The sequence below is a fragment of the Abrus precatorius genome, unplaced genomic scaffold (assembly GCF_003935025.1).
Source record: "Abrus precatorius isolate BTA unplaced genomic scaffold, Abrus_2018 Scaffold9, whole genome shotgun sequence".
In the NCBI taxonomy this organism is placed as follows: Eukaryota; Viridiplantae; Streptophyta; class Magnoliopsida; order Fabales; family Fabaceae; genus Abrus; species Abrus precatorius.
Genome location: NW_020874439.1, coordinates 34241402 through 34361647, shown reverse-complemented (window position 1 = coordinate 34361647; position 120246 = coordinate 34241402). Strand labels below are relative to the sequence as shown.

The 120246-nt window shown below is 30.8% G+C and overlaps 14 protein-coding genes and 1 pseudogene across 31 annotated transcripts in view; 5 read left to right on the top strand and 10 right to left on the bottom strand.

The window, feature by feature from the left end:
* Window positions 1-11506: 11506 nt before the first annotated feature.
* LOC113851303 (early nodulin-70-like) lies at window positions 11507-15661 on the top strand. The gene is made up of 12 exons (XM_027481767.1): window positions 11507-11845; window positions 12228-12276; window positions 12394-12601; window positions 13392-13566; window positions 13656-13727; window positions 13832-14080; window positions 14171-14297; window positions 14381-14667; window positions 14797-14990; window positions 15087-15169; window positions 15253-15329; window positions 15515-15661. Exons 1-12 carry the CDS (start codon window positions 11507-11509, stop codon window positions 15659-15661), a joined length of 2007 nt encoding a protein of 668 aa, XP_027337568.1.
* Window positions 15662-19436: 3775 nt separating this feature from the next.
* Window positions 19437-25868, top strand: LOC113851302 (sulfate transporter 2.1). The gene is made up of 12 exons (XM_027481766.1): window positions 19437-19822; window positions 20090-20138; window positions 20213-20420; window positions 20578-20752; window positions 21320-21385; window positions 21500-21727; window positions 21875-22001; window positions 22737-23023; window positions 24309-24502; window positions 24612-24703; window positions 25425-25501; window positions 25737-25868. Exons 1-12 carry the CDS (start codon window positions 19505-19507, stop codon window positions 25866-25868), a joined length of 1953 nt encoding a protein of 650 aa, XP_027337567.1. The 5' UTR covers window positions 19437-19504.
* Window positions 25869-28033: 2165 nt separating this feature from the next.
* On the bottom strand, window positions 28034-30954 carry LOC113851376 (bifunctional aspartate aminotransferase and glutamate/aspartate-prephenate aminotransferase-like). Its single transcript, XM_027481840.1, has 10 exons — window positions 30854-30954; window positions 30537-30765; window positions 30375-30468; window positions 30184-30287; window positions 29663-29911; window positions 29461-29574; window positions 29089-29172; window positions 28811-28981; window positions 28603-28716; window positions 28034-28174 (listed from the first exon to the last, which is right to left on the bottom strand). Exons 1-10 carry the CDS (start codon window positions 30952-30954, stop codon window positions 28034-28036), a joined length of 1401 nt encoding a protein of 466 aa, XP_027337641.1.
* A 2230-nt stretch (window positions 30955-33184) lies between these two features.
* LOC113849979 (trafficking protein particle complex subunit 12) lies at window positions 33185-35788 on the bottom strand. Of its 2 annotated transcripts, XR_003502158.1 has the most exons (3): window positions 34629-35788; window positions 34250-34321; window positions 33319-33751 (listed from the first exon to the last, which is right to left on the bottom strand). XR_003502158.1 is itself a non-coding variant. In XM_027480264.1 (2 exons), exon 1 carries the CDS (start codon window positions 35707-35709, stop codon window positions 34630-34632), a length of 1080 nt encoding a protein of 359 aa, XP_027336065.1. In that variant the 5' UTR covers window positions 35710-35788; the 3' UTR covers window positions 33185-33751; window position 34629. The 2 variants fall into 2 exon arrangements, 1 of the variants encoding a protein (XP_027336065.1); XM_027480264.1 differs by lacking the exon at window positions 34250-34321 and having other exon boundaries at window positions 33185-33751.
* Window positions 35789-39801: 4013 nt separating this feature from the next.
* Window positions 39802-40504, bottom strand: LOC113850538 (heavy metal-associated isoprenylated plant protein 23-like). The gene is made up of 2 exons (XM_027481105.1): window positions 40348-40504; window positions 39802-40100 (listed from the first exon to the last, which is right to left on the bottom strand). The coding sequence occupies exons 1-2, from the start codon at window positions 40502-40504 to the stop codon at window positions 39802-39804; spliced, it is 456 nt and encodes a 151-aa protein (XP_027336906.1).
* Window positions 40505-44887: 4383 nt separating this feature from the next.
* Window positions 44888-48946, bottom strand: LOC113849519 (aspartic proteinase-like protein 1). 5 transcript variants are annotated; one of them, XM_027479474.1, is made up of 10 exons: window positions 48420-48943; window positions 48161-48299; window positions 47351-47589; window positions 47006-47233; window positions 46766-46904; window positions 46623-46693; window positions 46411-46510; window positions 45866-45926; window positions 45677-45748; window positions 44888-45460 (listed from the first exon to the last, which is right to left on the bottom strand). In XM_027479474.1, exons 1-10 carry the CDS (start codon window positions 48701-48703, stop codon window positions 45231-45233), a joined length of 1563 nt encoding a protein of 520 aa, XP_027335275.1. In that variant the 5' UTR covers window positions 48704-48943; the 3' UTR covers window positions 44888-45230. The 5 variants fall into 5 exon arrangements, with proteins under 5 accessions (XP_027335275.1, XP_027335277.1, XP_027335278.1 ...); XM_027479476.1 differs by having other exon boundaries at window positions 45059-45447; window positions 45673-45748; window positions 46629-46693; window positions 48420-48946; XM_027479477.1 differs by having other exon boundaries at window positions 45059-45460; window positions 47351-47623; window positions 48420-48558.
* Window positions 48947-49966: 1020 nt separating this feature from the next.
* Window positions 49967-60080, bottom strand: LOC113849224 (protein CELLULOSE SYNTHASE INTERACTIVE 1-like). Its single transcript, XM_027478969.1, has 8 exons — window positions 59797-60080; window positions 59342-59501; window positions 58244-58317; window positions 54789-57852; window positions 52017-54561; window positions 50952-51406; window positions 50583-50699; window positions 49967-50481 (listed from the first exon to the last, which is right to left on the bottom strand). Exons 2-8 carry the CDS (start codon window positions 59342-59344, stop codon window positions 50341-50343), a joined length of 6399 nt encoding a protein of 2132 aa, XP_027334770.1. The 5' UTR covers window positions 59345-59501; window positions 59797-60080; the 3' UTR covers window positions 49967-50340.
* Window positions 60081-63287: 3207 nt separating this feature from the next.
* LOC113850567 (actin cytoskeleton-regulatory complex protein PAN1-like) lies at window positions 63288-67569 on the top strand. 8 transcript variants are annotated; one of them, XM_027481148.1, is made up of 6 exons: window positions 63297-63739; window positions 63878-63937; window positions 64059-65412; window positions 65600-65794; window positions 66233-66384; window positions 66494-67384. In XM_027481148.1, exons 3-6 carry the CDS (start codon window positions 64089-64091, stop codon window positions 66953-66955), a joined length of 2133 nt encoding a protein of 710 aa, XP_027336949.1. In that variant the 5' UTR covers window positions 63297-63739; window positions 63878-63937; window positions 64059-64088; the 3' UTR covers window positions 66956-67384. The 8 variants fall into 8 exon arrangements, with proteins under 8 accessions (XP_027336944.1, XP_027336943.1, XP_027336949.1 ...); XM_027481146.1 differs by having other exon boundaries at window positions 63314-63739; window positions 63878-63914; XM_027481143.1 differs by having other exon boundaries at window positions 63288-63739; window positions 63878-65412; window positions 66494-67569.
* Window positions 67233-71122, bottom strand: LOC113850568 (uncharacterized oxidoreductase SSP0419-like). Its single transcript, XM_027481151.1, has 3 exons — window positions 70696-71122; window positions 70024-70183; window positions 67233-69873 (listed from the first exon to the last, which is right to left on the bottom strand). The coding sequence occupies exons 1-3, from the start codon at window positions 71063-71065 to the stop codon at window positions 69537-69539; spliced, it is 867 nt and encodes a 288-aa protein (XP_027336952.1). The 5' UTR covers window positions 71066-71122; the 3' UTR covers window positions 67233-69536.
* Window positions 71123-72413: 1291 nt separating this feature from the next.
* LOC113851301 (short-chain dehydrogenase cctT-like) lies at window positions 72414-73544 on the bottom strand. The gene is made up of 3 exons (XM_027481765.1): window positions 73196-73544; window positions 72901-73060; window positions 72414-72750 (listed from the first exon to the last, which is right to left on the bottom strand). Exons 1-3 carry the CDS (start codon window positions 73542-73544, stop codon window positions 72414-72416), a joined length of 846 nt encoding a protein of 281 aa, XP_027337566.1.
* Window positions 73545-79503: 5959 nt separating this feature from the next.
* Window positions 79504-80006, bottom strand: LOC113851300 (annotated as a pseudogene).
* A 13954-nt stretch (window positions 80007-93960) lies between these two features.
* LOC113851525 (E3 ubiquitin-protein ligase RHA2B-like) lies at window positions 93961-94441 on the top strand. Its single transcript, XM_027482034.1, has one exon. It carries the CDS (start codon window positions 93963-93965, stop codon window positions 94437-94439), a length of 477 nt encoding a protein of 158 aa, XP_027337835.1. The 5' UTR covers window positions 93961-93962; the 3' UTR covers window positions 94440-94441.
* A 5588-nt stretch (window positions 94442-100029) lies between these two features.
* LOC113849574 lies at window positions 100030-104424 on the bottom strand. Its single transcript, XM_027479575.1, has 7 exons — window positions 104045-104424; window positions 103486-103571; window positions 102442-102588; window positions 102237-102345; window positions 101942-102065; window positions 101295-101568; window positions 100030-100589 (listed from the first exon to the last, which is right to left on the bottom strand). The coding sequence occupies exons 1-7, from the start codon at window positions 104166-104168 to the stop codon at window positions 100482-100484; spliced, it is 972 nt and encodes a 323-aa protein (XP_027335376.1). The 5' UTR covers window positions 104169-104424; the 3' UTR covers window positions 100030-100481.
* An 8748-nt stretch (window positions 104425-113172) lies between these two features.
* Window positions 113173-119521, top strand: LOC113851642 (transcription factor TGA4-like). 6 transcript variants are annotated; one of them, XR_003502218.1, is made up of 10 exons: window positions 113416-113629; window positions 114273-114487; window positions 114583-114657; window positions 115253-115312; window positions 115404-115481; window positions 115593-115656; window positions 116124-116395; window positions 116777-117004; window positions 117330-117542; window positions 118224-118284. XR_003502218.1 is itself a non-coding variant. In XM_027482184.1 (9 exons), the coding sequence occupies exons 2-9, from the start codon at window positions 114329-114331 to the stop codon at window positions 117480-117482; spliced, it is 1089 nt and encodes a 362-aa protein (XP_027337985.1). In that variant the 5' UTR covers window positions 113173-113354; window positions 114273-114328; the 3' UTR covers window positions 117483-119521. The 6 variants fall into 6 exon arrangements, 5 of the variants coding, with proteins under 5 accessions (XP_027337985.1, XP_027337986.1, XP_027337988.1 ...); XM_027482184.1 differs by lacking the exon at window positions 113416-113629 and adding an exon at window positions 113173-113354 and having other exon boundaries at window positions 117330-119521; XM_027482185.1 differs by lacking the exon at window positions 113416-113629 and adding an exon at window positions 113320-113354 and having other exon boundaries at window positions 115593-115608; window positions 117330-119521.
* The window catches only part of LOC113851640 (alanine--glyoxylate aminotransferase 2 homolog 1, mitochondrial-like), a 3571-nt gene continuing 1480 nt past the window's right edge, over window positions 118156-120246 (bottom strand). Inside the window, exons 4-9 of the mRNA XM_027482181.1 lie at window positions 119606-119749; window positions 119341-119517; window positions 118854-119079; window positions 118574-118687; window positions 118368-118454; window positions 118156-118271 (exon numbers count right to left, since the gene is read on the bottom strand). Of these exons, the coding sequence (XP_027337982.1) occupies window positions 118228-118271; window positions 118368-118454; window positions 118574-118687; window positions 118854-119079; window positions 119341-119517; window positions 119606-119749 (792 nt within the window). The 3' untranslated portion in view covers window positions 118156-118227. The remainder of the gene's footprint in view (window positions 118272-118367; window positions 118455-118573; window positions 118688-118853; window positions 119080-119340; window positions 119518-119605; window positions 119750-120246) is intronic.

The window sequence follows — 120246 nt, the reverse complement described above, 5'->3', positions numbered from 1 at the left end:
AATAATGATAAATACATAAGAAATGTAAGATTTAAGTTATATAATCATTTTAATTTCCTCAAATTTTGTACTTCTTTGCTATCTTTTCGGGTAGTATATTAGTATGTGGGTGTTTAGAATTGTTTAGTATAATTGTAGCAGTTTGTAGTCATTTTTTTATAAATAAATCTCCTTATTTTCTTTTACAAAATAAAGAATTACATTTTGAAAGTTTGTGGAATGCATGAATGAGCTATTTCAGAAGAAAAGTTAGTCAACAATCATGCTATTTTCTTGTACCTCTGTATCCAACCATCTTAGGACAAAACAATTGTCTCGACCACGTGTGTGTCTAGGTCTGCCATTTCTTTATACCTAGGCACCCTTTTAGCTTTCTTCCACGTAATCTTTACTTTGAATAGAAATTATGTTTTAAAAACCTAAAGAAAAGATATAAGTAGAGATCCAAGTGGCCAAGAGCCACTAAAGACTAGAGCTTGAAGGAACCAGGTTTTAAAAGATTTCTCGCAGATTCATTTCTATTTCTCCAAAGATGGTTAAATAAATCCCTTTTCTTCTCGTTTCTTGGTTTTTTAGGTGAAATTATGAATCCTTCTAATTAGAGTTTGATGTACCCATTTGAGATAGTGATATAATTGACTTAATTCTGATTCAAGCTTATATTTATTGTTTAACTAATAATAAACATGTACTTAATGCTCTGTATGATGTAACTAATCATACATTAGTTTGTTTAATCCCTCATGAAATTGAAAAAAATTTGTTGAGGTATGTTTCATGATTTATTGATAATATAATTCCTTGGTCATGTAAGAATAGAACCTAGATATGTGGTGTTTTGATTTATTTGTCTTCGTAACCTTATCCTCATGAATTTTGAATCAATGAATTAGTCAAATCTTATGAGTTTAAGAGGATTCATCACCAAAAGTCTGAATATGAGCTATTTTAATAGAAATTAATCTTAAATCACGAATGGATGTTAATTTATCATATGAACATTTGGTAAATTCTAATGACTTTTGGGTCAATTCCTTTGTTTATTGTTTTTTAATTTGATTGTTTTGTTTCTTTGCATACTTCTATTTTTTTTTCATCAAATTTAGAGTCCCCTCAATCTTAACAAAAATCAATTACTTTGTCTTAATAAACAAAAACTTAGTTGAGAACAATATATTACTTTCACTGTATTATTTTCTACGAACCAATGCGCTAATCATTAGAGGTGCAACAAAGGAACTAACATTTTAGTCTTTTAAAAGTGGAATAATTTTAATGTATATTTTTTTCTCACATGTTTATGTAATTTTTTTATGATACATATCTTTTAAACTTTCATATCATATAAATTTATTGTTTTTTCATTTTAAATGTCTTATTTATTAAAAGTTTTTTTTTTCTTAATTTGTTAACTAATGCTCAAATTCCTTCAATCAAAATTAACATAATAAGATATTTTCAAGATAAAACACCTTTTAAAATTTATTTTGTATTCTTAGTAATATATATATAGACACACATACTTGTGTCTTTTAAAATAGAATAATATATAAAAATAAGAAAAGATTCATGTTAATAATGATAAATGCCCGATTACCATTTACAGCGCTGCATCGTGATTTAAAAATGAGGAGAAAGGTGAAATTAACATCCAAAGGCGAAAGAGAAAGATAGAAGATTAAACTTTAAGAAGATTTTCACGGCAATGGATTAACCAATAGATAATAATTAGGGTGCGTTAACGTGAGATTATTATATATACTGTAACCTTTGGATAGTGGCTGCGGTTACCTCCAATCTTCATATTCATAGTTCTTATACAACGTAATAGCAACAAGCAAGAGTTTTAAGGAATTTTACATAATGAGTCATTTTCTTTCTTTTTCATTCCTCAAATTAATCACCGTATATATTCAAGCACTGCTATTGAAGATGCATTTACTTTAATTATACCTTTGCCGGATAAATTATTGGGTAATGATTAATCTCAGATATGTTTTAAATTATTTTTTTCACAGAAGAAGTTATTGTTTAATGAAGTTGAATGAGGGAATGTTTTCTAATTTTCTATTCTATTTCAAGTACATGGTTTTTTTAGGAGAGGGCTTTAAGATATTGGAACTGTGACGTTTCCTTTAGTTAATTTATTACTGTCTTCTAAAAACAATGCACTAAAATAAAATAATAAAAAAATGGTTTGGATAGAATTTAACTACATTTGAAGGTGGCTAGGTTGTTCACTTCAGGGAAATAAAGAGACACTGTTTTACCATTTATTTATTTTAAACTTAAAAAAATTGATCGTCTTAAAACTTGACTTTAAAAATATTCGAATAATCTATACACTTTTTTTCACAATCATAATTAGAGGAAACCTAAGCATTATTATTATTATTATTTTTGTGTAAAAAATATCTCTCGTTTAGTAGTTGTAGATTAATTCTTTTAAAGCATAATAATATTACAATAAATCTTATTATTTTAATAAAATATTTTTTTATATATACAGTCCTCTATCAAAATATTTAAAGACATAATTGTTTACAACTTTATCAAAATATTTTAATTATTTTTTCTTTTTTTCTTCTATTTTTTAACATTTTATTTCCTCTTTTTTATTTTTAAATTTTCAAACAAAACTTGAATAAATTTGTATTGTTATTGATATTAACAATCCCTAATTCAGGGTTAAATGTTTCAATATGAAAAAAGAATTTTTAAGGGGCAGGGTGAAGTGGTGAAGAACGATGTAGAGGCATGAAGAGAGGTTGATGAGTTAATTTTGTATAGATAAAAAGGAGGTTGATGATGAATATTGATGATGGTGTTGGTGTGGGAAGAGAAAAAGAACGTAGGCAAAGAATGAAGAGTGGTGAGCAAAGAATGAGGACAAAATAGAGCTCCGAGCAACATGGCAATCATTGAGGGAATGGCTTATAACAACACAACAAAGCTTAATCATCTCACAACCAAACCACAATTCACACATTTACCCAATGCTTCCCATCTACTCATTCATACTTTATTCAAAATGATTTCTTTTCATACTATTCATTTTTTATGTTCTTTTTATTGTAAATAATATTTTTTGTGTATATATATACAATAGAAATTTTTTAAATACTCAACGATTATACAAAAACTCGATCATACAACTCTTTTTTAAACATATGTTGTTGCGATTTTTATTCTCCTAATTCCATAACACCACTCATATCTAAATACAATATCGAGTATTCGATTAATTTGAGTGCAGTTAAATAATATTATTATGAATAATACATTTTTATTCTTCTAAATTTTAACATAAATTTATAAATTTTTAGTTAAACTATGATGAGAATATAATTGTATTTTAAAGAATTTAAATTGGAAGTTTCTTGCTAAACAAAAATAATTCATATCATTTTATTTTAAGCTACGTTCAGGAGAGAGAAAGGAAAAAAGACAAGTTTTTTAAAAATTTTAATATATATTTTTTAATTATATGTATTTTTTTAAAAATTTTAATATATAAATTTAACATATTAATCTTTATTTCCTTTTATAAATATTATATAAATCTCTTAATTAAAAATAAAATATGTTTTAAAATTAAACTCTAAACATACCTTTACTGACATATGTTATTGGCTTGTGAGAGGTCTTCTAAACAATAATTTAAAATGATAATTTTTTAATCAATTTGAGTTCTGCACTATATCATATTTATATATGTAAAGTAATTTTTATATTAGCAAGTTTGAGTTATTATAGCCAAGCTACTTAAAATCTTAATAAATGATTAATTTAACTAATCAGTAAGTTTTGAACTTTAATATGTAATTGATGAACGTAAAGTAATTTTTATATTAGCAAGTTTGAGTTATTATAGCCAAGCTACTTAAAATCTTAATAAATGATTAATTTAACTAATCAGTAAGTTTTGAACTTTAATATGTAATTGATGAATTTTCATAATATTAAGTTGATAAGATAATTGGGAGAAGAGACACCAGTTTTAAATCAAAATTTAATAAGGGTTAAAAAAACTGCCATCAACAAATTAAATATGAATTCTTGGTCCATTATCCTTTTTTTTTTTTTTCTATAGTTGTTAGTTTCATAACAAATGTTTAAAAGTTTACTAAAGGTAACTAAAATTAACAAATATTCGACAATTCCTTATGTAAAAATACATATCTTTACAAGTATTAATTGTTACGCTGATTCTCAGAGGATGGGTACTGAAAGGGTCTTCTTGCTTGTCAGCTATGGATAGGTCGATAATAGAAATGATATAGTTTTAAAGTTATTGTGTGAATGTACTTTAATTTAACATTTATTCCATTTCAATTTAATATAAAATTGGTGCTAATATGGGTTAAAGAAAATTAGTTAGAGTTTTAAATAAGATTATGTGCTCTTTTCATGACTTTGAATTTCTCTTAACGAGTTATTTATTGATAACATTCATTTTTTTTCATGGAGATAATGTTGTTAATTTATATTTGAGCAAGTAACCCAACCCTTAACTAAATATTTAATATTTTACCTGCCTTTTGAGACTCTACTAACCATATAATTTGTATCTTAAAAAAAATGAAGTAGGTTAAATTAAAAGCAATCACAATAATCTGTATGTTATGTAATATGTTCAGAATCTTTCCTTCCAAATCAAAATATTATTTTTTGAAAATTATATTTGATTGCATATTCGGCAATAATTATTGGCCTATTAGTCTCAATTATTGGGTGCATTGCTTATTAGGTTAACTCTAATATAAAAGGGGGAACAGAAGATGATGAAAAGTATTATTAAATTTGAATTATTGTCAAGGCTAGCACCAAAGATAGGATATGTGGTGTCGTCATGAGATGGACCCATCAATATCATTCCAGTCAATTATATTTACAGGTGTTCTTTTCTAATAGGTGATCCATCCTTATCTCACAATTTTTATTCTTCATTTTTTGAATGGTTGATCAGTTTATTGGAGTCATGCAATTCTTTATATTTTTGTATGGGGATACCAACAAAACAATATAATTCCCTAACTTGGACTTCTTCAATGTCCTTCTCAAATCTGTCTACATTAATACAGTAATTAAATATACCAAACCATAAGCAGCTCCTTAGAAGAAAAGGAATAGCTCCTCATAAACATGACTTCACAATGCTTCCAAACAAGCTACAAATGAAGCCCTACACGTTAGCTTTTGAATTATGCTAGACATGAGTGTGGAGTATAATGTTTCCTTTTAACTAGGCTGAGAATATTGCCTTTTCTCGTTTTGTGTTCTATAAAATAGGTGCAGAATTTTAATTGTGTAATGAAGTTGGTTCTTAGTCATCATTCATTATATACATTGTCCCATCATGGATTAATTCTTAGCCTGTCTTATTGGTTTGCTTTACCATCTTTCACATGAATATACGAGTAAATGGCTGAAAAGTTCAGAGAATCCATGCCATTGGGTTACTGATTTGAAAGTGGAATTCTATAATAAATATTAAACTATTTCATAATTGTCCTTATCTGCATCCATTAATAGGTTGGATTATATGAACACTTGCTCTATATTCCACCAAGAAAAAAGGGAACGCGAAAAATAGAGGACATAGAATATATATATATATAGATGACGGATGCATATAAACATGATATTTCTTTTCTTGAAACTCCTTTGTATTTGTATTAATTACTTTAACTAACTCAAATCGAATCAAGTTATAATAAAGAGATTAAGTTTTCCTATTGCTTACAATTTTCATTTATAACATGCAAACATCAGATTTTATATAAGAAAACTATTTAGAGTTGAATTTAAGCCTTTAATAATAATATTTTTTTATTAAAAAAAATATTTACTTTTATATCTTAATAAATATATTTTAATAAAAAATTATTATATTTGGATAGTTAAATTCAAGTTTAAAGCTTTAAAATAATAATTATTTATTTAACAAGAAAAAGTATTTTTTTCTACATTTTGGGAGAGGCAGGGTTACATTTGTTTAAGGAGTGTATTTCAAGAATAGTGTATACAGAAAGTATAAAAAAGTAAGATGAGATAAACAAAATAATTATATATGGTGTTAAGTTTTATTGATTTAAATAATTAAAATAAAAATTATTTTTATCACTTGGACAAACATATTAAAAAATGAAGAATATAATTATCAAATATTCTGTCTAATATAATTTTATAAAATTCAACTAACAATATCTGTGAGTAAAATTTACTAATATATATTTATTAACTTTTTAAAAAATTATTTTAACTAGTTATAATTATATCTTTTTAAAATACGTCAAAAGTGTATGTGAAAAAAAAAATAGTGAAGTGTATAAAAAACGTAAACATACAAGTGTTTAACATTGGTTGAACATAAAAAACAATAAAATTATCAACAAAGCGAATGATAAGAGAACACGAAGTATTTCTTAAATTAGTTAATATATTACTTTTTTCGTGTAAATAATCGCAAAATATCATTACATGAATTAGACCCAGCTAAACTGATTCTCTTGATGGTTTTCAACTCTTCTCTTCTAGGATTGAATTGCAATCTTGTTTTCTTTTTGATATTCTAATTCTTTTATATATATATATATATATATATATATATATATCTTTTTATTTCTTTATCATTATATCATCTATTATATTTATTATTATTATTATTATTATTGTTATTATTATTATTTTCACTTATTTTCTATTTCTCTATTCCCAGTTAGGTAATATACACCATAAAAAATGTTTTTTCTTTTGGCCTTAGCACTTTTGCTTTCATTTGTTGTTTATTTTACCTAGCCTTTTTATTTCCCCATTTGTAGCAAAACTTATTTTCAATAAGTAAATCGTTATCCAAATAAATCTTGTTACTATAAAAATAATATATAATTTATTATTCTAAATTAATTGTTTACTTCAGTCATTTTGTGGTAATTTTGCTAAATATATGTTAGAAAGAAAGCATATGAGACACAATAATTTAAAATTTTAAGTTGCAGTAAAACTATGCTGCTTTGCTACTTGTTAAATTATTATTATTATTATTATCATCATCATCAAATAAAATAATTTTAATTTATAAATTTAAAGAATAAAATTGTAATAAACTAAAATTTTATTTTTGATTAAAAATTTCCATAAAAAAATTTACAGTATTTTTACACCATGTACTAGTTCCATAATACAAGTTTTAACAACATATATTTGTTTTAGTATCTTTTAATGTGATTTTAGTATTGAATAAATTATCTGTGATTTTTATGATATGCACGTGATACTTTAATTTTATATTTTATTTAAGAAAATTTAATAATGAAAATATATTTAAAATATTAAAAGAAATAAAGTGCAAACATTGCTATTCTATAATATTGTGGAGCCATATACGATCGCTCTTTGTTTTGTTTTGTTTGTTTTTTTGTCGTCAAAGTACGATTATTTAAAATTTTATTACTCCTACTTTATTTCTTTTATGTTATTAAAACTTGATTTCACGTTTTTAACTTGTAATCATTTTATTTTGGGTCCAGAATATGTAACGGTTTCTTTAATCAAAATATATAATCGTTTATAATGATCCACTTCGAGCTCTTGTGCTGCATTAGTAAGCCCATCCAAAATTGGTACGTTAATACACCGAGTTGGGCTTTTTTGAACCTTATCCTACTCAACACAAAAGGCAAAACGGACCAAAAATATTACTGACAAAACTAAGGTGAGAAGAGCAAGTTCTTGTTGACCCAAAAAAGCGCACACACTCAGATCTTAGCAAGTGATTTCTTTTATGCAATCCATGTTCAGTTGTAGCACATTTTCAACTTGTTAGAAAGATGACAAAAAAGAAAAGAAAAGAAAAGAAAAGAAAGGAAAGGAATTTCGTCAGAGAAAAAGATTGTAGCAATGCACATCCATGGCTACTACAGTAAACTGTAGAAGCAATTTTTGAATCAACATTCAATTCAAGCCAGTGAGTTTTGCATGGTTAATTGCGCTTCAACTTGTTTTTCCTCATTGATATCCATCAAGGTATAAATGAATTGATTTATTTTTGAATCATTTAAATTTAATTCCTTGAAAGAGACAAAGCTCAATTTCGTAGAAGGGATTGCAAAGAGGATCTGCAAATGCATGCATGCCATAAACTCTTATTGAGCGGTAAATGATTTCATTTTATCACCTTTGGTTTCTAATGTAAGTGGGAATGGTAGCTGGCTATGCCTAATTGGCAGAAAGCATTTCCTTCAGTTTATTCTTTATTTCGAGTTTCACTGAATCAAAATCCATCAAGATTGTGTTTATGTATATGAAATTGAAACTGCTATGGTTACCGTACGTAACTCTAGTTTTGAGACCAAAAGCTAAGTACTAAAGTGCTTGTGCTTATTTAATGTGTAAGGGAGACTAAATGGAGAAGAAAAAGACAGCTTTAAGGGTAAAAGTTTTATGATAATAACAAGTCCACAACACATATAGCATAATCAAACATAGTAGGCTACTGCATGAAAATCACGGCAACCTCAAAGGCAATGATAATGAAATTTGTTGCTACGAATGATCAGATTGGAACTTCTTGATCTTGACCTAAATAGTTGCATCTTATATACTTAACTTGATCACATTAATTCAGGTCTAATGTGATTTCTGAACTCCGAAGGTTTGAACCAAAAACTATAAATAGTCACATCTTACTTCTCTCTCTCCCTCTCTTTATAATTATTTTTCGATCTTTACGATCCAACTGAATGGTTAAAAAATAAAATATATAGATAAAAAATTTGATAGTCTCGATCACATCTGTAAATTTGATTCGTAAACTAAAATAAAATAGGTACAACAGCTATGTGAAAATCAAAACTGAATGTGTTAATGTAATTATTAATTAACCCTTCGATGATTATAATAGTACACAATTTTTAGCTGTAAGAGTGTGAGAAAGATAGAGAGAAAGAAAAAAAAAAGGAAGTATAACATGTGATTGAAAAACAAAAAATATATATAAAACCGTAAAAATTATAAATTTTGAGAGTATGAATATTAATAACCTTAACCCTTTATGTTATGATTGTCACGCATGCTAATTAAGCAGCTGTTTCCTCGTATAACCAGGTTTACTTTCCCTCCAAATGTTCATACACCTTTAAAGTATGTAATACAGTTTTTAAAAATAATTTTTAAATGATTAAATGGATTACAAGTTAATTTTATTAAATAATTTAGTTGCATATATATTTTAATTTAAAAAATTCACACAAAGTTCATTTTATAATAAAAATATATATGAATATTAATTTAAAAATATTTTTCCATTAGTAATAATCATTCCCCATTCTAATGATAAAGATATTTATTTTATTTATTAAAAAATATTTAATCTTTACATAAAAATACAAATTCTTTAAAAATTAAAGTTAACTAAAAATATACATTATAATCATCTAAAAACAAATTTATCTTTAATAAATTAATTTAGCACTTTTAACTTCCTTTTTTTTTCTTTCAAATTTTGCTAAGTTATCAATTATTTTTGTTAAAAATTATGAATGTACAAAACAAATGAATTAGCACGTAGTGTCTCCTTAGTTACTTAAGCAGACAGATTCACCTGCGGCGAATCGTAATGGAGATTAATATTTTTATGGAGCTTTTTATTTCAGCATGAAGAACAGTCATTTTTTTTTTCCTTTTTATGATGATTAATAAACAAAATTAAGTGCTGGTTTCATAAATTTTTATAATAATTTTTTAATTAAATCCTGTAAAATAATTTTATTTCATTGTCTTTACAAAATCATATTTTTTAAAATTTTTTTACTAATAATATATATTATTCACCAGTGTTGATTATTTTTTTTAACTTCGATTGTTTTGATATTATTTTAAACATAAATGACTTGTCAGTAGTTGAGAAGGAAAATAAATTTAATTTAATATGATGGGTATTTTCTTATTCCGAGATTCTTTTTCATTTGTTCTTAGGTCAAATTGATTCATCAAACTGCATTAACTACTCATTTACCAATTGTTAATCAGAAAATCATTAAATATGTTTGAACGAAGTTAATGATCTTATTATTAGAAGCTTAAAATACCAAAAGAGTGTACAGAAGTACAAAACGCGTTTTACTATATATTTTAATAACTTTCTATTTTATAAAGTAAATATTAAATAAAATAGATTTATTATTTAAAATTATAAAAAAATTTAATAACTCTTCATTTAATAATTAAAAATTATAAGTATAGAATTAAGAGAAGTTAAAATTATTCCTACAAAACGAACTTACCAAAGAATTAACTCGTTTTGAAAGTGCTATCTAGAATAATCATTTTACTAAAAACAATTTATATTTTCTAACATACATAGATGATAATTTTTTAAATAAAAATTATGCACAAAAAAATAATAATTTAATTATAATGATCTTGACATTTTTACTAAACCCATATATTAAAAAAGTATTATTCTAATGGGGAAGAGGTAAGCCGCAAGCCATGAATGAATCTCCAACGTTAAATAGAGAGAGAAATATGAATTCAACACTTTAAAATAATGGTTCCAATTTGATTCGATACATATTTTCTTTTTTTCTCAGCTAACTAATTAGATGCTTTTCGGTGATTCCTTTTGACATTCTTTTAACTGAATAACAGCCAGGCTGTAAATATATGAGAAGAAAAATGTTCAGCACCCACTTATTTTAATGCTATTAAATAATAAATAAAATTAATTAAACATATATATATAAATTTTAAATTGGCTAAATTAATGAATTATTCACAATTTTTTAATTTTAAAAAGTAATTATAATTTTTTTTCAAAAATAAATTGATATTATTTTTTGGACTTTAATTTTTCAAAAATTTAAAAAGACACACTAAAAATATTTAGAATTATTTAAAAAAAAAAAAGAAACAAATAAAGTCTAAATAAGTATAAGATTCACATGATTTTGGATTTGATTGGTGTATCATTTACAACTCACTAAAGGGAATTTTGGCTACAATAAATATTTTTTACTTTAGAAAATGTTCATTAAAAATTGTGTATCTCTGTTAAAAATGTCCATTCAGACATGTTCTTCATCAATTAATGACACCGATTAAAAACTTATATAACAATGAATAAATAAAAATTAGCAATACAATCTCTAACATATTTCTTTAATGTATGTTTTATTAATTATTAAAATTTATTAAAAATTAAAAAATTACATAAATTTTATAATTTTCAATCAATTATATATAACATGTTAAACAGTGCATTCTTCTTATAAATAATAAATAATATATTGTTAATTTTTTTTTACCTAAATATGACTCCACAATGATTTTTGGGTTTATAAACTCTAATTTGTTGATTAAACAAAAGCAAACAATAATGAGCCACCCTGTCCAAATCCTTGTGTGTATAACTATAATGTCCTGAACAACATAGAAGGGCTGAAGAAGCACCTTCTCTGCAAGCACTAGGTTCCTGAACTGTGCAGGAGCTCTAGTTTCAGAGATGGTTGCTTCAAACAAATCCACAGTGAACACTGCAATATTTGAAGAGGTTCTTGACATTGAGAAGAATGGGAAGGAGAAGAGAGCTGAGTGGGTGCTGAATCCTCCAGAACCACCATGCATGCTGCGTCAGGTGTTGGACAACATCAAAGACACCCTCTTACCTCGTCCAAATCGAAACCTATTCTTTTCTCTCCCAAATCAACCTTTTTCCAAACGCGTCTTTGCCTTGTTGCAGCACCTGTTTCCTATCCTACGTTCATTCCATAATTACAATGCCCAAAAATTCAAGTGCGATTTCATGGCCGGTCTAACCCTTGCAATTTTCGCCATTCCTCAGGTTCACCTATGAACATAAATATATATGTTCATGAAATATTCTTCTTCTTCTCATAGTTAGTGCCACAAATGCATTAATTCAAAGAATCAAATTAAAGATAATTAACACTTAAATTTGTAAATAACAATACACATTATTAATTCTAGTATTTGCATGCAATACGTGAAGCCTTTTCTTAGCACATTGTATATATGTTTAAGAAACTCTATCTTAGTCTTTGAATGATTTCTGCCATACGAGTAGTCTGGATAGATAAAATAATTATTTTTGTTTCTACGAAAACATTGATCGGTTTAGTCATTGTTTACATCAATTTTTATTACATTTTCATGAACTGACGTTAAAAAAATAGTTTAATTGGTATACTGTTTGGTGTTGTCAGTGTATGGGAAATGCGACACTAGCGCAGCTAAGTCCTGAATATGGCCTCTGTAAGTTGCATAAATTGTAATAGACTTTTATAAATGCTAAGGGCATTGGTGATTGCTTCTAAAATGTTCCTTAATTAATATATTATACATCTAAATAGTAGAACACGATTTACTCAGATACAGGTATTGTGCCACCTCTTATTTACGCTATGCTGGCGAGTTCAAGGGAGATAGTGATCGGGCCTGTAGCTGTGGATTCATTGCTTCTTTCCTCAATGATTCACACATTGAAAGATCCTATTCATGATTCTATTACTTACACTCAGCTTGTTCTCACTGCAACATTTTTTGCGGGTATCTTTCAAGTTGCTTTCGGACTCTTTAGGTCAGTGCTATCCTCTTATTGCTGTTTACAATGATAAAATAAGAACGCTTTATATGGAACGTATTGTGATAAGTGACAACAGCTAGCTAGTGCTCGCTGGTCAACAACTAATATAATTATAGATTTATGTTTGATGTACATCCCAATTTTAGGTGTACAAGTGAAAAGAAAGAGATAATAAAAAATATAATTTGATAGAATGAATATAACAAAAAAATGAGGTGGAGAAAAACTAGATATTTAAACATAATAGTTGATAATGATAAACTCAGAATTAATCTAACAAAATTGTTATAAATTATACTTACAATAACTAGTTTTATATGAGTAATTTTTTTAACTTAAATAAAACTAAAAATGTTTTAAAATTATGAGATTATTTATAATTAATTTATTGTTAAATTTATAACATAACAATTTGTTCATTTTCCATGGCCTAATATTTTATTTAAACCAAAATATTGTGTCAAAATAGGTATTATAAATTTGGCTTAATTAAGTTTTTGATCTTTATAAAATTTGCATAATTTAAACTTATTATGTATAAGATATTGTTAAGATATAATCTCTATTTTTTTATATGTAAATTATTATTTTTCAGCCTTCTAACTTATACAGTCCAATCAATGAAACATGTAAATTAGAAGAATTAAAAATGATAATTTGTAAAAAAAGTAAAAAATATATTCTAACAAAATATTTTATAAAAATTAATTTTAAATTGTACAATTTTTTTGTAGAATTAAAGACTTAGGGCATGGCTTATAACGTTGTTTCTCACGTTTTACAGGCTAGGTTTCCTAGTGGATTATCTTTCCCATGCCACGATCCTGGGGTTCTTGGCAGCAGCTGCCCTGGGCATTGGATTACAACAATTAAAAGGGTTATTTGGGATCGTTAAGTTTACCAACAAAACTGGTTTAATTGAAGTAATGAAAGCTGTTTGGACATCGTTCAAAAACCAAGTAAACATAGCAAAATTTTATTACAAGTCAAAGTTCATTGTTTTGTTAGTTGGTTAATTATTAATATTTCCTTCACTTACTATTTTCAGTCAGAGTGGCATCCTTACAATTTTATTATTGGATTCTCATTTCTCTGTTTCATCCTATTTACCAGATTCCTGGTTAGTTTGATTTGGGCTATAATAATGTTGCTGAATTATTTTGTGGTTCATTTTCTATCTGAATTGCGAGTTATTTTAAACTATGTTGTTGCATATCCAAACAGGGGAGAAGGAACAGGAAACTCTTCTGGTTGTCACATGTTGCTCCTCTCCTTTCTGTCATTGTATCCTCTGTTATTGCATACAGAATAAATTTTCATGAGCTTAAAGTGAAGGACTATAGAGTTGAAGTCTTGGGACCAATCAAAGGAGGTAGCTTGAATCCATTGTCATTCAACCAGTTAATATTCAAAGGCAAAGTTGTGGCTCCTTTGATCAAAATAGGGTTGACCGTTGCTATTATTTCACTCACGGTGGGGTACCTCCTTATTCAAATTTTCTCTGTTAATCTTTAATGATGGGAGTCTTTCTAACGAAGTACAATATATTTTGTTGAATCACAGGGATCTATTGCTGTTGGGCGATCATTTGCAGCCCTTAGAGGATACAATCTGAATCCCAACAGAGAAGTGGTATCATTGGGCATAATGAACATTGTTGGATCCTTCACTTCTTGCTATATTGCATCAGGTTAATTAATTTTAAATAAGATATGAGTAAAACTAGAAAAATCTGTGTGTTTGCTAATGAGCACGAATAAAAAAACGATGCAGGTTCAGTGGCACGAACTGCTGTAAACTATAATGCAGGATCAGAAACATTGGTGTCGAACATAGTGATGGCACTGACGGTTCTGATGTCACTCAAGTTTTTGACAGGGCTCTTATATTTCACTCCAAAAGCAATCTTAGCAGCAATAATTCTATCGGCTATACCAGGACTCATTGACCTTAACAAAGCATATCAAATTTGGAAGGTTGATAAAACCGATTTCCTTGCCTGCGCAGGAGCTTTCTTCGGTGTCTTGTTTGCATCCGTCGAATTTGGCCTTGCAATTGGGGTATATTTTTTCCTTTTTCTATTTCAAAAACTGTTGAAAGATAATTTACATTTTTTCTTATAATATTATTAGTATTCTTTCTTCACACACAGTGTATTTTTTATCTGACTACATGAAGTTCTAGTGCAGATCACGATATCGTTTGCGAAGATAATTATAATCTCAATTCAACCTGGTATAGCGCTTGTTGGAAGGCTTCCTGAAACTGATGCATTTGGTGACGTTGAACAATATCCAATGGCGGTCAACGTTCCTGGAGTTTTGATAGTTTCTCTAAAATCTTCTTGGCTTTGTTTTGCAAATGCAAGTCTTGTCAGGGAAAGGTATCTGTTGTCTAGCACTGTCCCTTCTTCCCATGGATCCATGAATTTGAAATTTGGCTTTAATTAACATTTGAACAAATTAACATTGTTGAAAAGGATTGGGAGATGGGTGACCAACGAAGAAGGCAAGGATGGCAAAGGGGAAATCACCTTCAAACACGTCATTATTGATGCCTCAAGTGAGTCTCGCATTAACCTAAGTTATTAACGTATGTTCTTGCATGCAATTCTCCATTGATTAATTGATCTTACAACATTATAGGTCTCACGAATATTGACACCGCGGGAATTGCTTCTTTGGTCGAGCTGAATAAAATTCTCACTTCACATGGAGTCAAAGTGAGTTTTCTTTAAGAAATGTTAGGAATATATTACCCATTTAAGTGCATTTTATTAATTCAAATTTATTATACATTACATAACTTTTATTTTTAATTTAATAATTTTAATAAATTTCAGTCAATAATAAAAAAATTGTATTGAAATTATTTTTTCTAATACTATTTTTTCTTAATTTGTTTCAGTTAGCTATGGCTAACCCTAGGTGGCACGTAATTCACAAGCTAAGATTAGCTAACTTCGTGAGCGAAATTGGAGGAAGGGTTTTTCTGTCTGTGGAAGAAGCTGTAGACGCATGTTGTCAGATGGTTACTAAAATGGTTACTTTATAACCAACAAATAACAACAATTTACTTTTATTTTATGGAGTTTTACGGTATTAATTTGGAGCAAATTGTTACATGAATACGATCTTTAGACATTGATTAATATTTATCTTCTTTTTTTTAATTCTTATTTGTCTACTTAAGTTACTAGTCCATACTCTATGAAATGTAATTAACGTTCTTTATTTTTTTTACTCTTATCTCTCCCTATAATTTAATATTTTAGAATCATATGTGCATTTTATATTTAATAAATAAATGAATTTCTCTAAAATATTGTAAGAAAAATTATACTTACTCCTCTCATAATACTGACTAGATTTTAACCATATCAAAATGATACTTTTTTTACTGTAAATAAAATGTTTATTACTTTAAAAATATATAGTTTTATAAATATTTTCTTTTTTATAAAAATGTAGCATTTTATATGCTCAAAATCCATCCAATATTTACAAAACTGTCAAAAATACAATTAATGTGATCTTAAACTTATGCATAAGTAAATATATAAAATTACAGAAAATTGATTTAAATATATAAATATTAATAAATGTATCATTTTATAAAACAAATAGATAAAAAGAATTAAAATTTATCAACAGAAGTTAGTCTGAGTGGCAAGCGACTTGATATCACTTAAGTAAAATCTCAGATTTGAGTTCTTATATATTCAAAAAAATTCTATTGGTAGACTCATCCACAATATTTACGGATAAAAATTTTAAAAATTAATAAAAGTAAAATATTTTTTTATTCAAAATAAACTAATTTAAACTTACAATGTAATAATTACATAAAATTGATTTAAATATATAAATATTAGTAAATATTTATATATTACTCTAATGTTCACTGTGATATTTTTTTTCAGCTTTGGAATTAAACGAACTTCATCCGAGTTATAACTTCTCTTTAAAAAAGAAAAAGTACTCATCTAATTTAGTTGTTCATCGAAACAATATCGATACAATTTAAATTCCACTAATCAGTATAATATGAAAACGTCTTGTGTACCATTGAAAGTGGATATTTCTGTCGATATATATATATATTATAAAATTTATTAAAAATTATAGTATTTAATATTATTAATTAATTAAATCTTATAATAATTTTTTTAATTTTATAAAAAAATAAATACATAATTCATTAAAATTAATAAAAAATAATTATTTATTATAGTGTAATTTAAAATATTATAGTAATAAATAGTTAATATTATCAATAGAAGTTAATTTAAGTGACAAACTCAATATTACTTAAGTAAGATTTCAAGTCATATTTAAATTAAACTAAATGAAAAAAAATAGTCAATATCTCATGTATTAAATAAATATGTATCTTGTTAATATAAATTTTATAATAAATAAAAATATAAAAATAGTTAAAAATTATTATATTTAAAAAATATTTATTTTTATATTTAAAAATAATTATAATTATTTTTTATAAATAAGATTGAAAAAATATCTTATAATCTATAGATCCATATTGAAATTCGAATAAATACCGTATAAAAAATGAAAAATAAGTAAAAAGATAAAAAGTAATATATCATGTGACATACAATATTAAAAAAGAAGAAGAAATATATTACCTTACATATATAAAAGTATAATAAATATTTTTAATAAAAAATTATTAAGTTTTATATGTTAAAATTTAATATTAAAATATAAGTTTAATAAATTATAAATTTTAATATGATTTTATTAATGAGTGTCCTAAAAATATTATTTAAAAAATAAATACATAATAAATTTATCTTTAAAAATATATTAAAATTCATTAAAAATTATAAGAATAAGTATTTTTTTAATGTTGTTAATAAAAAATTAAATTTTAAACTTGTATTTTAAGAAAACTAATATTTTTTCGTTTTAATATTTCTAATAACTGAATTATACACACTGCCCCAGCATCTATAGAATTCATGAGATTGTGATATTCACCGTGTGCAATTTTAAAAGTAACAATTAAAGAATATTACATTATATTAATATAATTTGAATGAATAATAGGTGATGCAGTGAAAATTCATGTCATTCACTTAGTGGTTCCCTTCAATTCTGAAAGTGGAGGATTTTAACTTTTAATTAGAGCACTGCTCTTGAAAAACGTGTCTACATTCAATGTATCGGAAGGTCTGGTGTTGGTGCCTAATTAGTAATTAGTAATTAGTAATTAGTAATTAGTGGGCCAAAGAAAGGTGCTAAGATGCTTCAGCTCATTCATAAACATAATTAATTACTCCTACTTGCCTAGTTTAGATTCCAAGGAATGGCGTTGACTGAATAAAGCTCTATCTCCTATGTTTTATTTGACCCTTTATTTTTATCATCGTTCACGGATTACCTTTTTAAGATTTTATCATGGTACCTACTTTCGTTTGTTAATTCTAAGTACTACATCTGACATCACATAATTGATCAACAGTAACAGTGCCGCTTGTACCATATTTAAATTTAGCATAATTGAAAAGGTAAAACCTATCTTTAATATTAGTGTATTTTTTCTAATTTTTTCACAAACTTAAATACTTTTTTTAAAAAAATAGTTAGTTTACTAACTTTTGTTAAATTTATGGGATCTTATTAAAACACTTGAATAAATTATACTTAAGAAATTCAATAAATTATACAACTGCATGAGTTTCAAATTAAAGTATATTTACATTTATTCAGTAATTAACTTATTTTACTATAAGATATATTATAAAATTTAATGAAATACGATAAAAAAATTTGTTTATAAAATGTTATAAAGTCAGTATAAACTCTTTTAAATGTTCACTTAATAACCTAGTAAAAGTAAACCACTAATAAATAGAGAATTATTTAAAATTTTTAAGAGTATGAAAATTTTGTTAAAAGTTTTATATTATAAAAATATTTTAAAACTTAAATTTATAAGTAATTAAAAGTAATTTAACTTAAATTATTTTAGCTCCTTTTATTAAATAACCTCTTTAATATTTTAATCTTTCTTTCATTTCTAACAATTTTCCTGTAGCATTGACATTTTCGTCCGACCAAATTGTAGGATAAATTCTGAACCTTTTTTGCAAGCATACTGATTATGTAATTATCAACACTAAATGCAAGAGAGCTATTTACTAAATATACGTTTAAAAGAAAAAAGAGAGGTTAAGAACATATATTTAATTGAAAATTTAAATTCTAAAGAAGAGAATTTATATATAATAACTATAATTTTATAAGAAAAAATAGATTCCACCGTCATTCAGTTACTATTAAAGGAATATATTCTAATTTAATGCATATATTGTGGGCTATTTGAAAAAGAGGTACACTTAGAGGATAAAGTGCCATTTTAACTATTAATTAAAAATATTTTCTCATCTTAAAAATAAAAAAGATTCAATCTTGTCTTATTCTACCCACTGAATCATTTAAAAATATAGATGCATTTGAAGAGATATTACTCAATTCAAAACTTATTCAATGAATTTTTATTATAGGAAAGTTTATACAATTTGTTTAATTATAAAAATTTTAAAATAAATTTAAAATAACTTATGTTAATAACTTATACTAAATAACTTATTAAAATAATATTAAAACATATATAGAAATTAAAAATTATTTTTGTAAGTTATTTTAAAACAACTTATATACTTGTTTAAATTCAAATAAGCACATTTTGATCTCTTATTATTTGTTTTGAAATGGATGATGTGAGACAACACTTTTTAGATGGTCTATATAAGGTGGCTTCTAAACATGAAGTCCTTCAACTTGATAGCTGAACTCTTCAATCAATTTGTGAGTTTGATGAGAGTGTAGTGAAAATCAAAGAGACAAAGTTCTCCCAAACACTTCAATTATGGCTTCTTCAATGATGGAGACCAGCAAATCGCAGGAGGACATTGAGAAGAAGTCGCATGATGTAAGGTCTGAATGGGTTCTTAATGCTCCTCAGCCCCCAAGTCCCTACCGTGTGGTTGCAGATTCTCTCAGTAAAACCATTTCCCAGTGTCAAAGAAGCTTTTCCTCTCTCAGAGATCAACCCTTCACCACACTCCTGCTTTCAGTTTTGCAAGTCATTTTTCCTATTCTTGCATGGGGCAGAAACTACACTGCTTCTAAATTCAGGAAAGATCTTCTTGCAGGCCTTACTATTGCAAGTCTCTGTATTCCCCAGGTACATACATAATTCTAATTAATTTATAATACTATGTTTAGACTAGCATTCAAATGTTTATGAATTCATCTTTACTTTAATATAATTCGTTATAACTTTGCATATATAAATTTAGTGCAAAAGTTACAACTGGTAGAAATTTATTTATATATTTTTTTAATGTATAACTGAACACGCGATAATTCTTCTGCTAGTTGAAAGCATATAATTAAGACTAGAAAATATCTCAACTTTTGTGTGGTGTGTTGGTTTCTACTTTCAATGCAGAGCATTGGGTATGCGACTTTAGCACACCTTGATCCTCAATATGGCCTTTGTAAGTAAATTTTAATGTTCTCCTTATTAATATTTTGATATTGGATTACTGATTTGTGTAATGAAATCAATTAGACACAAGTGTTGTACCACCGCTTATCTATGCTGTAATGGGAACTTCTAGAGAGATAGCAATTGGTCCTGTGGCTGTGGTTTCTCTGCTGTTATCATCAATGATCCAGAAATTAACAGACCCTGCTGTTGATCCAGTGGGATATACAAAGCTGGTTTTGCTTGCTACACTCTTTGCTGGAATCTTTCAAACTTCGTTCGGAGTTTTCAGGTGAAAATTTTAACACTTCCCTTATCGATATACTATGCTCTAGTTCCTTTCATTTTTTTTTTTTATAATTTTACCATAAGATAGTAATACTAGTACAAGGTAATAGTAATGATATATATATGAGATTGCTTATAACCTTAATGGGCAATTAACACAGGCTGGGGTTCCTTGTGGATTTCCTATCCCATGCTGCGATAGTTGGATTTGTGGGAGGAGCAGCCATTGTGATTGGGCTTCAACAGTTGAAGGGACTGTTTGGAATCACTCATTTTACGACCAAAACCGACATAATCTCTGTCTTGAAAGCGGTTTGGGAAGCAGTTCACAATCCCGTATGCTACTATATATCTTTCCCTATCCGTTTACTTTTTTCTATTCCCTATAAATTGGGAGCTGTGCCTGGTGGGGAACTAAGAACAAAGATAGTTTTGGGACCAGGACCAGACACCATTCACAATTCATGATATTCATTATAACTAATTAAATTATTGATTTACAAAAACTCCTATTTTTTTCAACATTAAAGATTTTGCACATAAATTAAAAAATAAGTGATATTTTAAATTAAATTTAGCACCTATTTTTCATTATATATTTCATTTATATATATTAATTAATATATTTTAGTTGTTATCTTTTATCAATACACATTAATGATTAACTAATTATATATATATATATATACAGACACACACATAGACACACACATACACAAGCTCTCTTTCTAATTTAGATTAAAAGTAAATACAAGCACTCATCTGCATCGATCCATGTATTTAAAATGTTAAAATAATAACCATAATTAATAAATAATTCTATCATAATAATTTCATTAAAATTTTAAATAGCTGATAAATATAGTTTTATCATATTAACGCTGGCATTTTGTTGAATTACAGTGGAACCCGCGTAACTTTATCCTCGGAACTTCTTTCTTGATCTTCATCTTAACAACTAGATTTCTGGTGAGTAACATAGCACTGAATCAGCTCAAGATAGGTCCATTTTCCCTCTAATTTCTAGCTTGAATTGAATTTCCTCAAATCGATGTTCAATGCACTTTCGGGGCTAATTTCCAGGGTAAAAGGAAGAAGTTGTTCTGGTTGGCATCAATTTCTCCTCTTGTATCTGTTGTATTGTCAACTTTAGCTGTTTTTCTGACAAGAGCTGATAAAAATGGAGTTAAAATAGTGAAACATGTCAAAGGAGGATTGAATCCAAGCTCCATCCATCAATTAGACTTCAACAACCCTTACATTGGAGAAGTGGCCAAAATTGGACTAGTGGTTGCTGTCGTCGCCCTAACTGTGAGTAGCCAATTATAATTACATATATATGCTACCCTCAACTTAATTATGACAATTTGACGATAAAGTTAATCACAGTTACCATATTCTAATCTCTTTCTTTTTGTTTGTGTAATAATTTTCCCTTTCATGTTGGTGTCTTAATAGGAATCTGTTGCTGTTGGACGATCTTTTGCATCCATCAAAGGATACCAACTTGATGGAAACAAGGAGATGATGTCAATAGGCGTCACAAACATCATAGGATCTTTCACCTCCTGTTATGTTGCAACTGGTATAATTCTTTTATCTAAGTAAACCTATTTCTCAATTTATAGAGATAAGGGTAACAAAATTGGAGTTGTGAGATTATTTATGTTAAGTCATTATTTTTTTTTAATGCTGCTGTGAATTGGTTTTGAACAAATCGATAAGCTAGCAGCCTTTGATTGCCTTTGACATTTTAATTTCTTAATTTTCTTACATCCATTTTAATAACTTAATTTTCTTATTCATTCCTTAATTTTATGCAAACACAAAAATACATATAAAAACTATTTTTTTGGTATATAAAAATGCGTTGTGGAATTTATACTACATTATGATTATTGCATTTTATTTCTACCAATTAAACTTTCTTGAAAGACGATACACAAATATTTTTAGAAGTACGATATAGAATGCTACGAACACATTAATTTTACTCTTTTTTATTATTATTTTTGGTATCTTTAAAATCTTTTTATCACCACTTTCCTAAAATTACTTTTGGAAAGCATAATAGCAATTAAAAAACTACTCCAATATAATTAAACAATTGAATTGAATCCATGAAGTTCTCCTTTTTTCACCTCTTATTATTGGAAACGAAGAAAATAAATAATACTTTTTGAGAGCTAGCTAGGTAAAATTATGGGCAAGGGACACCACAACATATAGACAACTATTTTAATGTTTGTTTGTTTGTTTGTTTTTGTTTAATTGATTAAGAATATATATCAAATACTCTTAATATAAAGAATTGTGGCAGGTTCGTTCTCCCGCACCGCTGTGAATTATGCGGCTGGCTGTGAAACTTTAGTGTCAAACATTGTGATGGCTGTGACGGTGTTGATATCATTGCAGTTTTTGACAAAGCTTTTATATTATACACCAACCGCTATTCTTGCTTCTGTCATTCTCTCTGCTCTCCCAGGACTCATTGACGTCACTGAAGCTTACAAAATTTGGAAGGTTGACAAGTTAGACTTTCTTGCTTGCACTGGAGCCTTCTTTGGGGTACTATTTGCTTCTGTGGAGATTGGTCTTCTAGTGGCGGTAATCATTGGCACTTCGTTATCTCTTCTAAGTTTTGGCTTTAGTTGATTTCATTACCATCCATTTATGAGCTTAAAGATTCTTACTAGCAGCAACTCTAAATAAGTAAAAAGACTTTAATATTTTTATTGTGCACTTTTTTTTATTTTGAATAAAATATAATGACTATATTTTGAATTTTCAATCATATATAGTCGATGAATTGGATTTATCAATTTTTAAAAAGTATAAGTTGTACATATAATTAAAAAGTTTAATGTTTTACCTTTTTTCTGATTCTAGTCAGTGAACACTTGTTAATAAATTCATACATGTGTAGTTGTGTGTCAGTTTTTGCCACTGGTGACCTGCTGCTGTTGTCCTTGTTATAATGGGGTTATTGGAGCCATACAGCTCAACTATGCTACTGTTTTTAGAAAGTCAAAACATATGGCTCGCTATATATAAGCCCCTCTATATTAATATATTATACACGTTAATTAAAATAGCTCTCTTTTATTAATTTCTATATTAAAAATCAACCTTAGCATCTCTAAGCCACATCACTCACTAGTTGTTCCACTGGAAATAATAAATTATATGTAAATGGTATTTAATTATAAATTGCTGGAAAACCAAGCTCAGATTTAGTGTTGGATAATTATGAAACGCAATAATAATTGAACAGCTCTATTTGTGAAGGTAACGACACTACGAGTGGATATTTATTAGCTTGCAACCTAGTTCTACTATTTAAAGAGTATATGGTTTTTGTTCAAAACAACAAGAAATTCAAATTTTCAGAATAATCGGTGATGGCATGGACCAATGCCTAACTTTTCCATTATATCTAATAAGCATACCCCACCACTTCACTGGTCCAACATATTTGGCACTAAGTGTGATGCAGAATGGATGTGCATCGTTGAAAAAACCGCATTTGTTTCTGGTTGGACGCATTTATCTTGAAAATTAAAGGCGCCTAGTAAATTCTCTATATGGAATGATATTCCTAACTAGGGTTGCAATCACTTGATAAATATATTTAATATAAAAAGTTTTCGACAAATCACTAACACTTTAGGGTGTTATGTCAAATTGTTTCTTCGCTCTAATGGCATAGAGTAGTCCTTTTCTCTCTTAGAAGTGCTAGTTATATCATCGACAAATTAATACATTGTTTTCCGACACAAACAACATTCACACTTGCCACAAGATATTCCAAAGAAAATTCAAGAAAAAGTATTGCTTGATATTATAAATTATGGGTCTATTAAAATTTGGATTCTGTTAATGTAATTTGCAGGTGGTAATATCTTTTTCGAAGATCATTCTCATCTCAATTCGACCTGGCACAGAAACTCTAGGAAAACTTCCGGGAACTGATTTGTTCTGCGATGTTTATCAGTATCCAATGGCAGTTAAGATTCCCGGGGTTATGATAATTCGTGTCAAGTCTGCGTTACTTTGCTTTGCAAATGCCAATTTCGTTAGAGAAAGGTATTAATTAATTAGCTACATACAATAAATAAGTACTTCCTTGGAGGGAATTAATGTCAGAAATAATGTATGAAACATGAATAACCTAATCTTTAATTTTTGTTTGAAGGATAATCAAATGGGTCGCTGAGGAAGAATCGGAAGATGATGACAAGGGAAATTCAAAAAGCACCATTCAACTCGTAATTATTGACACCTCCAGTAAGGCTTTTCTGACTCCCGTTACTTAAAATGGAAGAAGTTTATTTCCAAAATATGACAGACAGAATATGAAATTAACAGAATTTATTGCACCTTGTTACTTTTACTGAAGTACACAAGTATCTAAGGACATTTGGTAGAATTAATTTAGATGATATTAATTTTGAAAGAATTGATTTTGATATTTAACTTTAAGAAAATTAATGTGTTTGCATATAATTTTTTAAAAGTGGGTTGAAAATTGAATTTCTTTAGTTAATACAATAAAATTGCTTTTGAAATGTAAACAAAATATAATTCATATCTCCACCTATAATCAATATATATTTTATAAAAAAGTTACAAATTTTCAATTTTTCTAAAATCAATTCTACCTATTGCAGAATTGATTTTCTATATAAAAAAGCAAAATCTAAACACTCAAAACTCTATGACTCTACGCAACATCTTTTTTTTTCTTTATGAAAACGTGATTTTAGGGTCTTTCGTTTTAAACAGGCTCTAGTGGTGCTTTTCGATGCCTATGCCATGGATTGGCTATGTTCTAATTCTAAAAGCGATGTTATGATGCATGATGCAAATTATAATTGATTAATATGGTAGAACAGAAACTTGAAAGAATATAAGAATTAATGTTAGTGGGATAGTTGTGAGGTTAACAATTTTACAATCTAAAGTTGTTTTTTTTTTATATAATTAATTCATGATATTCTCGTGACAGATTTGGTGAACATTGACACTTCCGGAATTGCTGCTCTAGAGGACCTGCATAAAAGTTTGTCTTCACATGGGAAGCAGGTAACTCCTTTGTGTTTGAGCTATAGGTATAAAAGATTGCTTCTATATGTCACTTAAATAAAAAAAATCATACGTTGACAAGGCTTGTTCATGTGAATACTTTGTTTAAATGAACAAGGTTTACTTTATACAACATTAACCTAAACAAATCTTGTTAGTATCATAAAAGCTTGCAACAAATAATATCTATTTCTTATCTCTATTGTTGACCTAGTGCTTTTTGTGTTCTTCTCAGTTAGCCATTGCCAACCCTAGGTGGCAAGTGATACACAAGCTAAAGGTGTCCAACTTTGTTGACAAAATTGGTGGGAGAGTCTTTCTGACTGTTGAAGAAGCTGTTGGCTGCAAGAGCGAGTGCCAAGTTTGAATAACCACAAGCTAATTCAACTGTTAACATATATATAATAGCTATTTGTCTAAGTGGAAAATCATAACAGTGCTTATGATCTTGAATTTCCAGTCCCTGAGTACGTTATGTACGAATATGCAATAGAATAAGTCATCTCGTAATTGTTGGAGATGCTATGAGTTTCTGTCCATGTGTATCATGTTTGTGCTTTTATAAAATAGTAATTTGAAGTGGCGTGTGTGAAAATTGCTGGAAAGTATGTTCGGTCAGTGTTGGAGATTGAAGACTTTTATATTAAGCTAATGAATGAATGTATGTAAGTTGATTGATTAGCATTTTTATTGTTAAACGTGGATAGATTAGCTACAATGCGCATCGTTAATAATAAAATTTGATAAAACTACATAAGTGTATTTTTATAAAATAACTTAAAAAAAAAGAACAAAATGATTTTTTCTCAGTTATATATTTTTTAATTTTCAATCATAATTAACTATAAAGGATTCAAAATAATCAATGTTTGTACAAAAATATTCAATGGTTAATAGCGGAGTTATTGTTCTTTTTTGGTTCAAAAAGAATAGCAGGGATGAAAATGGGATAAAAGATTAGGGGTTGGTGTTCCTAGACAGATACATGCCTAGATTCATACCGTACGATGATCATTAACATGTGTTGTGTAATGAAGCCACTAAGCGCTTACTTTGACATTGATTACAGTAGGCACATCTGCACGCCTGCTCAATGCACATTACTTTAATTTGTTATTATACTTCTAGCAAAACTGGTCTAGGTTCAATGTATATGGAGCTTTCTCTTTTAACGCACTTTCTTTCTTTTATGATGAAACCCTCGTAAAGATGTCAAGCTTTTTCCTCCATTATTCCATTGAAAATTTACTAAAGGGAAGCAAAAGGAAGAGTTATATTTTTTGGTAATAAGAAAAAAAAACATTTGTATTCACGTGGAAATATTTGTTCGTTTCCATGGTGAAAATTAAATTACATACATTTATTATTTAGTGATTCTTTAGATAATTTGCTATGCTTTATTATAATTTTGTATCATTAACAGTATGTTTATAGATATGTAAGATCGTTATGGTTGTTTTTCGTTTAATATATATTTAAAAATTCGGGTTGCCACAGTGTTTCGTTTTGGTTGTTCAAAGTCATGAACATCCAAAAATGTGTTCTAAACCATTTACTCTTTTTTTATTTGTTCTGGAAACCATTGTTTCACTTTTGGTTGGTTAACCATTTACTTATACAAAAGGAATAACAAATTACGAGAAAAAAAGTTGAGGTTCAGAAAAGGCATTGGCCCAAATCTTTGTCTAGTCGTAGGCCCAAATCTGAGCTATCTTCGTGGACTAAACAATAAAGCATGAGAAACTCAAATGGTTCCTTGTTTGGATTATAGTTTGCGCATCCCTCCATGAATTGGAGAATGTATATTTTGTCTACAAATACCGTAATGTTGTTTGACATAATTGTAGCTGAGAGTCGCATTTAACAATAATCCAAACATATCTAGTGCATCTCTAAAGCAATTAAAGGCACATTAGAACGAGAAATTCTATCTGTACAAGTTTATACAATTTCTTTTAACATTTAAGAGAGAGATAAAAATAAAAGAGAAGTATAAGAAAAGACAACTGACATGGGAAAAAAAATTATAACAAAATGTTGTAGAAAAAAATTATATAAAATAGTGATTTGGTCCAACAGGATATGGAAAAGATACAACTTTAGATGACATAAAAATCTATCATGAACACAAGTCACCTAATTGCTGCTTGAAATTTTCACCAATAAGACAATTAATTAACTACTGATCAAAATAAACCATGCAGTTATGAACCGAAATGTCCCCTTACTAGCTCTGCCATATGAGCTTTAATTTGTCTGTTAGCTTTAATCCTTAGGTTGCTCAAAGTTTACCTACGTTATCAACCTTGATACTTATAGAAATTTAATTTTTCCAAAACAACACAAGTTTGTCTCACTTCAGAACAGATATGACATATTAAATATTAAATTTCCAATACTACAAATACTGGCACTGTTTAAACATGAATGAGGCTGTGGCATTTAGTTGTGGAGTCAGCAACGTCTCCACACGCTGTCAAATAAAATACATACACACCAAGTAGAAGTAAGAGCACGATTAATTGGCATTAATTAAACAAGTGTTGCAGAGCTTAGAGGGATAAGTGCTTTTTTAATTCTCTCTACGGCTTCCTCTATGATAGTAAGGGATTCTGCATAAGAAATACGGATGCAAGAATCATCTCCAAATGCACTCCCTGGCACCAGGGCAACCTGTTGCATAGTTAAAAAGTTATGGCTTAGGCTATTACTATGTGACTTTATATACACAATTTGATGGTGATGATGATTAAACATGAATGAAGCCTTCCATATATATTTCAGTTTTTTAGCTCTCATTTCAAGAAAGAGAAAATCCTTTGTGCTAGCTAATATTAAGTTCTATGACTATTTTTTGGAGATATTTTAACCTGGGCGACATTGCACATAATAAGAAATTAATAAATAATAAATTTTTATTAAAAATTGTATCATTTAGTAGTATCAACGCATTGAATTTTTTATTTTTTAATTTTTATTATGTTCAATGTTTCACAGGTTAAAAAAATAGTTTTAGATAACATGGTGAAAAAATCACTTTGAAATTTTCTCCTGATAAAATATGGCTAAAATCTTGAAGGCCATTAAATGAGTATATATACCAGGCCCTTGTCTAGTAGGTATCTACAGAGGGAGTCTGAATTCTCTATTACACCAAACCCTTCAGCTTCTCTTCCATAATAAGAGCTGAAATCAATGAATAGATAAAATGCCCCCTGATAGAGAAAAAGAATAGTTCAATTTTGAAGAAAAGGGAGAGGCTAAAAATAGAGAGAATAACAGTCAAGCAAGATGCTAATAAATTTTTACCTGTGGTTCTGATATCTTCACACCATCCATTTTTCTAAAGCTTTTAACCAAGAAATCCCTTCTTTCCCTGAACGCTTTCACCATGTTAGAAACAGTTTCTCCACCTGCATAGCCTAGTCCTAATGCAGCAACACCAGCTTTCTGAGATATACTACATGCCCCAGAAGTTAACTGTGTCCAATATAACATATGTCCAACATTATATGTTTGATATACTATTAATCGAGAGATGTTTGATCTTTCAAATAAAAAAAAAAAAGAAGAGAAAAACAGCATACTTGACTTTGAATCTTTCCGCATGCTGCAACAAAATTTTTTGGACCAGCAACATACCCAAGCCGCCAACCAGTCATTGCAAATGTCTAAAGGAACAGAGTTTAAACATATCACAATCTAGTGCGTGTTTGAAAATATATTGAAAATATTACATGAATTCATACTCATTTAAACATAAATCCAAAAATGCACTTGGACCCGAGGCTTTCTACACAATCATAATTTACAAACACTAAGAAATGCACAATTCATATTGAGTAGAAAAGAAAAACAAGGGATCAACTATACAAACACCATCAACCTACCCAAAAGAAAATATAATAGTAATTAGGGACTACACTCCATCAGTAAGAGCACATATCATTATAGACAACCTTAGAAAAACCATTTACAGTTAGAGTTCTGTTCCACATTCCAGGTAAAGAAGCAAAGCTTGCATGAGTTGCTGGTGCATAAATTATGTGTTCATAAATTTCATCAGAGAGAACCTGCATGTATAAAATAATCATAAGGATCTAGAAACGAACTATCATTCAGGAGAACACATTTTCAAGCATCATAGATGAATGTCAGTACCAGAAGCCTGGGGTGCTTTGCTACAATTTGGGCTATCTCTTCAAGTAATTTCTTAGGGTACACCGATCCTGTTGGATTAGATGGTGAACAAAGAATAAGTAGTCTCGATTTTTCAGTGAGGCTGGCTTCAAGCAGTTTGGGATCCATAAGAAAATTATTAGATATGTGGGTTGGAAGAATCACAGGTGTTGCATCAGCCAATCTAACCATTTCTGGGTAACTCACATAGAATGGTGAGGGAATAATGACCTGAAACATTCATAGTAGAAGGTAAGTGTAAATCACCACAGATTGCCAAAGGAAAAATAAACTTCTATGTAATAAATTTTATAAAGCAACAAAAAGATGCAATTTTATGAATGGACAGGTGCACACTAAATATGTGACAATCATATTTAGTAAGTAAAACACAGAAATAAAACATGGAGCAAAAATATCGTAGAATTAAGGAAATGAATGCCCAGTTGCAGAAGTTTTCTCACTTTATAATGACTCTGCATGAGTATAAAACCATTACATACCTCATCTCCTGGGGAACAAACTGCCAGCACTGCTTGAACAACACTTTGCTTGGCTCCATTACTGACCAAAATCTGGTCAGGAGTATATGCAATTCCATTCTCCTCTGCAACAACAGTCCTGCCACATTGTTAATCTCACGTATTAATAACCAAAAAAGTACAAAAATCAAACATCTGAATTCTGAAGTAACCCTGTAGCTTATGACAAATTGCTTGGCGCAGTTCTAATGTTCCAGCATTAGGGGTGTATCTCGTGTACCCTTCACCAATTGCATTCATCCCAGCCTAAGAAAAAGAAAAAAAAATTATAAACAACAAATCAAAGAGAGTGAAAATTATAAAAAGAAAATCACCTCAGATATAACAGCGGGTGTGTCAAAATCAGGTTCTCCAGCAGCTAAACGAATAACAGGAACACCGGCTTGTAAAAGAGCAGTGGCATGGTCACTTATGGCTACAGTTTTGGAAGATTTAACTGCATCAACCCTTGGGCTCAAAGAAATTTCCAAATCACCATTTGACTTTGCCTTTACTACCCCAAACGTTTTGCTAAGCTCTACGTGTTTTCCGTTTTGCATGGCTCTACAAAGGCAGAAAAAGGATTAGCAATTTAGCAACGAGTGATGCTATTGCTAACTGAAGTGGAATGAAACATGGGAGTTGAAGTAACCTGAGAGGAAGAGTGGAAAATGATGGAAAAACACAACGAGAAATGGAACAATCTCCAAACGTGATTCTAGAGATGGCGGCGTTATGTAGTGTGTTGGCCATGGAAATCATCACAAGGATGCAATACGTAGTTGGATTGGTAAATGAGAAAGATTGAAGCTTAGCAACTTTCAGACGGCAAGAAAAGAAGAAATAAAGTGCGTTGTATTAGTAAGATGAGGAAGAGGGAGATGGGGTCGGTGGGAGAGAGTTGGTGAGTTCATGCAAATTGCAAATATCGATTTTTCTACTTTACAGGTAAGTTTTTATTAAAAGTTATGAAATTTAATGTAATTTATTATACTTTTTTTTTCTATACGATATTTCGCACATTAAAAATCATTGCAATATTTTAAGTACCGAAAGAAGCAAAACTAAGGAAAACTTCTCTTTCCCTTGGAATTTTCATCTTTAAACTAAACATAAACAAGTAGTTTCTACTTTGTGTTGGTCTACGTTACAACATTGAATTCAATTTCACAAACGTTGACGTAGTCATAGAATGTTAAAATATAGAAGGAAACCGGTTTAGCTGGTGTTGGTAGAATCACTCGCCGTGAGTTAGTGTGATAGTATTTTTTTGTTTTAAATAATAAAACGCTTTTATAAGCTTTAAAATTTTTTTAAATAAATAATCTAAGAATATGCTAACCTTCACTTAATGGAAATCGTTGATACTGTCTACTCTACTTACAGCACGTAGAAATTGTTGATTTCTTTGTTCTCCTTTTAGGCTTGAGAAAAGAAGAACAAAAATATATTGGAAGTGAACGATGCTATTTCAAATAATTGATCATGAATGATTCAGAATCTTTTTCTAGTTAAAAACTATTACCCAAAACTATTTTTCTAATTAGTACACATATAACGTTATTTTTATAGAACTTTTTTTTTTTCACATCACATGGTGAATTGTATCCTATGCTATTTTCTTTTTAATTTTTTAAATAAGTATTATATATTTTAGAATGATATTTATTCTGACAATTATATACGGAAAAAGTGAGATTTGTAAAATGTTGACACGTAACGTGAATTTAAAAAATATTTAAGATTATTTTTAGTAATAATTAATACCAAAATTAAAATAAATATCTTAATATTATTTTTAAAATTCATAATTTTAATAAGTCAAATAATTATAAATTTAATTTCAATTTTTATGCACATTAAGTCAACTAAACTTATTATACCTTGTTCTTTTACTAAAAATTAGTACTACAATTAAAATTACAAGAGGTCAAAGAAGTTCCATTACTACAATAGTCCTAAGATAGCGAAATTCTTTCTTGAATAAGTTTTGACCTGTACGTAAATTCTTACAATTTTTAATATCGTTTTAAAAACTTCTAATTTTAGTAACTCAATCAATTATAAATTTAATTTATATTTTTATTAAAAAATATGTCGATTAAATTTATTATAATTAATTTTTTACTAACAATTAATACTACAATTAAAATTAAATTCTTACGATTCCTAATCTTTTATTTTTTAAAATTCATAATATTAAATATTTGTAAAATTCATGATACACAAAAATTTCACCTTAAATTGACCTCAAAAATAGAGATGATGTTATCATCCAAAAGCAGAGATACTTGCTTTTTACATAACACGTGTCATGTCCAAGAGGCAAGTGTTGTTCTAAAATACACTATACTTATTTAAAAAAATAAAATAAAAAAGAATACCATCTATAGATGTGCAAATACACTTACGTAACAAAAAAAAAAGTCCAATTTTTTTTTTTTACATGTATACTAATTAGAGGAAAAAAATTTAAAAATATATTATTTAAATATAAAAAAAAACTAGGCTATTTGTGCGAATACGATGATTGTTGACTATCATAATTTTTTTATCAGTCAGAAAATGAGACTTACGATTCTTCATTAATTGAAAGACATGGCTTTCACCGTTTTTAAATTGCAATATCAGTTCAATTATTGGTATCATACTTAGCAGCAAAAGCTATGAATGAGAACAGTAATTAAGAAAGCATATCGATTGATAGTTAGGTGATTTAGAGAATTGTATTTCACTCAGATAGCTTTTATCATAATATGTAAACAATTATAGTTACAATCCAGTGATTAGATAAATAAATTTATATTCTATACGTTATATTTGAGAATGATGGCATTGTTTTAACATTTAACCCCTTTTATTAAAACTCAATCCACGTTAATACCATCTCAGTTTATTATAAACCAGTCTAATAGACTCCACCCAAATAGTTTCATTCTTCAAGACATTATAGCCTAAAACAGTACACATTCAATCAAATGAGAACACCAAAAAATTGTTGCTCCTTATAGTAAAAGAAGACGTTAGTTACATATGCATTCAGTACAATATTTTCATCTCATGTTCCACCATAATATTCAATCAGAGGAAAGGGAGATACGATGGCGAAAATAAAAGCAAAGTGCAAAAATCAATATGAATACTTGCAGTAAGGTCAAAAGGAATAAGCTACAACTGAAATAGTAAGGTCAGAAAGAAACTAAATCCAAAACAATACAATGTCCTTTACAAATTTTGTGAATGTAATGCAAGCGTTTTTTTTGCTAAAATCATTAGTCTCTCAATTGTGAAACAATTTTGACGCTGTCAGGTTTTGAAAGCTTACTGATGAACAACATGTGAACCAAACACACCTTTAAGATCCATATTTGTACCTTTTCTCCAGGCATCATACTGGATATCCCGTACTGTGACGGCAGTGTGTACAAGGCCCAGAAAGAATTCAGTGCCATATGGTTGACAAGCAATTACCAAGTGATTCAAGCAAGATTCATTTCTAGGTGCTTTAAGCACCCACTAAAGCCGCAAACACACTTCATACCCGCTAATTCTGCATATAAATAGAGTAATAGAACAACAACATATTAGATAAGTAAATCTTCCAAATGTCTCAAAATAAAATCTTCAGATTGATTTTGCAAACAATTTCTGAGGGTTTTAGTATGATTATCTTCTAGGCTTCTAGCCATAAAGTATATCACTTATCACAGTTTAGAATTAGGGCAAGTATATTAAATTTATAAGTAAGTCCTATTAATATGTTAATACCACTATCATCAGAAAAAACTGAAACAAAGAACACCGATTCTGAACAAAGCATTTGAAAACCAAAAGCGAATTACGAATCAACAGTCATATTTTCGAGTCAAATCACCAATTGAAAGATGTAACAAGACAACAAGAGGGAAAGGAAGTAATTTAACAGAGATGCCAATCTATCATCAACCTATATGCTGCATGAAAGTTTCACCAACACAATACCACGAACCAAAGACTCCATGGAGTAATATATCAGAAGTCCCTTTCCTAGCTCCCACACTGTACACACCTTCACATCATACAAACCTCCGTATTGTTTTTCGCTTTTGCCCCAGGATGCTCAAAGCTCACATACACTACCCTTGATACTCAAGACAAAAAGGCAAAATCAGTTGGAATCAAACTTAGATCAGGCTACAGGAGTGTAGGAAAAGACAGAAGATATTGCACAATTCACCTACGTTTCAACTTTCCAAGTACAAGGGGAGATGAAATAAAGTATGAACATCTCATTCAATCAAAGACAAAGAAAGGCCAAAGGAGTGATTGAAAGGACAAACAACTGAACAAGTATGCAAAACAATAAAAGTAGAGCATCCTCTAAACGAACAAAACACAAAACGTAGAAACATTACAAGAATGCCAATTTGCAAGCAACTAGTAACTACCTCATGTACGAGTACAGGATGCATCAAAGTCATCAGGGGCAACACGAGCAATCCAACTACTAAGCGTTCTCTTAATATCAGAGTGATTTACATATGCCAATTCGTACATACTACACAAATTGACAACAAGGGTCTCATTGAGAGCCACAGTAGGAACCCTTTCAAGGGCATTCTCCAACACCTTTATAGAATCAGACAAGTCCCTAAGATACATCAAACAAAGAGCCTTGTTGTTAACAGCCACTATATCCGTTTGGTCTCTCTCAATGCACTCCTCATACTCCCTCACCGCAGACACATAATCCTTCCCAACCAAATATACCAACGCCTTATTCCTATTCACAAGGTTCTTCAACTCTACCTCACTCAACGACCCATTATTCTTCCCCTCATTCTCCACTTTCAAAAACGAAACTTTCGCACCCTCCAAGTCACCAATTTGTAATTGCATATACCCAAGTTGCGAAACCAACAAAGGATCCGAAGAATCACGAGAAAGAAGCTCCTTCATCAAACTCAAACAAACACCAAACTCTTTTTGACTCAAATGGTGCCCAATTATACAATTCATAACAAAAACCTCTCGTTTTCTCCACACACCAAGAGAAACACCAAGGTTGTTCTTCTCCTTCTCCTTCATCTTCTCGCGCACAAAATCGAGGAGAATGTACAATCGATCGATCCCTTGCTGTCGTTGACCCAATTTTATGGGAATTAGGGAATGGAGCCATCGGAGGGAAAAAGGGACCATGGATCCGACCCGATTAGGGTAAATTTTCGGGTAGGTTTCGTATCTGTAGTGAGAGCTATCGAGGTCTTCGAGCGAATCAAGTTCCGCAGAAGCTTCGTTGAAACGACGCAGTTTGGTGAAAGCGAGGGCGTTGAAGGCGAGGTAGGTGAGGTGGTCGTGGGGCTTTTGGAGGAGAGAGAGGGCTCTGGCGCGTGAGACTTTGTCGATGATTGAACGCCACGCACCGCGGTTCGCTAGGTCTTGGAGGGAACTCATGTCGTGGCAGAGGTCATCCATTTCGTTCGAGAGCGGGTGCGTTTCAGATTCGGATCTCGGAGATTCCGACTCCATCACTCCGCCGGTGAACGAAACTTCGCCGGAAGTGGGAGAGACGCCGGAGGAGTTCAACGGAGTACCGAAGAATAGTTCTTAGTGGAGAACCGAGCGTTGGGTTTTAGGTGGGTTCGTTCGTCATTGCGTTTAATTGGGCCTGGCCCAATATCTGTGGCCCGACATTAGACCCATACACCAACATTAAAAAATAAATAAACGCTTGCAAAATCTCTATCATCTTATGCAGTATCTGGGGTAAGTTGTGTTATGATAAAATTAGTTTTATGTTTAAAACTTCAACCGATAATAAATTTAATTATTTTATTTATTAAATTTCCAAAAATGATATAGAGTGGTTTATTTAGATTGTACAATTTGTATGTTTTAGAGTGCATTTGATCAAATTTTTTTACTGTGAATAGCTTATTCAAAAAGAAAAGGGTGCATGGTTTGGAAGTGTAACATAAATAAGAAATATTTTTACCAGAAATCAAATTACATTAAAGATCACAGCATTAATCGCTTTTCAAACATATATATATATATATATATATATATATATATATATATATCATCTCCATTTCCTTAATGTATAATATTTGCCTTAAATTTTAACCAAACATGTGAAATTTTACTGAGAATAAAAGTTTATGACTTTTATTTGAGAGAGACAGAGAAAAGAAAACTGTATAACTTCTCAATTTAATCCTTCCATAACTTTCTAAATATGATAATACACAAAACTTGGAAACTCTTGGCTCTTGGCTTTAATGGGCGAGTTTCTATTTGCTTAGAAAAATGAAATGAAAAGGGCCATACTGAACAGTGAAAATTGTTAAATCGTGGCTCTTATGCCGTCTTCATAATTGATACTTGCCATTCTTTGCACGAATTCATTCGACATTGGTAATATGTCCACATATTGTTGTTCTCCAAAATGCAAGTTTATGTTTCTATGGGTTTGGTTTTAGTAAAAAATACTGTTTTTGATTCTGCCAGCAAACTGGAATCGTTGTATTAATTTTGGACAACTTAAGTACAGTTAAATTTTTTAAAACATTTTTTTTTACTTTTAATTATATAACACCTTAAATTTAATTTTTAATAAATAAAGAATTTTATAAATTTCTAAAATAATAAAACTTTCATTTTTAATCCAAGTTTCATCAAACATTTTAAATAAAGAAAGGAGTTACAAATTTCATCAAACAGTTGCTACAGGACTTATTCAATACAACAATTTTTAAAATAATATCCTAAGTCCTATAGCAGTTTCATCCACTTTTTTACTGATTCTGGTGCTAATCGTCTTAATTACCTGAAAAATGAATGTAAGGGTGAGTACACTACACTACACTACCCAAAAACACATAGTCAACCTAGAGTCTCACCTCCAACACATTTCCAATACATTAAACAAATACAATTCATATGTCCATTTAACACCGATGTACTCACGACATCGACAGCACTTCACATCCATAAGTACAATTTATAAACTCGTGCATACACACGCTAGTAACACTCATTGTGACACTGTGATCACAGATTTATACCATGAATGATCGCCGGTTACCCCCGCCTTATGGATACCACGTGGGCAGTCACGAGTCGCTCAACAAAGATAGTGGTCAAAGGTCTAATAAGGAAGAGAGTGTGTGACCTGTGGTACACCTGTTCCACAGTCAGTGTCACCACCACTCCTCCTTCCCCAAGTATTTCTATCGTTCACATCTTCCACACCTTAGTGTATCGCTGAATAATTCACAGCACATTACAACAGCGCTACGCGCCCCATTCACATACATTTCATTCACACATGAAATATTCATGCTTACACACGGCACACAGCCCACATTTGCATTCAAATACACGGCACTAAGCCCACATTCATTTCACATCACACAGCATGTAGCCAATACTCATTTATATTACACGGCCCTCAGGCCTACATTTGTTCACAATATCATTAATTCACCAATCAATGACATTTCATCACACACAATCACCCTCACGGGGCCTAATTATTATGGCACACATCACATTGCACACCAATTTCCATTCAACATGAAAATTCTACTCCCTATCTCAGCCACATTGCATCAATCAACGAAACACACAAGAATTATAATACATTGAGATAGGGTAGAGTCCTCGCTTTACCTTGGATTGAAGATCCACACTCGAATTCAACCACGTGCTCCCTACACAGATTTTGGCCTAAAACACATGGAAGAACTCCATGAGAATCCAAGAAACCCCGAAATAGAGAAAAAGGGATGAGAAACGGAACCTCAACCATTAAAACTCACCTTCAAGCGTTTTCCATGCAGATTCAACCCTCAATCAAGCTCACGAACAGCTTTGGAGGCAATTTAATCGGTAGAAAAGGGTTTGTGAAGAAGAGGATCAAAGAGATTTCGAAGGGAGAGGGAGAAATAACTCTCCCCGAACCCTAACCCCCTTTAAATCCTTTTCTGGTCGCGACACTCTCGCTACAACGAGATATTCTTGCTGCAGTGACACGCCCTCTCGTTGTAGCAAAAATATCAGACGAAACTGCACTGGTTTCTGCAGAATCTCGCTACAGCGAGACTACACCCAGGAATGCACCCCAAACTGTCGCTCTCTCGCTATAGCGATATGTTTCTCGCTACAGCGATATGGTGACAGTTCTAGTCCTTCCTCTGAGAGCCCTCTCGTTACAGCTAGAATTCTCTCGCTGCAGCAAGAACAACTCAGAATTACTCCCTGCACTTAAGTACTTAACTCATTTCAGTCGTATCCAGTTATGCATACACACATCTATATACCTAATACACATAAACATCATTATCAAGTAAATCAACACACACACACACACATATATATATATATATATATATGTGTGTGTGTGTATATTTAAATTTATATAAATAACAATAATTAATATTACAAAATTGGAGACGTTACAAATTATAAAACAGATACTTTATTTTTGTTCTATTTTAAATTTTTTAAAATTTATGTAAGAAACAGTGAAAATAAATAGAAAAAAGTTATTTTCATTATTTTATTGCACAAATATTTAAAAACAAGAAATAGAATAAAAATAAAAAATATTTCCTGAAACTAAATAGTCCCTTAAATTTCAATCTCACCAAATTGAATTTAAAACATGAATTTGGCATGTAAACCATCTGATTTTCTTCCAACAATTTCAATTTTCTTAGCATCAGTGCGTTGAATATGGATTTGTCTATAGCGATTACGGTTTATTAAAAAAATTAGTTTAATTCATTCTCAGAAGTTAGTTTAAGAAAGGAAGATTACTATATATCTTTATTCTTAATCGACCTGGAACATTTTAACAAGACTTGGGTCTTGCTAGATCATGCCTTGACTGATAAAAAATATCATTTTTTTTCTTAAAACAATAACCCTTCACTGTGAATGGATTTGTGAATGGATTTGTGACATAATTATTATTAAACACCTTTTTCCTTGATATTTTAACACCCTTGCAGATCTTGTTAAACGATGCTGCAATAATACCAATGACAAATATAATCTGGATGAAAATATACTGTTGAATCAATGCTCTACAAAGGTATTTGGGTCATACACTGGGGTCAGTTTGCCTGTAGCCCTGCAACTAAGGACAATCTTGATAGAAAAGAAAACCACAACATCACACAACTCATAACTTCGAAACAACAGAAGTCATGAACTCAAAGGTTGCCCTCCTAACAAGTAACAACCAACCCCACTTCATGTCTAACGTCTCTTCACTCTGTTAGTACTGTTCAGGAGTCCGAACCATTGAAGCAAATTTTAGCAAAACAAAGAATCACAATAACGTCTCCTCACATCCCCTGAATGCACGTACACACTATATGAAAACAAGTACTTTAAAATGGGAAAAAAAAACTATATTTAAAAGAATTCTTATATCTTCAAGAGGGATAGAAAGAAGCGAAAAAAATATATAATAGTAAAAAAAGGACATTAAAAATAAATGTAATACAAAAAGTAAACGTAAAAATATAATTATTATAGATATAACTTGAAAATGTACAGTACCGTGCGAAAAATACTACCTTTTTTTTTTTCTCATAATATGTCTAGTGTCTACATGATAGAGCATGCATTTGGGTTTTCATCACTGAACATGGTGATGTATGGATCTTCAAATGATGTCACAGTTCCAATGGTGGCAGAGTTGTCCACTCTCCTCACATGTCCAGGAGGAGCCTTCTTGTCATAAGCTGAAGCAACATAAGGATGAGTCATCATGTTATAAGGCACATAAGGCCAAATCTCAGCTTTTTTCCCTGTGGACTTGGCCTTCTTTAGAACCTTGGTTGCTTCCACATACCCAGTTACTGTCACTTTCTGCTGTTTCCTGTTTATCTCCACCGATTTCACTCCTACACTCTCACCACCATTTTTATTAATTCCATCACCTTATAAAATGTTCAATACTATATAAATATTATAGAATTTTTTAACGTTTACAGTATTACACATAAATCTTATATATAATATTTTTTATTAAAAATTACAAATTTTAATACATGTTGTAATTTTTAATAAAAATATATTGTATACTAAGTTCTTATTACGTGTAATATTATAAAGTTAGACAAACCGAAATACTATATATACGACGCTTACCATTTAACGAAGAGAGAGCTTTCTTAACCTTAAGCTCACAGCCATCACAATCCATCCTCACCTTCAGCTCCACGGTTTGTAATTGCTTCTTTTTGGTCTTATTTTGCTGGTGGTAGCCACTGCCCATTAGATCAGACAAGTACCCTCCAACACCCATTTATGTGTACTTAGGATCAGAACCTGTAAAATGGTTTATACTTGAGAAAAAATCACTTACTAATGAATATGAAAACAAGGAAGGAAGTGAATTTATATTGAGAACAAGGGAGTGACAGCTCCAAAACCAAAAGAAGTTGCAAGGAACTTTCTTGCAAAACAGAAAAAGATTCCTACCTTACCTTGTAATGATCTATAAGCAATGCTGCTCTCTTAAGAACTTCTTTACTTACCTTGTGATTTTTTTACCACACACATGCCTACTTATATATAAAGGCCTTGAATTGAATCAAATTAATGAATTAATGAAAAGGTAGTGGCCCCCACCTAGCCCAGTAAACGAGCCTTTTGGATACCTTAAAATGGGTTCTAACTTCTTAGTGGAGAAATTTTCTACTTGGGTTGAAGAAAGTAGAAAAGAAGGAAAACGTCGCTCAGTTCCTATATCATCTTGAGCTTGTAAATAAATAGTAAAAATTTATGGTAATGCTTGTGGTTCAGTTGACATTTAACAAAGTTGTTTGTTATAATATTAAAAAAAGAAATTGACCTATCAAGTGACAGCTAATGAAAACTCTCTGATTGAGGCTTCAATTCAAATTGAAGGGCAATAATTTATTAAGGACGAAAGTGAAAGCAGATGCATCCTCCCAAGTCCGAACGAAACAGCAGAATGTGTATCAGATAATGACGGGAATTAAATTTGAAATGGTGCAACTGCAAGCATTTGGCACCGATCGATGAAAGAAACGTGGCCCTTGATATTGCAAGGGCTATGAGCCTCTTACCCTCCATTAAAATTGACCTCAAATTATAGCCTATAAGCTTCACACAAAATATACGTAAATCTATGCCTTGTATTAACAAAAAAAGTTTGTGTGAACAGTGTACCACTAAATGGATTTTTACCTCCATAACTTAATTTTAAAAATTAATTACTCGAATTATGTTGTTTAATAATTATTTACAAAATAAGTAAATTTGAATTTAAAAACTAGGGTTCCTTACATGCTTTATTAGTTACCATCAACATTTTCAGTCTTTGACATTTTAGTTATTGAAACTTATTATTTTTTCTAACACTAATCGGATATCGATTAATTCACCTGTTTTGGTAAATGATTCTTAAATATTATTTAAGTAATTAGTTTTTAAAAATAGACAATTATGATAATAAAAAAAAAGTTTAGAAAAAGAGGGTGATCACTACTTTGTGACAAAAACTTTTATTATGAATGGTAATCGTTGTTCATGAATCTTATAAGAGAAATGCTTCATTAGTCATCATCCAAATCCCAAGCTACTTGATCTAATGACCGTTTTTTCCCTTTTCCCGAGCCCTACTTTTTTAATCTCCTCTTTTAAGTTTCTTTTCTCATCTTGTTTGAATTTGGGATATTTGATTCCTCAATTATACTTCTCCCCATAAAGCTAACATTTCAACTTCTATTTCTAAGATATTTCTTAAAGGGTGCCAAAGAAGCAATTTGAATAATTTAAGTAACCCACTGCATAATCTTTTTGCAATCAACAGCTAAACTACAGAAAGCTCTGAGTCACTTTTGGAAAACAAAAGTAGAGTAAAAAGAAAAAGGTAAAAAGTAGACAAATGCAGCAAAAAGTGGATGAGAACAGAAAAGAGAAGCATGCATCACGATACCACCCCATAATATATTTAACCTTTAACGTCCTGGATGTATATAACAAAATCAATTGGAGGTTGATTTAGAAGCATTCTATCCAATATATCTGTACAACGTTGACGTTCCCTGGTTTGGAAGCTTTTAGTTGAGATCATGGACATGCATTGTATTAATTTACCTCGAGCTCAAAGAGAACACAAAGTTTAATCACAGGATCATGTCGTATTATATTTACATTTTACACTGAAAATAAGACGGAAAAAAAGTGTAGTACACATGTGAGACGTGTAACTAGGATTACATTTATTCAATTTCTTTGTACAACAAAATACATAATACAAAGATAAAATATGAAATAAAATGATTAATATTATTGAGAAAGATAAGAAATAATTAATGCTAAAAGTATTATAAAAATATATATTGCATGAATAATACACACATTTAATTAAAATACGTTGATAATATAAAATTTTTGTATACTGTCATTCAATCAATCGTAAACTGTTTTGGCAACCTTTAAGAAATATGTTAGAAATAGAAGTTGAAATGTTAGCTTTATGGGGAGAAGTATAAAACTTTTGTTATTTATACATCAAAATTAAACTTATAATATAATACTAAAGTAAAACTTCAATTTATAAGTTAGGAATTAGCAATTAATTGCTCGTGTTTGTTTTAGAAAGTTGCTGCGGAAACACATGCCAAATGGGATTTCTGTTTTTATGCAGTTCATCCCTTTTTAAACTTCAAATTGGACAGAAAAGCGTCTCATTGATATCTTTATATGCTTTCTCTTGCTTTTGGATTCTAGATTCTCTTTGTTTACGGTGAAAGGAACAACTTTAATTAGGAAATGGGGACGGAAGTTGCAATAAAAGTCGTCACACCTCTTCTACGTATAACGGAGGACCAAATATTGAGGCGAGTCTTAATAGACATTCTTAACAGGATAGTTTAGTGTTTGAACTCACTCACATTGTCATCAGATATTTTTAAAACTCTACCAATTAACTAAGATATTAAACAGTTGTGCTAGTTTGGGTGAATCTTTTGGACAAGTTTTTAAAAAGAAAAATATATAAAAAATTTAAATAAAAAATCTTTTACAAAAATTCAAAATTATAAATTAATTTTAACTTACAAGAATAGTTGAATTTATTTTATTCATTAAATAGGAAAATGTATATCCATTAAGACTCGCCCTCCAACTGGGCTACAGTTTCTCCTCATTGTGTTTAGACATATTTATTAATATATCGACATATTGCATACAATAAGAAGAAAAGAATACCGTGAAAGATGTGTGAACAGATATGCTCAGAAGTTGGTAGGAGCAGAGCCAACGTGTTGTTTGGTCCAAAGTACCAATCTCCATCAGGAGTTGAGGGCACATCTTCTGTTTTATTCCCTAGCGTTAAATAATTAACAAACAGTATATATAATTTTAGTCGACAGAACGAAAATAATTTCGTAATCGTTTTATTCCTGTCATAGAATTTGGACTCGCAAGAAGAGAGATGAATATTCTGTAATTTCAATAAATCATAAAGATATGTACATAAACTTGACAGTGACATTCACGTATCACGACAGTTTTCTCTAAGTATTTAATAATTTTTAGCCTGAAAAGAATTAACCTTAACTGTCAATTGAGGAATATGTCTGTCTATAAAAAATCACATTTCAATAAAAGAAAATTAAAACTTTGAACTGGCAAAATGTTTCTTATTGTTTAGCATAGTTCTATAGTGTTACTGTATATATTAATTTGTACTTTAAAAAATCTTACTCAAGTCTTTTGTCATCTCATTATTAATTTATTTTAGGATTACGCTAACAATATCTTAAAGACAATTTTTAGAAAATTAATACAAATTTTTTTATTAAAAATTATGACAAGATTGTCTTAAATATTACAATAGAATGTATTGTAACATTTTTTTCTATAAATTTTTTTGCTTTTTATATTTTAACCAGTATTTTAAAAACCCTAATTTACATCCTTTATTTTACGATCCGGTTACATTTTTTATTGTCATACTTACTCCTTGAAAGTCACAGAGAAAGACCTAGGCAGCAACATAATCGGTGAAGGACGGTGGAATAATACAAGCAAACATCATACATGTAACGTAACATGTGTAAGCTGGAACCCTCTGCTTTCAGGTCATAGTTCACATCGCGCAACGCGTTCAAGCTGGTTCAAGGGATTTATTTTATTTTGTGAACCAGCTGTCCAATTAATTCTTTTGTTGGGAGCTAAGAATAATGAATAGATGTCCATTCCAGCTAGCTCACATGCATAGTAGCATGCAATATTTAACAGAGTTCGTCAAATCAGTAACTACAAAATCAACGTAATTAAGTATATGTTTGATATCGCTTTCAGGAATATTTTCTTTAACAAAATCTCAAAGTTTAAAAAACTAATTAATTAAAAGAAGTTTTAGTTATCAATCTGTGGTGTTCATGTACTACACGATAAAAGATTAACTTATGATGTCAAACACACAAGTACACGGTTCTTACAAGAAACTATTGACTATTATTTTATTTTGGGAGATTCGAACCCCGGACACTTTCATTTGAATTATCACAACTTGCAAGGATATTGGTTGTTCGAAATTTCAAGTCGAAATTTATTTAGAACTAATTTTAGTGTTATATGATGAGTATGCGTTCTAAATTGAAGATACAAAAACTTACGCTCTTTAAATATACAGTATTCAGATTTTTCACAAATAAATATTGAAAAATTAAAATGTTGCCTTAACAAGATATTTCACATACACCACCGGAATTCCAAATAAAATAATAATTAAAAAAAACATTAAAAAAATTCACTGAAAATTCTAATTAAAATTAAAAGAAAATAAAATAGGATGACACAGCAAATTAATTTACATTACGAGTGCTAGGAATAAGCTAACATGCTGGCAAGGTGAAAAAATAACAGCATTGGAAGGTGTATGATCTAAAATACTTACAGAGCTAGGAGGCCAAAAAGGATACATATTTGGATATACATGTAACACTATCTAGACAAGCTGGGTACTCGACATACATAAGAATGCGAGGGTATCAATAAAAGGGTGACACGAGTTGTAATAGAAGAAACAAAAAGCAGTGCCAATGTTTCCGGCATGTAATCATCCGAGATGAAGCAGCCGAAGGTTTGTGGGGAGCTCTTCCAGCAACAGCTGGAGCAACTGCATGCCCATTGGTTCTTTGCTGCTCATCTGTAGGCAATGGGTTTGATGATGTCTCATTTGGAGAAAGGGGCATCCTCTTACCTAGACTCAGATCCTGACCTACAGATGCACGTAGACGGAGTATAAGCGAAAGAAATGGAAAGGGAGAGGGGACGTGAAGGGTAGAAAAATTCCTTTCCGTCAGGTATCAGCAAATGGCAAGGACGACCAACAAGTCGGCTTCATTGCCTAAGCAGATTGATTAGAACTAAAGCTAAAATATATAATTTTGCGCTTAATCAGCATGCTTTAAACTATGGGTGCAAAATGACTCACAATTTGAGGGTGACCATGCCAGCTTCTTGTTTTCCCTATCAAATACCAAACGATATCCTGTCATGAAGTTCTCTGCAAAAAAAATAATATATATATATATATATATTAGTTTTAAGATAAAAGTATCCTTTTATATCATACTCCGGAGTAAAGTAGACTTTGACAGTGAAAATATTCAAGTAAACTTACGTCCAATTGTTCCCATATCCCCTTCGGCTGGCTGTATGGCTAAACAAAATCCAATAACTCCCTACACAAAATGGATCAGTCTTCATAATTTAGCTACATCTGTTATAGGAGAAATTAACATTTTTTTTTTTATTTCCCTTCTTTCTAAAACAAATTTTGCTAAAAACCTTTTTTTTTTCAGACAACAATTTCTATTAATATGTCAAACAGTTCGCACTTATATCTCATGGGTTACATGAACGGGCAGCACTTCTCAACTGATGTTGCTTCAAATAATAAGTTATTATTTACAATAAGAATAATGGTATAACCTCCAATAATACTCGTATATTAATCCTCCTAAATTTTATAAAGAAAGTAATAAATAAAAAAATAAAGGCATTCTAGTTTTTGAAAACATAAAAAGCACTAAATAACTATTTATTCAATAAGTAGGAGAATTAGCAAGAAAATGTTGTAGGAAGATTTAAAATTATTACTATAAAGAAGCCTCTTATAGGTTATAACACAGTTAATTATCCTGTCAAAATTCAATCCAGCCCCACCTGATTGCCATAGAATACAAACACAGGATCAACGACCACAAAACTGTTATTCTGTTGGAACATGATAGTTAAGATGGGAACCTTTGGCAACTCTTGCGAACTGTTTTTAAAAAAATAATCAAAGTCATCAAAAAGACAAGAAAATTCCAGCAATTAGGAAATCAAGCACCGAAGAGACACGAGAGGAGGATAAATCTATAAAGAAATTTTACCTGGACACATAACAATACTCCCAAGGAGATCCTTCAAAGCTAGATCTTGAAGCATTTACTTGTTGATCAAACTAACACCAATAAAATCATATTAAAGGACTGAAAATAAATTTACAATCATAGAATTCAAAAAACTAAAGTACCTCCTCGGCTAGTGTTCCATACGCATGGCCAGGAAGAAATGTAAATGATGTCCCGCTATCAACCTGTGCTTTAAAACTTGTCATTTTAAGGCAAGAATTCCCAATACAACATGTCTCCACTCCAATAACATAGGTTGAACTGACCAGGAAATATATCATAATTAGCATGACACCATCTTCTAAAAACTAATTTGGCGCAGTTGAATATTGTAAACTAATTTAAAGTACAGAATTTCATACTATATTCCATCCAAAGGCAAGAATGAAGTAGACTGTTGAGTGGTTGGTCCCTGGTCCCCAAAAAAAATTCTACCAGAATCATCTTCGTCAAAGCACAAGGAAAAAGAATCATGAATTAATCCTGATTTAGCAAGAAGGCTTGGAACTGAACTCTCCCCGGGCCCCAAACCTATTAGACCATCTGGAGCAACCCCATCCAAATAACCACCACTTTGCTTCATGCCACACCTGCATTCAACAAAACTGACGTTAGAGGAAAAACCGGGAAACGAGTGTTTTCTGGAAGAAAGAACATCATCAGGCAAAATGATGTTGAAGTGACAAGGACAGGGCAGTCAGTCACACCCAAGAACTACTGAAGCCTGAACAGAGGAGTTTGCTACACCGCCACCAGACTGAAGATGCAGTATGTCCTCAACTAACAATCCAGAACTCGATGTATTCTCTGATAAGTAACTGACCATGTATGGACACTGCTGCTCAGAACTTTTACAATTTGAACCCATATCACACAACCGATGACCGCAAGATAGATGCTTACTGGATAACGAACGAGATGGACTATACTCATTCAGATCTCTATCCTGCATAATAGATGCCCCATATATGAGGGAGCACCTGCCAATCAATTATTGGAAATAAGTGCTAAACCTGTTACCAATTCTTTAGCTTACATAGACTCTAAAACCTCATTGAACCAAACAAAAAAAAGGTGCCATGTCATGTCTAAGCGTAACATTACACTCCAATTGAAAGAAAATTCAATCCGGGGTTTACAATTCACATGATTAGCTACTTTTTAAACTATCAATAAATAAATAAATAAATAAATAAATAAATATATATATATATATATATATATAAATCAAATAATAAAATAAATCAAACTCCCCCCGTAAATTAAAATTAACTTGTAATTTTTATTTTTTTTTTGGCAGCTCTTTGGTTTAACACCTATAAATTTGAGAAAAATAAATAATGTTTAATTTATAAGAGAAGTTTTATTATTTTTTCATATTAATTTTCTTTATTTATGCATACTTAGCTAGATGCTTACTCAAACTTGGCCCAATTAAAGTATTAACTATTAATGTCACAAGTTCCATAGAAAAGGGAATCATTCGAATCAAACCAAAGATAGAAATCGAAGCATACCAGATTGGAATAGTAACTCGACGACAACGGAGCACACTGTATGCAATCACAGGGAAGCCAAAGGAGATCGCTCCCTGCATCCAACGCTACCAAAAACGAAGTACTCGGTGTCCCTATATCAATCCACGTGTAATGCAACCTAATCACCAGAGACAGATGCATCGCAATTTGCAACAAGCAAGAATCAGATTCAAAACCACGTCGTTTCACGCGATGAGAAAAACAAGAGAGAGAGAGAGAGAGAGAAATTAAATATTACCAGCCAAAGTCGTTGCCGAGCGACATCGTTTTGCTGCCATGAGAAGGGAACAGGAGCTGGTAGCGAGCGCCTCCATTGTTGACCTTGCGCCTGAGAATGTCACTACTGAGAAGCATCTGGTAGTAGGGCATGCTCCGCCGGTCCGGCCACGAACCGGTGGGAAGCCCGACCGGTTTCATTTGTTCGGAGAAGCGATGAATGAGCCTCGCAGAAAATGTGATCGGAAAAGGCATTGAGTGAGCCGTTGGCTCAAACAAGAACAACAAAAGGAACAGCAACAGCATCGAGATCGAGATCTGGCACTTCTTCCGATGCTTCGTTCTACAAGTAACTAATTGAGTGACGATTAGTGTTAATTACTTAAATAAAGGGAGCGATTAAGAGGTTTTCACGATGGAAAGAAGGGAGTGGGAGGAGGATCGAAGAAAAGAGGGGAGTAAGGGTGCGCAGTGTGCATCGTTATGAATCATCACTGTGCTGTGTGTGTGGCTGTAACAAGTAACTGTGAGTGGATTAGTGGAATTAACTGTTAAGTAGTACTTAAATTGATGGAAAAAGAAGGGGAAAGTGGTTTGGTGTGATATGATTAGTGTTTATAATAAATGGAAATGATGATTAGGAGGAGTGAGAGGGCAACAGTACCACGACGAAGGGAAACGTCACGCGTGGTGGGGCCCCCCCCTGTCTTTACGTGTTTCAGAATAAAACGGGCTTTATGGCCGGTGTCGATGTGTCTTTGCCACTGTGGGCTCCCCGCATTTAATTTCATTCCTTTCTTTTTACGAAATAAAAAACAATCAAATAAGCCAAAATGTTGACGACCAAAATCAATTATTTTAAGGAAATAACTTCTAAAACTAATGAAGAAAACAACAGAAACAACGTAACTATGAATTTAGCTCCTTAGAAGTGAAAATTTTGTAGTTTAATGGATAATGTCATTATAATAAAAATGTTTCCTTATTGTTGAATTGATTTCATGACATTTAATTACACGAATAGTATAACACAGTAACTTGCTCATGAGGTCATAGAAGTTTAAGAAAATACTTGTGGTATCAGAAGAAAATACTTGACCAACTTGTAGTATAGGAAATAATCAAGTCTTAGTTCATATTTTAAAAAAATCTAATGCTCTTATAATAGAAATTTATGACAGCACAAACCATACACAATATGCAAAAATGGAAAGCTAAATTAAAAATAATAAAAACAAATTTTATTAATTTTCCTATAAATGTATTAAAACTTAATTTTCTTTGTGAAGACTTTATCAATGTAAGTAATTTTAACTATTCTACTAATATCTCCACTCCTCGCCTTGTCCATTATTTTGCTTAATTCGAGCTCGCTACTTGGTATGGAAAATCGATGACTTAGATATAATGAAGTTTAGTTAAAAACACAAGTTTGATTTCAATTAACTAACATCATAATTTAGTTAATAAATAAAAAAACACAACCACAAATGTCAAAATTAAATCCATTTGAAAATTCACTATGACTAGTTCTTTTTTTTTGGGGGGGGCCGGAGAGAGGGAGGTTTGGTTAATATATGACACTATATTATTGTTATTTTATATTTCAATTTACTCTAAAATACAGGAGACTTAAAGTTGTACAACGCCAGAAGCATAAAGCAGGCCCACCTTAAATTGACAGCAAGCAAAAATCATACAAGAAACTCGAAGCGGGCCTGATCGTACCCCCTAGTATTTCACCTAGGAAATGAAGGATAAAGTTACAAAAGAATATTATGACAAATGAATTTGTTTGGGACTACAGACCGAAAGGCAAATAACTGCTGGCTATATACACTAGCATGATAAATAATACAAAATTTAAACAAAAAATGCTCTTCAACCATGTACCCTGCGTGTTCCAATTTTAACGCTCGACACTAAAGACGTAAACGGGTATCTCACTTGTTAGACCATTGAAATTCTATTTCTAAGTTTCTTGAGGGACCATTTTTACTTTCCGGCAACAGAGTGTACTCCCCAGACACCGCTCCAAGCATTACCACCCGATCAATCTGGATTGTCACTTTGCCAAATGAGCTCTGTCATCAGATAAAAAATAGAGGGGTCAAGTGGAAGTGTAAACGCAAAATGCTTGAAGATATTCATACTGCATTTAGAGGTCCAATTTTCCCACAATTACCTTTCCCATTTTGCTCTTATTTTTGCAAGAAATGTGTAGTTTCTGGCCTTTTGGAGGACTCTCAAAGGACCATGTAAAGCTCTCATCCCACTCCGGATTAGGGCCAGTTGAGACAACCTGAGAGCAGCACATTCTCATGATAATTAGCATATTCTGATATTGGCATAATTGCTCATATAGCACAACTAGATTTCTCATATTGTCATTAAAATGCACAATTAAAGAAATGCCCATTGACATAATAGCATGATTTCCATTGGGCCATGACAGATAACATTATTCTCACATAAAACAAACATGTCATCCAATCCTAGTTCATTAAAGGAGGTCACAAGATAATAAATATGAAATTCTTATTATTAAAAGTACCTTGGTTTGCCTTGCAGGAGTGTTTCCAAGTGTAAGCTTACAATAAACACTTGGGTTTCCAACAGACTGCTTCATATTGTTACCACGCTTGATGATCACCACCAACGTTCCAGGCAAACACTGCAATAAAAATTCTGCCTTCTCCTGAAAGCGAGGTGGGCCAGACTGGATTAAATACTGCAGCAAAGGAATAGCATCTGCAGCTGCTATGGACTGAGCTCTTGAAACTTCTGCTGGGCATGCTGACCAAGCTTGCCTCAGCAGGAAAAGAGCATCCAAAGCAGCTTCCTGAGTAGCCTCTGAGCCTGTCTTTAAGGATGCAACCAGATGGGGAATGCTAAGTGTTGCTGGTTCAGTTGCCCTCAGTCGAGGGAAGTTGCTAAATAGAGAATTTAAAGCTTTAAGATACTCATCGTTCACAGTTCCAGTAGCCCATAAGTCCTTCTCAATAGCAGCTAAAAAACAATTTAAAAAATTGTTAGGCCAAGTTTACATAGTGGAGAGAGAGAGAGAGGAGGTTATTCTTGCTACCATTGCTCACCAATCAATTCAGATTAAAAACAGCACCTTCATCTGCAAGTTCAACCTTTACTCTTCATTTACATTAATGAATATTTAACAGAAGACTAGGTGTCTATTTTAGTTAGAAGAGGTTATATAGTATAAATAAAAAAATCAAGCTGTTCAAACTATGAAGCCATTAAGCGAACTGTACAAGCCACAAGTTTTACAATTCATTTGTTCCTTCCCAAATTTTTAGTTCCATGACCAGTCATCAGCAACCAAAAATCAGCTCTGCTATTTTTCCAAAAGATTTGTTTACTTCACATGTAACCTGTTTGGTTTTTTTCATTGACAAATATTTTGAAACCTCAGCTTATAAAAGTAAAGAGAAGCATTTACAAGTAGATGCAAATGCAAGGATTTTAAAACCTGAATCAGAAATGGCCACATGAAAAATAACAAAGACACCATTCTATATGAGGAAAAATGAGTATAAAATATAAAGTAGTGGTCCAGAATATAAATAACAAGTGTACACTGCATAATAGGCAGATAACTCACCAGTTATTGCTCTCACTGTTTCACTAGAAGCATACTCTTGAATTGTATGATTTGAAAATAGTAGTTTGATAAACATTGCAGCTTGAACGGATGTTTCAGGATCACTTGAACCTATCAGATCCAGTACAACCTGAACACCACCCGCCTCTGCAACTGCTCTTTTATTTGATCGACTATACATCACAAGATTTTGCAGAGCACATATGGCGACAACTTTCATTTCTTCAGTTGGTTGCTCTTCAAGCACATTTACTAAAGCACGGCAAGCTGAAACTGCATCACTTGTCCGAGCAAGACCCTCATTCTGGAATAGATCACCAAGAGCCAAAGTTGCTAACAACCTTGCTTGCTGTGCTTGGGTTTGTGGGTCCAAGAGATACTGGGACAAGGGTAAGATGGCTGATTTAGTAACTTTTGTTTCTCTGATCTTTACATTGTTCAGCAGTGCTTCTAAGAGTCTTGCAGCAGTTTCCTCACACTGATGAGATCTTAGGAGCTCCAAGAGAGCCTCTATAGCACCACTTTCGGCCATTGCTTCTGCACTTGTTCCATCATCACTTTCCAACACAAGAAGAGCATTTAATGCACCAACAACTGTGCTTTCTAATCCAGATCGAAGCAGCCTTACCAAAACAGCAACAGGAACTTCCAGGTAGAATTCAGAACTAAATTGCAGAATACTTGCCAAAACAGAGGCAGCTGACTCCCATAAAGCATGAGGAATGGATGGATCAGCTTGCAATATAACTTTTGAAATTTCAATAACACCACCCTCTTTTGCAATTTCATTTGGCCATATCAGTGCAATACTGACCAGGGCCTTTACAGCTCTCTGCTGCAATATATGTATACCAGAACCAAGAACTCGTATAAGAGGACCAATTACCTGCTGTGTCACTGGATCCTTCTGAAGGTGTTCTTCTAAAAGTAGATGTGAGAGAAGCTCAGCAGCTAATTGTTGCACTGCTGATATAGGAGAATCAAGCAAGGGGATAAGAGGCTCAATAACTTGGTGAGTAGTCAATGTGTAATCAGCTCGACACTGTGGATGTTCTAAGATATTAACCAAAACCTGCAATGCACTATGTTGTCCATCAGGCCCAAATTCTTGTCTTGTCAACAACAAAAAAAGAGGTTCAACTACTTTAGCAGCTGATGGTCCTTTAGCTATGCTAGCATTATTGGTCAATATACGTAGCAATTCTGCAAAAGCTGCACATAGATAATCAGGTGCTTCATGAAGGATATCAAGTATGCTTTCAATAACTCCAGCTCTCACCATTTCCATTTTACAACCTGGCCTGTCTTTACCTAACTTGACCAGAGCTCTGGAAATGGCCTCATGAAGTACATAGTTCCTACCATATAGTAGGCCAACAAGAGGAATAACTGCACCATGTGCAGCAACTAATTCAGCCAGTTGTTCATCGTCAACAAGCCTATCCAATGCCCGGACAACTGAATGCTGAGCAGGACTAAACTCACTTACAAGAAGAGACACCAGAGGTTCAACACAGTGTGCAGCAGCCATTGTGGACCGAATTCTTGTATTTCCAAAAAGAACAGAACATAATTCAGCAGCATCCCCTTTGAGGTCCATTGAACAATCTGATGAAAGAATCCTGCAAAGAACATCCACTGCATTCATCTCAACATCTGCAACAGCGAGTGCTCTTGAAGGGTTTTCACTCAGTAACCTAACTAATGCAGCAATTGCAGCATGCTGCTCTCTCTCTAAACCAGTGTTAAGAATCTCCACCAACGGTTGAACAGCTTGTCGAGCACTATCTGCATTTCTAATATGGTCAGCAGAGAATAAACTTTCCAAAGCTTTTGCTGCCCTATACCTTGCAGCTCTTCCTCCTAAACGTAGGACAGCTACAAGTTGAGTAACAGCACCAAATGCTGACTCATGTCTCCGTATCTCAGCACTGCTAAACAGAATACCTAGCAGATCTGTTGCAGCTTCTTCTGTTGCATCTTGTGGACCCAGTGAAAGATATTTAGAAAGTGCCTCTAAGGCCCCTGACTCAACCATTACAATCTTATTTGATGGACAATCAACAGCAAGCTGAGTCAAAAGCCCAAGTGCCAAAAATGGTGCTCCTGGGCGTTCTGGAATTGGTTTGAGTAAATCAACTAGAGCAGGTATTGCCTTCCGAGAAGTAGCACCAACTCTTATGTCATCAACTCTAAACAACCTCTCCAGAGCAACTTGATCCGGATATTGTACCAAAGAAAATTCCTCTGACAATTCCAGGAGATCCTGTATATCAGAATCAGCACAGCCAAGCAAGGAGATAAGTCCACCTGCTGCCCCAGAATTTGCCAGAGACAAAAGTGTTCCCCTACTACCATTACAGACTAGGCTAGCTATTGATTGTGCAGCAAAATATCTGTTTGCTGATTCCTCAGACTTCAATAAATTGGCAAGTGCTGGTATAGAGTTCATGGTTGAATGTGCTCGTATGATATCCCTATCTTGGAATAATATTGCCATCAACAAAGCACAAATCCACATGCTGCTGTCTTCTTTATAGTCAATCTGCATGGTCACCATAAAGGAGCAAAGATTTATACACAGAAATAACAGTTATGTACTAATCTGTTATCACACTGTTACATCAATGACAAGGGGTATTTAGGAGCAACATCCGATGACTAAGGGAGCATTTATGCAAATAAGTAAATATTTACAATGGACAGAATCAGATACAGAATGTATTTATTTCAGATTAACTGAAAACATAGTGGAAAAATGTACTTGAATACCTGACTATATTGTGAGAAACAATTTGCAACCCTATCCGTGAGAACCTCAATTGCTCCAGCCTCCGTTATTGCAACTTTACTTTTTTCATCATGACAAGCAAGAACAGACAGTAACCATATAGCTAAGTTGGCACCAGATACAATACTGGTGCCAGTGTTAGATTTACCATCATTGGCCTCTTCTTTTGTATGCCTGCAAATGCTGATAACTTCCTTGTTGTCATCACCCTGATTATCCAAAATAGCCTGTGAAGAAATAAGCATATCAACAAGAGACTGCACAAGATCAGCACACAAGTTTGATAAATTGAGATCCTCCACCAGCCTTTGATGATTTACTTTAGCAGCACAAATAAGAATTGCAGCTCCGCCAATTTTGACCTTCACATTTGCAGAAGTGGAATTGATTATCCTCTTAGCTATAGAAGATATGCATCCAGAGGAAGTAGCAACAGCGTCTCCCAGAATAAAAGGCTGATCCTTACATAATCGAGATAATATTTCAATAGCTTTATCCTGCAACACTGGCGTTGAATTAGCAATAGACAGAACTATTGGGCATATGCTTTTGGGAAATTCAGCCAAAACTGCCCAAGCAGGTTTACTATGTGCACTGATCTTTTCTGACCTTGACAGAATCGCCAGTGCTTCCAGAGCCTCAGATGTAGAACCAGGTCCAGTGCTGGCAGAGTCTAAGAAAGAAACTAATCCAAGAACAGTACCCGCACGATTCACACAATCAGTTACAGCATAATCAACTTGCCTGGAATGTAAGAGGCGAGCAATCGCTGCAGCAGCATGTGTTTTTCCAGAAACTGTTCCTTCACGTAATACTCTAGTAGCAGGCAAGATAACTTCTTCTGCTACAGCTTTCTCAGCAATTTCACTGTCCAAAATAAGGTTTGCCACAGCACATGTTGCCAGCTCTGCCACCTCCAAAACCGAAGAGTTAGCTAGTGCAACTAGGGAGGGTAATGCATCTCTAGCAATAGCAGCTACATCTCTATTCTCTTTGATGGAAAGAAATATTGCAGCCAGGCAGCGTGAGGACTCAATTAAGATACTTTCAGATTCAACATTAAGCAACTTCATTGCTGCCCAAAGAGTTTTAACAGCAATGCGGCTTTCACGCACATCTTTCCTCGTTTCAAAAATTCCCGCTAGTGCACATGCAGACTTCGCCTGAGTTTCTTCCTTGGTCAAGCTCAATAATTTTATTATTGTATCAATTGCATCACTGGCAGCACTACCTTCACGTAGAAGATCACTAAGAGCAACAATAGAAAGCATACTTCTCAAAGCATCTAAAACATAAACCTTAGATTCAGGTAGATCACTGGTCAATAATGCTGTAAGCTGACTGATAGTTGCAGTATCAGATTTATGAATTAAGTGATTCAAGGTCTTTGCTGCAATTTCTTTCCCATTTGGGCTTCCATTCTTCAATAGCCACAACAATGCAGGAACAGCATCAGCACTTTCAACACAAGCACGTATATCCTCACTATGATCACACAGGTTCCTAAGGATTGTCGCTGAATCTTCCTTTGCTTTTGCAGATCCTGACTCCAAAATTTGAACAAGAGGCGGTATACCACCAGCAGCAGTAATGGCCCATTTACTTTCATCATTTTCATTAGATAGAAGGCAAAGGAGGGCAACAGCACATTCTTGCTGCTGTTCTGATGAAAGCCCCAGAAGAGATATCAATAGCTGAACTCCTTCACGGCCTTGAAGTGCATGCCATAGACTGCATTCACTATTGCACAATGTCAAGAGAGATTTTAGAAGTTCATCTTGCACTTCACTGGCAGCCATTGTTATTAAGCCAACAAGCAAACGCTTTGCCTCAGAATTTGCAAGTTTAATTGAGAGTATAGGATTGCTATATAAACTAGCTAGGGCTTCAATGGTCCGTTCCTGCACAAGGAATGGCAAGTGAGGCTTAAATTGCTTGAGTAATGACTCCTCAACTACCAAAGGATCTGATGCTCTATTAGATTCTGCCTTGTCATCATATATCATAAGAGCTGAAGCTAAAGCCCCCAACGTATCAGCAATTTGGGCAGGAGAGGAGCATGATTCAAGGCTTTGACCAAGACTGGAGATGACATAAGATAAACCACCAGAGATGTTTGCTAAAGCACACATAGCATTCTCCTGTAATGCTTGAGCATACTCACCTTGCATGAACTCTTTGGAAGGAGCTATGGTAGCATTAATCAAAGCAGGGATGCCATTAGAATTGGCTATCTCTTTCCTAGCATCTTTGCACTGGGCAGATAGAGATTTAAGAGCACCAGCTGCTTCAGCCCTAACAGGGGCATCATTACCAGGGCCTAAAAGTTTGAGAAGTTGTTTTGTTGCCTCTGCTGCCAATACCTTTGAACAAACAGATGCATCCTCAATCATCATACAAGCAAGTAAAAAGCACACATTTGCTAAAGTGCTAGACCGCCCTGTTGTCAGTAACTTAATTAATATGTCAACTCCCCCAGCTTGTATTGTGGCATTCCAGAATCTCTCAGTGCTGCTGGAGAGATTTTTCAATGCTCCAGTCAATAAATTATCAACTACATTATCTGTCTTCAGGCCCTTTTGCAGCTGCTCCCAGAGCACTGGAACAACTCCTTCAGTTGAAAAAATTTTTGATCCAACATGATCCTTAGCACCACCTTGAGAGACAGCGAAAATAGTTTTTGCAGCAGCCACTTGACCTTCAGAAGAACTGGACTTGAGTAGACCAAGTAGGGGAGGAATGCATCCTCCAAGCAAGACTTTCACCCTCAGCTCATTTTCTTTACAAAGTGAGCCCAAGACTGTTGCTGCCTGAATCTTCACATTCAATGACCCTGACCGGAGAAGGGAAACAAGTACTGGAACAGCCTGAGAATGAGATCCAAGAGCACTGAAAGCATTTGCTCGCATTTCAATAAGCTCCAATAACTGTTTCAAAGATTTCTCTTTTTCTTGTACAGAAGATGAGCTCTGACGCAGCTGCTCAATGCATTGGGCAACACTTGCTAATGTCCCATCTGGATCCTCCATGCTGCTGGTACGTTCTCTGCAAACAGTTTGGAATGTAAGATACAAAAGTTTGCATATTAGATTTATTGCTCAACTTCAAATTTCCATAGACCATACATCAAAGCATCAAGTTAGATGGTTCTTAGATTGTCTTCTATATAGTTTTCAAGGGGGGAGAGGGGAACATCTTTTTTCAGGCTTTGAATTTTTGACGCACATGACAAGCTATAAAGCACCAAGGGGGATTCACAGGTCTTAGCTTACTTGTCTGCAAGCAGAAGTACCAATGCTAACGCTAAAGCACAAAAAGTGTCAATCAAATAAATGAAAGTAAAGGCATGGATTTTAGCATTACAAGTAATTGATTCAATTATATAAAATATTCCTTTTTGACATCTTTTATAGGCACATTTAAAGTTATAACCCACCTGAATCCCATCTTCAGAACAGAAGGAGGCGTTGAAGGCTCTGAATCTTGAGCCTTCCCATCACCATTCCTTTCCTGCATTTGGAACAATCACAATGGAGAAGTTTAGATGAAGAGTCTGTAATATATCTCTTAATATTGGAAGTAACAAAAATTAACACAGACATTGGAATAATATAGATAAGCCATAATATATCACAAATTGAAGATTTTATAAGTATTAAACGTATGTGATTGTTGCATCTGTTACAGTTGACTAGTTATCATTTAGGATTGCATCTTATTGAGCAAAACGGAGGGGAAATATAAAGGAAGTAAAAACTATACAGCATGTGCAGTGTAGCAGAGAGCATATCGATATTATGCTCTGCTGTAAACACTGCAACCAACCGATCATGATAGATTGTCATGAATGCAATGTTAGATATATAAACAGAGAAGTTAATAATGCCAACCTTCTTACGTCCATTTTCTAGTATTGCATTGCACCTCATTCTAGTGCCAAGGATATGTAGCAGCATATAACAAATGAAGGTTCAGAGCATAGCTAAATTAATCCTTGCTGGGATATTTAACAACAATTTCATAATATTTGTAAAACCATGTATCTCTTGATTTGAAGAACAGTGATAGATATGTTCCAATGGGAGTTAAGAAACAAATAGCAGAATGAAATCATAGAACCATTAGACTTCCATGCTTCTCAGTGACACTTTCTAGAATCATTTGTTACAAAAAAAAAAAAAGTGCAAAGCAGGGGCTGGTTTTACACACCACCTGCAGTTCACAACCGTAATTGTAGCTACCACAACTGAAACTGCGGTCAATGTCACATCTACCCAGCCGCAGTTGGCTGCAATTTCTATAATCGCAGCGTAACCACAACCGAAAATTAAAACCAAAGATGACCACCACTGAAGACATGATGATAAATCCATATATGTAGGGGGCCGGGTATAGGACTTGTTTATTTATACCAACACTAAAAACACTTTTTCCACTACCAATACCAACTCGTAATCTTATAAGACAACACTAATGGGAAGACAAAGAATGGATATATAAAAAAGGAAAAATTACAAAAAATACGAAGAAGTACCATATCATTAGCAGCAAGGGTGCTACCATTGTTGGCAGCAAACCTCCAAGTCAGTGTAGTCGCCAGCTTCGCCTCGAAGACTTTCCCAAGCAAATCAATCCAGAACACTGCCCCCTCTCCAGATCTACCCTGGAGAGACTGTCAGAACATAAAAGCCTCCCTGTCCACAACGGAATCCAAATCAGAAATCAATCACGAATCTCAAAAAAGTAATCGAACAAAAATCGTAAATGCAAATTTCATCAAGTTAAACTAAAAGTACTAACAATAAGAATAAGAACAACAAACACGGTGACCTAAACAAAGCACTATAAAACAAAGCACGCAATTAAATCGCTTAAAACTGAATCGCGCGTCAGTCAACGAAAAAGTCAAACCGGAATGCATGAAACGCAGAAAACGAAGAATCGAAGTTTGATATAAAATTTAAAAATGCGAAGAGGTGAGAGGAAGACCTTCAGAGACTGAGAAGCGAAACGGGCGAGTGAGTGTGACGCATCAATTGGTTTCGTTTCGTTAGTGAGTGGTAGTGGAAAAGGAAAAAGGTGATGACGCTAGATTTGATTTGAGGCTTCGTTAAGAAAACAGTGTGCGTTGTGTTTTTTGGGTTTTAAGTGTGCGCGTTGAGTTTTAATTGTTGATTTTTCATGACCGTGACGGTGTGTGAGGGAAGACTGAAGAGGCTCTGCGAGTTTTCATATCACAGACATGATACCACCGACAACTGCTCCAAGCTCATAGCCTCCTAGTTTAACGGCTAGGCTTAGCTTAACACTCGCTTGAGCCAACAGTTTGGAATCACGTGGTGACGTGGAAATATATTCTTTTTCTGTACATTTATCGTATTGAGTAATATGTTATCATTTTTCTTTTGAATGGTTTTCCTTTTACAAAGTGATGTACGTGTCTTTTTCTACTTTGAGGCATGTATTTTAGATTTTTATATTAAATGAAGTTATCGTTTTTTATGTCTAATTGAAGTTATTAATTTTTATTCAACTTTTTGTTTAAGGAAGATCTTTAATTTTTTATTCATATATATAATTTTGTCGTGGATTAATTTTTATTTCTTAATTTTAAGTGAATATATTAAATAAAATTGTTATGACCTATTATTACAAAAAAAAAATGAACTTTTAGTTTATATAAAACAATTCTTTTTTAATTTAATCTTTATATGTAAAAAAATGTGTGTATTAGTCTTTATAAAAAAAATTATTTTAAATTTTTTTAATATTGTTATAATAACATTTTCATATCAATATCAAATGATATTTTTTTATTATTTTTAAATGAATATTTTATATTTTAAATAAATCTTATATCTTATTTTATAATTTTTATATCTTGTTTCATAGATTGATTCATTTTTACATGAGTATCATCACATTCTCATTTATAATATTACAACTTGTCTATTTGATTATATTATCGTTATAATGTACATCCCTTTATTTATAATCTTTATCTCAAATGTTTTAAATATTGATAATGTTTTCTTATTTCATATTAAAAGTCAATAATTTTATTTATTTATATCTTTAATATATTTATAAGAAAATTAAAAGTATTTTTAGATCATTATTATTATCATATTAAAAATATTAAAAGTAAAATCTAGGACAAAGAGATGTTATATAATATAATAAGTTAAATTTTATAAATTATAAATGTACGAAGCAGAATATGAAAATAAAATTTTTTTAGGATAATTTAAAATACTCCTCTCAAAATAATTTAAAAAAACATCACTTTAATGTCAATATAAAAATGTTATACTTATGTCTTCATTTTGTGAAGACAATATGTCAAAAAAGTAGAAAAATGAAAAAGTACAAAAAGAAAAAAAAAACTTTGAGATAAATCTAAATTAATCTTAATTTGAGTTTTGGTAGAGTCCAAAATAGAATAACATAGAATCTACTGAAAAAAGATAGATTTAAAAATTATATATATTTAATGAAAATAAAATTTTGTATAAAGATTGGTATATAATTTTGTCTACTTATAAATACTAAATAAATAAAATATCATATATAAAAACTAAAAAATAATTTAAATCTGTCATATTTAGATAATTATTTATTAACTAAGAGATAGGGCTAATATTATTATAACATACTATAAATAAAATAATTTTGTTCTAAAATTTAATATATAAATTTTTTATATATAAATATTAAATTAAAGAAATAGTATCATATAAGAACTAAAATCTCATTTATCTTTTAAAAAATAATAAATATTGATCAAACAAGAATGGTAAAAATATATATGCATGTATATATGCACCCAAATTTTAGAGTGCGTGGTGTACGTATTATCTAACATTCACGTTTTTTTTTTCAAAAAAAATTATATTAGATTCGACGTATTATTCCTAACATCTCTAGTTCTTTGAAAAGATCTATATTTTTTAATGCGGCTTGCGTAATACCGTTAATATACATTAACTGACGAAGCAATTAATTAATGTATACAATAAATAATGTTTGCCCAATAACTTTTTTTTTCAAATACGCGAGCCAATTACCACTTTAATTAATGTCCAAGAAGGTTTGGCTACATTAAAGATTCATATGCACTTCGGAATTTTCCTTATTATACCTCACTTTATGAAATCAAGAATAAAACACAAGCAAACATTATATATTTTCACCGGTTAGACAACAAGGTAAATTAAACAGTATATGATGATTTTTTTTAGTATTATCGTGTTTTAACTTCTCAATATTAGATTAGGATTCAGTGCAGTTGACACGATAACTGCACCGTATATTTAGATAAAATTTTATATTTTCATATAAAATTTTTTTATTAACTTAAACAAAAATACAAAATAATGTAACGGACGATATAATTACAGGACCGAATCTAAATCCCTAACATTGCATGCGTTAACAGCACTAAAAGATTTATTATTGATCGAGAAGTTCTACTCGTGCTTTTGGCTTTTGTGCACATTTTAGAAAAAAATAATGCAAAATTAAACTTATAAATGTTAATCTAAAACACAATTAAATTGTTCAGGCGCAATAATTAACGAAAACTCAACGTATTCGTTACACATACCCACATGGTATTGATTTGAACTGAGTCGATTGCAGCCAAGCCAAAGTCTTAATCAAAAAGTAAAAGGGCATCTCAATTATCCCAAGTTTTTTTGTGCTTAGTTGGCGAAAGTATATATATGTTAATGGAATCCTTCGATTTTTCAAAGGTGATAATGAAGACGTATAAGAATAGTCTTATTATAAGCTGTGAGAGTAGGACAGTGAAGTGAAAGACAAGCTGTTAGAGCACCTTTAATGGCAATATTAAGCTATTTGTTCAAACCATATTATTATATTATTTAAATTTATGACCACACCAGCTGGAATGGCAACTGGCAAGATATGAGGTTGGACTATCATGTAATAAAATCCACGTGGGTCATGTTATTTGCACTTGCGCCCCTGTAAGCATTTGCTGTTATCACAGTTCAATTATTGAGCCTCTAAGACCATTTTTAATTAAACTGCTACCATTTTATAAAAAAATTATAGTTTTTTTCTCTTACTTTTTTAGTAAAAAGAAGAAAAAAAAAAAACTTACTCGTTTTAACATATAAAACAAACCAGAACATTAAAATTGCAAGGACCTATAATCGAATGACATTATGTATTATGGTTTATGATACATTTATAAAATAAATTTCGGATTGAAATACATGTAACAGATACGGACAGAGAAACAGAGTAACAGATATGGACAATAGTCCCCTATTTTTTCTGGTCCATGCAATAGGCCTTTTAGATGGGCCGTGGTTGTGGTTGGGTGGCCCAAATGAGGAATGAGAGCCCAAACAATGTGACATGAAATTCTCGATCACCTTGAAGCCACGTGTGAGGGGTATTATCGGGATAGCGATGACCAAATCTTAATGTTACCAACCGCTGAGGAAAGGAGACCCAGTGGGTATTAGAAGAGGGTTTCCTCTGGGAACAGAACAAAAGGCGCACACAACACAATCTCAATCGTCACAAAGTCTCAACCCAACCCAACCCAAAAGAAAAATACAAAGAAGCCCTAGAAATGTTTTAGAAGCAGTTTCTCACTCCCCCAAATCCCAACCTCTTTTCTTTATGATTGTTTTGGATAATACTTTTGCTCATACTCGATTTTAATTTCGCTTATTTGTTTTTTTCTCTTTTGGATATTTTTTTCTGCTTCGGTGTTTTCAGGAAATAAGGGATAGGAGTAATAAAAGAGAGTGCATTGGTTTTCGTCGTTCGGTTCGCGCGACTCTAATATTCGATGCCTCTTTGTTTCTTTTCCTCTCGCGCTCGCCTTTCTCTTCTCAAATTAGGGTTTCCGTAAGCCAACGTCGTTCTCGATTCTTCACAAACTATCATCATTGTGAGTATTTTTCTCTTCTACTTCTCTCTCTCTCGGTAAATCAATATTTATTTTTAGGTGTAAATTGTTTTTATTCCGCTATTAGTTTTTATTTTGATATTTGCATGTTTCTCTGGATCTTGCCGTTGTCAATTTGAGGTTCACTTCCCTTTCGTGACGGAAATCTCTCGTCGAGGTTGTGGTTTTGACAGAATTTGTGTGCGTTAGCTTTCTTTTCACGTGGAGTTAGGTTTACTGTGATTTTAGGGGAAACCGTGTTGTTGCTTGAATTGATGGGTTGTTTGGTTCTCTGTTGGGCGAATTGAATTGCTGACTCCAGGTTTGGGAAGGTGATTTGTGTTTGGACATAATGTCGTCGAAATATCAGATTCTTGACAACCGGCCCATTCATCAGTGGAAGGTTACGGAGCTGAAAGAGGAGCTAAAGAGAAGGAAGCTAAGTATTAAAGGTTTGAAGGATGATTTGGTCAAGCGATTGGACGAAGCTGTTCGTCTTGAAAGGGAGGCTGCTGAGGCTTCCGAGAAGGATGAGGCCAATGGGTTTGAAGGTCATGTAGATGATGGGGCAAAAGATTCAGAGAAAGTTACTGTGAATGCTGAAGTGGTTGGTACAATTGATGGGCAAGGTGTGAAATCTTTTGAAACTGCTGGAAAGGGGAATAGTGGTGTAGCTGAACCAATTGAAACAGAAAACACAGGAAAGACTTCGGATGTTGTGGATAATGACGGCAGTAAGATTGACAAGCAGGATGGTGCTGCCGTCCAAGTTGACATTAATAATAGTTTGTCTGCTGTGGATCAAGAAGTTGAACATACGGGCTTGCCAGCCAGTGTTGATTCTACAAATGTGGGAGAGGAGGCAATTGCTCATGCTTCTACCATGGAGACCACCATTACAGTCACTGAGAAGGTACTAACAGAAGTAGTAGTCAGTGGTCAGGATTCTTCTAGTGCAGAAAAGAATAATGAGGATTCAGCAGCAAAGCTGGAGAATGTAGAGTCAAAGGTGCAGGTGGATAATGAGGACACAAAGCCCCAACTGGATTGTGAGATAAAGCCCCTGTGCGAGGATCTTGTGCCCGACTCTTCTGTTCCAGAAAACCAGGTATCTGAGGTCAACCCTAGTTTAGGGTCTCAAGTAAAATATGATTCTATTTCTACTGATTCTGTGTCAATTAATCAAAAGAATGAACTAAAGGATACTATAATTACTGATAATGTCAAATTAGAACAAGATATTGTTAAGCCAGAGATGGTGGAAGAACCATCATCCAGAAATGATGTACCTGTTTATGATGAATCACATTCAATGGATGTTGGAGGGCTGCATGAGAAAAAGGCATCTATTGAAGAAAATAACAATAATGTTTCAAGTCCAGACTTGAACAAGACCAATAGCAGTGATGATGTGTGGTATCCAGAAAAGTTGAACTTGGACAGAAGTTCTGGTGATGATTCCATGGAAGAGGATTTGCCTGAGACTAAGCAAATTGATTCTAAGTTTAATGTTGATCAACTTAGAGACAAAGTGGAGGGTATTGAAGAGCCTATTGTGAAGGAGGAAAGCAGTACTATAGTTGTGGGAGATGGTGGATATGCAGGAAGAAGTCATACCCACCAAGATCTTGACATGAGTCCTGCTGCCATGACTGCTGAGAAACGAAAATTTCATGGTAAGCCTCTTATTTTTCTGTCCTCTGAATGGACACTTTTTTAATGGTTGTTCTCCTATAAGGCAAGAAAGAAATTATGTGCACTATATGTTGCGCTGCTGGCCTGTTGTGTTATTTGTTTGTAGTTTATATACTTTCTTTGTGTATTCATTAATCACCCTGAATTATTTGGAATGTTTTGTTACAGAACAAGGATCAGTTGGGAACAATGAGCCTGCCAAAAGGCAACGCAGGTGGAACATTGAAACAGTTAAAGGTTCAGATCCACAAAGCACTACTCCCAGGCCTGCTAATACACCCAAGGATGAGCCAGTTGCTCTGAAACGCAACTTCTCTAGGTCTGATTCCTTTGCAACCGATGATGCACCTAAAGAACGTATTGGTGAGTTAACATTCTTCTGATTAGGGTTAATCTATGAAGCACCGATACTCCTATTTCTGGTAAAATGGTTTTGCATTAATGGATATCAAATTTCAATTCCTAGTTTGTAGATCAAATAAATTGCTGGCTATTCCAAATTTTTTTCCTGTACACTTCTCAAAGTACAAGTTGTGCACATTTTATACTCATGCATTTGTGGAGGTTTTTATTTGAAGATGGATAATCACTTGGTGGTTGATTTTAATGCTGTATGCATTTAATAAGTGAGACAAGGCTTGGTTGTTGGTTGCTGTTGTGTGCATTTACATAGGTGTATTTTTGTCTATGTTGTACAACTTGTTTTTTTTATGAATTACTCTGTTGTCATACTGGCATGGGTTCTGTGTCTTCTATTCAAAGTCTGAATGTTCTTTTTTTTTTTTTTTTAATCTTTGGCAGTTCCATCGTCACAAAGGTCCCCCACTAATTCCCTCAGGATTGATCGTTTCCTCCGTCCATTTACCCTAAAAGCAGTGCAAGAACTTCTTGGTAAGACTGGGAATGTCAACAATTTCTGGATGGACCAAATAAAGACTCATTGCTATGTCACTGTAAGACAATTCTTATCTCTCTGCCTCTGCAACTGTAAATTTCCATGTGACGTTATTGCTTTCGTCTTATGGTTCTAAGTAATGTTTTGTTGATTTCTTGGCGATATAGTACTCATCCATTGAAGAAGCCATTGAGACAAGAAATGCTGTGTATAATTTGCAATGGCCGCCAAATGGTGGGCGTCTCTTAGTTGCTGAGTTTGTTGACCCTGAAGAAGTGAAACTGAAATTAGAAGCTCCTCCCACTCAGGCTGCCTCTGTCAGCAATGTTCCAACAGTTCCTCCCACACCACCCTCCTCACAGCCAGAGCCTTCCCCCCGTCCACACAAGGAGCAGCATCCAGTTCCAGCTACTCTCCCACCTCCACCACCATTGTCAAAACCCCCACCACTTGCAAGAGACCGGCTTCCATCCCCACCGCCACTTCCTGAAAAAGTTGACCCACCTATTGTCACTCTGGATGATCTTTTCCGCAAAACCACGGCAACTCCTCGGATCTACTATTTACCTTTGTCTGAAGAGCAAGTTGCGGCTAAACTGGCGGCACAGGGTAAAAGCACGAGGCAGTAGGCAATTCTTCCCTGGCAGCTTTTACTGATTGTTATTTTTGGTCATCGTGCTGGTTAGTGGTATGGAAGTATTGCGAATGCATATTGGCAGGTCTGTTGGTGTTTGCCTTAGGAAGAAATTGTCATTGCCAATGCATCTTGAGACTTAAATTTATTTAGTTTTAGATCATGAACTAAGAGCTACATGGGTTGATAGATTTTGCCAAATGTTTGAACTAGGCTAAGTGAATCTTTACAAGAAACATCTTCAACTTTTATGAAAAAAATTGACATTAGATTATGTTTCTTGTTTGCCTTGGAACTGAATTGATGAATCGTGGGGCTAATGGTACTTTGCTTTTCCTTGATATTCGTTTTTTTTTGTTGGATATCAAAGCAATTTGTTTATGGGTTATATTTCACACGATAAGTTTTTACAAATTTTTTTCATCTCATCACTCTTTACCCTTTCAGTTTCTCGTAGTTGTAACTTAAGTTGTCCAATTTTTTTGGGTACAAATAGCATTTTTCTTTATTTACCATTCTTGACCTTCATGATTGGTATAAAAACATCAGAAGATACATGGTGCGAATAGATACATGGTTATATATACACTAACTAATATAGCTATGTTTGTTAGAAAATAAGACTATGTTAATGGACTTTTTAAGCTTAAACAAAATTAATATGATACAAAGTTAAATTATAATTTCTTACTGCATTTCGTGACCGAATGCAAGCCCATTGGAAAACAAGCCCATTGGAGCCTCTAACGTGCAGATGTCACCTTGCTCGTTTATAATATTGGTGAGAAGGAATGCAATCCACTATTTCAAAAGCTAAAGTGATTATTTGTTCACGTGACTTAATGCAGCTACACATTTTCAGTTTAACATCGTTGTCGAAATAAGGAGTTTGGAGTGTAAATGTGATTGACATTAATCATTTATCTAGATCTCTCACCATTTAATTACTTATCTATTGGTTCCTCTTCTACATATTTCTCAGAAGAGGTAATTCTACGTCTGATGAAGTCACTTTAGTGTAAATAGTTAGTGTTGGCAGTTGTATAACTGGTGATAGAAATTAAACTGATTTGATCTCCCTTGAAATTTATGAAACCTACTCAAATACCTTATGGTTTATTTTGTCAAGGGATTTGTGTCTCAAACAAATTTAAACGGAAGGGGATGCTTTGCCTTCATAAAACTCGAGAGGGTTTAATGTAATAATCTCCAATTTTTAAAGGAGAAGAAAAATGGTTTGCTTGGAGGATTACTTGGTGAAAGAATCGTCACACAATCCTAGAGTAAATATGGTTATGGTAGCATCCCACCAGTACCACACTCGCCTCATATGGCGGCACATCAGACACTGCAAATTACTCCACATCAATCGTATCAGTAACACAGCAAGCCCCAGCACCTCCTGGTTTTCGGTCACTTCAGCTACCTCCTAATCATCAGCATTCTATATGAACTCATATTGAAACAAGCGAATTTTGTAGATTTGGAATTTTATTTGTGTGCAAAGGCTACAATGGGAGGACTGGAGCTGGCATCTGTTGGAAGCAAGACTAGTAGATGTCCCAAGGATGTGAAAAGAAACTAACTTGCCCGAGATTCTGACTGAGTTACAAATTCACTCGACCACTAAATCTAAACAAGTTTGTCAGGAAACCTTTTAATATAATGCCCGTATAATAATTGGCTAATCAGATAATTCATCGATCTCATTCCTGCGAACAGATTGGCGATCTTAGGAGCCATTCAAACCAGCTGTGCGTTTCTGTCGCCACAGTTTCCACATTTTATATCAGGTATTCAGCCAAATAATTTTTTTTATTTGAAGTTATCACTTTTCCCCGATTCAAGTCGTAAGATAACCGAGGTCACGTCTCTTGGACTGGCTAGTATATTCTGGGGATAAGTCCTTTCAATATTTTATAGATGAAATAAGGCTCCAAGGAATTGGTCACTGCCTTTCTTTGCCTCTATAATATCGTTACAGGGCAGAGTGCCAATATATTAATGATTCTGTTTCATCCTGAAAAATCTTCCACATATATTGACTTCGTTACGGTTTGTGAACTGGAGGATTAGAAAAGTATAATAAAGAAACGCACAATTTTTCAAAAGCATATTGTTTTAGGACAGTGCCTGGAATTGACTTGTGCTTTTAACAACTGAAGGGGGCAGGGCGTTGTATGTCACACTCCATAAATAGGAAGCAACCTCAGACTGTTTTTTTAGTGGACGTGATTCGATCCTATCTTAAGAAGATTTGCGATGTACTCCCCAAACCTATGAGATGGAACATCATACATAAAAAGTCATTTTAATGTAAAGGAAAACCAACCAATGCAGAAAAATAGTTTATTCATGTTCAGACACAAAGTCAAGAAATAATATCCTGAGTTTGGCTGTTTATTGATTTACTTTTTAAATTGATCAATTTTCTTCGAAAGTTTGTTGACTAGAATATAGTGAACTGAATTAAATACGACAAGTCTCTCAACGATATCTCACTCCGAAGGTAAATTGGAATTCTTTGTAGGGTTCATGAACATACATACGAAAAGATGGATGCACCCAACTGTAGCTCAGCATTTCATTGCTTTCTTCAAAAGAAAGTCCCTAACAGAGAGTGGTAAATGGTACATGATAGCCATGATGGTAGAGTAATGGCCATAGGTGAACCATGCAGGTGGATTCTTCTTAAGGACCGCAGCTACAGTGTTTTTAGCAAACTCGTCTGTAGGGGTGGATTTGGACCTCTGAGAAAAATAAGCTCTGTCTCGGATTGCTGCTTCAAAAGGCTTGAACAAGTTCCATTCAGGCATGCGCTTGTAGCTGGCTATGGCAGAATTTCCAATATTTGACTTGATAGCTCCAGGGACGACATTCACAACATCAATTCCAAAATGTCCTAATTCCAATCTGCATATGACATATGCATGTTCAACATAAAAATTGTGTAAATAACAAAGCAACATTTTTTTTTTTATAAAAACAAGGTGGTTTTTTGTTGCCTCTAGTTCATTTGGGGCAGACATGAACCACAAGTCTTAGGGTGAAAAAGTATAAAACCTTAATGTATCTGTCAAAGCATGAATAGCAGCTTTAGAAGCAGTGTAAGCTCCTGACCAAGGTCCAGAGGCCAAGGCAGAAACACTACCAATGTTGACAATCTTTCCTTGCTTCCGAGATGCCATGTGAGGAGCAACAGCCTGAACCATTCTCAAGGAACCTGCGTATGCCCAAGGAAACGTAGAATTTCAGTGTAATTCTATTTTCCAAAATCACATTCAAGTATCTTCTATGTTGGCATAACATTCCAAAAGAGAAAGAAACCCTAATTGGCTCTCATTCATCAATAGAGACACCAAAATACCTCAACAAAGGGCAGGGAACTAGTCCTTGCAAACAAATTTAGGATACGTTTGCAAAACTCAATTAAGTGATTATTCAATAAAAAAATTTTATACAGTTATTTTATATCATAAATTTGACCATTAAAATTCAACTTATTCTGAGTATTCTCACGAGTTAAATTCAAATAGATCGGAAAGAGCTTTGTTATTTTCATAAGATCTTTTGAAGAGACCTTAATCTAACATGACAGATTAAACAACAACTTCTAAAATTGATAATTCACTATTCTCTATGTATAATTAATTTCTCTATCTATTGTCAATCCTCAATTAAGTATCAATCTTCGAAGCACACCAAAAAGAAGGAATTGAGAGTAACAATACGAACCGAAGACATTGGTGTCGAAGGTGTCTTGGATTGCAGAGAGAGGAAGTTCGGCGAGTGGACCAACGCACTGAACGCCGGCGTTATTGACGAGAACGTCGATGTGACCGTATTTGTCTACAACGGCATCGACCAGTCTGCGCACGCTCTCATCAGACTGAACATCCAACTCTTGCAAGAAGACTCTGTGGTCGTGTTCCAGCTCCGCCATGCTCCGCCGCGACCTGCTGGTGGCCACCACCTGGCACTTGTTCGCTGCGAAGGCGCGTGCAAGCGCGTCGCCTATTCCTCCTGAAGAGCATCCTGTGATGAGAACCACGGGTTTCGATTGCACGCGCTCATTGTAATCATCGTCGCAATGGTGGTTCTCCATAACGTCCAAAGAGAGAGAGAGAGAGAGAGAGAACGAGGCGATGGTTGGCGTGGCGGTTGCTACAAAACAGCAATTTGCTTTTATTATTATTATTATTATTATTATTTCACTTTTTCATGCAGGAAGATGGAAAAGAGATAATCATAAATAAAATAAAAGATGCGATTATAATTTAATTTCAAAAAAGAGAAATAAAAATAAATGCAAAAAATTATTTTAATACACATTTATAAAAAAATAAAATAAATTTTTTTTGAGAAAACGTTATTACACCTACAATATAAAGTAAGGACCCACCAAACAGTGAAAATAAAGCCAACTGTTATGTTTGTAACTTATTTTATTTTTCATTTTATTTTTATTGTTTTATCATACCATTCATTATATTTTTTACTTTTTTTTTCTTTTTTAATCATTTAATATTCGTTTAATTTAAAATTAAGTAAAAATATTTTTCAATCGTTCAATTATTTAAAAATATTTAAATAAATTATTAATAATACGTTTTTATTAGAATATATATTTTATATTAAAAAGTATAAAAATAACTTTTCAACTAAGTGCAAATTAATCATGCTGTAAAACTAGTCGTTTCTGATTCTGTTAGTCCAATCAATGAAATACCTACAACTAACTTTTGTCATTTATTGATTACCATGGGTAACACAATACATTAACATTTTTTAAATGTTTAAATTTAAATATATTATTAATTATCATAAATATAACAAATTTTATTTTTTTATCCATATACTTTTTGCTATTACTCAATCATTCACGAAATTTTATTATAATAAAAAAATATCAAATAAAATCTTCTTATGTTTTAATACGTTAAATTATTCTTAGACATTAAATATGAAACATTTTAATGATTTTCACGTTTTAAAACATGAAATATACTATCTTTATTTTTTCTTTAACACATTTTAATGTAAATTATTTTGAGAAATTATCACAATATTTTTATCGAACAGTTCCATTATTTTACAAATATTTTTATTTAAGAATTGTTTAAATAGGTTCAACTTTTCTATTTTCTTTATTTTTCTCTTTTTAGTATAATTATTTAAAAAAAATTATAGTTAGATCAACATTTGTATTTGAAACATTAGAATTTGTTTAATGAATAAAAATAAGAAAAAAATAGAGTAAATTTTTATTCTATTGTGTTTTTATTTTACGTTTATTTAACCGACATGTATTCTATAAACTTTTTTTTTTTCTAAACAAAGGGGCTAAAAGCCCAGGCATTATTCTATAACCTTTAAACCTTATCTTATAACCTTTTTTAGTAAAAAATAAATCTCATAGCACAAAATAAATTTCATAAACACCCAACGGTTGCTTAGCATTTCATAAATTTCTTGAAAATGAAGTCTCTAACAAAGAGTGGTAAATGGTACATGATAGCCATGAAGGTAGAGTAATGGCCATAGGAGAACCATGCAGGTGGATTCTTCTTAAGGATAGCAGATACAGTGGTTTTAGCAAATTCATCTGTTGGGGTCGATTTAGACCCCTGAGACAAACAAGCTCTCTCTTTGATTGCTGCTTCAAATGGCTTGAACAAGTTCCATTCAGGCATGAGGTTGTAGTTGGCCATGGCAGAATTTCCAATATTTGATTTGATAGCTCCAGGGACAACATTCACAACATCAATTCCAAAGTGTCCAAGTTCCAATCTGTGTATGATATTCTAAATAATTGGACCCCAAATTGTACATTGTTGCATTCTTTAAACTTTTGTACATAACAAAGTAACAATTTTTATAAAAGCAAAGTGAATCTCTGTTGCCCCTGGTTGTTTTGATGAAGGGGAAGAAGAAAAATACCTTAATGTATCTGTCAAAGCATGAAGAGCAGCTTTGGAAGCACTGTAAGTGCCTGACCAAGGAACAGAGGCCAAGCCAGCAACACTGCCAATATTTACAATCGTTCCCTGTTTCCTCTTTCCCATGTGAGGAACAGCAGCCTGAACCATTCTCATCGAACCTTCGTATGTCGAATCAAACATACAACATAGTTAAACAAACCACACTAAGTCCTTAGCTTGTGACCATTTTCTTTTTAACCAATCTATTTAAATAAGGAATTTGCAAAGAAAAAGAAGAAGGAGAGGAAACGAACCAAAGACGTTGGTATCAAAAGTGCTTTGGATGGCAGGGAGAGGAACCTCGGCGAGTGGACCCACGCACAGGACACCAGCGTTGTTGACCAACACGTCGATGCGACCGTATTTGTCTATAACAGCGTCAACGACCCTACGCACGCTTTCATCGGACTGAACATCAAGCTCTTGCAAAAACATGCGTTGGTCGTGTTCCAGCTCCGCCATGCTCGACAGCGACCTGCTTGTCGCTACCACCTTGCATTTGTTGTCTGCGAAGGCGCGTGCAAGCGCGTGCCCAATCCCTCCCGTTGAGCAACCTGTGATTAGAACCACAGGTTTGTGTTGCTCCTCGCTGTGCCTCTCCATAGCTTACCAACAATCACAACCAAATCAAACAAAATTCCAGATTATGAATCCATCTTTCCTAACCTACGTTCCTTATAAAGTACTCATGAATCATGATGAAAATTTCGTTTGAATTAATTTGAATATTTTATTGTGAATTTAAAAGTTAACTTCATTTAAATAAGATATAATATTAATTAAAACCATACTTTATATTACTCTTACAATGGACATTGTGGCACCTACCTTATATTTATTTTGCACGAGGCTGGTAACACTATGCCAGATCGTCTGCCTTTCATCTGAGAGAGAGAGAGAGAGAGAGAGAGAGATTTTCTCTGAAATCAAAAGTTACAATGTAAACAATTACACAATTGCTAAAATAAATACTGTAAAATTATGAATAAAAAAAAATGAAAGGTTAAACTAGTTATGAATCTTTATAAATATTGATTTATTTTAAATATTATAAATAATTTGCTTTAATCTTCATAAATTTTTAATATAACCTCTACTGTTAAGAATATAAATAAGTCAAGTTAAATATTTTAAATTTAAATATAAAAAAATAAAATATCTTCAATCATGATTCATTTATTTAAATTAAAAAAATTTAAAACTTGGATTTGATTTGATTAAAATTTGAAATTTTGAAATTTTGATATTTACTTATTAAATTATTAATATTTATTCATTTAATTATATATTTATTATAGACTTTGAATAAAATTTAAATATCTTTTATTTTAAAAAAGAAATTAAAATAATAATAAAATATAATTTATATACATAAAAATAATTTATTTAAAATGAAACACTTAAAATTGAAACTAGTATATAATAATAATAATAATAATAATTAAAGTTTAATTTTTTAAGCAAATATAATAAATAAAATTACATATAATTATATATATACTAGTTATTTTCAAATTATTAATGTTAAGCTTATAAAATTTAAATTTAAATTATTTAAATAATTAATATAAATATAAATTTATTTATTTAACTGAAAAGATTAATTTAAATAAGTATTTAGTAAATTAAATTTAAATAATTCATAAATAACTTAATTATACCCCTATAATCAAAGTAAAACTTATTATATCAATAACTATATTGAAATTGTGGGAAATGTAGCATGACTTTATACTAAATAATGACATTGAATTTTTTTTAAAATTAAAAAATATGAAAAATAATTAAAACTAAAACCATATGTTCCACCCATATTTTATAATTTCAATCTTGAGACCTTCATCTTTGAGCTTTGATATTTTGTTGCCTCTTGGTAATATTTTAAAAAATAAACTAAAAATCTTTCCTGTCAAGGCCACCAACTTTACTTGTTTTTAAGTTTTTGTCCTCTGGTGATCTTAAAAGGGGGGAAAAAATATACGTTACCTCTTTGATTTTATAATATATTTTCTTGTATTTGAGGTTAAAAAAAATTATATAAGATTTGATTGATATCTACGTCAAACACATATTTTTAATTTTTAATTAAATTAACATTTAAAATAATTGTTTAAACCAGTAACACTCTTAATTTATTTTGTAATGCTTGGGAAACAAAATCAGTTGTACATTTTTTTTGGGGACTTATAATCAGTAGTTCTTTAACTAAGTAAATATCAAACTCTAGGTGAATTTCATTTATAATACAAGGAGTTTAAATTTTAGACCAAAAATTCTAAAATCAACATTATCTTGTATAAAAATAAAATAAAATAAACTACATCTAATTATCACTTTTAGCTATAAAATTAATATGAAAATCATACCTATAAAGCTTTTAAGGAAAAAAAATTGAAGGTAAATCTTTTGTTACAAAATAGTATTATTGTTATTTTTATAAGTTAATTAAAATACACTTATATATATATATATATATAAGGTGTTTTATTATTTTTAAATAAAATCAAAATAGCAAGAAATGTAATTCCCATGCTCATTCAGAAATTTCTTTCCAGAAAATTTCAGCCTCATCTCCATCCAAAAATTTTTTTTCCAACGTCAAAGGGTTTAATAAATGGTTCCCGCAAAATTACCCAAATTCAAGTAAAAAATTGCCATATGGACCATCACACAGTGCATGCAAGGAAATATCTGCATGGTCATCTGAATGGTCCCAATCCTAAGTCATTAATCAAATTATTCATTTAAAATTAAATTTAAATACATTTTAAGTCCTATAAATATTTTTATTTTTTTGAAATTAATGTATGTATAAATTTATTAATTTTTAATATTTTGAAAAGTAAATAAATATTAATTAAAAGTTTTATTCATATTTTTCTCAATAAAAAATAAATTTTGTATCCTTTTAAATATTAGAGATTAATTATTAATGACATGTTTTATAGAAATAAATTTTAAAAATAAAAATATTTATTTTAATAAAAAATTTATTTAATTCTTAAATTATTATCTTTAACGGCTTTAAAAACGATTCACCATTTAAGAAGTGCACATATTAATGCACACTGTTCTTTTAATATATATCATTTTTAACTTTAAATGATGGATGACATACTCGCGAAAAAAATATATATTTTATTATTTATATTTAAATTATATATATTAATTATTTTAATTTTTAGTTAAATATATTTAATTCTAAAACAATATTAATTTTACTCATTTATTTATTATCTATATATAAGTATAAAATAAATATTATTTTATAAATTAAAAATTTATAAAATTAATAACTAACATAATAAATACTAAAACAATAATTTAATAGTAATAAACATAAAACACTAATATTTAAAAAGAGTACTGAAGGCCTATAGAAGAAAACAAGCTAAACATTAGTTGGTGAACATTTGATGTATATTTGATAGACTTTGCCAAAGATGGCTTGATAAAAGAAAGATCTACAAACTTTTAATCAATTAATAATTTTTCATCTATGCAATAAAACATCTACTATCTTAATAAAAAAAAAGAGTTACAAAAGCTATTCAAATTGTTAACGATAAAAAGAAATGTAATTATATTAATTTTATTATTTACTCAGTTACTTTTTTTTTTATCAAAATAATTAAAATAATATGTCTACCAATATTTACTCTTATTTCATTTATCAAAAACTGAAAATATCAATATAGCCATTTAAAAAAAAAAACATGGCTATATTGATATTAACTTATTTATTAATTGAAACAAAGAAATTTATTAACTTATTTCTATGTTAATAATTAAATTAATATTTATTTGTAATTATTATAAAAAATAATTTATATATTCAAATGTTTCAGGTCTTCAAATACATGTTCTTTCTATTTCATAAATTTTCATTTTTTTAACTACAATAAATTTTTAAATTAAAAATATAAAATATTATTCTTCCTCTAATATTTAATCTTATCTCTTTTAATACAATTTTTAAAAAAATTAACATAAATAAAGAGTCAAAAGGAAAAAAAACCTTATTAATTATATAAATGAGAAATAAATTCAAAAAGAAAATTTATTAACTTATGTGAATTTTAAGAATTAAAATTGACATTTATTATTTATTTTAGTAATTATAAAAATATACATATTAACTATATTCTATTTTATAAAGTTATTAATTAATGCTTATTATTTTCATTTGATAATTTCTATTTTATTATATTTGTTTTAAAGACACACGTTATTAAATTTGAAAAAAATTTATTGTTAATGATAAAATACCTGCTGTTTAATTTAAAAACTGAATTTGAATTAAAAAATATATGTGCAGTGCATGTACAGTAAAAAAATTAATTTATTTTAAATTATACACTGCACTTATAAAGTCATAATTAATTTGTCCATGTCATCATTATTTATTATTAATTTTATTTTTTTATAATTCAAAATATATAACCAAATGGTTGACTTAATTGAAAAAATATTGCTTTTTATAATATATGTTATTATTAACAAATTAGAATTAAATATTTTACTTTTTGTTAAGTAATAATAAAATATTAATTTTTAACATGTATTAAAAAATCATAACATTAAAAATTAATAAATAATTGTTTATTGTTAAAATATAATTTAATATTATTAATATATTACGTATATATATATATATATATATATTATTTTTTAATACAAATTTACTTTATGAAACTTTTTAATTATTCACCCTCAGTGTAAAAAACTGATTAATATTTTAGAAACATTTTCAAATAAACTCTTACCCAAATATTTTTTTTTTACCTAATAGAAAAACAAAATACTTGTTTGATTTATATATTAAAAATAAAAAATAGTAAGTTCATAAATAATTAATTGAGTAGAGCTTCGATCATGCGTTTACTTTTTGGCAGCATTGGAATAAGTTAAGCGTGATCATGAGCTGTCATACTAGTGTCGAGTTTTTGTTATTGGAAAAAATTAAAAAGAAGCAATTTGAGGACGCTTACATATCTTAGAATCGATTTCATTTGATATTTACCTGATATTAAAAAGTATATATATTACTAAATTGTATGTATCTTTCATGGGAGACAGTTCTCTTTAAGCAGTATAAAACTACTAAAAATATATATATACATCTAAGGTCATGCTAGCTATTTTCATGAAGTTTTGCAATATAATAAAGAAAAAAAGTTTGCAAAAACATGTATACAATAAAAAAGAAAAAAGTGTGAAATAAAATGATTGATATAATAAATATAGTACAAGAATAGTAATATACAAATTTTTTTATATATATATACCAAATACAATATTATATATGTTGTTTTCTTAAACATTAAAAGAAATCAAAAGACAGGAAAAAAAAACATGAATAAAGGTTCCTCATAATTTTTTAGAATGAACTTAAATTTAAAAATATGACTGATGATATTATATTTCACAATTCTAGTAACAAAATAGCAAACTTTAGGGCTAAAAGATGAAAACAACTTAAACTTAAAAATAAAATTGAAGACCAAAAAAGAAAAAGAAAAAGAAAAAAGACTCCTCATAATAAATTAATGAAAGAATTTGAATTTAAATACACAACAGGTGAAATCATATCCTACAGTTTTAGCAACAAAATAACAAACTTCAGTAAATATTAGCCGAAAGATGCAAACAATTTATTCACTAACAACTAGTAAACAGAATCTGACTATCAAGATAATCTTTGACTTATTCAAATTAATAAAAATAGTAAAAAAAAAAAGTTGACACCTTTCTAAAGACACGCTTTAACACTACTCCTACTCAAACCTGTTAAGTGGAAATGAATTGATAAAGATATCAGGAGGTTAGTTTTCAGTTGTGCAATAAACTAAACTTATATCTTTATTTTCCTACACTCATTTTAAATAGAACAACTTAACTTTGAAATGATTAGTCTTTCCATTAAACAAAAGATGGTCTGATATTGAAAGTGCTGCTTGGATATGACAAAAATTTAGCTTTAGTCTTGCTATAAGCTTGAATCTGTTAAAATATTCTTTAATCTTGATTAATAGCTCTTTCTACAACAATAAATTCAGCGTCTGCTGTTGATTGATATACAATCTCTTGCTTTTTGCAATATTAAGAGAAAACATATGAACCCATTTTGAGAAATCAACAATCATGAAACAAGTCTATTTTTATGCAACAAATCAACAATCGACAAAAACACTAATTTTTATGCCAACAAAATTACCACTCTTCCTCTTGCATAATAACGCCTTCAAACCCTGCAATTTGAGAAAATTACTGTGTTTTCAGAGCAGAGAAAATTATTTTTACTTCACATTTCAATAAACCAGTAAACAAGCATGAATTCATCTAAAATTGAAATAAAAATATTTATGTGAATGAATATATATAGTTGAAAGTTTTAAAACATAGGCGGAAAACAATTGAAACAAGTCTATTATTTGATTTAAAAATAGACAATAAAAAGACAAAAAATAATTTGTTTACAATAAAACAGAGTGGAAGATTCCAAGATTTGATTTTCTCAACAAGGAACAGAAGCAATAATAAATTGAGAGGGTTGAATTACTTACTGTTGGAATTCAATGTTAATGAAGGAAGGAGAAGAACTAGCTATGGCCTCAAATGCAGTAGTGGAGAGAGCATAGATGGTCGTGTAATGGAAGGCCTAGAAAGAGAGGAAAGTGCTTTATCGACAATGGTTATCTGAATTGCCTGGCTAAGAATGCATTTTCCAGGAACTGCTGCACTAATGCACCTTATCAGGTACTGCCTCCCACATGCTGCTCCATTGTCCCATATATCTTCCCCTGCTGCTCCAAACAAGTTGTTGGATGGAAACTGTGATGCATCTCTCCCTAAACACGCTGTTGTTGCTGTTTCATCACAACACACAGTAAGATAATCGACTTAATAGAGCCATATTAATATTTGGGTATGTGAACTTTTTTGCTTACTTCGTAAAAAGGGCGAACCATATTTGACACCAGTGCCAACATCAGCTAGAGAGTAGTAGATGAACAGCGTTGAGAGGAGAGCTAGGCGTTGGAAAGGAAGAAGAACCTTAGACATTGATGCAGATGATGATGATGTTTTCTTTTTCTCTCAGAGAGAAGCCGACTTGGCTTTCCAAAACAGAGCAGTGCGTGGTAGTGTTTATAGAGTTGTTATCAATATCAATTCAATAAATTTTGTATTTATCTCTTTTTAAATAAAATTTATACAGTAACTTATCATGTCACATTAGAATAAACTTTTATATTAGATTTTGAGATTATATTAGTTTCTTAAAATATCCAAAAAAATATTGTTAATATTTAATTTTATGAAAAAATTTATTTTATTTATTTTTGTTGTCATTTTATATTAAAAATAATTAAAATAAAATAAAATATTATTTTATAAAGTTGGAGAGTTAAAAAATTTTAAATTTCAGCTTAAATTTTCATTCAATCAACGTGAGTAGAAAATTCATTTCTTTCTCCAATCTAAATGCCCTATACACGAGTTGGATAAATCTAATTAGTCCATATTTCGATTACTTTTAAATAATCATAAATTTATGTTTATTTTTGTATTATTAATAGTGTGTTTGATAATGCTTTTGAGAGCAATTGTAAGTTCCACCTAATAAATTGCTTTTGAATTTTAAAAGAGTGCATAAAAGTTTCCAAATCAGAATGCAAACCTATACTAACTATATTATTATAACTTCTGCATTATATCAATGTTTATAAAATTTTTGACAGACACGCTTTATTTATATGTTTTGGAAACGGTAGTAGAAAATATAATTAATAATTTTTTTTTGTATTTTCATTTAAATGGAAGACAAAAGGGTTATTGTTGATTAATTTTTTTATATTTTACTACTTTTATTTTTTTTAATTATAGAGTTTTATTTTTTAAAAATAGATGAAAACTTAATTTATTGGAAGTATATTTTTATTTATTAATAATAAAAATGCCACTGTGCAAAATGTCACATTAGATGAAGTACACTTTTATTTTTATTTGTTAATAATAAAAATGTCACATTAGATGAAGATTTAATTTATTGTACAAAAGGATCATAGTAAATTTTTGTTACCACTGTGCAAATTTGTTAATAATAATGCTTATTATTTTTATTTGATAATTTATATTTTATTATATTTGTTTTAAAGACATGTTATTAAATTTGAAAAACAAAAATTATTGTTAATGATAAAATACCTACTTTTTAATTTAAAAACTGAATTTGAATTAAAAAAATATATGTGCAGTGCATGTGCAGTAGAAAAAAATTAATTTATTTTAAATCATACACTGCACTTATAAAGTTGCAATTAATTTGTCCATATCGTCATTATTTATTATTAATTTTTTTTTATAATTCAAAATATATAATCAAATGGTTGGTTTAATTGAAAAAATATTGCTTTTTATAATATATGTTATTATTAACAAATTAGAACTAAATATTTTAATTTTTATTAAGTAATAATAAAATATTAATTTTTTAACATGTATTAAAAAAGCATAACATTAAAAATTAATAAATAATTATTTATTGTTAAAATATAATATTTAATATTATTAATATATCACATATATATATATATATATTATTTTTAATACAAATTTACTTTATGAAACTTTTTAATTATTTACCCTTAGTGTACAAAAACTGATTAATATTTTAGAAACATTTTCAAATAAACTCTTACCCAAATAAATTTTTTTTACCTAATAGAAAAACAAAACACTTATTTGATTTATATATTGAAAATAAAAAATAGAAAGTTCATAAATAATTAATCTATACGTTGTACAATTAACATAAATGGTATAAAATTTAAAACTGATATATAATTATTTTTAGAAAATAATTTTATAAATTTATTCAAAAAATTATTTTAAATTATAAGATTTCATTAACATGTATAAAAATGATTTAAATGAGAATAATAATGTATTATAAAAATGAAAAATTAAAAACAAGAGTGTAAGCAAATCCTTTACTTGTTTAGGCTGTTTAGTAAAGATTGTAACAAGAGTGTAATTTGCTATACATACCACAATGTTGAGAATGCCAGAAGATGAGAACAGGGTTTCCAGGGAACATCACTGAACTTTCTAGTTATGAACTGAGTGCAGTGAGTTTAATGGACTATGCTCCAGCTAGGGTGAAAACAAATTAGAATATTGAGATTTGGGGGTTTAACATTAAACTTAAAATGCAAATCAACTGTCTCATTCTTAACACATTTAACATTTTGTTGGGTGGATAACTTTAAGTGGCCCCTCACAAAGGACACTATTGTTGGGAACAACAAAAATAGTATCATTTTTATTTCTATACGTTAACTAAAATAAACTAATAATATATTTTTTTAACAATCACATAGTTATGTATTTATATTATTAACAAGAATAATTAGTTTTTTTAAAATATTTTAAAATTATACTTATTGTATATTTTAATTTGTTGATAATAGTCAAATTATATATTATTAATTAATTTAAAAATCATACATATAACTTTTAAAGTGATTATTAAAAAAGGTGAATATCTTTTCTATTTTTTGTATCTCTATGGAAATCTCAAAATTAGATAACTAAATCTAAAAATTACAAAAAATGAAGTTATAATATTAAAGTTAAGTCTGAGTTAAATTCATCAAAATTAAAATGAACTGACTGAAGTTAAGTTTAACATATTTAAAAAGTGACAAAATAACCAAGCTTCAAAAATAAGTGGAGCCTTTATGCTTGTCTTCAAAATAGTGACTAATTAGACAGTGAAACAGAAGCTGAACAATTGTTATTAGTTAGGTCAGTAAAAGAAAAAAAGAAAAAAAAAAGAATTTAAGAACAAAAATTTAGATTGAATAAAAAATTATTGAGAACATAAGAATTAAAATATAATTATTATTTTTATTAAATAAAATACATTATTTAATATAAATAAAGTTATTAATATATATATATATATATATATATAATTAAAGGTATTTTATTATTTATTTTTTAAATAAAAACTGAATGGCACGAAATGTAATTCTCATTTCCAACTTCAAAGCCTTAAATGAAACGCTCCCTGAAAAAATTACCAAATTCAATAAGAAAAATGCCACTTGGACAGGCATGCAATCAAATATCTGCATGCAACGAAATATCTGCACCGACCACTGAATAGTTCCAATCCCAATTTAATAATCAAATTATTCATTTAAAAAGGAATTTAATTAACATGTAAATTTCAAGAATTAAAATTAAAATTTATTATTTATTTTAATAATTATAAAAATAACATATTTATAATGTTCTATTTTTCAAAGTTTTTAATTAATGCTTATTGTTTTTATTTATTAATTCTCATTTCATTATAGTTGTTTTAAAGGCACACATTATTAAATTCCTAAAACATCAATTATTTTTAATAATAAAATAATTACCGTTTAATTTAAAATATAAATATAAATTAAAAAAATATATGTGCAGTATATGTGCAGTGCAAAAAAAATTAATTTATTTTAAATTATACACTGCAACTGTAAAGTCACAATGAATTTATCCATACAATCATCATTTTTTATTGATTTTAATTTTTATAATTCAAAATAAATAATCAAATATTTAATTAATTGAAAAATAATTTTACTTATATAATATATTATTATTATTATTATTATTATCAAATTAGAACTAAATATTTAATATTTGTTGAGTAATAATAAAATATTAATTTTTAACATGTATTTAAAAATGTACAATTAAAAATTAACAAATAACTATTTTTATTAAACTATAATATTTAATACTATTAATGAATTATATTATATAATTTTAATACAAATATAATTTATATAACTTTTTTATTATATACTCTCTGATTTAGATATTAAAAATAAAAGATGGTAAGTTCATAAATAATTAATCTATACGTTTGGAAAATGGAGAAATTCTTTCACACAATTGACATATATGGTATAAAATTTTAAAAAATTAATATATAATTATTTTAACAAAAAAAATTAAATTTTATTTAGAAAGTTATTTTATTATTTTAAATTATAGGATTTCACTAATATATATATATATATATATATATTATGAAAATAAAAAGAATAAAAAAATTATTAAATTATATTTAAACAATTTAAATTGAAACAAAATAAATATTTTTTTTTACATACATATCAACAAATTTTTAATCTTAACCATTCTCCTCTCCTAGTCTTGAAAACTGTTTTAATAAATATTCCTACCGTTGTCAAAGTAACGTGTGTGTATATAATAATAATAATAATAATAATAATAATAATAATTAATGCCAATAAATAGTTAGAAAATTATATTAAAATATATTAAAATTTTTAAAAGTGAATAAATTTTTATATTTTTAACACTATTTTTATTTTTAATGTTATAGTTAATACTTTTAGAATATTAATAAATATTTTTATTCATTATTAATTAATTTTAACACATAGTGTGAGGTCCACAGAAAATATTCTAAACGCGTTTAGTAGGCAACTTTTACCTATTTCCAAGGATGCTGACAAAGATATTGTCTGTCACTGCATGCATCTCTTCTCCTTTCTGTTTCACTGTCATGTCCGAATGCTATTTCTCTCTCACTGTGTCGTGCTAATGCTATATATATTCTTCAGTCTTCCTCCTTCTTCATCTCTTCATATCTTTTTATGGGTTTCAATTCTTCTCTTTTTTCTCCTCCCATTTTCCATCCTCTTCTTCTTCATCTCATCATAGTTTTTGTATGGCTATTAATTTTTTTCTTTTACTTCTTTCGTTTCTTTTTCTCTTTCACAACATATAACATATAACATATATCCTTAGCCTTCTTCTTCTTTCTTCTTTCCTTCTCCTTCCTCTTTCTCTTTTTCTCTTTCCTTCTTTCTCCCTTCTTCCAAACGTTTCACCATTTCTCTTCTGTGCTCTCACAAATTGACTACCCACAAAATTGCAAAAATCCATAATTTATTTAGGCCGGTTTAGTCAAGATTGTAACAAGAGTTTAATTTGCCATAAGTAATCATGTTAATGCCAATTCTACTCTCATTTTATTTTGTTTGTTTTATGGTAAAATGCTTATGTGAAATTTATTGTAGGTAAATTTGCACCGTGGTAACAATGTTAAGAATGCCAGAAGATGAGAATAGGGTCTCCCGGGGGAGCATCACTGAACTTTTTCATTATGGACTGAGTGCAGTGAGTTTAATGGACTATGCTCCTACTAGGATGAGCAAAATTAGAATACTGAGCTATGGGGGGTTTACCATTAAACTCATAATGCAAATCAACTGTCCCATTCTTGCCACCGTTTGTTCCATAGATAACTTTAAGTGGCCCCTCACAAAGGACACTGTTGTTGTCCAAATGGGAGAGCGCACCTTTGCTATTGCCTTCCCTGGCCTCTTATACACTCTTCAGTTCCCCAGCCTTTGCGATGAAAGCAAGGACACCCTTCAAAGGATTTTTAAGAAATATGCTCATTACGAGGATCTTAATCACCATCGCCGAGGTATATCTCTTTTCCCATTTAATCACTGCATTCTTTCTGTTTAACTTATTTAAATATTTAGATCCTCTCTGGTAGCATTCTTTTTCAGTAAAAATTTCAACCATAAATTACATTCTCTTTCCTTTCCAATTATGGTGCAAAGACAAGATTTTGTATAAAAAAATTGAATTTGCATTCATTTAATCTAATTAAAAAGAATGGCTACATTCTTATCCTTACTTTTTTTTCCTGAATACAAATAAGTATTAAATTTTATTCCTTTTTATTGGAATAAAATTGGTGCAATTTTAATTGAACTTCTATTTCAACTCTTCCCACACACAATTGTAAATCTCTGCATGCAGGCTACCCAGTGGATGACGCTGATCCAAAAATAATAGGAAGGTTACGCCCTCAGGTAGTGCCAATGGCACATGAAGCCCTGACATTGCTAGGACATTTACCAGGTATTTCGCGTTTCTGCGTGGAAGACCAAAACACTTGCTTCGAAAGAGCATGTCGCATGTCTGCATGCACCAAGTTGATAACAGAAGGTATGTGTTTGAAGACTGTGTTGAATAGGTTTGTGAACATTAGAGGTGAAAACCCAAGAAGTGCACACCAAGGAAGAGCCTATGCTTCCGTGAGTGCTTTCACTTGCCTTATTGATGCTGCTGAATATGCTTGGGCCATTTTCTGTGGCCATGGTGACAGGCTAGAGGGTGTTGAGTCTCCTCTTCGCATTAGTTCTCATGATATTGGGTACCAAGTTTGGTCTTTGAATCAAGAGGGTATTTGGGTTTTCATGAGTCGTTTGGGACCCACAGCAGAACTTGAACACAAAATTTTGATTGAAAAAGAGGAGAAGTTGGACGCTGAGACATCTGCTGGAAGAAGCTGAGGCATCTGCTGCAAGAGCCAATGATGACGATGAGGAAGAGAATGATCCATAGATTATATTGCATGCTTCTTCATACATGAATTTGGGTTCTTATGTTGTGTCGCTGCTTGAGAGTCTTGTGTTGATTTCTTTCTTATATTATATGAGAAGATGCACTATTGAAATCCTACTTGAGAGGGATGTTCTCAAGTTTATCTTCTTTCAAAAATAATACTGATGCATCTTTATCTATTGTATATATTTATTTGAAAAATGACACTCTCTTAGCTTCCGTAATGTAAAATAAAAAAGGCAAAATATATATATATATATATATATATATATATATATATATATAAGGGTATAAAAACATAATAGTTTGTATTCATTTACTTCTATTAAGAAATATAACACTAAAAAACATGATGAGACTTTTTTTTAATTAAAATAAAAAATATTTTATTTTTAAAAAGATTTAAAATATCTTAATACATAAATCGTAGTAAGGCAACTTAAATTATAATTTATGCATAAATTGCATAAAAATTGAATAACTTATAGTTGAATATAACTGTACTTAAAATTAGTTCTTTAAAGGTAGAATGATTTGTTAATTACGCATAAATTGCACAATTCTCGTACGACTTATGCACAACAGTATTTATAATAAGTACAATCTTGTTTATAACTGAATATAGACATACCTTAACACGGATTTACTTAGTTTGAAATGAGTGTACTTAACTTTTTTTTACCTCTTTGATCTTAAAATTTGAAATAACATAATTTTTTAGATAAAATTTTAATTTATTTAAATTATATATTTATTTAACTATTATGTTACTTTTTGAGATCTATTTAACAAAATATCATAGGTGTTTAGATAATTTATTCTTTCAAAATTTTAACTTTTTTTTCTATTTTTTCTATTTTTTTGAATATTTTAAGTATTTATATATATATATATATATATTTTTTTTTTCATCACTTGATTGTGTAATAACAAGATACTAAAGGTGATAACCTCATATTAATTAAGTTTTAATTGATGTATTTTGTTATTATTTAAAAATTAATTGGTGTTGAAAGTTAAAATGTCTTTTTTTATTAGCGTTAATGTTGCATCTTTATATTATGAATTTCAGACAAACTTAATTGAATAAATCTAAATAAAATTATATAAATAGATATATGATTTTCATAAATTGAAATTATATGCAAAACATTATAACCTTTTAAAGTTTAAGATAGAAAAACTTGAGTAGGTTACACTTTATAAGTTACACTATCATCAATGATTTATGTTTTATTTTTATATGAACATGTTATGTATTAATTTTGGCTCGATTGTGCTGTAAGTCACACCAATTTTAGGCTATCTATTTCTAAATAAACACTTCTCATACTAACTTGAACATGATCATGTTAAAAAGAAAATGTATTTCATGATTTTTTAAATGAGGGATGTATTTGAAATTTTTTATTCTTTATATTTTATTTATACAAAAAAGCTGATAGAAGATGGTATTGTAAGTAGTCTTTCTTTTTGGAGGGGATACACTAAAGAATTTGAGTATGGAGCAATTATCCACAAAGCAACAACAAATTTGAGAGAGAATGATTCTAGTTTCTGATTGATTAATTGTTTTTTCTGTGCTTAATTTTTAAATTTACTAAACATTTCCTTTGCTACACTTATTATTATTATTATTATTTTGCAATTAAGCATTAAAAAAATGTGACAACATGATCAGTATATTGAAATGAAGAGAATAGTCTTAAAATTACATATGAAAGATGAATCTCTTTTGTAAGGATATAAGTGTTGGATTTTTGCTTCAGGATAGACAAGCTTGCTCAAATATTGAAGTTACTAAAGAAAACTCCTTATATAAGTTACAATATCAGGTCACCATGTAGTTGAGTTTGAATTACATCCTCTCATCTCATGGGAAAACTTTACCGCTGAAATGTGTAGTGCCTAATCTAACCATTTAATTTTATCAAAATATATTATTTAATAAAATTTTATAATATATATATATATATATATATATATATATATATATATATATATACACTATGGTTGAGATTTAATGCAGATCGGAAGTCCTCTCACTGCAAAAGATTTCTTTCCGATCTATAAAACACATGCCAAATCTTAGTATCGGATCACATTCAAGGCTGCTTGTGACATCAAATGTTAACAAGAAGACATATAACTTCATACCGAATCCCTGACCTTAAGTATTGAGGTAACTCACAATCTATCTAATCAGCTAAAGGGGATAGTGTACCTAACTCCCAAGAGAGACAATTCTTGTTAACATGAGCATTGGAGTATTTTCTGTAAGAATATCCTTCCACTCCTTTCTCAACCGCTCAGACCAATGAAGATGCATCTTAACAGTATCCTCACCACCAAGAGTCAACGTAGTGAACAAGTCCTACTGTTAAAAGAGGAAGAAAAAAAAAAAAACTTTGGCAGCGTAGAAAGCTCTTGCTCTTGCATATTTGGTCAAAATCAGAATACTTCTTCATACAATCACAGAACATTTTGTGGAATTCTTGGAAGTATTTGATTCCTCTCAATTTAAATTTCTCGTGGTACTAGGTTCTTTTGGACAGACTCTACAAAAATGAATCATTTTTAAAGAAATGTCATTATTGAACCTCAACAACTCTTTCGTGTATTTTGCCATTGCGGGTATGAATCTCAACAACATTCTCATCTCAGTTACATTTATTTTATTCTTTTATTGGCTTTCTACCAATTTAACACTTTATTTCATACAACTTATAAGTGTATGGTAAAGCTTTTTCTTATGCTCCAGCGGTAAGTTTTTTAATCACAAAACAATATTCGAGTCATTTGTTTCTTTCACCACCTTAATTCTTACGATTTACAGACATTTCTTCTATTTCTCTATGGTTTTGTATCAACTTAAACTACTTAAAATGTGAGTATTATAGGTTAATACATATTACAATATTCATACTATCGGTTTAATTTTTGTTCGAAAAAGTTATATCAACATAAGCAAATCTAATATTTAATCCTTAATATGTATGCCTTTTGTTTTTTGTATAATGAATACTATATTTTACTTTGACAGGTGAATAAATCCTATTCCCTGTTCAATTTTATATAGTGACAAACAAAAACATCATGTTATATCGATAGGGCATAAGAGGAAGACAACATGTAAAAAAGGCATTCCTTCTTTCCAATCTAACAAAATTTTTGCTCTATAAAAGAAAATACGGATATGTACTGTTACACCGAAAAAGCTAATTGTAAATGAGATTTGCAATTTATATACAGAAATGACGCTTTTATTCTGTTTATAGACACAAAGTGCTCTTTTGACGAAGCAGTAACACAGTTTCATTTGAGACACGTACGTCACAAATTGCTAAAAGCCCACGCCATTAATAACAGTAAATTTTTATCACTTATATAATAACTAAACAGGCTTTTGATCGTGAACTTAGGATAGCTTGTAAAACAGACATTTAAAACTTTATCGTACAAATCAGGAAGAGGAAAAGAAAAATAAAAAAGAAGGGTGATGATGGGCACTTGATAGAAACCGTAGTTTTGGTGAGTTATCACTAAGTAGAAAAATATTACACCTTAGTAACATTATCAGATGTGACTCGTGGTTCACTTCCTGGATGCACCTTGTTCTTTCCAACGCTATTAGTAGCCACTTTTGTCTCTTGCTCCGCACTTACCTCACTTCCTTTTGCTCTTTCCTCCTCCTTTCTCTTCATCTTCTCCTTCATCCTCTTCTCCATAACAAAAATTTCAGCTGAACGAGCCCCAATGGAAGACATGTTGTGTGCAAAAACAACAAACAAATTGCACAAAGATGACTAATTATTATAATTAGACTGGGCTACTATGAAATAAATGCCTTTGTGAAATCAACTTTCCCAAAGACGGAATTTATAGGAGTTGGAATTGGATGTGAGAGCATGTGGAACAAGCAGTCACGTTCATTTCTCTAATGCCCTTGTGGTTGTGGCGTCTTTGCTTTACAACCAATTAACCATAATTAATGAGTATTTATCTTGATTGCACACACCAAAAAAAGGAAAAAGAAAAAGAAATGCCATGTTGTCATTGTCTTGCATGGAAATTAAAGGTTTGGTCTGCGCACCAACTTAATTATGTGTTCTAAACCTTCTAAATATTCCAATTGCAACAATTTGTATTAGTATATTATTGAAAATATGCATGGTGGATTGGAGCACACAGAAAGTGGATGTTAAATATAAAATGACATAAGTGGGCTTCGTAAATTAGTGTATCCTCGCAACATTAACCACTATTGCCGCACAGATGACAAGTCAGCTTGATGAGCTGATAATATAATCAGTGGGAGAGTTGGAGGCTATACAATTGGACATATATTGCTTGCTAATTACTACTGAAAGTCTGAAATAATCAATATATAGTAATCCAAAGGCCTTAATTAAGATTGAAATGTTTCATGTAATCACTTGAAGCAGGTTTAATGTGTATATTTGTCATCATAATTCGTACAGCAAGAGTTTCAGAATATCATGAGTATGATATATATATAAATAGAACAAGGGAAAAACGTTTTAGAAAGACTTTAATTTGTTTATTACTATCATTAGTAGCTAGATACAGACACTTTAATTAATGACCACTAATCGTGGAAACTGCCAATGCAGCTTTTGTATTAGCGTTTGAGGTTGGTTTTTAATATTATACACCCAACACCAACTATGCTTTTAGACCCATATTTTAAAATTTATCTTAAAAGCATTAAGCCAATAACTGAAAGATAGGTTATCATGAAAGCATATATAAGTTGCATAATGGAATCAAACCACCAACACTTCAAGCAATTGCCAAACTATGTGTTGGAACAAGAGCTTATCTTTCAATCTAAACACTTTGATTATTGCATAGAATTCCTTATCGTCCTAATTTTTAATTTTCCTCCAGTGATTATTAAATAAATTCTGCTACAATTATTCATGCTCTCGGGTCAACTTAGCTATGATGAGATTGGATAGTAAATAATACTATATATGTAAGTGTATATGTCGTCTACCTGAAGACTAAAATCGAGTACAGTACAGTAATAGCATTGTCATTATGACGTTATCAAGTTGTTTATATATAAATAAAAGGAACTATAATGGCAGTTAGATGTCGATATTTCGCTGCAAAGAAAACACTTTCAATTTAAGCTTTTCATTGAAGAAACTAGAGCAGTGGAGGAATTTATAGTTAAATAGATGCTAGATGTTACGATCATTAACTAGCTCAAAAAAATTAACGGAGTTAGTGGCAGATTCTTGGTACATATTGGAAGAGCGAATTAAATTAAGCCTCCACAAAATTTTGAGAATTTCATGGGATTATATAATTAAGAACAGACATTATCAAAACGGTATACGGCTCTAAATTTTTTTAGTTAAGATACACTTAATTAATATGGTTCTTTTAAAAAAAAAATTAATGATTCAATTAATAAAGGAGTTCTGCTATAAATATTTTTTCTTATATGCGTATCCATTGAATCATTGAAGAATAAATTGACAGAGAGCTATATCCTGGCATTTCATGTCCTTCACCAAACAGGGAATTGATATGTATGTTTAATAATTAGGACAGAAGTAACCATAGTTTGTGCCTTTGTTAAGGCCTGCACGGCAAAGTGCAACAGCCGTACGTGAATTTTTGCCCATGATTAGTTGATTTATTTCATTTGATGCTTAGCGCAATAATGGAACAATAAACTTGATAATAATACTTGATGGAAAAATAAAAGAATAGGCACTAATTGATCTTTTCGGATGATAAACGAGACAAAAATAATACATATCTAGGGAGACATTCCTACTATTTTTAACAATCATTTGATACGCTTCCCCATGCAACTAGATATATTGCAAATTTCTGCTGAATTTATCAAATGAATTTTGAATGGCAAAATATATTTGACTGATATAGGAACAATTGGCTGGGTTGTTGGGGTCGTGGATTGATTACGTGCTTGCAATTTACCAGGTTAATCAAGTTTAGTAAATAAATTGAGTAAATTTAAATAGGGCATATTGTATATATTGAAATTGGTATTGTAATTTAATCTACTGTCACAGAAAAGATTCGAAATAATTGATCTAAAATATGTTAAACGTTGTTTTAAAATATATATTTGAAATATATGATAATCATTAAAGAGTTAACAGACCCTTTTATAATAAACTTAAGTTTATGACTTGACAAAAATATAACTTTCTTAACCCAATCACAAATGACAAGAAGATAAGGATATGAGAGAGAAAGTAGAGAGAATGATCTCATAAAAGATAAAAAGATAAAATAGTAGGTTGAACCATTTACTCTATAGCAGTTTATTTTTTTACTGTATAATTTTATTTAATGTTTTAAATAAATTTAAAGAATAGTCATACTAAAGTAGGTCGCATGCTATTTTGAGAAAAGAATATAAAATCTTAAAGGACAAAAGTTTTTCACAGACTGGATGCAAATTGTCGAGTTAGGAAAGTTCCATGCAAGCAGCACTATTTCTTGATTTATTTAAATAATTATTTTAATGTGTTAAAAAGACATAATAAAAATTAATAAAAAATGATTTTTATTGAAAAATTATAATTTTTAATATTATTAATATAGTAATTTGATAAATTAATAAAAAAAAATTAAAATTGTATTATATATTTTCTGCCTCATCACATATATTATAAAAATATAGAAAATAGAAGAAAAAGCAATGTGTTTCTGGCTGCGCAGAGAGGCAAAGATAGACTACATCTTTTTTGTATTTGTTTTTTCTAGTCAGAGTTGGGGGTATCTGATAAACTACTTGAACAAAAATGTTATTTAGGGCTCTTATACTACACTTGCCGTTCTAAATTCTTACCATAATAAAGTATTTCGTCGACTTGAATTGACCAGTCATGGCCCCTTCCGATTTGGTTCAACAACTATTCTGCTTTAAGAATTGTTTCCCAAACGCCCATCTCATTCCAATCATTTTTATAATCCTATATGAACGTAATTTCCCCTCTTTTTCACGACTGATATATGAAGACCAAGATGTTCAATCCACAAATTAAAGTTGAAAAGAATAACGTTTTACTTGGTAAGCGTCGTGAGTATTTTTAAAATATTATTGTTTATTATTTAACTAAAATAAATTATAAATAAGCATGTGCTAATTAATTATAAATGTAGGAATAATACTCAAACATGCATGTTGAACCCAACAGTAAATAGTCATAATCAAGCCATCGTTTAGGAAAGAATTGTATCCAATCACTAACTAACCGGCTCTGCCCACTTTGCCTCGTGAGGAATCGTAGTTAAGAAAATTCAGAAGTTAATAATAAAAGAAGATAAAGTAATCATAGAAATTAACGCAAAGAGCAATTGTTTACGCAGTCAAGCCACAAGATATTTTTCTAATTTGCCGTTGCATTTTATATACAAATGGCAAAAACAGGAGCACGAACTGTACTAGCAATTAATTAAAGTAAGAGGCGGCTACATATATACATCATATGTTATATATACATGTAAAGTTTGCATTTTCGAAACTCCATTAATTAGTAGAGGTAGGAGTTAGCCATGACACCTCTCTCTAAGCTCTTCAACAAGCTTTGTGGGAAAGCTATACTCCTATTAGCATACTTGCTAATAGAACTCTTCATCCTCATTCAGAAGCTAAGGTCACGTCCAATTACCACCCGGCAATACCTCAAATTCATTGAGAAGAAGAACCCCACGATTTGCTACACCAAAAGATTGAAGGGAGAGAACGTTGTAGAGTGTAGTGTGTGCTTATCCGAATTCAAGGAAGGGGAGAAGGTGAGGAGCTTGAAATGCAAACACACATTCCACAAGGATTGCTTGGACAAGTGGTTGCAAGAATATTGGGCTACATGCCCACTTTGTAGGAAACCAGTGTTGCCACATGATGTTGTGTCCAAACATCGTCAGCATCGAAATCAGGAAGAGGCAGGTTCTAATGGGAGCAATCACCACCACCTTCCTTTTCTTTTGTCAGCATTTCGCAGTAATAACACTTTGCATAGATATCTCTGAATCCAAACTTGTCTTCAACATATATATGCAGCTTAAACCACTAATTTTAATTTCTAGCTCTCTCTTTTATTTGTAAAAGGGGAGCTAATTAATGATTGTTCCTCTTTTGGCATCCCTAGATCACAAAAGTATTAATTGATGTAGATCATGTTTTATATACATAAATATTTAAAGAGCTAACTTTCTTACCTTTTCACTTTTGTGTTACATTTACATTACTCCATCTTCATTATTTGATTACGCTTCAAGTTCTTGGCAAATTTTGGACGGTTTAGGATTGACTGATCTTGAATTTCGTATGAATTGTATCTCTCAAAGTGGATATTTTGGTGAGAAACGTCCACCCATTAGCAGGGTTGGCTGGTCAAATGTTAGTGGGGTTGGTTGATATTCATATTCTAGAAACACCCTCTTAGTGCTGGGATAAACTGGTAGGTGAAGAAGTTTATGGGTTGATGTACAGAAGCAATTTTTTGGATTAAAAGAAAACAAATTTGTTTCAATGTTAAACAAGAAAATATCTTCACATGCAATCGTGTATGATTAAAAATCTAAATTATAAGGTAAATATGTGTGACAAGTAGCTTATAATATTTGATATAAGAAAAGAAATTTTAATATAAAAATATTTTAAGTAATTAATTAAAATTTTGATATTTAATAAAAATTAACATAAAAATAAAAAATGTTTAATAATTTAAAATTTGTATAAATAAGTGCTAAATAATAATAATAAAAAAGTCACGTGTTGCAAGGTAAATAATAATAACAATAAAATTAAAGATTTCTTTAAACATATAATAATAACTCTAATTTATAAAAGTGAATAAGATGAAGATGTAATAAAAATATATATATATTTTTATTTCTTTTCTTTCTACAAACGCATTATCGTTATAGAAAAATTATCATTTAATAATGGACAAAAAAATCAAACATAAAAAATATTTTTGTTAATATAATATTTGTCTAATAAAAATCACAGTATTAAATATAGATGTTAGGCCTTTTTTGTGTAATGAAAAGTCGAGTCTTAAAAGACAAATTATCAATTTCTAAAGCACATGTAATGAAACTTTGGGTGAAAAAAAAATCATTTCAGCTAACAAAAAGTTGAAAACACAGAAAAACAAATATGAGGTGTATAAGTTTATGTAAATATAAAATTCATTATAACACTTGATTAACACACACGTGTATATACATATACAATGTTTGTACTTTATATCAATGTCAAATTGTACTATATATATATATATATATATATATGGTATCTTTTTGGTAGTGTGTGGTTGGCTTTCTTAATTCTTTCCACCAACTTAATTGACTTACATCTCACAGGAAAGACCTAAATTTCATGGATCTGAACTTAACAGACTTATCTTGACTTACAATAGGATATAGTGACAATTAGGTTGTGGTATTAGTTGCATTATTGAATGCCAATATAAACTAATTCAATATCACAGGACAAAAAGGGATCCATCAAACTCTGTTGAATAACAAATGCTTAAACCTCTTGCATTCATTTTATACAATATTATTATTTTTCTCTATCTCCCTTCATCAATATTAACTATCTTATTATGTATTTCTCTTTATCTCCTCTTTATCTTATTACATATTTCTCCTTATTTTTCTCTTTGTTGTATAAAAAAATTGTAATCAATTTTTCATTTCACCACATTGCTTGGACGGTTGGGTAACCAACCAACAGGAATTTATGTAAAATCCATTGAAAATAGCTTGCAATAGGTTACTCATCACTTTCGCCAAGAGGAAAGTGGAATCTGTTACTCTTCATATTTTATATTTTGTCAAATGCTATTAATTTTCTAATTTCTATTAATTATATTGGTCGGCCAATTAGCAGAAGAATAATCAAAGCAATTAGTAAGAATTGCAACTGTGAGTAAGAATATTTCTTAGTCATTAATTTAGCAAGTGCATATGATATGGTTTTCCAAATATAGCAGATTTTTTCCCTTCAAATTGTTGGTGAAAATGATTTATTTATTAATATTATTTATTTGAAAGAGATAGCTTCGTTTAACTTCTCAAATATATGTATGTACAGTGTACATGTATGATAAGTTATACAATTATTTAAATTTTAATTACCGTTTGATAATCGTTGTATACAAATACAGCTTAATTTTCATTTGAAAAACCGGTTCAAGTGTCCAACCAAACAGGTTCTTAGTCGTTCAGCCAACCATGTTATGCCACGTGTTTCAAAGATTCTCTTTTTGCGTCAGTGAGTATATCTTGAACGGGCTGACCAACTAAGTTGGGTCTCACTCGTAAGTATAGCTTGGACCACAAGGTATTGGGCTTCAATCTTATAGGCCCGATGAGGCCCTAGATATAGTTAATGAAATTTTCAGTAACCACACTTAGGTAGAAGAAATTTTTTTTCTACATAATGCCTATTGTCTTGTTAATCATTGACTTAAATACTTATTTTTATAATTAAAAAATCAATAATACATAGAATCAATACTATTGAAGAAGTGTCCCGGCCATATAAATTGTGCCTTACAATTCAAGGCCCAGCAAATAAAATATGAAAAACTCTATCAACATCTTTCTAGTACCTTAACCCAAAATAAGAATAGATTAGGCTTCTCAATATCTGGTCTTTCCTTCCCCAAGTTCCAAATTGAGACTCCAATTTCAAATCATCTCATACAAATATTTTAATTCAAACGGAATTATGTCTATCATATACTTACAATTATACTCTCTACAGAATTTAATCTACAATTTTATGTAAAAAAATTATCCCTCCTAGAGGAATTTCTTTGCACCCACGAGAAACTTAAATAGTCTCATTTCATGTAAATTCCGAAGGTACTTATATGAGTGATCGAATGTCAAAATATAGAAGGGGCATTAGTGGAGAAAGTGAGGAACTTTCTGATAACACAATTTCCCTTTAATTCAAAATATATTTATGTACACCAACACAGAGAAACATAGATTAAAAAAGGAAATTAACAATGAGGAGAAACAGGAGAAATAACCATTCTTCAAGCAGAAAAGAAACTATGAGAAGCAGCAATAGCAAATTGGGTTTTGGGTTCCAAAACCCACTTCACAAGCTCCTTCTTCTCCACCCCAACCTTCTCTTTGATCCTTCTAGTGAGTACCAACAAGGAAGCACGAGAAACGATGTTGACTTCTCCCCCTCCTACAACGCTTCCCTTGTTAAAATTTTTTGCCCTTCTCTCATATTCTTCCGCTACCAAAATAGCAATATCAGACATGGTTGATTTGATTCTCTCACTATATATCATACAAAATATGAAATAATATTGTATGTGGTAAAGTGTTGCTCTTGATAGTTAAAGACCGTGTTCAAAATAAATGCTATTTATAGAGAGGAACCGTGTAAGAGAAGTGGGCCACTCTACACTTTCGGATAAGGCTCAAAGCTTGGATCAGAAAATGCTTCGGTGCTTCCCGTGGGTATGGTTTGGATTATTAAATTCAATGATTTAGTTTTTGAGTGGGGTGGATCATAATATCATATGCGTGTCTCTTCTTTCTAAATTCCCATGACTTTCAGAGGAAATTAATATCGAGGACCCGTGTTTCTTCCACAAAACCATTGTGCTAGGATGGTAATAGTACAAGGTTATATATGTTGATAAAAAAAAATTAACAGGATAAATTTTGATAATTTCAGGTTTTGCTATATACGAATAGGTGTTTATCACAATTTTATTGAAGTTATTTAAAAATAATAAATTGGAAAAAATAGCTACATTAGAATTGAATTGTAATATCAAATAAATTATAATGTCAATAAATCAGTGATTCTTAAAATTAGAATTGTTAAAAAAGACTTGACTAAAATTCTGCATTTGAAATAACTATTTATTAGACAAAGATAATTCTAATAAAATTTTAGAATGATTTGCAAAACATTTCATTTGTGTGTTTGATATTGATTAAGGCTATTCATTCATTGAATGCTGAAAATGATGAAATATACATGTAATGGTATCTCACTCTATCCATAGTATGGAGACAATGTCCAACATGCACATGTCAAAGCCTGAGCCTGTCCTTTTTCTGCTTCATTTTAAACATTAAAAATGTGCAGTTCAGTGTGTCCTTTTCGCTTCTAGCCTTTAATTTATAGTGGTAAGGACAGAACATTGAGTGGTGATTAGCATTTGCCTAATAATAATATCTTCATGTTCACAGGTATTTTGTCTAAATAATATGATAAATAATTACGTGTCATTGTGGGTCGGTGGTTATATAAGATGTATGCAACATTATCATATTCCCAAAACTACAATCGAAATAAAAAGTTGGATTGGGGTATTCATAAACCAATTTCATGAATCTAAATGGAAAAAAGTAAATCAGACAAACTCTTTTTCTTATTATATTGGACCAAATTTTTTATTCAGTTTTAGAAATCGATTTAGCCTATGGTTGGAATCACGATGAACATACAGAAAACGTGCGTTCACTTCATGCTACAACAAGTAGCTTCTGCATCAATAGAAAAATTCAAACGCAGATTCAAACACACGTTTAATATAATGCATACAAGCTTATCTCTCTCTCTCTCTCTCTCTGTTATAAGTATATTATATTAATTTAAAGTTGTTCTTATCTTTCAAATCTCTTTTTTATGTTTTGTTTAAAAAATAAATTTTAATTGAAAATAACATAAAATAAATAAAATAATTAATTTATTATCTTTTTAAATTGAAAAAATTTAAAAAAATGTATTATCCACAATCTAATCCAAATCACTTTTAATTAAATCAGATTCAATTTAAAATTTTATTTCAACCAATTTAAACTGAACAACAATACATTTTTATATGATTATATTAGATAACTTTTTAGCTAAAAATTAATTCAATTCATAATAAGATTTTGACTCAACCAAAAAAGAGTTACAACGACAACAACATTTTAAAGCATTAGCTTGTGAAATTATTCTCGCTGTTATTATTTATCATTATTATTTGAAGAAAACACATTTAAACAAAAACCTTTTGGCAAATCTTGAACAAAATATAAAGCAACTCACTCAAAATATGTTCATATTCATCACATTAATTTTATTACAATCTAAAAACTTTCTAACCTGAGAGCAATAAAGTTAATCCACAAGTTAAGGTGTTCGATCTACCCAATAATGAACAAGCTAAAAAAATTAATAAAAATTTTAACAACTAACGATAAATTTAGTACACGTCATTTTTTAGAAAAAGTAGTAGAAACTTATTTAATATTAAATACCAAAAGAATCAACGGCCTACAAGAAATGATTTGATTAGGGTTAAGCAATTATTTAAATTTTTCTAATTTGAGAGGACTTTTTGTTAAAAATTGAACATTAAAAGAAAGAAGGGAATTAGCCTCCTTTCTTACCTCTCAAATCCGTCCATTTCTTAATTATCAACTGCGACTCAGTTATCGGCGTTAATGCCACGTAGAAGCACTTCCGCTAAGTGAGATGGCAGATTTACGAAAAAAGACAATGTTGAAATTGAAAAATAAATTAAAGAACCAAACTAAGACCTAGTGGAAACACGTAGGACAACACATGCTTTTACCTTACACCAAATATGTAGCTTGTATCATGGACCACTATATGAATGGAATTCTACCATTAAAATTCTTTGATTAGTAAAGCATCCAATCAAAATTTCAAATAAATCCGACAAGCAACGAAAAAGATAATAATAAAACATGACTATACAGGCAGCATCGTACCAAGGAATGAAATGGCGATATACGTGTATGTAACCTGTTATTGGGTATTAAAAGAATCTTCTTCCATTTTCTTTACATAAGTAGATGGGTCAGAAATTCACAAATTTCCACATATCAGCGGTTCAGCACAAGTGTACAACTCTAGCCAAACTGAATTGAGCGGCTATTACAATATTATCAATTAAGTGCAGGTCTTCAAGAAAAGGACCAGCTTACCGAAACACAGGGAGGGCCATTCAATCTCAATTGTTATTCTTGTCATTAAGTAGATTACTGATAACTCCTTCAAACTTATAGGAGGCCCAATGTTTTCAATTGCTGAACATGCTCAGGTGGGAGAGATGGGGGAGACCAATCAGACCCTGTCAGCTCTCCATCTACGTCTTCAACCACATACTCCTATGACGATAAGTAATAACAGTTTCACAATTCAAGATGATGTCATCATATTTCAGGGAATCATCATGGTTGCATAAAACATGCAGTTAACACATGGCATTATAAGTATGAACTATGAAGGGTAACTAATCTCAAACTGTTTGTGAGCTGACCAAAAAGAGTCTGCCATATCTATTCTTTATTTTTTGTTGTCAAAGGGATTTTTTATACAAAATTAAACATCCTCATTTATATACTGATATCATATCAGCAGTAAGGAAGCATATTATGAGAGTTTGGCAGTACTCTCCATATTCCAAATTCCAATTCCCGTTTTCTGTCAATCATTCATTAGACTAAAAGATCCTAGTCCATCAAAAACAGGTATATCAAAAATACATTTACTTTCCACAAAGCCATCAGAAACATCCTCAATCAACATGGGCCTGATGCAAGAGAATCTGAAAATAAGTCAATTACAAAAGCAGAAAAATCTATGGTTGAGATTCTTGGCTTTTCCTTCCCTATTAAATGTTTTTGTGAAGATAATACATAGGACTTAACTGCTAGAAATTAAACCAAGAGATGGCTAAATGCCAAATGGCCTAATGTGTATATCAGTTAGGAATTTAGCTCGACTTGTGTCAGCTGAATTGCAACAGAAAAATTGACAGCTTTTAGTAATGCACCAAATTCATAAAAGATGAGAAAGTAAACCAATCGCACCTTTGTTAACATCCTTTTTGCAAGTATGTGATAATGACGTTGCCATATCCGTTGACCAACCATAGTAGCCACCAACACACTGTAGAATATCCCAATTACAGTAAAAAGTCCCAGAACAATCAAAGCCATAATGAATAATAATGGTAACCCTGCTTCCCCAGCACCCCCCAAACAACCACCACATTCAGTTGCCATGGTTCCACAACTCTCAAAGCATGTGGTGCAATCAGTCCACATACAAAGAGTGCCTGGCAAATGACAGTCTGCACAAACTCTGCAACAACAGCATATAAAACAAAAAGTCAACCTCAGTCACTATTGGCTGCCATTCTGAATCACAGACTTGCTGCTAATATAACCTACTTCATATATAACATGAAACAACCTTCTTTCTCTATCCAGCATATGCAAGCATGAATAATTTAACAGCTGAATTTTATATATCATTGTAAAAAGTTTGTTAAAAGAAGGGTCTCCTATACAGTGTAAATAAATCTTATGCATCAAGTCCAAGCATAGTTTTCTGGCATCCTATAATTAAGCAAGAAAACAACCATTATGACAATCCCTCATGCATAAGCTAAGAGTATCATTAATTTTTTTAACAATGTCAAAGGCTTGTGAACATGTAAAATCAGGGTTTTTACCCAGGTTGACAGCAACAAAGACATAATTCTCTACATGGCTGAGCTAAATCATTGCGAACTCTTCGATCATAACAAGTAATGAAGCACCCAGAAAGGCCAAGCAACGCAAAAAACAATAGAGCTCCTGCATTAGAAAATACCAATGCAAAATCAACACTCTGAAACCAATATTTATTTATTTTTAAATGTGGAACAAAGAAACTTTGAATTCAAGGGAAGGAGGTAAAAAATAATTTACAGAAAATAATGTTGCATAAGCATTTTGATGACACAGTTTAAGTTAATTGCAATTTACCACATATGTAGTAAAAGCTCAGTTCACTGTCAAAACCCCAGAGAAGACGAAGCCAATACTGCTGGTAACCATCTATTAGATATACCAAATACGCGAGTGAGGCAATGACCTGCATACAAAGGTAATAGCGGCTGAATCAGTTGATCAATATGCATTCATTAAATATGTATCTAGATGGCTAGATGAATGGAAACAATTCACCTACAAGCTGGACAGCTAGAAAAATAAACAAAATGTCTCTGGTGACAAAAAACCGAAATTTCAAAGTACGCCATTTCCTATCAGCTGCAACATGAACACGCAAATGATAAGGAGCCTTGCATGTAGTACAGTGAGCAAATGCAAACCCTTCCTGCAAAAAAAGTAAATATCCACATATTTATTAGGTCAAGCACTCCAAAGTACACCGTTTTACACATGGAACTGTCAGCAGCAAAGCACAGGAATAAGTATCCTGCCACTCTAAATTGGGGCACACTTTAAAGACTAAGGTTTAGGTGGCTGCACATTATAAAAATACAGATTATTGTCCAGATGCTTGTATATAATACAGAATATCCAGGTGTTTTTCCAACAGTGGTTATTCACTATGTAGGTTTGCTCCCCACAATGCATCATGCACATTAACGGATTCTGATTTTCAAAGAAATATTAGCTCATGGTCTACAGTTCTTTTCATAATTAGATAAAGAACAAAAACTCATTTTAAAGATAACTAATTGGTTACAGTGAGCATTGTATAATCATTAAGGAAAGGCAAGAATAGAATGGCAGACTACAGATTGCTAATAAACCTAATTATGTCAATGGCAGAAGATCCATTAGCAAGGAAAGCATGTTGGAAGCCATGGAGAGTAAATCAAAATTGCAAAAACAAATTACCTAAAATAAAATGGGGCAAAGATGTAAAACCTTTTTATTACTAAAATGAGCAATGGCCAACGGGTAGCCAGGAGATAGAGAAATAACAGAAGGGTTTGTAAGAATCAACAGAAATCCTATATAATGGTGTGAAATTCTACCATGTCAACTAAAGGCTAATAGGCACAGATTAGAAAATATTATGAGATAAACACATAAAGAACACAACATAGATAATTGTTTGATTAATTGGCAGAACAAAAAGTTTTTCAACCACCAAAAATAGCCTTCCATCAGTTTTACATATACAGTTGCGCCTTACCACCTTTACTACCAATCACGAATGTTATAAAGTTGTTATGCCATGTCCGAAATCACGAATCATTACCTTAACTGCTCGCCAATGATCCAAACATTCTCGATGTACATATTTTGATGTACCTTTGCACTTACAAGGGGCAATGAAATCTCTGCCTGAGTTTAAAAAAAATGGATGGTAACCGATAAGATATACGGTGATACACCCAAATATGGAGGCTCAACATTCAATAATGAAGTTAACAAATAGTTGCATCCATTCTCAATATACTGGCTATATCCTAAACATGGAATAATAACAGTTCTATCTGTCACTACACACATGATTACCAAAAAAAAAAAGTTCAAATTCCAATGAAATGATCCATATACTATTGAATTGTTCAAATATAATAATTCATTTACTTTCTCCATATAATCGAAACCAAAATCAACACAGCTTGGCGACTGACGTGCTTCTCAGCTCCACAATCAAGTTTTTGAGAACTTCATAAATCGGCAAACAAAACCGAACGAGTAAAATTCAAAATCAATTAGAAACAGATTATTCTCATCGCCAATTATCGAAGTGCAACTTGCCCTAACATGAAAACGAAATAGAAAAAAAAAAGATTAAAAGTTGAAATTACCATCAGTTTCGAGACAAATCCGGCACTGGATTTGTTCGGAGGGACCAGCTTCGAGGTCGATCTCGGAAGGGTCAGAGAGGGGAAGGGGAGGAACCAGAGGAGAAGTGTCAGAGTGATCAGCCATTCAAATTCAGAGGTATAGAAAAGTGGGTGAATCAAGTTTTGGGAAATCACGAATTTGAATTCACCATCGCTTAGATTATTCAAATTCGTGAGAGAAAAAGAAGCAGAAGAAGAATCTCACTGATCCTTCTCTCTCTCTCTCGACCTGCGAAGTGCGAATTGAATTTCAAGTTTTCGTTATCGCAGCAGAGGAGAAGTTGTGACTTGTGAGAAGAGAACCGTGAAACCGGTGAATTTCCAAAACTAACAGTGAAACCGGTGAATTTTTTTAGAATTGAAATAGATAAAGAGTATTTGATTTGTTTAACCTTAACCCAATGTTCAAAAGAATTTACTGATAAAAAAAAGTTTAATTAAGTTGGAAATATGTGAAACTATGAGAAATAAAATGTAATTTTCAGATTTATTTTAATAAAAATAAAAAACAAAAAAAAACTACATACATACAAATTTTTTAATTTTTAAAATTATTGAAATCAGTTTAACTTATAAAAATTTATTTTTAATGATGGTGAATATCTGTCAAATTTTATATTAATTAAAAAAGTCTAAGTATTGATTAAACTATCAACTATTATTTCATATGCTACATAAATATTCACAAATATGAGAATATATATACTCACTCTAATATATTTATTAATATTTTTATTAAATAATATTTACGATTTTTTAATTATTACTTTGATTAATAAAGAAGAAGGAAAAGAAATAAAAAAATTTCTTATAAAAATTATTTAAATTAGAACGAAAATAATTTTAAAGATAGTAAGAAATTTTTTTATTATAATTAATTTGATTTAAACATGATATGTGGCCTATCTATTTCAACATGATACAATATTGTATGAGTTTACCTTCCTAATATAAGCAGATCAAATTTCCTCCAAAACTCTCAATCATGAATATTTAAATTAAATTAACATCAAAGTCATTGCAGATAACTGTATCAATTAGAATTTAAATTAAAAAAAAAAAACTATTTCAAATAACACTATTAGACACTATACAAAGCAAGGAGAGAGTACTGAGTCCACGAGTTCTTACAGGAAATCCCAACAAAACTATATCTTTTGGTAATTTTGTAGTAATAATAATATTCACTTCCAAGGAAAGAAGAAAAGAATTATTCCTCCTTTTAGCTTTTTATTTTTTTCTATTATTCTTTGTATTAGTTGATATGGACCGAGTAACATAAACTTTTGGGCTTAGACTATTGTTCAACCTTTTGGGCTCATTATTTTTTCATTTTCACGTAAAAAGAGAGAAAACAAATTGTTTGTTGAGGTATCCATAATTTTGAGATAACATTCTATATTTTTTTAATTTTTTATTACTTATTAATATAAAATTAATAGAAATAATTATTATGCGTACAGAAACATATAAAATATCTTCTTGATTTAGAAGGGAGAAGTTACCGAAAATAATTATAGATTATTAAACTTGAAAGAAAAAATCAGAGGCCAAAGTCGTATTCTGTCATCCATCCATAAAATGTAGCATTTCATTTCATTATCCATAATATGCAGACTCACGCGCCACTCAAAAATGTGGTTAAAAACTCTGCTTTTGTTTGATGAAGAACGTTAGGTTAAATGTCATTATTTATCTGAAAATTGCTTTTTGTCAGAATATAAGACAATTACTTTATCTGCTCTTTAATTTAATATTTTCCTACCCACCAAAGTTCTTACTTCATTTGTAACTAAACAAGGTAAGAAAAAGCTTTTACAATTAGAAACGGGACGGTTGATTAATAGGAGATAAACATGATTATTGTTAACTTTTTGTTAATTGATAATTTCGTAATTTTCCTTAGTTTAGGGATTTTCTTGTCTTGAGTAATTTTTAAAGAATTATTTATTTAGTATTTCGTATTTGATTAGAGTTTTCATTACCCTTTGGTCACAATTACATTTTAAGTGCCTTGTGTTATTGATTAGTAATGGATAAACATGGCACTATGACTATTAAAGATAATTATGTTATTCACTTAAATAAACACACATTATTGGTTTTTAATTTTACTGGGTTTTTCTTATTTTAGGTTTTCTATCAACAATATAAACATATTCACATAAGATTAATGGTTTCTCTTTCAATCGTTGTCCTTGTTTTTAATATGTTTTTAAAACCGTATGAGTCATTTAAGAGTCCTTTAACTTTTAAACATGATCATGCTTTGAATCATGAGATAGTCTAATTAATTATTATAACTCATAGAATTGTTATTAGTTGTTGATCTGTAGTCTGAATTTTACATATCATGAATTAATGAAACGAGAGATTATATATTATCTATACTTGTTAGTGAGAGATAATGATATCACGTCACATGTCATTCAAACTTGTGTAACGTGGTCACTATTGTTTTTAATTAATCATACACAAATAATGGTTACTACTAAAACTAAATGTTTAAAATAAATAGAACTATTATATAATTGATATGACACGTTAATAGTGAATGATAATTGAATTAAGGTAACAATGAAACAAGTAATACATTCAAAACCTTCCTTATAAAGAAAAACTCGTCAATGGTGATAACGAAACTTCTCAGCCTTTAACAGATATTATTGCAACTTTGCAAGTTGCATCATTTGATATTACAAAGATAAATTAGAATAACTTTTATTAGTTGATTTATATGTTAGATGGTAAATTAAATACATAATTATTTTGTAATTTTTTAAAATTATTAATTACTCATTTATGAATTTAGTTTTTTTTAAACTTTTTTCCCTGTTAAAGAAATCATTAACGTGGAAGTTTCAAACGAAAAATAAACCCGTTACTCATCAAATCTAAAACACCATTTTATTGATTAAATATTAGTTAAATGATTTTTTATTTCTCAAAATGTTACGATTTTTAATTTTTTATTCTTATTTAATATAATACCTTCATTAGGTTTTTTGTTTAATTCATAAAGTAATAATTACGCAATTCTAAAAAATAAAGATTAAATAAAAACGATATTTAAAAAAAAATAATGCTTGAGAAACTGACACCTGCCCAGATTGTATGTACCATCTTTGATCTATCATCGAATCTATAAGGGTACAAAAAGTGTTTTGGCTTTGCAGGTATGTGGGATTTTTATGTGACATTTTCTATAAAAATTTTTGTGAAAAAAAAATATTAAGAAAGGTAATATCTAACTATGATAATTTATAAAATGATACATATAAATTATTTAGAAGAACTTTGAAAGAATTTCCCTCCTAACTTAACTTACAAATTTAATAAGGCCTTTTAAAAAAGTCTAAAAACTTGTCTCTATGGTTAAACTTACATGTGGGTTAAAAAAAAAAGACTTGCATGTAAGTTAGTAAATTTAATTTTTTTAATAGAATAAATATGTAATTTAAAAATGTTATATTAAAGTTATAATAATAATAATAATAATGATGATGAATATTCTGAGCCCATTAACGTTACGGGGTCCATTTCAACTCATGTTACTCTTTTGTGATTCCACATACCACAACATATTGCTTTGTTACAACGCACGAGGGAGGGGAAATAAAGTGGGAATAGGATCGATAAACACTAATTTTACTTCAGAAGTGACCCTCCAATTGTCAACAGAAGTACCCACTATTAGTTTTTTTTTTTTTCATACTTTATTTTTATCCTGTCATTTTTTATTATATAACTTTTTTTTTCTCAATTCCTTTTATGTAAAAAATATTTAACTACTCGAATCCAAAGAATAGGGAAAAAATTGAGAAAAATAACCCACAAAAATTGAAAATTATTTTGAAAGAAGAAAAATGCACTGACTAATTAATTATATTTTTTTATTGGTAATCTCATACTCATACTTTCATATTATGACATAAGAATATGTTATACGAAAGATCTTAATTTAAGTTGAAATAAATTCTTAGTAATTGATATAATAGTTTTTTCAGCTAAATAAAGTTTAATTTTTAACAAAATAAAATGTCAAATATATGGTATCAAATCAATAAATAATTATTTGTAAGTAGACTATCTTAAGGGATGGCTCCAAAGGATTTCCATAAAAAAAGAAGGGATAAGATGGGATTGTAAATCTGTAATAACCATTTAGGGAAATATCTTTTAAAACAAAAACAGATTTTTTAGACAAATATAAAATTATGATTTATTTGCAAGAAATTAAGGTAACAATTAAAGTTTGGGTATAGAATGGAAGAGCTAGTTTGAGATTTTAATTATAATTTGTTTCTTTCTTCATAAGTCTTGAATTACAAAACAAAGTTGCCTGATGTCAGTGATAAAATTAAAGAAAGATTCACTGACGCAAGAGGAAGACATCATAGAAGCAGCCATAAAACCGGTTCTCCTCCCATAATTTCCAGCATGCAAAACATTTGATTATGCCTCCATTTGTAAGTGTCTTGAAAAAATTATGAAAGTGGGTTTTCCTCTTTCCTCTTTCATTTTTCATTTTTCTTTTTTGTTTAACATATAATTTTCATGCCCCTTACTTTGTTCCCTATTTGCCAAAAACGTTCACAACTTGGGTTACTATTTGGGAATCTAAATTCTTGTATAGCTGGAAGGACCCCATAACCATTCTTAGTGATAACCCACTTTGGATTGCAATTGGGAATAAAACCATGAATAGGAAAAACCAATGGGGTGTTTGCTTGACGTATCATTTCCATTATTAATTATTCAAATCAACACAAACGGGGAATATGAAAAGGAAAATCACTTATGTGTCGACCAATCATTCCAAATGTACCCACCACCATCATTGTAGCTTTACACACATCATTCACACCAAGACCTAATTGTGTACAATTATTTAAACTTATCCATTCTTTTGAAATTATTTCTTTTATGTCTTCTTTTCTTAAGCACATAATCCAATCCATATCCCATTTTATCAATTGCATATCGATTCGGCTTTTTTTTTACACAGTTTTGTTCTTATTAATTAGACATAACATACGCATTTGATGATGTCATTGTACCATACAATCACACCAACTGAAGGTGTCCCTCACAAGTACAATGGTTGCCCCTTATGCTTCATTCATTGTCTGTGCCTTTTCCGATGCACGTATGGTTCATTCCTTGCAAATAAATATTTTAGGAACAATAATAATAGACACAAAGAACGTGGCCAGATCCCAAAATTTTAGGAAGAGTAAAGACAGATTCTAGACTCAAGATGGGTCACCTTTCCATTTGAGAGCTGAGAATCTTACCTCTTGGTTAAAGTGGGTGTTTCGAATTTTCCATGGAAATTTTAAAGCTTCTTTTTTGGGTACCTAGAATAGAGATAGTGCAGGTTGAGCTAAGCTCGAACCTTAGTTCATCTCACAATGTCAAATTTCCTTAGTCAGATTTCTATGCTCACTCCCATGTGGCTAACACAATATTGTGGGTCTGATTGATTATGGGAATTGATTAAGGAATGATTTGGTAGGCTTGTTTAAATCACTTTAAACCTTTCTATATTTTATGTTTAACATTTCTTTTAGTTATTAGATAAAGAAAAATTTAAACACTTGTTATACTTTTGAGATAAAAAAAATGTATGTATTTTTTATTTAATATTTATTGTATAAAATTTTAAAAAATATTAAAAATTTAATAAGAGAATATGTAAAAGTTCGTGTTTTTAGGTTGGGATTTGACTGTTTGAAAGAGTTGTCCCTGTTTTTTATTTTGTAGATCTCATCCGGCCTAGCTACAAGGGCTATATAAAATTAGCAATTTGATTAGGGAAGCAGAGACTAAATAATTTACACTTTTAACTAAAGTAACATGATGTATTTTATTAACTGCAAGCAACAATCAAGTCTTATTGTAGATTTGTTATATGGATTGAATTTTTATTATAAATTACACTGAAATATATTAAAAATTAAAAAAATAATGTACTATTATAGTTTTTGATAAAAAAATGTTTTATTTAAATTATTATCTATTAACATTTTTTAAATATGAACTGCAATACTATACTTCTGGTGTGTATATTGCCTAATTGTTGACTTGGGGAGAAAAAATAAAGTGGGATTGGATCTGCCATCTTGTCACTAGGAAAAATTAAGCAACAAAGAGAACAAGTGAAAAGAAAATGGGCAAAGAAAAAAGTTTGAATTGTTAATTGGGGAATGTTGGGCCTACTTGAGTTGTTCGACTCGAACAGAGATTACTAGAACCAAAAAGAGTGCCAAAGTAGATTTGGATTCCCAAGTTAAGAAAGAAGGGTTCATTTAAAGTGGTAGGCAAAGGTAAACTTGCAATAAAAAAGGGGCCAGTGGAAATAACCTAGCTAAGGAAATGATTTCGTTATGATTTAAGTATAAAATTAATATTAGAATCAATGAACTACATTATCATTTAGAACATTGTATAAAAAGTAACATTACATGCATTATAACTCTGCCGTGGTGATTACTAACTTAACATCATAACAATGTTTAGAATCAGTGAACTTGTACATGATCATCAAACTTTCACTTTTGCTAATAACAAGTTATTGGTGACACCCTTTTTCTTTTTCACCTTTTTGTTTTGAGAAAAAGTTGGTAAAAGATTGTTCAAACCAAAATTGTAACGAAAACTTCTATGGGCGGTCTAAGAATCGTGCAAATTCACGGAAGCAACAACATTTTTATCACTTATTGCCCCCTTCTTTTCTTTAATATATTATTATTATTATTGTCTTAGCACCATTCGAATTTTTGGTGAAATGAAATGATGCAGAATGAGAAATAAAAAAGAGTTATCCCGTAAGAGGGGAACTGAAAATATGCGATGATCGTCCCAACATGATCTGAAAGGGCAACAACATTTATCACAAAAGAGTTGTGTGGTTTGTAGGGATTGCTATTAAAATATCAAATGAAGAGACAAAGAATGACATGTAGATAACAACTTAGCCAGTCATTTTTTAACCCTTTTCTCTCCAAAGGGAACTTTGTGCGCTCTGCATAGCGTACCATAATCTACATTATATTATATGCTCTACGCAATATCATATTCATTCCAACGGGTTTACGTATCTTTACACCATTTTTTTTAATGAAATAAGATTATGCCAAAGACATTTATTTTAATACTTTTTTTATTAGTTAAAATTTATTAAAAAAATTATGACAAATTTATTAAATTGAGAATAAAAAATGAAACTTATATAATTTTTAATAAATACTAACTACTAAAAAAATAGATGAAAAAACTATTGTGTATGCAAATTTTTGCAAGGGAAGTGTAAGGATGTGGTCTTTCCATTGAAAACAAAGAGGACGTGGACATGATATGCAAGCCTTCGTATCTTTTTCATTTTTTTTTACAAAATTATATCTTCTAATAAGAATATAAATCTTATAATACTATTGTTTCAGTTATAGATACATTCGTGTCTTCTGTACTATTTCTCTTTATTCTTTATTATAGCGTTTTAGTGAAATATTTTAAATTCTTTTTTGCTGTGACATGAAAAAAAGATACTGCAAAGACACTCTGATAATAAAGTTAACTTTTGGTCTAGAATAATAAATATTATTAAATGTTTAGAAGTCAATCTTTTTTTTGTATTTTTTATTTTCTTTTTGATAGATAAGATATTAGGCTAATGGGTTTTATAACTTAGTCATGTTCTTAGCCTTTTTGATTACTTGGGTAATTAGTCTTTTTTTTATTATTGATTATTAATCTTTTAATTATTTTAATTAGGCTGAAGGGGTGCAGATACCCTTCATCCTAAACTCAGGCAAAGAAGTATTTATTTTCTTTTTTCTATAGTAATGATTGAAGTGTCTTATCTAGTATAACTACAATTAGTAAGCTATTTTAACTCTTGTTAAATTTTAATTAATTTAAAAAAAAAGAAACTTGTATTTTTAAAACCTCTTCCAGCAATTTTTTGAAGTACATATATTAAATGTAAACACATATTAAATGTAAATATATTAAATATGAAACAATTATTCACAAGAAAAAAAACATTGCTTACAAACATTTTTATTTTAATAATTTATAAATAAAAGACATAAAAATAGAAAACACAGACCATCAAAGACAGTAAAGCTCCATGAGTTCAATGGTATTCATTATTTTGGACTTTAATTACTAAAAGAGTATATGATAATAAACAATGATGTGATAAGATATTAATAAACATTAAATATTATACATAGGGTGCATCAAATAATGTCATTAGATACTTGCATTTAATGCTTTGATTAATAAGGCACAAATGCTTTTGGTATATTTATCGTGGGGGGTCAGGTCAATGGTTGAAAAAGAAGAGTAGGATGCGTCGAATCAGAAGCTTAGCCTAATAGAAGTAATCTGCATTTCGAAAATCTTCATTATTCGAATTCCTTAGTCTAACAAATATCTAACAGAGACGTAAGAATCATCCAATTCTCATGTAAGGATCTTCATCTACCCAAATTTTTGAATTTATTAATAGTAATAACAACACTACGAAAGCATCCGTGCATATCCATCTTATTTTGTTAATAATTTTTATACCATGAAAAGTGATATATGATAACAGCCAAATGTTGGAGTATGTATGCAATGTAAGATATGAAAAAAAAAATGTTGAAATGATTAGGTTTTGTTCATTCTTGTGTTAAGGTCTAATGTCCTCTTCTACTCTGTACACTTCACCCCACCTCAATTAATCATATAAAACTCATGAATTTCTTGACTTTCTAATATTGCAGGTGCCGTGTTAGTTACTGCATTCTACTTAAGTTATCATTTGACAAAAGGTTATATATAATTTCACGGTTGATGTTTGATGATGATGACAGAAGGTTATATATATTGTAACTTAAAGAAGTAAGAACTTCCTCAGCATAAATAATTAAATAAAAACCAATTGAATATGAAATGATGAATGATGGTATAATAATTGATAAAACGGCTCATTCTAAATTTTAATAAATATTACTATTAATAACTTCTTATGTTATACAATATTCTACATATTAAGAAAAATAATAATAAAAATATTATGTAACATCGCCGGCGGGGAGGTATATTCCGGTGAAGGTGAAACAGTGAAGGGAAGAGAGTCGTGGTCTACCTGGTGCGCACATTAGCGATAGTGGAAACGTGACGATGACAGCGACACTTGGCTTAGCTTATTGTGAAATACATTTGACTCTCTGTAGCTGAACACAAGCAAGCAACAACAACACGCACAAAAATACAGGTTCCACTCTCCAATAACAAAGCACAACTCCATTATATTTTTTATTTTAATTTTTGTATACATAAATAAATAATGACCCATTTAAAAATGGTGGGCTATGTTTCCATTTTTTTATTATATAAATGAAAATTGAAGTTCGAGGCTCTCTTTGAAGCCGTCATCTTCTGAACAAATGCAATGATGGAATGGAAGGGTCTTACCTTCTGAGCTTCTGTGTCACCGATTGCCATGTTGGCATGAAGATTTGAGCGGGAAAAAAACACCACACACTCGAAGTACCTTTCTAAGTTTACCCCCTTTTTTTTTTATTACTGTCCTTTTTATTTTTCAATTTTTTATTTTTATTTTTATGGATAATTCTATAAACGTCGAGGAAAACGAGGAAGGGAATTGGTACTGAGAAATTAACTTTGTTGTACTTGTTTGCCAACTAAATATTATGTCATCAATAGATAGATGCCTTTGTCTTTGTTTTGAACTCTATGATTACCGGTACTTTCTTCTGGCTGTTGTTGTTACTACTTTTTCTGTCTTTGGAAAAAGGAAAAAAAAGGGTCTATTTAGGATTTGGTTTTGTGTTACTATGTAAGCAAAAGATGATGACTTGGTTTGTTGTCTGATTGGGTGGGAAAATCGTACTATAGAATCTGTTGCATAGGCGTGGTTTGCGATGGAGGAGTTCAAAGAATTATGCTTTTTCTTTTGTGCTTCTCTTTTGCTTGTGTATGGCACAAGGCTTTTGCCATCTGGTTTTTCTTGAGATCATAGTTTCTATTTGTTTAACATGGATTGTTAGCTATTAAATTAAGGAATTTTACTCTTTGTTTCTCTTATAGTACCATAAAAGTTGACACAATGACAATTACATGATCCCTCTGCTTGATTCTTTTGAGTCCTTAACAGCAGTTTGGTATGTAGGTATGTGTTGAAAGCTGATTGAGTTGCAGCACTGATTAGTCCATAGACCATAGAGCATGAATTCACCATCTCCACAGTTTGTTTCCTCAAGAAGGATGAGTGTCTACGATCCTATTCATCAGATTAGTATGTGGGGAGAGAGCTTCAAAACTAATGGTAATTTAGGAGCAGCCATACCATTAATTGATGAGGCAGACATGAAATTGGATAGTCAGGTGCAAGTTTACAAAGTTTGTGCTTTGTTTCATTTGGAAATGAGATTGCCTATTCTTCCTACTAACCAAATTTGTTTATGCCGTGTAATACCTAGTCAGAGGATGCTTCTCATGGTATACTGGGAACACCTAACAAGTATGACCAAGAAGCTAATAAGCCTAATGAAAAGGTAAGAGCATGTTATGGAAATCCATTGCCTATATGCCCCTACCTTCCCCCCAAATAGCAGAAAAGAAAGAAGGGTTATTCTTAGTAGTATTTTATTAAATTAAACTCCTAGTCGGGAACTCAAATAGTCACCCCAAATTGCTTGTAAATGTACATGTAGATATTTTTCACCTTTACAATTTCAAGTTTCTTTAAATGGAAATTTGTTTAGTACCTAATTCTATTATTAGTATATTGTCAGTTTGAAGTTTCAAAGTTCATTCATATGGTGGTGTTGTATAATCATAATAATGTGACGGTTGCATTCAACCATTTAAACATACGGATAGAGTCATTGGGAATGTTTTGGCATGGTCAATTACAGCCTTTTCAATTTTCTTTCCCCTCCATCTTTAGCTCTATGTATACATTTAGAGGGACAATGAAAAATGTGTTAAACTTGTTGTTTTGGACAGAAGGAATTTTTTGTATCCAATGCAAATTAAGAAATTCCATGCTTCCAAATTTTGGATGCGTGACATGCATTCGTACTCTTTTTATGCCTATATATATGTATGGTGGAAGCATATAGGAATCTCATATGATGATACATGCAGATACAAAGACGTCTTGCACAAAATCGAGAGGCTGCTCGTAAGAGCCGTTTGCGGAAAAAGGTTTGAATGTTTACACATTGATAGTTTTTCAGACATGAAATTAGTGTTTAGTTGTACTAACGCTCATCTGCTTTCTGATATTGCCTAACAGGCATATGTGCAGCAATTAGAATCAAGTCGTTTGAAGTTGATGCAGTTGGAGCAAGAGCTTGAACGTGCAAGACAACAGGTGCGGGGAAGATGAATTAATATACTTATAGTTTCTCTTGTGGATCAAATTACGTTGATCAACATCTTCCTTCCTTTCCCTCTCTAATATTTTGAGGCAACAAAACTGCAGGGAATGTATATAGGAGGTGGGTTGGATTCTAATCATCTGGGTTTTGCTGGATCTGTAAATTCAGGTTGATTTTTTATTGTGCTACTGTTGCTAGATATTCATTTGTATTGCACTTTAGTTTTTGTGTCTTGTCTTGGTAACTTAATGCTTTCAACTGTGCTTAAATCTCTTAAATAGTGGATATCTAAAATCTTTTTTTTGCATTTCTCCTAGTCTCATGGCATCGTTTTGGTTTCAGATCATAACCAATTTTGGAACTGTAATTCATTCTTTTCTACCAAATATCCAGAAAGTGGTAGGAAGTTTTAAAAAGCCTTGGAGCTGTTTTATATTAACCTTAGGTTAGGTATAATCTTATTGGCATTGCAACTCTTGAATTGTTTGAAATTTTCATGGTGCCATTTAAGCTTAACATAGTTCATTTTGGTTTATGTAATATTGTTCTTAGGTTTCCACTAGTATGTATCTTTTTCTTGCACTGTATTTTATTTTCCAATTAGTTCTTGCATTCTAACAATATTGTATTTGTAGGAATTACAACCTTTGAGATGGAGTATGGACATTGGGTGAATGAGCAAACTAGACAAATCTCAGAACTGAGAAATGCTTTGAATGCTCATATTGGTGACATGGAGCTCAGGATTTTGGTAGATGGTATGATGAACCACTATGCTGAAATATTTCGCATGAAATCTGCTGCTGCAAAAGCAGATGTTTTCTATGTTATGTCCGGTATGTGGAAAACAACAGCTGAAAGATTTTTCTTATGGATAGGAGGTTTTCGCCCCTCTGAGCTTCTTAAGGTGATGTTCATATTGAATAAATGAAAGAAGTTGAAAATGTTATTCATTGAATGTGTATATATAACTGTCACTGTCTTTATGGAGTTTCTAGTTATCATTGGGCTTTTATTAATAACTTCCTCTACTCTCTTCTTGAGAGATAGAATAGGAGAAATTTGAAACCGCATTCATTTACATTAGGCAACAACTATTGGAATGCTTTTTGTAATTCTTGCCTTGATCAAGAATTGCACCTCCATATCTAAATTTCAAATTTTCAAAAGGGCTTTACTGAGAAACTTGATTAACTTTAGATTATATCTCTTGCCATATTCACCTATGGCATGATGTAAGCTTGTAATGTATTGTGCATGCTGACACTACAGTATATTTCAATTGTAGGTTCTTGGTCCCTTGATTGAACCATTAACGGAGCAACAACGGTTGGATATCTATAACCTTGGACAATCATGTCAGCAAGCAGAGGATGCCCTTTCACAAGGTATGGACAAACTCCGCCAAACACTAGCTGATAGTGTAGCTGCTGGACAATTCATGGAAGGAACTTATAGTCAACAAATGACTATTGCAAAGGAGAAGTTGGAAGCTCTCGTGAGCTTTGTGAACCAGGTAATATGCCCCATTTTCTGGATAGTCATTCATTCTAAATTTAGTATAGCAAATTTTTATTAAGCTTCATTGTTACGAACTTCCCATTTAGCATTTAGGTAGATCACTGAGGATGCCTATCTAATATAGAAGTAGGATCATAAATTACAATTATTTTTTTTCAATCATGTAGTATGGTTAATATTGTAATAATGAATGATACATTAAAACATAAACATCTTTGAGGATCATTAACTGCCATATACATGACCAATTTACCACTTCAAAACCATTTTATCTTGGCTAATGGCTATTAGAGATTTTTACTGTGTTTTATGTAAAACAGGCTGATCATCTTCGCCAAGAAACTTTGCAGCAAATGTCTCGAATTCTTACGACACGTCAGGCAGCACGATGCTTACTTGCTTTGGGAGAATATTTCCAACGCCTAAGGACTTTGAGCACACTTTGGTCTAATAGACCCCGCGAACCTGCTTAGACTTGCAACAAGATTATAAGAGCGCAAACTTGTAACATGAATGTGATGTGATGAACATGGGTCAGTTTCTTTGACCAAGAGCATCAAAACCATGTATCATGTGTGGTCTAGATTGCTCACATTTTTCCTGCAATTTTGCGTTATGGAGAAGTTGTAAATATGACTGCCCATTTTATGCATAAGAGTTTGTAAATAAATTAATTTTGGACGCGGTGGTATATATTGGATGGTTGCAAAATGAAATATTTAGAATCTGCCATGAGCATGTGGAAGTTGGTCATGTAAAATGTGTATAATATTATGTAGTTGTGTGTTTTTGAAAATGAATAGACTCTAAACTCTCTTTTCCGGCACAATTTATTTAATGTGATGATATTCCTGAATAATATTCATCATAATTATTTCATATTTCTTCGATGGATGCTTGAGAGGTAAATTTTTTGTGCGGTAAGGTTTTGCAACTACTGCCAGTGACAGTTACGTTTTAATTTTATATTATACTAATTTCTTGAAACCAAACTTACACACCAGTTTACATTTAATGTCAAGAAGGAAATTTACATTGCAATGAGGGGAGAATTGGATTGTTATTCGTACTATGTGAAATACACAACAGCAATAGAACACACACACATTCAGTGTGTGCGAAATACATAATTTTGTAAGCTTTACTTCCTTATAGCAAAGTAGTCCAATGATCCTCGAGTAACTAGCAAGATTCATCATCTTGATTCTATGCAGAATCTCACAACTTGGATAAAGCATAGTCCAAGGCATCCACAACAAAATCTGCACAACAAGAGGCCAGTCAATCAATGGACTTAAAGAAAAGAGTCCAGAACTCCACAACTTAGTTAAAGAGAGTCATGATAATTATTTATGTACCTGCATCTTCTTTGGTGAAACACATTGGTGGCTTAATCCTAAAAACATTTCCATGCAGCCCTCCTTTCCCAACTAGAATACCAAGCTCTTCAATTTATAAAAGTAAACAATTACTATATTTGGAAGAAGTTTTAAAGCCTCATATGCAAGATATGATTCTATTTTTTTTTTTCTTTTTATTCACCCAAATTTCTTTCTTTTTTTACCTCTAAATCTTTCATGCAAAACCGTGGTTTCAGCCTTTGCAGGTGTCTTCTCTTTTCTATCAGTGACAAACTCTATCCCCACCATTAAGCCTCTTCCTCTAATATCTCCAATGACTGGCATAGCATATAAAAACTATTAGAATAATACAAAAATATTATAGTAACATCATAAACAATCCCTAATCCAAGTTGAGCACTTAAGCCACCCCAACTCATATAGATAGCTAGAAAAAGTGAGTGCAAATAAATAACTAGAAAAGGCAAATGTATCATAACCTACTGTCATGTACTTGCATTAGTGATCTTAAACGCTTAATCAAGTGAGAACCAACATCAGCACAATGAGATTGACGCTTCTCCTTGTCAAGAACCCTGAGCACTGCAATTCCCCCAGCACAACACACAGGGTTCCCACCAAAAGTATTGAATTGATACTTTTGGGCCATCACACTTGCTATTTCTGAAGTTGTAACTACAGCTGCTAGTGGCAAACCATTGCCAATACCCTGAAGCATATTAACAATGGAAACAAATTATATAGTGATGGTTAAGATTATTTTATTTAAACCTAATCTTAGTTATTTATTTATGGTTATATAATCAAGATTAGCTCCTGAATGAGAAATGCTCTCATCTTATATGCATCATCCTATACACATAAATAATGAACCTCATAAAAACTAATGTTGCACTTCAAATGCATGATTAAGGTGTAAAGGTCTCTAAGAATAAGTTAAAACTTTATAAGATAAGAAGAGGGTCTAGACCTTAGCCATGGTAACTATGTCAGGAATGACACCTTGAGTCTCAAATCCCCAATAATTTCCTGTGCGCCCAAATCCACATTGAACTTCATCAGCAATGCAAACACCACCAGCATTATGTATAATGTCATAGACCAGTTTTAGGTACCCGGGTGCTAGTTCAACTGCTCCTCCAGCTCCCTAGAAGAAGCCATGAGAAAAAAGTAAATACAAAAAAAAAAGGACTAAGGTGGGGCTATATATATATTTAATATGATGGATTTACTACCTGAATTGTTTCAGCTATAAATCCAGCAACTTTTCCTGAAGTTCCATAGTCAATATGGTCTTGCAAGTCTTTGGTGTAACTTTTAGCATCTGAACCAAAGATTCCTCGGTATGGATCTGGATTCATGACATGATGAATTTCGCCCTGAAAGATTTAAAATGTTTTAAAAAACAATTACCACTTCACCATATTCAGTATAAAATTAATATATCATTCACATTCCTATGATTACAGCTAGAGTAGTATGGAGTGGGCACTTGCATATGTATTTCCATTGTTGGATTGGTAACTCCTTACTAAAAAACTAAAGAAAATCAATTATGACTAAGAATTTGAGTAACAAAATTTCATGCTTTTCCAAATAATCATAACACATCCTACTATATTGTATAATAATATTTTATATTTAATGATTTCTCTAGTTAGGGCTCTCAAAAGTACTGGTTTGCAGGATCACAAGAAAATAAAATTATGACCAAAATTGATATCATTGAAAAGAACAAAGAAAGGGGGAAATAATATACTAAGTGGAAAAGCAAAGATTAGAATGCCATAGTAAGTATAATATCTATATACTCTATTGATATACACATGTTTTTCTTTTTCTCCTTTTGGGCCCACATATGATATGGGCTTGTAGG

Bases quoted from the DNA above. Each gene is read 5' to 3' on its own strand.
- LOC113849519 (XM_027479474.1), bottom strand. From the start codon at position 48,703: ATGCTGTTGCTGTTCCTTTTGTTGTTCTTGTTTGAGCCAACGGCTCAC. The intron at 47,590-48,160 runs GTATGCTTCGAT...TCTATTATGCAG, and splicing joins CGAGTTACTATTCCAATCTG to GATAGAGATCTGAATGAGTA. The intron at 46,694-46,765 runs GTACTTTAGTTT...TATTGGTGTTAG, and splicing joins ATGGAACACTAGCCGAGGAG to TTTGATCAACAAGTAAATGC.
- LOC113850567 (XM_027481143.1), top strand. From the start codon at position 64,089: ATGTCGTCGAAATATCAGATTCTTGACAACCGGCCCATTCATCAGTGG. The intron at 65,413-65,599 runs GTAAGCCTCTTA...GTTTTGTTACAG, and splicing joins TGAGAAACGAAAATTTCATG to AACAAGGATCAGTTGGGAAC. The intron at 66,385-66,493 runs GTAAGACAATTC...TTGGCGATATAG, and splicing joins AGACTCATTGCTATGTCACT to TACTCATCCATTGAAGAAGC.
- LOC113850538 (XM_027481105.1), bottom strand. From the start codon at position 40,504: ATGGGTGTTGGAGGGTACTTGTCTGATCTAATGGGCAGTGGCTACCAC. The intron at 40,101-40,347 runs GTAAGCGTCGTA...GTGAGAGTGTAG, and splicing joins AGCTCTCTCTTCGTTAAATG to GAGTGAAATCGGTGGAGATA.
- LOC113850568 (XM_027481151.1), bottom strand. From the start codon at position 71,065: ATGGAGAACCACCATTGCGACGATGATTACAATGAGCGCGTGCAATCG. The intron at 70,184-70,695 runs GTTCGTATTGTT...GGGCATACGCAG, and splicing joins CTTCGACACCAATGTCTTCG to GTTCCTTGAGAATGGTTCAG. The intron at 69,874-70,023 runs GTTTTATACTTT...TGTCATATGCAG, and splicing joins GCTTTGACAGATACATTAAG to ATTGGAATTAGGACATTTTG.
- LOC113851376 (XM_027481840.1), bottom strand. From the start codon at position 30,954: ATGGCCAACACACTACATAACGCCGCCATCTCTAGAATCACGTTTGGA. The intron at 29,173-29,460 runs GTTGTCTATAAT...CTGTTCCTTTAG, and splicing joins CTGTAAATGGTTTTTCTAAG to ACATTTGCAATGACTGGTTG. The intron at 28,175-28,602 runs GTATATATACTC...ACTATGCAACAG, and splicing joins ACCTACTAGACAAGGGCCTG to GTTGCCCTGGTGCCAGGGAG.
- LOC113851525 (XM_027482034.1), top strand. From the start codon at position 93,963: ATGACACCTCTCTCTAAGCTCTTCAACAAGCTTTGTGGGAAAGCTATA.
- LOC113851301 (XM_027481765.1), bottom strand. From the start codon at position 73,544: ATGGAGAGGCACAGCGAGGAGCAACACAAACCTGTGGTTCTAATCACA. The intron at 73,061-73,195 runs GTTCGTTTCCTC...CGACATACGAAG, and splicing joins TTTTGATACCAACGTCTTTG to GTTCGATGAGAATGGTTCAG. The intron at 72,751-72,900 runs GTATTTTTCTTC...TATCATACACAG, and splicing joins GCTTTGACAGATACATTAAG to ATTGGAACTTGGACACTTTG.
- LOC113851303 (XM_027481767.1), top strand. From the start codon at position 11,507: ATGGTTGCTTCAAACAAATCCACAGTGAACACTGCAATATTTGAAGAG. The intron at 14,081-14,170 runs GTGGGGTACCTC...GTTGAATCACAG, and splicing joins TTGCTATTATTTCACTCACG to GGATCTATTGCTGTTGGGCG. The intron at 15,170-15,252 runs GTGAGTCTCGCA...ACAACATTATAG, and splicing joins CGTCATTATTGATGCCTCAA to GTCTCACGAATATTGACACC.
- LOC113849574 (XM_027479575.1), bottom strand. From the start codon at position 104,168: ATGGCTGATCACTCTGACACTTCTCCTCTGGTTCCTCCCCTTCCCCTC. The intron at 102,589-103,485 runs GTAATGATTCGT...CTTTTTTTGCAG, and splicing joins ATCATTGGCGAGCAGTTAAG to GAAGGGTTTGCATTTGCTCA. The intron at 101,569-101,941 runs GTAAAAACCCTG...CTGTTGTTGCAG, and splicing joins CTTTGTTGCTGTCAACCTGG to AGTTTGTGCAGACTGTCATT.
- LOC113851642 (XM_027482184.1), top strand. From the start codon at position 114,329: ATGAATTCACCATCTCCACAGTTTGTTTCCTCAAGAAGGATGAGTGTC. The intron at 114,488-114,582 runs GTGCAAGTTTAC...TGTAATACCTAG, and splicing joins ACATGAAATTGGATAGTCAG to TCAGAGGATGCTTCTCATGG. The intron at 115,313-115,403 runs GTTTGAATGTTT...ATTGCCTAACAG, and splicing joins AGAGCCGTTTGCGGAAAAAG to GCATATGTGCAGCAATTAGA.
- LOC113851302 (XM_027481766.1), top strand. From the start codon at position 19,505: ATGGCTTCTTCAATGATGGAGACCAGCAAATCGCAGGAGGACATTGAG. The intron at 20,753-21,319 runs GTATGCTACTAT...GTTGAATTACAG, and splicing joins GGGAAGCAGTTCACAATCCC to TGGAACCCGCGTAACTTTAT. The intron at 23,024-24,308 runs GTAATCATTGGC...TGTAATTTGCAG, and splicing joins AGATTGGTCTTCTAGTGGCG to GTGGTAATATCTTTTTCGAA.
- LOC113849224 (XM_027478969.1), bottom strand. The intron at 57,853-58,243 runs GTGGGTTATAAC...AACTGTTTGCAG, and splicing joins GTTCTGAAGATGGGATTCAG to AGAACGTACCAGCAGCATGG. The intron at 51,407-52,016 runs GTGAGTTATCTG...ATTGTTTTTTAG, and splicing joins AACAGTGAGAGCAATAACTG to CTGCTATTGAGAAGGACTTA.
- LOC113849979 (XM_027480264.1), bottom strand. From the start codon at position 35,709: ATGGAGTCGGAATCTCCGAGATCCGAATCTGAAACGCACCCGCTCTCG.